Consider the following 120,670-nt stretch of genomic DNA (forward strand, 5'->3'; position numbering starts at 1 on the left):
CTAGAAAGAGGGCATGTCTAGCTCCCAGGAAAGAAAAGTGAGAGGCCCACATATACTCAGCTTCTCTTAGGAGACCCTAAGCGAGACAGAGACCGTTGAGAAGCCAGGTTAGGATGAACAGAAAGGGATTTCTGACATTGTAGAAGGAAGACAAGAGCCAGCAGGTAAAAGGAGTTAAGCTGAGGCCAGGTGATCCAGCAGCCACAGGATCCAACACAGCCGGGAGGCTGCTGGCCATTGGCAGGCCTGGTGCCACCTGCCACTTAACTCTACCAGAAAATGGGTGCCATGTCCCCTAAGAATCTAAGTGGACATCATTCTTAGTCAGGGCATAGAACCTTAGAGGACAGATCTCTATGCATGTCTGGGGGAGGGGGTATAGGTGACAACACACAGACAAGATCCAGGGTTCATGATCGGGCCACGTGAGAATTCGTGCTGGCTGACCACTTCCAGCCTCTTCTACAAGAAGACCCAATGTGTCACCATCAAGTCCCGAAGCTGCCATGCTTCCCTTGTGCTGTGCAGAACTACTGGCGCACTCCTAGCCTCCTCTTCGGGGGTGACGGCTGGTGCATAGCCCTCCATTAACTTTGAGGAAGCATTTTAGCCAAAGCTACCCTGCCTGCCTCTGCAGTGCCCACTCATAGTGAAAGAACAGGCAGCAGATGTGCTGATAGCTTGTTCAGATTTCACAGAAACCCTGCAGAGATTTCCCAGGCGGCTCTGTGGTTTCGCCGATATTCTTATTCTCCAAAGTGCCAACATTTTGAAGTTTCTTCTGTGTGAGTGGGGACAGGAATGGGAATGAAAATAACTGTAAACAAACCCCAGCTGAACAGTGTGGTCAGCGCCCAGTGGAGACTCCAGGCAGGGTGGCCTTGGCTATTTCCAAATGCCGGCCTTGGTGTCCAACAGAGGTCAAGGCCAGGACCCTCTGATTGGGCAGGTTCATCAGGCAAGATTTCAAAACAAGAAAAGCTCCAAGGTAGAAATAATCATTCCTGGAGGAGAGTTTTAAAGCATTGTGACCTCACAGCCACGGCAAAGGTGAGCACCAAGAGAAAGGAAATGGAGTCACTCTCAAAAACAAAATAAGCATGCACTTAACAAAGTCTGCCAACACACACACACACACACACACACACACACACACACACACACACACACACACACACACATTTTCTCTCTCTCTCTCTCCCTCTACCCCCTGCCCCCTCCCCTCCCTAGCCCCAGTTTCACACAAACTAACAACAGCCTTAAACATCTGAGGAAACAAGATGAAATTAACTCAGCAAAAGGGAGAGGTAGGCCAGAGAAGCAAAAGGCCAATCTTATACCCCATAGAGCTTTAAAAACGTTACTCCCCTACAAGGGGAGGAGAGAACCAAAGTCCTGCACAGCCATACTGTGGCTTGTGTTGTGTGGCAGGAGGAGGAGGAGGAGGAGGAGGAGGAGGAGGAGGAGGAGGAGGAGGACGACGACGACGACGACGACGACGACGACGACGACGACGACGACTTCTTACGACCCTCACAGCAGTGGTTTAGTTCTTCCTTCTTACCACAGCGGCCTTCACCTTCTGGAGAACAATTTCACTTTGTCCTTGGGAATGGAAGGGGTGCTTGGTGGAGATGCCAAGGTCCAGCCTACGTGCCTTGTGTTCTTCCCCCCACCTGTAAACACGTTCTGGGGCATGGGACGAGGGCCACCAAACCATTCCCATACAGGACAGAAATTAGACAATGAAGCAAGCGATTGGTTAGGGGCTCAGCATAAATGTTGACTTGGCCAGCAGCCCCTGCCCCTTCTTTGTCCTCTAACTACCTAGTCCAGAGCAGGCTTAGGCATCAGCAGGAGCTTCCAAATGGATCAGAAATTCAGGGGTCATCCTGGGCTCCCCTCTTCGTGTGGTCTTCTCAGGACAGGCAGCATGGTGAGGCAAGGCCAGGACAGAGTCCAAGAAAAAGCCTGCTGCCTGCTCTAGGTGTCACGGCAGGACATTTTTCCAGGAGGTGCCCTTTACTGGGCCGAGTGCTGCAGAGTACCACACCATACCACACCATACCACACCATACCGCACCATACCACACCATACCGCCTGCAGCCTCTCAGAGGCAGCAGAGAAGGATGAGGGTCAAGTGCCCCCTTCCCCTAACCCTTCTGTCTCCACCATCTGTAACACACATCGGGACACTTGAACCTTCAGACACGTGCCACCCTCCAAACTCCACTGGTTCAAATCTGAGCACAGCACCTTACCAGCTAGCCTGGAGATAGTTTCAAGGGCTGACTCCTTGACATCTTGCCTAAGAGCAGTTTGTTTCTTCCTCTTCATACAAGATGAAACAGACTTTAGTAAGATGATATCTTTGGTCTGAGAACTGTCCTGGTTTGGAGCTCCAGCTAAACTTCAGATAAAAGACCAGGATGACAGCAGCAACATGGAGTGTGACCTTGGAGGGCTGAGACCAAGGGAGACCATCCCAGGAGTGTATCTGCCTCTTCCACAACTGCAGAGTAGAAGTGGGTGGAGAACAGGCCCAGAAGGGCCCCATCTGGGAGGCCTAAGAGGCTCTAGGCCGAGGCCCTGGCAATGTTGAAACGTCATGGCGACCGACAGCAATGTGGATAAGACTAAGACATAGAGAAGACAATGCCTGGGGAGTTTCTGAGCCAGCACAGCAGCTTTGAATGGCTGCTGCCTTCATCCTGTCCAGATGGCCTCCACACCCACCATTTTCCATGTGGCTCAGGGGTTGTGGAGATTTCCCCGTCAGTGGAATCCACTAAGGAGGGTACATTCCTTTCTGCAGAGGTTGGAACAGTAGCCCAGAGGATTAGGTGCCAGTGGGGTTGCAAGAAATGAAGAGACTCCACTGCTGCTACAGAGGCCAAACACTGCAGGGCTTGCCAGTGGAGCACAAGTAGACAAGGACGTGACACGGGCCAAGTCTGGAAGTCGCAGGAAAGGAATTCTGAAGGACCTGGATGACCCCACCTGCGGCAACAGGCTTGTCTCCTTGTCTTGCACTTGTGGGCCCTGGACACCACATGACACCAGGAGGACAGGACTGGAACAGCCGATGTTTCCCTTTGTCTGGGCCACCCCAAATGCAGGGGAGACTGATGATTGAGGTCACAGAGTAGGAGGTCACAGCAAGGGTTCCCAGGATGGGATACTGCTGTTGGCAGGCCTCAAACCTGCTTCAGACCTGAGCACGGCATCCTGACAGTGCAATGGGCAGCCCTGAGGCGGTGTCAGGAAGGGTAGGAGGGGCATCTCCAGGCATTTCATGCAGTCACATGCCAACTAAGCTTAGGACTCCCCCGATCTCTTGCCAATCCTGGTAACGGCCTCTGATGCTTGCTCTGGAAGCTGGGATGGGTCTGTCAGGATGGAGGTGGTGGTACTCAGCTGCCGGAGGGTACTCAGGACCACTGTGAGACAGAGAAGGCCGCAGTCAGCCGGGCACACAAGCCCCAGAATGAGAGGATGCAAACTCACGCATGTAACCCTATACAGTAATTCCCAAGCACCAAGGATGATGGCCAGAGTTCAACGGCAGGGAAGAGTGGAGGAAGCCTATTCCGGGAGCCAATCTCACACCCTGCCTGTGCAGATCCAGCAGGAGCTGCAGGTAGCCTAAGAATTCTAGGCTATTCCTGCTGCCAGAGTGTGCACCCGTTGTCATACCAAACTTCTGTCATATTTATATATGGTAGCCTTAGAACTAGATAAGAACTTAAATAATCAAATACTAAATTCACCTAAAACAGTCTGGCAAATGGTAAATATTCAGTAAGTCAGCTGGATCTGACCAGACTGGCAGGTCTACTGACAGGCAGGCAGCTCAGAGACCCACGCTGGCCCCCATAGCTTTCAGGTTCGAGGATCCCTTCAGTGTTATCCTCATGCCTCTTGCATGGCTGGCCTGGCTTTGTGCAATAGAGTCTAACCATTCCTAAACACCGTCCAGGTAAGGGCTGTTCTCCCTCCAGGGCCATCATGAGGTCCCAAAGTGCGGACTGCACACTCACTTGGCCTGAGGACAGGCAAAGAGCAGTGCTGGTCCAGCCAGGAAAGAGCCGTCCGGTGGAACTCCTCCAAGCTGCTGGTGGACACCATCCCCTTGAAGGACTCAAACAGCGGCTTGATGATCATGCTGAACTGCAGGACTCAGGTTAAGGACCATGTGAACACGGAGGGGGGCAGAGGGCACACAGATAAAGGAAGGCTCAGGCAAGCCGGGCTTACTGCTGACTTCCCTTCGTATCTGCCTACAGGAAGCTCATCAGAGAGGAAGGGACAGACCAGTTACTGCCAGGCAAGATGTGCCTGCCGGGAGGCTAAACTACTTGCTCTTCCTATGAATGACCTTTGAGCGGACAGAAGACAGAGAAAACAAGTTTCTTCAGCCTCACAGGGGTAAGGACAGTGAGGCGGATGTGGATCACAGGTTAGTCAGATACAGGAGACAGTTATATGGAAGAGAGGAGATGTGGGCTGGCAGGAGCAGGGGAAGCACACAGCACTCAAGGCGAAGTGTGTGCCTGAAGTTGGAGCCCGTAAGCTCAGTACTCCCTGCAGAGCTCCCTAGGCTCTGGGGGCCCAGTGGAGACACAAACGTTTCTCCTGAACTCTGATGCCTACAGTACCTACCCCGCCTAGTAATGAGGCATACAGCACCTGTTGAAGCTGGCTCTGTGTTAACTTGACACAGCTGGAGTTAACACAGAGAAAGGAGCCTCAGTTGAGGAAAGGCCTCCACGAGACCCAGCTGTAAGGCATTTTCTCAAGTGGTGATCAAGGGGGAAGGACTCAGCTCATTGTGGGTGGTGCCGTCCCTGGGCTGGTGGTCCTGGGTTGTATAAGAGAGCAAGCTGGGCAAGGCGGGGGAAGCAAGCCAGTAAGAAACATCCCTCCATGGCCTCTGCATCAGCTCCTGCTTCCTGCCCTGCTTGAGTTCCAGTCCTGACTTCCTTTGGTGATGAACAGCAATGTGGAAGTGTGAGCTGAATAAACCCTTTCCTCCCCAACTTGTTTCCTGGTCCTGATGTTTGTGCAGGAATAGAAACCCTGACTAAGGCAGCCACTATGCCACCAGGCTCCACTAAAGACAAAGAAAGATAGCAAAGCAAACCAGGGAATGAGGCGTATCAACTGCCATCTTGAGTCAAGCTACAGGCTCACTGACAGAGTTCTTACCTAGACAGTAGTGTGAAGTCTTGAGCTTCATCCTCAATATTAATAAAAATAGAAATTCACAGACAGGAATGGCATACGTTTAAAGACAGAGGCCATGCAGCATTGCACTACAAAGTAAGTTCCAGACCAGCCTACACTACAAATTGAGACTCTCAAATGTCAAACAAAATATAACAAACTTGGTCTCTGAAATACAAACACACGCACAGGCACACTTGAGCAGTCTCCCCCCACCCCCACACCATGCGTGTGTGCTCTCTTTCTATACTACTGTCTTTCCCACTGACTGACCTATGGTCCTGTGCTGCCCATCCTCTCAGACAGAGCAGGCTGCCGTCTCAAAGGCTGAGATCAGAGCAGCCATGGCCAGATGACAGGTCTTGGCACCTGGGTGGACATACTTTAGGACCAGGGGACACTAAGGCAGAGAAAACTCTGAGGTGGTAGGTTCCAAATCCTGTCTATAGTTACTTCGAAGGCTGAGGCAAAAGCTCATTTGAGCTCAGAAGTTCAGGATCATCCTAGGCAACAAAGATCTTCCTCTCAAGAAACAAACCAAGGGACTGCATGGCTTGGCAGCTAAGAACGTGTGCACTGCTCTTGTAGAGCAGAACGTGTGAACCGCTCTCAAGTTCAATTCATACCACTTGTGTCAAGAGGCTCACGACGAACCATGACTCCATCTCCAAGGGATCCAATGTCCTCTTTAGGCACTTACACTCAATTTGCACATTTATATATAATTAAACATTAATAATTAAAAAACCCACAAATTTTGATGAAGGAGGAGGAGGAAGAAAAAGAATTAGAATTGAAGAGGAAAAGGAAGAGAAGGAGGAGCAAGAGAAGGAAGAGGAACAAGAGAAGGAGGAAGAGGAAGATGAAGGGGGATGTAGGAGAAGGAAGAGGAACAGGAGAAGGAGGAAGAGGAAGAGGAAGGGGGATGGAGGAGAAGGAAGAGGAACAGGAGAAGGAGGAAGAGGAAGAGGAAGGGGGATGGAGAAGGAGTAGAAGAAGAAGTGTATCACCACCATCACACCTTGGGGGGTTTGGCTACTCAGAAATTCAGTGAGCCCTGGCTTCCAGGAGGGCTCCCCCTCTCTGCCTGGGAGGGGCTGAGCTGGCTGCCAGGCTGTCAGGCCCTCCTCCTCCTCACCCTGCTGCCTCTGCTTGCCAGAGATCTGGAGAGTGAAGCAGGTCACCTGCCTGCCTACCCCTTCCCGCCAAGCTCTTGGATGTGGTCTCCCAGCCCCTAGGGCCAGTCCAGAGCCTTCTCTTCTCTGAGACAGAAAACAGCATTGGCAGCCCTGGTCACTGACGAGAACCTTCCTTCCAGGGGTGTCCAAGAGCACTGTCTATTGCTTTAGCATAGAGGGAAAGAGCAAGGAAAACCCAAAGATACAATCCAGAATTTCCAATTCTGCAGGATCCTGCTCTTCACATACTCATCAAACATGTCTTTCATGTGGTCAAACTGGCGGCAGTTGACAGGGACTCCTGTGGCAGGCAGCAGCTGTTGGCAGGAGCTGAAACAACAGTGGTCAGGGGATGCTGTGGGGTAGGTGCTGATAGAGGGGCTGGGGGCCATACAGAGAGGAGACAGTCAGAGGCCTATGGGAGGAGGACCAGAAACCAAACTGCTGATACAGGTAGCAAAGGCCACAAAGGTCTCCTCTGCTTTGAGACACAGAGAGGACTCAAATGGGACCTCACATGATGGTGGTGTTAAGTTCCTCAATCTCCTCCCGCAGCCTCCGTGCCTCCTCCTGCATCTGCATCCGCTCCTGCTGGAGCTTGGTGATGTACTCCATGGTCTTCTGCAGTGTGATGGCATGGCTGGTCTGTGGAGAACAGGTGGCTGAGACGTGGCAGTACTTAGCTGGCCACTGACACACGGGAACAGTGAGTGCACTATCGCCGCCATGTCTTGACACTCTCAAGCGACTTACCTGCTTGGAATTATTGGAGATCAAACTATTCAGAGTGTTAAAGCCCATCCTGATATTGAAACGCCTTTTCTGTTCAGCTGAGATGTGCTTCTGCCGGTTCTATTGGGGAATCGATTGGTTACTGAGACACAAGCCAGGCTTAACACAATCAACTTGTTCTTCCTTACTGCCTAGAACAATGCTGAGTAGCTCAAGAAAGACTGGTATCTTGGGGCACATGACACACCAGGGTCAGAAAACTGCAGGAGAGGCAATGGCTAAAGAGCTGTAAGAGAAGCCAGCAAGGCGTAGGCAGGACTCAGGGGCTTGGAAGCACTACGTGCTCTGCCCCCTGGCTTCCAGACTCCCCACTTCTCTACACCCCAGTGCTTGCAGTCCTGTCTCCTCCAGACAACTGGTGTGGCCAAGGTTGCATGCAGCCAACTACGGTATGAGGACTATGTGATGGTCCCTTGGCCCGGGAGGCCCACCCAGAGCTCTGAGCAGGCCTCAACCTTCATGGGCTTGTTGGTAGGATTGGAAACGGTTGCAGTCAATTTAATCAGTGTTTCTGGGGTTGCAGCATGAGCTGGATCTGTGGCTCTCCCTTCCTGATGGTCTCTTTCCTCTCCAAGGAAACCAAGATCCAAGAGAAGTAAACCATACCTTTAATGCAGCCACATTTTTGGGGTCTGTAGATTTCCCTGAGCAGTTGTTCTGGGGAGACTGAGGACTGGGACTTTGTTCTGATGGGCATGGAGAGGCTTGGCCTGAGTTGGGGCAGTCACGACCTGAGAAGAAAACACTCTTAACAGGCAGGCACTTGAGAAGGGGACTGGAAAAACAAGAAGTGAGCCCGCCCTGTTCTGGCCCACAGCAGGCCTCACCAACCAGAGGGACTCCAAGCAAGCCCTCAGGCTTGGAAGTCCATTTAAAACCTTCTATAGCTGCTCCAGAGGAGTAGTAGAGAAACCCTTGGCCACATCCCAAAGGGGAGCTGCTGTTTCTAAGGCAACACCTGAGACAGGAAGTTAGATGTAGAATATGGCTAGATTCTGCCCCATCCCAGGTGTCAAACTGCTCAGAGGAAAAGGTGAACTGCCAACCCAGGCCCTAAATTGCCACCCCAAGGCAGCCAGGGCATTAGAGGCTTTAAGGCAATGGTTCCTAGCTCGTGTGCTCAGCACACACATCTGCTTTCTTTTTGTTCTTTAAATTCTACATATTTACTTCCTCCCCCTCGTTCTGAAATGTTAATAAAAAGGACTGCCTGCCTCCTTTTGGCCCACACAGTAGACTGGAGCATTACAAAGCACGCAGGCTTCTGCCCCACTCACTGCTGACTCTTGGGAGCCATTGCCAAGGTCCTCTCAGAATTTCCCTAGCCCAGCTCACTTCATTCTAATAATGCTTCAGTTCCTTCATTTTATGCTGCATTGCCAGGCTTCAGTGCACATCTCTGTGTTGTGCTTCAAATCCCACAGGAAAGGGCAGCTAGCTTCCTTTCCCTGGATAACTTTAGAAAACCGACTCATGTCTTGAGTCTGTATCTTTCCAGACTGAAGAGTGCCATTCTTCAGAACCTTCTGTTGGACAAGTCCAGTAACCACTCTCAGCTGGAAATCCTTTCTTAGTCCCATCTTCCCAAGTAAGACCTACAGGAGCAGCCATGGTTTTAGCTAAGAGGAGGAGGACAGTGACAGACTGCGTGCTGCTCTGTGCATGTGTCCAGTTCTCCTCCCAGTATGGCACTGGAAGGACTTGAGTTTACTTGCAGCCCAATACTGATGTCATAGGACCTCTAACCCCTGACCTTCTGACCCCACAAGTCAACAGGCAAAACCAGTCCTGACTGTCCTCAGTTGTAAGATATGAACCTGGCCACAGACTTGCAGTGGTTTAGAAACTGCTGGCTTCATGGCTACAGCAACCCTAGGCTCAAGTTTTCCAGACTGTGGACAAGACTCTTCAGCTCCCTTTCTGAATGGAAATGGCTGCTCCAAGCCAGGTCTTCTGAGTGTGGTTTCCTGAGCGCACCACCTACCCCTGCTGTGACATGCCTGCCACCCTTTCTTCCTTTAAAGCCCCCCAGGAAGCATTTCCCCAGATTGTGCTATGAGCAGACTGAGGTTCTGTGGGCCCAGGCTTGACTGTGGGAGCCTGTCAGTGGCTCCCTGACCCGGAATAATCTGCTCAGGTGAGTACTCACTGGAGCCTGCGGCAGGGGCCTGGGGACCCCCATGCAGTGCAGCCTGCTCGCCCTTCACCAGGGCGTCTTGCACTGCACTTGGAGAGAAGAGCCGAGAGGCAGGGCTAGGCTGGCTGCTCGTGCTGTGGCTGAGGAACTCCGTGACTCCAGAAGCCTGCGGACAAACAGCAGAGGGGTCTTGTACCACTGCTCTAGACCAGAGCCGAGCAAACGCAGGCCCCTCCAGGAGACTAGAGGACTGCCTAGGCCAGTGCTCTCACCCTGGTGATGGCAGCAGAGGCAATGACCACACTGGATGGGGACACAGTAGATGCTAGAATCCCTTCTCTCTTCAGAGGAGCTGATGTCATGATCACCTTTTGTGGTTGGCCTGAGAAGGCAGCTGTATGATGAAGAGAGGTGAAGGTAAGGGCCTGACCTTAGAGGCCGGGCTGTTACTAATCTGCAGGCAGCCAGGTACACCAGGGCACACGCCCTGCTGGTGAGCATGTGGCTCCTCACCAAGGGGGCAGGGAGACGAAGCCCACGGCATGTGAAATATTTTTGTACTTTTTACTTGAAAGACTGACACTATAACCCCTAGAAAGAGACACTCATGACCACGTGTGCTCGAGTTATGTTGTCAAGACTCCTATTGTTATTTATTTTAGCTTCTAAGTTATATTTTACTTATTCTGTATGTATGAGCGTGTGCATGTGTGTGTGCGTGTGCAGGCATGCATGTGCCATGGTACATGTGTGGAAGTCAAAGGACAACTTGTGGAAACTGATTCTCTTCCCACCATGTGGCCCCTGAGGTTGTTAGACTTAGCAGCAAGAGCCTTCCGTTACTGGGCCATCTCACCACACAATCTTAGTCTCTTTAACCCGGTCCCGTTATACAACCTTGACCGGCCGGGACTTACTCTGTCACTCAGACTGGCATCAAATTCAAGTTCTTCTGCTGCAACCCTTCCAGTGTTGGGATTACAGGTATGGGTCACCACAGCCAGATCAGGACTATACTACTTTTTAAACATACAGAATAGAAGGAAGAATGGCACGTCTGAACTATCCATACTGCTCTGTCCTATTTAGGTGGGAAGGGAGGTGTTACTAACTCAAAGCCTTAGAGAAAGGGGAGCATTGCTCCCTAGGCGATTCTGGCTGGCCACACCCCCAACAGCTCACCTGGAGCAATGCAGGCATTCTTCAACACCAAGGACACAGGCTCAGGTTTGGGAGCAGGCACTATTTTGGGGGGCTGCTTGTGTCTCACTCCAGTCAAGGACACAGGTTTGGGGTGTATAAAAGTTAAATGAGGTTGGGGAGGTCCCACAGCTGGTGGCTGGGGTACAGGTGACAGTGCCAGACCACAGGGGGATGGGGATGGGGTTGGATGGTGCGCTGTGATAACAAGGCCCTGGCTCTGGCTGAAGGTGGTAGCAGAAGCATCATGGGTAAGGGTTGCAGAGGCTGTGTGGGTAATGACAGGGCTCGATGTGCTGACTCCAGCGAACGTCTGTGTCTGCAGGAAAGCTGATGGAGTCGGGGGGTTGAGGGTAGGGGCAGGCGGAGAAACTAAGGGCAATGCAGTGGGAACAGGTGCTGGGGCAGGGCCAGGGGAAAGTAAGGTCATGGTAAAGACAGGGAGGAAGGGCTGTGGGACACTCAATGGAGGTTCAGAGGGACCGAAGTCTGCAGGCTGAATAAACGGGTCCACAGATTGGGATGTGCGTTCACAACCCTGCCCCTCTGTGGGATCCAGGGAGGGGGCTGCAGAAGAGGCAATGAGGCTATTGGGCAGGCTCACAGGAGGGAGAGCTGGATTTGGCAAGATGTTCCCCTAAGGAAGGAAGAGACATGAAGAAACAAAGCTACAACTGAATAGTTAGCTTTAACTGTTTAGCACTACACAGCACAAAACCCAACTGTGGACATGGGGACTGAGGGACCAAGGGACAAAAGTGCTATTTCCCAGGCCGAACACATTGCTATGCTAGGGAAATGGATCTGTGTTCCCCAGTGTCAGCAGGGGTCTTGTTTCCTTTAGGAACTACTGATAACACAGAGCTTAGACAAAGCTGGAGAGTACCCTAGGGATATCTGGTTTCTAGAGTCTAGTGTAGGTCTACCCACAGTCCCTGGTATCTTCTGTTACAGAGCAGAAGCAGCCTAGACTACAGCTGCTCAGGGCTTCCCCCAGGACAGCATCAAGTATCGTCTTCCAGTCAGACCAGCTCTTCCTGAGTGGAAAACTATGAGGAATCACCTGTACAGATCTCAGTCTACACAAGAAATGATTATCTATCTGCACTAGGTGGGGAAGGTGTCAGGTTACTGGGTGACTGAATACAGCACGAACTTGAGAGCTCCCCCAGGGCATAGAACTATGCATCACTCAGTTGTGAGTGCTAACACGTGCAAGTACCTTTTATTAATTGCTAGGTAAAAAGTAAAAACAATATACAACACATTTTTATTGGTGACCCATAATTTTCTTCTGCAATGAAACTTGTCTTAGAAAAGGGCTGGCTGAACAAAGTTCATGGAGCCCTTATGCAGGGAAAACAGCTTTGTTGGCATAGTTCGGCCTAGTGGGGAGTTAAGAACGCTTTCACAGAGGGTCCCACAACATCTTTGCACACTCGTGTGTGTTCAGCACTGATCCAGCGATGGGCCCAGCATATGGTTAATTCATGGTTACACATTCCTAGCTCTGGTTGTAAAGTCTGATGATAGCCCTGTACCTGCCATGTCTGTTCCCCAGCTTCCTCTACCTGAGAAGGTGGGCTGCTTGGATCGGGAGCAGGTACTGACGTAGGAGGAGGCAACATGGAGCCAAAAATGGATCGGCTGGAGGAGAAGAGCTCTGAGAAAAAAAAAAGGGGGGGGGATCTTTTGAACGCCATGAACTCACCGTTCTCTGGAATTATGACACACAAACAGGGTCTGGACCCAAACTCCACCTCCCCAAGATAACTTGTTCTATAGAAAGAGGACTCTGATTGGACCACTTGAAATACCAAAGGCTTCCAGGCAGAGCTCAAGGAGCTTGACGTAAATGCAGAAGCTTTGCTGGGTGGTGGCTGTGTCACAGTGCCCTCTGCTGTCTACTGGAGGAAGTGCTCACAATAAGGCCAATTGGAAGCTCCCAGCAGGAAGCAAGCACTCATTCTGAGATGCCTACTTCTTTCCAATGTCCCAGGCTTTGCAGTTACTACCAAAGCAATCTTCAGTTTTAGAAAATGGTAAGTCCTCCCTTTACACCGATGTCCAACCGTTCTCTCACTAACAGGGGCACAAGTCTGACGCGGGTCAGGCAAGGGAGATCCAAGTATCACGGTACCCTCTGCCCTCACCCTGGAAAGGCTCAAAGGTGTCCATGAAATCCAGGTTGGGCTGCAAAGGGATCAGGCCGGGCTGGATCATGTCTGCATTTCCCAGATGTGCTGCGATAATTACGAGGGAGAGAGGGGAACATTTTACCTCAAATAAGGTCAAAGGAACACATGCCTTCAGTTCTGATCCGACCCTCCCGGCCCTCCTAAAATCTGTAGTAGAGCTGGATGGGATTTCTACATCCTTGGGGGTCTGTGGCCATTCTTAGATTTGTTCTCTCTCCCCTCAGAAGAGAGGCAGGAAGGACAGACAGCGCTGGGTTCATCATGAGCTATGAGTAGCTCCAACCTTCCTTCCACCCCTCTCTACGTCCCACAACCGTCTGTCCTTGTTCTCACTTTCATTTGCAGCTCTTCCCGAGGACTCAGAAGACTGAAGGCCTCCAGGGGGAATGTCGGGCACAGTAGTTCTCACCGTACAGTCGAGGCTTTGGCACCGACATAACCCACACTAAGGCAGTATCAGAAATGTAATGTACAAATGTTTGGATCAGACTCTGATCCTTTCTCACAGTGGAACTAAAAGAACAATGACCACCATGTGAGGTCCAACTCCAGTCCCCTCCTATGCGGACTACACAGGACCCTCAGATAGAGAGCTTGGGCAATCCTTGTCCTTTCTTGCCTAGCCTAACTAAGTGCCATGCAGCTTCTCAGAGGTGCTTGGAGGCCAGGCCTGGCCTGGAGGAATCCACACAGAGAAAGAGGCCGGCTGTCCAAGGACAGAGACTGGTTACCTATTTCTCGTGGGTTGGGCCAGGCCACTGGTTGGTGTGAGGAAAGTGTGGAGAAGAGGGTGTCGCTGAATTCTGACATGAGCATGTCTGTGTCCAGCAGCGAGTCTTCCTCCATGGGCACTGGGGTTTTCCAGCCATCCCCGTGTTTATGCCAATACAGCATGTCATCGTCCTAGTGCCAACAGGGAAGAAGAACCAAAGGGCAGCTGAGTCTACCTTCTCAGTCCTGGCATGCATTAAAGGGTTGCTTCTTGAAAAAAGGCAAGAGGGTGGAGGCACTGAGAGCTATTCCCTTAGCCCACCCACCAGAGTATGTGAGGAACTGGTCCTGTGTCTGGCCTCCCACTACAGGGTCTCGGGGCACAGAGGCTGCATCTTGTCAAGCTCACTCACCTGGGCCAGGCTAGAAAGGTCCTCATCCTTGTGCTGCTGTAGCTGTGGGCAAAGGGAGCGAGAGGAGAGAGGAGGCAGCCACTCAGAGCTCTGGGATGCCCCAACTTCATCTCCCTACGTGTGAGCGAGCTCTCTGGGAAGTGAGTTGGGGAATGGGATCATACTGGCTTCCATCCCATGGATGTGGGCACAGAGAAGGAAACTGCTCTGTTCGTGACTGAGGGTATCAAAGTCACCACTTGGGGCTTAAGATGTTAGGTCCAATGTTGTCCATGTTCTGTGACTGATGGGGCAGCTGTGGAGCCTGGGGTCTCAGGCCACGTTCTGAATGCAGTCCCATCCCCCATCTCCCCAACTCCCAACCCCCACCCCAGAGCTTCCAGAACATGCTCCTCTGAGAGCCCTTCCCAGTGTATACCCTTTTCTTGAAGTAGGTTCTCCACTTGTGATACTCGCGGATCACAATCTCGATGCGACTCTTCCAGTATTTGCCCTCTGTGGTGATGGCCTATAACCAAGAGGCCAAAATGAAGAGCAGGTCTTGGATGACGGTCAAATCTCAGCCCATGAACACCCAGTATCCATCACTGGAGTGGTCTCAGATGGTTCTCTTGGTCAGAAAATCCCCATGCTGTTTGAGAAACTACAGCTTCACTCACTGAGCCTACCTCTCCTCACACTCTAGCTAAAAACGTATCTTCGACAGCCATGACACCAAGGGTGACTCTGCACTGGGTACAGGGTAAGCACACAGCACTCAGACAGAGAGGTAGGTGGCAGAGATGATCTTCCTCCTTGTCCGAGGCTGCTAAGGAAATTCACAGGAGGCCCAAAAATCCCCTTTCCAGTAGCAGCTGCCATGTTCTCAAAGAGTGAAAATGAGGGCTGGTAGGATAGCTCCGTGGGTAAGGTGCCTCCCATCAACCCTGATGACCTCAGTTTGATCCTTGGGACCCATGTGGTGAAAGGCAAGGACTGTCAAAAGTTGTCCTCTGACCTCCACATACATGCTGTGACACATGAACACGAACACACACGAACACACACACACACACACACACACACACACACACAAATAAATAAATCTAATATAATTTTGTTAAATTTACTCTCTGGGGGTAGAGGTATAGCTCAATGGTATGTAAGAGGCCCTGGACTCTACCCTTTAGTAGTACCAAAATGATAAGACAAAATAAAAATGAGCTGCCCTTTCTTCAACCTCCTTATCTCCTACCTGAAGCTTTTGTTTAGCTGGTTTGGTTTTTTGTTTGTTTGTTTGTTTTAAGATAGGGTTTCATGAAGTTCAGCCTGGCCTCTATGTTTAAGAATGGCCTTAAACTTTGACTTTCCTGCCTCTCTATCCCGAGTTCGGGGACTGCAGGTTTTTGACACCACGCTCAGTCTGTATGGTGCTAGAAATGGAAGCCAGGGCTTGGTGCACGCAAGGAAAGCACTCTATCGACTACTCTGTATCTCCAGCTGCTGTGGAGAACCTTGAGTTCTCCCCACCTTCTAGAGTGGTTGTTTTGCTCGTGGTACTGGGGATGGAACCTAAAGCCTATGTGTGTGCTCTTGATCTGAGTTATGGCTGGGCCTTTGTTGACTGGCCGGCGCCAGTCTTTCCTCAGTAACTCTCAGAAGAAATACCAATTTTAAGTGAACGCAGAGAATGAGGTCCCATAAGGTGAGTTTGTCTAAGGACAGTGTGGGACGATGTCACAGGTGAGGCAGGTACAAGATAGAATGAGGCCTGTCATTGGACGAGAAGGAAGGATGGGCAGGAGAAAAGTTTGAAGGAAGAGGAGGAGGAGAGAAGCCGTGGCAGGACAATATGGCAGGTGACGTTAAGATTCCATGCTGTACCTTACAGATTGTTACAAATGTTTTTAAGGGATGGATGTATATTGGGCTTTGTATGTTTACGTGGGCAATTATATCTTATCAATTGGGCCGAAAGTTATTGTGCTGTGTGTTTTTATGTGATGGTTTGAGTGTAGGAAAGTGTGCGGCGGCTGGAGACACTGTGCACGGCCGCGTGGAGATGGGATGTGTTTCCGCCAAGATGTCTAGCAGATATCTCGGGGCAGCACAGTGCCTGACCTAGAGCGGGCAAAAGACTGTTTTTTTTTTTTTTTTTGGTTCTTTTTTTTGGAGCTGGGGACCGAACCCAGGGCCTTGCGCTTCCTAGGCAAGGCGCTCTACCACTGAGCTAAATCCCCAACCCCTGTTTTATTTTTTATATTTTTACAACAACAGGACAGACTCTCTGGAGGCTGGAAACTGCTGAAGGCTACCCCTCTTCCCTGAGGCCATGCTGACTAATAGGACAGCACAGGCTTCCCTGTTCTCGACAGTTTCCACCACAGAGCAAGGCCCTTTGGTAGGGTGTTTCTTGCTAGCCTCTTTTCAATCACTTGCTAGTCAAATACCTCTGGCCGCCGGTGTTCATCTACATCAACAGAGCCATCTAGTGGGGTGACAAAGTGGCACACGGGATTCTTGCGCTTCTCCAAATCTGGGTTGGGAGAAGAGAGACATCGTAACTGTACCAAGATCCCTGGTGGAGCTCTACCCAAACTGCTACCCCCGGGATGTTGTTTCCTTCTTCCACTGGAGAAATGTAGAGTTCTGAGGAAGAAAAGCACGCAGGCCAAGGCAACGAATACCAGTAATGGATTACCCAGTAAGAAACAAAGCTGCTCATCAACACTAAGGCAGTCAGTGAGCAGGAAGAGCCTGCCCCGCCCTGCAGCCTGCTCCTCCCGTCCTCAAGCTACCCAAGGGACACCAGCTGTGCGGTGGTGTCCATGTCTTCTTAAACTGCTGGAAATAGAAACTGTTCTTTGGCTCTTCAAATGTCACCTCTTGGCTACATTCTCCCATCTCTCCTAAAAAGAGCCCATTACTCCTTAGAGCCAAGTACCCAGCATGCACTATATACTGTGGTCAGGCTCACATATGTGAGTCCTTCAAGACTCTATGCTCTGTTGGGTGACTGTGCCTGATGGTTGATGAATGCCCTGCTTCCTGGGAGGTATTCTGGCTTGATTTCCCATCACACAGACTACTTAAGAAAGCTTCTACTGAAAATGTATTTTAGGAGCAGGCTATAGACCCAAGATGCTCAGGCCTCCAAGACGTAGAGCTCTGATGCCACAGAACCGAGAGCCCGTGGAGCACAGCACACCCACTGCCTGGCTGGCGACTTACACTGCATATACCACGCCCTCCAGATGGCGTTGTTGAGCCGGATCTTGTCCCTCCACTGGAGCTTCAGGCCCTTGAAATTTTTCCACTTTGGAGATACTAATTTCCCACTGGAAAACAGAACAAAGAGGGAAAGTCAGTCGCTCTTCAGAAAAAGCGTTACACCTAACCATTCTAGACTGGAGAACCCTGGGTTGATCCAGGCTTCACAGAACAGTCATTCTGGGATTTCTTTAGAGCATCTGGTGATGGTAGGGTGTGACAACATTCAGACTTAGGGGACATGCTGCAGAGGGTGATCAGATATGGGGGTTTCTTGTATTCTTTGGGATCCCATATATTCAGGTGCACCAAAAGAGGGCATCAGATCTCATCAGATGGTTGTGAGCCACCATGTGGTTGCTGGGATTTGAATTCAGGACCTCAGTGCTCTTAACTACTGAGCCATCTCTCCAGTCCCTTAAATTAGGTTTCTTATAATTAAACATTGAAAAGATACATTGCCAGGCATATTGGCACACATCTTTAATCCCCACATTCAGGAGGTAGAGGCAGAGGACTGTGAGTTCAAGGCCAGCCTAGACTAACACAGATTAAGAATGGAAACTAGGCACTTTCTTCCCCAACAGGTCTTAGCCCACTTCTTTTGTTCTCAGTCACCACTGGCCCACCTCAAGCCATCAGAAAGTGATTCCTCTTAGCTGCTCAGAGGCAGCTGCTGGCACAGCACCTGGGACATGAGCTGCCAAGATGGCTGTGCCACCAGGGAGCTCAGGTTGCCTGTTACTAGCCTAGTCAGTGAGTGCTCTCAACTTACTGTACAAGAACTTCTTTAGATTTATTTATAAATATGTGGGGGGGGGCATAGAGAGGTGGGGGAGATGTGTGGGTACCACGGAGGCCAGAAGAGGGCTTTAGGTCTTCTGGAACTGGCGTTACAGGAGGTTGTAAGTCAGCTGATATGTGTACAGGGAGCTGAACTTGGGTCCTCTAGCAGAGCATCAAGTGCTCCAGTATCCAATTCTTGGAAACTTTTGAGATGGACTCTACTGTAAAGATGGCACTAATGGGGGCTCTGACGCCAGCCCTGAGATGCCGGAACCCCTCTGCTCGGCGTCTAACACACACAGCCATTACTCTCTCTACTCGGTCTCTTACGCTATCAGCTCTGGGCCAGGGCCGGCCTCTCCTAGGCTGCTCCTTTTTCTCATGGGTTGAGACAGTAAGACTCTGTCTTCAGTTCATAGAGGCACCAAAGAGCAACCATTTGATAGCATAGCCCTACCCCTTCTCCAAACCTACTCCGAAGGCCATGTGAGTGGCAGAGATGGGCCAGTCAAGGAAGCATTTAAAGACGCAAGACATAAGGTGAACCTGAAAGGAAGTGCAAGCAGGTAAAGAGGTGAGGTGTAAAGTGAACTGGAAGCTTGGTATGTAAGCTATGTATGGGCGCTTGGTGTCCCGGCTGAATCCCTGGCAGAACTCTTCATCTCTCCACCCACACTATCAGGGCCCAGGCTGAGGGCTGTGATGAGAATGAGGTGGCCCCAGCCATTCAAAGATAGTTCAGCCATTGAAGAGTAATTGCTACTCATCTCACAGAGGTCTGGTGTTCAGTTTACAGGACCCACACATGGCGGCTTACAAGAGCCTGTAACTCCAGTTTCAGAGCATCAGATGCCTTCTTCTGGTTTCCACAGACATCGGACGTGCAATGCATTTATAAACATGCACGCAAACCACTCATACACATAAAATAAAACTAAGTATTTTCTGAAAAAAGATAAAGGAAAGAGAGCTGTGTCCCACCGCTAGAAAGTGTCCCAACACGCCCTGTTAGCATCTGGGAACACAACGATAGCCACAGTCTCTGCCCCAAGGTCAGAACCTCGCAAGAGTCTCCCTGCTTCCTCCTCTTCCAATTGCCACTCCAAAGGCATGACTGACCCACCCATAGAACTCGTCAGCTCCCTCTGTGATCTTAAGGCCAAGCTAAGGGGGTGGAGCCTGTCCTGCCTCGAGTCCACAGCTGTGCAACTATGTTGTAAGGGGCTGTCCTAGTGCTTCTGTTTCTGGGTACAATCACAGCATGCCATCCCCTCCATAGTGGTTTCAATAAGGGTTAGTTGGAGGTATGTCTGTGTATGTATATGTACACACACACACACACACACACACACACACACACACACACACACACACACAAACACATGCACACATGGAAAAGAGGATGCCTTGTACCTACTTCAAATCCAGGAACAATGCCTGAGACTACGGAAGCAGCTGCAGGCCATGGCTTTCCATTTACTCACCGAGAAGCACTAAGCACCTACTGTGTGAGTAAAGAGCTAAGCACTGAGGAAGGATACAAATGAGACAGACGCAGGCCTGTGCCATCCCAGGTGCTGACTGAGAGAACAGCAAGGCAGGAGCTAAAACCAAAGCTGAGGCCAAGAAGAGGGAAGGCGCTGCCCCTGCTTGGCCTGTGACTATGATGAGGTAACAGAAATGGAGCTCATTAGGGCGGTGGGCTAGTCCAGACAAGGCTACAGACAGAGCCTGTCTTCAACAAAGTCAATCCTCCTCCCCACCCTGAGCAAGGCCCTCAGCAACTTCAGGTCTGGCCGGTGTGCAGTTCTACTACACAAACGATGAAGGAACAAAGCTAAACTAAAAACACCTTCCTTGTGACGCGCGGGATCCCTTGGTTGTGCCACGTGCTCATCAGTACAGGGTCTGACTGAGTGCTAACTATCTCAGAGGTGGCTTCAAAAGACCTACAGAGAGCTATGTTAGACCCATGGTTCCAGGAAGAAACAGATGCTAGTGTCCCGTCAGGATCTCTGAGAGTTAACCACTAGGCTAACCTAGGCCAATCATACCTCCACCGTGTACCTATGAAAAGGGGACCAGTGTGCCGTCAGCCTCTTCCTTATCAGACAACATGGCACCTGCAGGTAGGTATCATGCGCTCAGTAGCAGGTACGGAAAAGGATATTGAGCTATAAGCAGTGTAAGCGTTCCTTGGCTCTCCCCAACTGCTTGCTCAGATATTTCTCTTACTCAGGATACTTACGGCAAACACGGTCAAACTGCAGCAGAAACATGTGGATTTCTAAGCTTCTGCCATCATCCATGTTTCTGCAATATCTCTACAGCCAACAAGTGGCGCTATACACACATAAAGGGACGAGTCCAAAACTGTCGAGGACACAGAGTGGATGGCTGCCAAATCCCACACCATTGCTCATCGTTAGACCAGGGCAAAGGTCACAAAGTGATGAAGGCTGGGGAGTATAGCTCAGTGGGAGAAGTATAAATTTCTGTTAGCTTCTCTCCTAATGGGCTCTTTGGCACCTCACAGAGGGAAGAGGAGCCCTTCTTATACCACAATTCTAGTTTCCTACAAAACTAGGGAAAGCTACTTTAAAAGACTCCATAAGGAAGCTGCAGAGGCAGAAACTGTGAGAAAACACAAAAACAAGGTACCCAAAAGTCTCTCTGATCAGGCTTCTGCTTCCCATCTGATCTACAGGAACTCACCTTCCTGATAGTCCTGCTATAAGCCTTCTTTAAAAACAACCAGAAATACTAAGGAGAACATGTAAGACCACTTGTGCTGTACGTGGAAGCTTCTTCCACCTCATACTTCTGAACTCTGTGCTTCTTGTGCCATAGCCATGACCACAAGGAACACTTGACAGGCACTTAGCCCTGCCCCCAGCCAATGAGAAGGCCGTGGCCTCGCTCTTACTCATTTTAGGGCTGCTGGCCCAGGGCTTTTAAACCCAGTTATTAAACAAATGCTTAATGTTTCTGTGAAGAAGTCTTCATACAGTCTGCCCCTACCCCCCTTCCTAGAAGGAGGGTTCCTGACACAAAACAGGAAGTTCACAAGACGACAAAGGCCCCTCTTAAAATTGTGCTGGATGGAGCTAGCGAACCATGGGTTCTTCAGCGGTCTGGCAGGAGACTGCTTTGGAATGAAAATTAAAGTGCGAGCCTCAGAAAGAAAGAACACGGAGGACAGGACTGACCATGGCTTCTGCTCCCTGGGGTAAATTAGACACTGATTCTTTCTCTCATTCTCTCCAAAAGGAAGCCAACGGAGAGAGCACGGGCTGCTGATTACAGCTCCGGATTCACTCACTGTTCAATTCAACCACCATCTTGTCACTGTTCGTGAGGCTCCCGGGAGGAGTATCCACTGGTGAAGCCCCCCAGCCTGCCTCACAGGCGGGTGGAAAGGACATCGCCAATACAAAGGGAACCAGGCACACACGGTCAGGGCCTGCTCTCCTCTCCTTTGTGGAGCAAGCTGCCCATGCTCACCCTGCTTGCCTACTGGAGAGTGGACATGGGATAACAAACAAAGGAACCCCAGCCAGTGACTCCCTCACAACTCTATCCTCAGTGTGACCAGCAATACAGTATTTTGACCATCATTTGATAGTTCCATTTATTTATTTATTTATTTATTTATTTTTTATTTATTTTACTAGGTTGGTTTTTTTTTTTTGTTTGTTTGTTTGTTTTTTTGTTTTTTTAAAGTCTGGGGGATTCAGTACAAGTTGAATACTTTTGATAGGAGATTTCCAGTTCCTATCTCTTCCTGTTTTCCCAAATATCAATGGGCAGGGTTTGCCAACACACATCCTGCTCTGGAGAAGTTGGGTGGTCCCAGAGGAGAAGCCCTACACAATTCGTTGCCTGACTGAACCCCAGGAATGAGAGTTACTTGCCTGTTCTGCCTGTTACCTAAGGAGAAGCTCTACCTACTGACAAGTCCCGGGCTGGGTATATTAGAGTAACCATCCGATTGAACATGTGCCTGAGACTCAAATCAGAAGAGCCTCCAATGCCAAAGGAGCCAAAGGACGCAGATATGGTGTCCAAACAGATGAGAAATCTGCGCAGTGTTCTTAATGATACGATGTCCAACTACAAGAGATAAAGACGGGGTCCTCAAACTTTACAGAAAGAGCCAGTGTGTAGCAAGGGTCAGAATAAGAGTAACAGCCACAAGTCTCCAGAGCAGCACATGGGCGTTTGTGAAAGATAAGTTAAAAAATTAACTAACCTTAACTTCTTTTCCTTTTATATGTATGCTAAAACATGTTATAACATTTATAATTTTAGCTGTTTTAAAATATGTCCAGTGCCACCACTAACATTCACAACACTGTGCAACAATCATTACGAGAACGTTCCAGAACCTTCCTTGCCATCCTCAAACTCCTGCACCTGTTCAGCAGTCAGTTCCTGTCTTAGAGAGGGTTTCTATTGCTATGAGGAGACACCATGACATGGTAACTCTTATAAAGAAAAGCATTTAATTGGGGCAGGCTTACAGGTCAGAGGTTCACTCCGTTACTGTCACGGTGGCAAGCCATGGCAGCCTGCCCCAGCTCTGACCACTGCTGCACTGGGTAGTAGCTAATTTATTTGTTTATTGTTTATTTATTTATCATTGTTTTTTTTCATTTAACTGACTGGATCCTGAGGACTCTGTCTGCATCACTAGATTAATCCACTGATAAATAGAATCTGGTGGCATTACTGAGTGGTTATGAAAATTAAGAGGAAATATCTAGGAATCAGAGAGATGGCTCAGAGGTTAGAAGCACTGGCTGCCCTTCCAGACGACCTGAGCATGGTTCCTAGCAAACACATGGTGGCTCACAACCATCTCAGAACCTCTGGCCTAGCCTGGAGAAACACCCCAGAAAGACCTTGTCCCCAGCTTCATGTCTGTCTGCTGCTCCTTGGCCACGATAAGGTGAACTTTGCTCCATCGTGTCCCTCCACACTTCTGAAAAACTTGGACCAAAATAAATCCTTTCTCCCTTCAGGTGTCCTCTCAGGTACAACAAGACAGCAGCTAACGGCTAACAGCATTTACAAGCCAGCTGGAGACAGAGAAGAAAGGTCTCATCGCTGAATTGGCATTAAGGACAACAAAAGGCAAAACCAACTGAGCCTTCTTGACGCACAAGCTGACAACTCTCTATTCAGACTTCACACGTTCCTTTAAGCCAAGACCTCTTCCGCAGGAATTAATTCCACAAATCCGTTCACACATGGGCACAAAGCCAAAGGGGATATTACATTGTAGGAAGAGGTTAGAAATAAAGGACATGTTCAATAAGAGAGATTTATTAAATTACAAGTATATCTACATAGTGAACATTCTGAGATAATTGAAAAATACATGTGTGCTGATATATAATGCTGATAATGCGAAAATTTATACAAGGCATTTTTTTTCTTTTAAAGATTTATTTATTTTATATAATTACACTGCAGCTGTCCTCAGACACACCAGAAGAGGGCATCAGATCCCATTACAGATGGTTGTGAACCACCATGTGGTTGCTGAGAATTGAACTCAGGACCTCTGGAAGAGCAGTCAGTGCTCTTAACCACTGAGCCATCTTTCCACCAAGGCATTATTAAATAAATAAATAAATAAATAAATAAATAAATAAATAAATAAATAAATAAAGTAACAAGCAATGAATTATAAAACATGACTTCCTGTTTTTAAACTACACTGGGAATTGGCCCCAGGACTTTAATCTGGTGCAATTCCATTAAACTAAACCCTGGCTCCATTTGTTTTTGGTTTCTAGGAATTATTTATGTGTATATTTGTATGTCTGTGTGTGTGCCTGTAGCAGTCAGATTATATCTGTATGTCTATACACACACACACACACACACACACACACACACACACACACACACACAGTGTCTGTGACAGTCAGATCCCTTGGAGCTGCCTGGAGTGGATGCTGAGAACTGTACTCAAGCCTGCTGGAAGAGCTCTTAACCACTGAGCCATCTCTCTAGGTCTCCGTATACAAACAAAAGGGAGAGGGGATAAAATTAACTAATTAAACATAGGAATGCATAAGGAAAGAAGAAGTTCAGGCGCGGCCTTATAAGGCCTTTGGTGAATCACAGAAGGTCATTAGCCACACACGGAGATATAAACTTGCAAATGAGTCAATTCTGTACCCAAACGTGAACAGGCAGATCGTAGTGATTAAATGCTGCCTTTAAAGAGTGAGCAGAGGATAATGTCCATCTTGTCTCTCCTCCAGTACTCCAACTCTTTTGCTTCAAAGAGTCATTTCTGTTGGTTTGTTTTGGGATCTGGCCTTGATCCAAAGGCTATCAGAGCCAAAACTAACAGGCCACAGAGGGACAAAGACGCATTGAGGAGCCCGGACACGGGGACTTGCTACCACAGTACAATGCAAGAACCACCCTGGCACCTTGTAGCCACCTCTCCAGCAGCTGACCTCCTGTGGAAGCCAGAGACACTTTCAGAACCTACTCCCGTGTCTGAGACTCATCTTCCTTGGAGCTACTTGGCATCTCCACTTCTGAAACTGAAGCGAAGGTGCTGTGGAGAAAGAAGCTGGCTTCGAGGACTGAGGCAGCAGGGCTCAGGAACGCAGGCCTAGGGTCCCATCCCAGGAGACACCAGCAGCTGTGTGGGCGCACACGGGAGCTAACATAGTTGTGCAGATTTATGTTTGTCCCTGCGCAAAGGGAGCAGGAAATTAACATTTTCACAAACTCGACAAAGTTTGCCTAGGTAGGGTATGGCCTCACTTACACCCCTTCATCCTGCCATCTTCACTGACCTGTGGTCTTGTCCCACATGAAGACAGACTGTCTCAGACTCATACCACTTCTACGCAGACGCAGAAAGCAGCGTGGCTGGAGGAGCAGGTAGTGAGGCCAGTGGGACAGTATGTGCCTAGACAGCAGAACGGCCCATTTCTGAACAGATCACATGAGCTGCCTGCCTTCTACAAAGTGGCAATGCACGGCTAGCGGTGGTGGCTCAGTGCTGAGAAGGCAGAGGCAACCTGGTGAGGGAGCTCCAGGATACCCAGGGCTAGCTACACAGAGAAACCCTGTCTTGAAAAATCAAACAACCACCACGACAAAATGGCAAGGGTATGCACTGAGTGGGAGCACTGGGTGGAGCACAAGCAGGCGTGGGGATCTGGGTTTGGCATGGAGTAAGGGCTGCTCCTGTTTCTGGGACTTAAAGCATTATATTGCGGATCTAATGGGACTCACGGCTCAGTATCACTTAAGGCCACAGGCAAACGTTTCTGCTGGAGGAGCTGCTTAGTGACAGAGCATGTTTTCCGCATGCACAGACTCTAGGTTCTGTTACTAGTTTGGGGGTGGTGGAGAGGCCTATGTGCCAGGAGAATAAACTTGAACCCTCCGTGCTCCTAATTACTCTGGAATAGGTACACAACCAGATTTTGGAGGTGAGGTGGGGGTGGGGAGCAGTGGTGGACTCATTTAATTTGCGTCATTTGTTAATGAATTTCATAATTATTACGATCTCTGTAAGCCTGGGTGTAACATGAGCTCCTGTAAACCAAGCACGAACAGGAGGAGCAGCATGAGTTTGGGCCAGAGTAGGCCACGCAGAACGAGTAGCGAGCCAGCAGGTACGCAGTAAGACCGTCTCAAAACACAAAACTAAGAATTTTTAAACACCCTCACTTTTATGCTTTCTTAAAAGCTGGCTCAGCAGGTAAAGGCACTTGCTACCCCACCCCTAAGAACCCAAATAGCATTTATTTATTTGTTTTATGCGTGCGTGCGTGCGTGTGCAACATCCTACTAGCCCTTCACAGTTTTCCACCATCCACTGAGATGTTAGTCATTTTCCTATTTGTAAAATTATAGTAATAAAACAAATGTTCCTTCTAGCTTTTTCCTTCCTCTTTTATTCTGAGCTGTGATTTAACCCGTCTTCGTGCACAGTAGGAAACTCTATCCCACTGAACTAGGCACACAGACACACCCAGCCCGGGTTTCTGGCTGTCTCTAAAGGACTTCCCACTGTATCATTAGACCCACTGCTCCTCTCCATTTCTTTACTGTGTCCCTCCCTGCCCACCTGCCCCATTCGGAAACTTAGTTGTTTGTTTGTTAAATGTCCCTCTATTGATTTGTTTATTATTTATTTTTCTCAAGACAGTTTCCTGTGTAGCCCTGGCTGTCCTGGAACTAGCTCTGGAGACCAGGCTGGCCTTGAACTCAGAGACCTGTCTGCCTTTGTGTCCTGAGAGCTGGGATTAAAGGTCTATGCCAATACTGCCCAGCCCTTTTTTAAAATAACATTTTATTATTGTGTGTTCACATGGTGTTGTGGGTGGGTGGGTGTATGCTTGCCATGGTATTCTGGAAGTCAAGAACCTCAGTTTTCTCCTTCCACAGTTTAATGGGTTCCGGGCAGCAATCTGAGATCACTAGGCTTGTGCAACAAGCACCTCATCTACCAGCCATCTTGCTGCCCAGAGATTAGTTTTCACTTTTATCTCTCTTTTACTATTTATTTATTTTTGGGTTTTTTTGAGACATGGTTTCTCTGTGTAGCTCTGGCCATCCTGGAATTCACTCTGTAGACAAGGCTGGCCTTGAACTCAGAGATTGTCTGCTTCTACCTCCCAAATGCCACAATTAAAGATGTGTGTCATCACTGTCCAGCTTATCTTTTGAAATCTTTTCACTGTTGTTAATTTTTAAGGAATACTCTATACCCACATGGAATAAGATATCACACAACAGTAAATATTATAAAGAATACAGTGAAGCTGGGTAATTTTACCATCTAGAAATAACACTGTTCAAACTTAGAGAGAAGGAAGGCCTGGACAAAGAGCCATAGTGTAGGAGACTGAGGGTCAACTAAGTTCAAAGACAGCGTGGGCTACACTGTGAGTTCTCAAACAGCCTAAGCTACAGCAAGATCCACCCTGGAGGAGGTGGGGGGGAGAAAAAAGAAAAAGAAAAAAAAAAGGAAGGAAGGAACTTGGGCTTCTGGGCAGTGACTTTTTTTTTTTTTTGTAAAGATTTATTTATTTATTTATTATATATGAGTACACTGTAGCTGTCTTCAGACACACCAGAAAAGGGCATCAGATCCCATTACAGATGGTTGTGAGCCACCATGTGGTTGTGGGATTTGAACTCAGGACCTCTGGAAGAGCAGTCAGTGCTCTTAACCACTGAGCCATCTCTCCAGCCCCTGTGGGTAGTGACTTCTTAATACTCTGCTTTATGTGAGTGGTTTATGGAGTGTTGTGTTTGCCTGAGCCTTTAGCCATGGGACAAACTAAATGACTTTCCACAGAGGCTTTGGAGAAGAGCAGCATGGAACTGAAGGCATTAGACACCACTGGAAGGACTGGAGGTGAAAGGTCAGTTGTAGTAGTGATGCAGTCCCAGGAAAAACTGTTCTTGGATGACACTGGGTTTTGCTACACTTTGGACAGGGTCATTACTACTGATTATGACTGGCCTGGAATTCCTGCCACAGTTCCCCAACTGTCTGATAATAACCCCAATCTTTCCCCCAGTAACACTCAGTGTAACAGTTCTCAGTGCATTTTCTGGGCCTTCCAGAGAACCAAACATAAGGATAGGCTTGCCAATCCCACAATGCAGATTAGGCATTAGTCAGCCTTATGAACTGTTCCCTCTAATTCTGCAGTTATTTACAGGGTGACATATATTCAGATAAAGATATATGAGTAAACATGTTTAAACACAGAAGTAATGCTTTGTCTTGCTGCTGAGTGGGTGTGGTATGGTGGCTTGGGCTTACTTTGCTTTGCTTTTGAGACAGAGTCCCTGTGTAACCCCAGCTGCTGAGGAACACCATGTAGTCCACGCTGGCCTCAACCTTGGCAGTCCTGAGTAGGACCGTAATGCTCAGTTCATACATTTGGTCTGTAGCCCAATTTCCACTTGAATGTCATATCTTACTAAGTCAATCAACAATCTTTGATCAGTTATAGAACATTCCTATCTGCAAGCTTGTCATAGTCTGTTAACAACTTCCCTGTAGTCAGAGGCTTATATGAACAAGGTTCTGATGAATACTCCAGTATTTATACCTGTGGGAGGACTTGGCTCTTAGTGTTAATAATTCCTAGAAATGTGCCAAAGGGGCAGCTAAAAAACAAAAAAATTCAAAAAAAATTTATTTTTCCATTTTTTAAAACTTGCCTACTTTTTAGTACTTCCTTTTTTTGAACTATCTTTCTGTTTTGAGAGAGGTCTCCTGTAGCTCAGGCTGGCCTCAAACTCACTATGTAATTAAAGATGACCCTAAACTCTGGATCTTCCTCCCGAGTGCTGGGATTGTATGCATTAGCCCTGCGTGGCTGCCTTTCAGTGCTTTCATGGCTAATTGTTTTGTACTAACTCTTGGATGCATGTGGGTTTGAACTGGCAGGAGGACCAAGAGGAACCATGCTTGCATCAGTGATTCTAGCTACTCAGTAAGTCATTCAAGACTCCCTCCTAACCCAACACTCCATCCCATGCACGCCAACTCTCACAGACTAACTGGGCCCGGAAGTGCCCACTGCTTATGACAACTGAACATACAAGCTGGTTTTGTCCTGTTTGAGTCAGGGTCTCAGTAAGCAGCCTTTATTGGAACTTACTATGTAGACCAAGCTGTTCTGAAACTCACAAAGATCCTCCTGCCTCAAAGTGCTGGGACTACAGCTGTGAGCCACCATATTCTAGAGAACATATTATTAATGATTTCAATTTTTACATTTAATTCTGATTAATGGAAAGAAGGGAAATCAATGTGTTTTGTTTTGTTTTGTTTTGTTTCTGTTCTTGTTGGTTTATGACAGTATTTCCCTCAGTAGTCAAGGTTCAACTCGGTTCTTTATAGAGTTCACACACTAACTTCTGAGTGGCTATCTGACTGTCTCAGTTACCCCTACTAATTCAGAGCACTTCTACAAACACATAAGAAACGCCTGTGGTGTTCTGAATAAGAATGGCTCCATGCTTAGTCATCAGGGAGCATCACTACTTAGAAGGATTAAGAGATATGGCCCTGTTAAAGTAGTGTGGCCTTGTTTCAGAAGCCCAAGCTATACCCAGTAGCTGGCTCAAATCCTCCCTCCCTCCCCTCCTCCTGCCTGTAGATCCAGACATAGAACTCTCAGCTACCTGTCCAGCACTATGTCTGCCTGCACACCGCCATGCTTTCTACCATGCTGATAATGGACTAACGTTCTGAAACTGAAAGCAAGCCCCGATTAAATGTCTTCTTTTATAAGAGTTGCCTTGGGAGAGCGGAGACAGCTTAGTGGTTAAGAGCCTGCACTGCTGTTTCAGAGGACCAGAGCTCAGTTTCCAGCACCACGTCAGGCGGCTGACAAGCATCTCTCTTTTTTTAACTCCAGTTCCTGGGAATCTGATGTCATCTTCTGGCCTCTGTAGGCACCTGCACATATGTGGTGCACATAAACTAATACAGACAAATAAAAATAATAATAATATAATAATGATCTTGCCATGCGAGGTGATATCCTCCTTTAAGCCTAGCACTCGGGAGTCAGAAGCTGGTGGATCTCTGAGTTCCAGGCCAGCCTGGTCTACAGAGTGAGTTCCAGAACAGAGAGTTTCACAGAAAAACCCTACCTTGAAAAACAACAAACAAACGAACAAGCCCCCCAAAAAAGAGTTGCCTTATTCATGGTATCTCTTCACAGCAACAGAACACTGAGTTAAGATACCACCTCAGGCTTTTAAAACTGATTTGTGTCCAGTCACCTACTGTTAACATTATGACACAGATAACATTAGAATTATATTTAGAACTCTTGACTATTATTTTTTATTTGAGCATGTGGTTCATACTGTCAAGTCTCAAGAGAAAACTCATCCTGCAGTGGGGAGGGGACTATTCAGCCAGCAAAGTGTCGCCTACTGTATAAACGTGAGGACCTGTGTTCAGATCGCAGCACTCACATGAAAAGCAGAATGTGGTAGCACATATCTATCCAAAGCTCTGGGTGTGTGATCCACTGGCCAACCACTGCAGGAGGAACCTGATAGCAATCTCTGGGCTCCGAATGCACACACACATACACTCACACATACACTGTCTGTTTACATAGTAATTTTAAAAACAAACAAACCAAGCCAGCCCTTGCTAGGCACTGTGGTGTCTCAGCAAGTGAATGTAGGAGTTCAAAGCCAGTTTGAGTATCCAAGATTAATGACGAGGGAGAGAGAAGCCACAGACACGGTTTAGTGGCATACAGCCCGCTTAGCATGATGTGGGGAGGAAGGAGGAAGGGAAAGAGGGGGGTCTGAAGCTCTTTGGCTCTGACTGGGTTATACTTACTGTCCACAGTACTGAGGATCCTAAGATGTTTTCCTGTCATATTACATATGATTTAGTTTAATAAGCATGCTCCTCCCACAACCCTCCCCTCCCCTCTCTCATCCTCTCCATTCTTGTTAGTCCCCTTTGTCTGTTAGACGGTTTTGCTTCTATTTCCATGACATAGATAAACGTATATTTGGTTTTTAAACGTTTTTAGTATGCCTTTCACATTTCCAATCACAATTACTTTCATAATACTTTAAAATATAAAAACAAAATGTTAAGAGTGAAACCAGCAAAACAAAAGTCAAATCATCTGTTGGTCAATTAGAGTACTGTCCCCATTTTATTATGTTCCATGCAGCCCCACAGAGATAAGGCACCGCCATCCTCTTGGGAACAGAAAGGCTGAACCACAGGTTCTATGTATTCCGTACTGCGATGAATTCTCCACTGGGGTTACAGTTAGATTTTAGGTAAGAATGAAAATGCCCACCCAGTGCCAGTTACCTGGCTCATTAGCAGTGAGTCCAGGAACAAAGCACACTGCAGAGAGAAAGTAGCTATAAAAATAACAGACAGAGGTCATGCTTGGAATTTGTGATGGCCATTCTTTGTTGTCAATTTGACTACAACTGGACTTAACTAGCCCAAGTAGCTGGGTACACCTATGAGGGCTTTTCTTTTCTTTCTTTTTTTGTTTTGTTTGTTTAAAGATTTATAAAGATTTATTCATTTTATGTATCTGAGAATACTGTAGCTGTCTTCAAAGACACCAGAAGAGGGCATTGGATCCCGTTACAGATGGTTGTGAGCCACCATGTGGTTGTTGGGATTTGAACTCAGGGCTTCTGGAAGAGCAGACAGTGCTCTTAACTGCTGAGCCATCTCTCCAGTCCAAGTGCTTTTCTTTTTTCCCCCTTAAGTAAACCCACTTTTAATCTGGATCTTTGGAGGCAGGCACCTTTCTTTATCTTGGCCACACCTCCTGCTGGCAGCCTATATAAAGAACATAGAAGAAGGAAGCTAGCTCTCTGCTTGCTGTCGCTGGCAAGTCCACTTCTTCACTGGCATTAGAGACGACGACTTCTTCAGGCTTCTGGCATGTACTGAGGACAAGCTGAGACACCCAAGCCTTGTAGACTGAACCACTACTGGATTCTTGGACCTTCCACTGGAGGACAGCCAGTGTTGGACTAGCTGAACCACAGGCTCTAAGCCATTTAGAAGATAAGTTCTGTTTCTCTAGGAGACTCGACTAATATACACTATTTCTGAGCTCCTATGAAGCTAACATGTCCTTGCTATCATTAGTCATTTCAGGGGCTCTGTCTGCCAGCTCCATAACCTACTTAGCAGTAGGGAAATCTGAAACTGACTGGTCAGTCTCAGGATAAAGTAACCCTCCCCAGGTAGCCAAGTCCTATAAATAGGCTTCTAATGGCTTTTCTCTTTTTAGACAAGAAAGAATTCAATTTGCTTTCCAACCTTAAGAATCTGAACATGTACACTCCCGAGAGACACTGGATATAAGGAACACGAATGAGCCAAGCACAGCGGTACACCCTGTGATCTAGGTACTCAGAAAGCAGAGGCTCAGATTGCCATGAGTTCAAAGCCAGTCTGGTTTACTTAGAAGTTCCAGGCCAGCCAGAGCTAAGCAGTAAGAATGCTTCAAAGACAAAGAAAACGGAGGAGAAGAAGGAGAAGGAAGAGAAGAAGGAGAAGAAGGAGGAAGAGAAGGAGGATGAAAAAAAGGAGAATAACAATAAACTTTACAAACAAGTCGGTAGGTCACACCAACTAATATTAAACAAAACTGTATGAGATGGGTATATGACACCCTAACCACAGCCTTTTGACTATCTCTCAGGAGAGCAATTCAGCAGAGCAAACAAACATACAGCCTTGTACTGCCTTCCTTGTACTTCAAAATTCCAATAAAACCTGTCTTTACTAGCCAGCCACAGTGGCACAAATCTGTTATCCCAGCTCTTGGGAAGCAGAAGCAAGAAGATAAGGCTATATTCAAGTGTCTTAAAACATTACCTACTCTCGGGGTTGGGGATTTAGCTCAGTGGTAAAGCGCTTGCCTAGGAAGTGCAAGGCCCTGGGTTCGGCCCCCAGCTCCGAAAAAAAGAACCAAAAAAAAAAAAAAACATTACCTACTCTCTCCATTTCCCCAAAATCAGTGCTCTATAGCATGCTAGAGATGACTTCCGTTCCATATGCTTCAGAGAATTGGCTGCTATCCTAAACTGCTTCCTTTTCAACAAATTCCAAACAGCAGTAGGAAGTAAGCTGAGGTCCAGTTTATCATCATCTATTAATTATAGCTCGAGCCTTTGGATATTATTAACTATAATAGGTGATTTCCCATCTTAATAGCGAATATAAATAGCTATTACGTAAGCTATTAGCTATTACAAATAGCTATCTCACAAGAAGAAAAGTTTATCTTTTGAGATGGCGTCTTACTGAACCTAGCAACTTACCGAACAATTTAGCTACCCTGGCTGGCCACAGAATCCCAGGGACCCTCCTGTCTCTGCCTTCCCAGTGCTGGGACTACAGCTGCGCACACTGCACCCAGATTTTTATGTGAGTGCTGTGGGTCTGAACTCACATCCTCAGGCTTGCCTAAAACACACTTAACCAACAAAACCACCTCCCTACCTGTTTGCTTTGAGACAGGGTCTCACTATATAGATATGGTTACACTGAAATTTGCTGTATCGAGACCAGGCTGCATCAAACTTGCAGTGACCCTCCTGTCTCTGCCTCTGCCTCTCGAATGCTGGGAATACAGGCGTGTGTCGTTACGTTTTACTTTAAGTGGTGTTTTTTATTGCAGTTTCTGCAGCTCTGTGTGGCTTATGGGCCAGTAGCACTTCCTCAGCCTACAGTAGAGTTTACCTGACAACTCTGAAGTCACCCCAGACATGGCAGGAACCTGATCTAGTCACTGAGCCTGCCTTCATGTCCTGAAAAGTCACCTCACCTATCAGCAGAGCTCAGCCAGGACAGCCCTCACTCAGGGAAAGTTTCTTCCAACCAGGAGCAAGGGGCAGGCAGCGTTTCTAATGAGAAAAGACTTCGGAATCAATCACACTGTCATCTGTGGCTAGAGGACAGAGAGGAAGAGAGCCACCAGTGTCCCCACTGTAGTTCTAGCCCTAAGGTCTGGGCAGATGCCTAACCTTTCTGAATTTCACTTGAGTTTATGAGCGCCAGATCTCACAGATGTCAATAGTTAGAGCAAACTAGCTGTTCCACCTGGAGCACACCAGGCTCTCAGAGCAAGGATTCGTGCTCCCAGGTGACACATACCATGCCCTCCAGAACTGTTAGGACAGAATTAAAAAGCATCTGCACAACTGTAGCCAAGGCAGAAAAGGAATGACCACAGGATGTCTTTCTTGTTTATTAGAAATCTACACCACCAGAGAAGAAAAGTAGCAGGGTGACAAAGCCTCACAGCTCTTTGACAGAACCTGAAAGTGAGGGGTTCCTAGCACTGTGCCCTCAGCACCAGCACTCCCCTTGCTTTTGTGGCAAGAAAATGTCAAACAGGCAGATCTCTGTGAGGTACCTCACCTAGCACCACTTAGTCCAGCCTGAGAGCTAGAAGACTAGGTGGGAAGGAAGAGAGAACAGAGAGGACCTGCTGCTGGTCCTCTAAGAGGCCATGGTCAGCCCGTGCACAGGTTTCAGATACTTCTCTTTCAGACCAATGTGTCTTCAGAAATAGAAATCATGAAATAACAAATGATTCCAGAAGTTGGGCATGGTAGTTGGTGTGTTCCAGATATAACAGCCTTTTGCTCTAACTACTGACATCTGCAATCCCACTGACGAAGGAGTATTGGGAGTTCAAGATCATTCTCAGTTATATACTGAGTTCTAAGCCAGTCTGGTCTACATGAAATCTTGTCTCACAACCCATCCCCCTATAAAAAGAAAAGAATGCAAGGCGTAGTGGTACATGCCTTTAATTCCAGTACTGAGGACAGGCAGGTAGATGGATCTCTTTAAGTTCCAGGTTAGTGGGGGCTGGAGAGATGGCTCAGTGGTTAAGAGCACCGACTGCTCTTCCAGAGGTCCTGAGTTATATCCCAGCAACCACATGGTGGCTCACAACCATCTGTAATGGAATCCGATGCCCTCTTCTGGTGTGTCAGAAGACAGCTACAGTGTACTCATATACAAAATAAATAAATAAATCTTTAAAAAAAAAGTTCCAGGTTAGTCTAATCTATATGGTGAGACCCAGACTCAAAAACAAACAAAAAAAAACAAGTAAATAAATAAATAGAATAAAAATGAGAAAAGAGAAGAAGAAGAAATTTAAAAAGTATGTGCAGAGAAAGTATAAACAAAGATGCTCAAACACTATTTAATCCGAACCTGACCTCTTGCCTCATACAGTTAACTCACAATGGGCCATGGTCCTTAACAGTAAGTGCTTAAAAATATAAAACTGTTTGAATGTGGAAATGTAGCTCAGTGAGCATCACTTCCCTGGCTTGCACAGAACTCTAGGTCAAGTTTGTAGCACCAAAACAGCCTTGAAAATAACAGAGAAGAAAAATTTTAGAGATCTTAGGTTTGGCAAACATTTCTTACAGAGACCCCAAAAACATGAACTACAATAAATAAATAAATATCTGAGACTTTCTCAAAATTTAAAAACATGCTCTTCAAAGAAAACTGAAAATTTGGTGTAAGAATGACCCACAAAATGAAAGAAGCATTTCAGAGAAATTCACCTTCTTCTTTTTATATCTTTGGAGAATTCTGAGCGCATGTCTCTGGGTAGGCGTTGTGTGGTGGTTTGTTGAATAGGTATGGCTCCCATACACTCAGGTGTTTGAATGCTTGCCCATAGTGAGTGGCACTATTGGGAGGTGTGGCCTTACTGGAGGAAGTGTGTCACCATGGGGGTGGGCTCTGAGGTCTCCTATTTCCAGTGTGGAACAGTGCCCTCCTGACTGGCTGTGGATCAAGATGTAGAACTCTGAGCTACTCTCCAGCACCATGTCTGCCGGTATGCTGCCATGCTGCCTGCCATGATAATAATGGACAAAACCTCTGAATTGGTAAGCCAGCCCCAGCTGAATGGGTTTTGGGGTTTTTTTGTTTGTTTTGTTTTGTTTTTAAATAAGAGTTGTTATCATCATGGTGTCTCTTCACAGCAATAAAATCCAAACTAAGGCATGGTGGCCAGTGGAAGAAAGCCTACTCAAAAGATTTCCTCCCGGAAATTCTCATTTCAGGAGAACACACTGGAAGTTTTGTTTCTTCAGTGTTGTTGCCCTTTCTTGAGAGAGAGAAGGGAGAGGTGGGTGTACTGTGTGTGTGTGTAGTGTGTGAGTGTGTGTGTGTAGTGTGTGTGTTTGAGTGTGTGTGTGTGTTTTTGTGTGTGTGTGTGTGTGTGTGTGTGTGTGTGTGTGTGTGTGTGTGTTGTGTGTGTGTGTGGTGTGTGTGTGTGTGTGTGTGTGTGTATGTGTGTGGTGTGTGTGTGTGTGTGTGTGTGTGTGTGTGTATGTGTGTGTGTGGTGTGTGTGTGTGTGTGTGTGTGTGTGGGTGTGTGTGGGTGTGTGTGTGTGTGTGTGGTGTGTGTGTGTGTGTGCGTGTGTGTGTGTGTGTGTGTGTGTGTGGTGTGTGTGGTGTGTGTGGGTGTGTGTGTGTGTGTGTGTGTGTGTGGGTGTGTGTGTGTGTGTGTGTGTGTGTGTGTGATGTGTGGTGTGTGTGTGTGGGGTGTGTGTGTGGTGTGTGTGTGTGTGTGTGTGTGTGTGTGTGTGTGTGTGTGTGTGTGTGTGTGTGTGTGTGTGTGTGTGTGTGTGTGTGATCATCTCTATCACACAGACTGTGTCAGGTTAGTACCTGAATTATGTATGTGACGGGTTGTTGACTTATCCCAGAAGAGGCATCACCTCACAGCTCTGCACAAGTAAACAAAAGTAATTCAAGACAGATGATCAAAGCCTGGCACGTGACTCTAAGGCCTCACTGCTTACCCCTACTTTACATCCACTTTAACAAGCACAAATCAGTAACGTGGATGACTCTGACACAAGGAGAGCAGGCTGTGAACTCACTGCCGTGGAGCCGACGGCAGCCTGGGAGAGACGGGCTTCTGAAAGCCAGGAACTGAGGTGACTCAGAGCGTGGAGTGGATGCTTATGCTCTCAGCAGGTGCAAAACTCCACCTCCTCAAGAGTCTGGGATCACTGCACACAGAAGCACACACACCTTAAGGGTGGGGAATCAACAGAAATTACTCAACAGGGGACTGGGGAGATGGCTCCATTACAAAGTACTTGCCATACATACATGAAGGCTTGAGTTTGGACGCCCAGTATCCACATGAACAAGTCATCATGACGGACGGAACAGGCCTGAAATCCCAGCTCTGAGGAAGCAGAGACAGGTGACCGCTGCAGCCTACTGGCTAGCCAGCATTCCTCAACCAGTGAACTCTAGGTTCAAAAAGAGATCATGTCTCAAAAGATACAGCGGGTCTGAGAGATAGCTCAGAGAAAACTCCACACAAGATGACAACCTGGGTTTGATTCTTGAAACCGCTGGTAGAAAGCAAGAACTCCCACAAGTTGCCTTCTCACTTACACATCTGTACTATAACCTGTGCTCTGTATACAAATCACATGCACCCATATAAGAATAATTAATTTAATAAAAAGTATGGAGTAGAGAGCAATTGAGTAACACCCAGGCTTCCACACATGGGTGTGCACACCCAAACACGGACATAAAATAGAATTCCCACTCTCAGATAAGATAAATAATACAGTAATCAACATTCAGAAATAGGCTTCTGAAATAGTCAATTTTACTAGAAAAATACCTACAATCCCAGTAACTGAGAGAGGAAGAAAAGTCAGTCAAGATACTCCTCAGCAGATGGGTGATGGTGGCACATGCCTTTAATCCCAGTACTTGGGGGACAGAGGCAGGAGGATCTCTGCTCTACAGAGCAAGTGCCAGGATAGTCAGGGCTACACAGAGAAACTCTGTCTTGAAAAAAAAAAAAAACAGAACCAAAAATCAAACCCAAACCAAAAAATAACAGTACTCAGCCACATTAGACCCTGTCTCAAAAAACAAAATACAGAGGCTGAGGGTGTAGCCAGCGGTAAGAGCTAAGAGTGCCTGCCAGCAAGGTTGAGATCCTGGGCGCTATTCTCAGCACCACAACAATTTAAATTATTATTTTAAAAAATAATAACTTATGAGACTGCTGAAATGGTGCAGCAGATGAAGGTTCTTGCCTACACAGACACACACACACACACACACACACACACACACACACACTGTGGCAGGCAATGGTACATACATGAATAAAACTGGTTTTCAAAAATAAGTTCTACTGAACTTGGTGTGTTGAGGAAAGCAGTGAGGAGTATTATGCAGAGAGATCTGTGGCTGGTTGTGTGTTGGGGTGTAGCTCTACTGGTAGAGCGCTTGCCTACATGCAAAGTTCTAGGTCTGTCCCCCAGACATGGTGGCAGACACCTATAATCCCATCACTGGGGAGGTAGAGATAGGAAGATCATAAATTCAAGGTCATCCTCATAGTAAGTACAAGATCTGCCTGGAGCACATGAGATTCTGTCTCAAAAAATAAAGTTAGCCAAGCATCGGGGCAGAGGCAAGAGGAGGATCTCTGGGAGTGTGAGGCCAGACTGGTGTAAACAGTGAGTTCCAGGACAGCCAAGGCTGTAACTTGAGTCCCTGTCTCTAAAATGAATACATACATACATACATACATACATACATACATACATACATACATACAAACAAACAAAGTGAAATGTGAGCAAGGCATGCCTGTAATCCCAAATTTTGAGAATTAGAAGCAGAAGGATTAAGAATTTGAGGTTGGCCTGGGTTGCACAGTGGGGTCCTATCTCAAACAAATTTTAATTCCAGAAAGAAACAGTACAAGAGTAATCTGAAACTGGCTGTGGTGTTTTAAATGAGAATGGCTTCTACAAGCTCATATGTTTGAACCCCTAGATGGTGGACTGTTTAGGAAGGTTAGGAAATGTGGTCTCGTTGGAGGAAGTGTGTATCACTGAGAGTGGGCTTTGCCACTCCCAGTGTCTGTCTGTCTGTCTGTCTGTCTGTCTGTATCTGTCTCTCTCCCTCCCTTTAGGCCTCCAACTATGGATAAGATGTAAGCTCCCAGCTACTGCCAGGGTCATGAGTGCCTGCTGCCAGGTCCCCTACCATGATGATCATGGACTCGCCCTCTGAAACTGTAAGCAAGCCTCCACTTAAGTGCTTTCTTCTACATGCTGCCTTCAACATGGTGTCTCTTCAATAGAAGAGTAACTAAGTCACTGGTAATAAATACACACACACACACACACACACACACACACCACTGCTCCTTAACAAGGGAACATGAGGTATTTTTCAAGCTTACTTTTAAATTTTGTTAATGTATTTATTACTATATGTGTACATCTGCCAGGGCATAGTTTACATGGAGAGGGTGGAATGCCACAGTGCACACATGGAGGTCAGAAGACAGCTCTGTGGGTTTGTCTCTCTCCTCTTGCCTTTATCTATAATAGAGTCTAAAGCAGTGGTTCTCATCCTTCCTAATGCTACGACCCTCTAACACAATTCCTCATGCTGTGGTGACTCCCAACCATAAATTGTCTCATTGCTACTTCATAACTGTGACTTTACTAATGTTATGAATTGTAATGTAAATATCCGATGGGCAGGATATCTGATATGTGACCTGTGAAAGGATCCTTCAATCCCCAAAGCAACGGAGACCCACAGGTTGAGAACCACCTTCTAGGGATTGCACCCGGGTCACTAGGTTTGTGCAATGTGGTGGCTTGAATAAGACTGTCCCCTATATTTGAATGCTCGGTCACTAGGGAATAACACTATTTGAGAAGTATTAGGAGGTGTGCATGGCCTTGTTGGAAGAGGCGTGGCCTTGTTGGAGGAAGAATGTCACTAGGGTTGGGTTTTGAGGTTTCAAAAGCCCAAGCCAGGACTCCAGTGTCCCCCACCCTATACTTGCAGTTCAGAATGTAGCTCTCAATTACTTCTCCACCACCATGCCTGCCACCATGCTCTATGCCATGGTGATAATGAACTAAGCCTCTGAAACTGTTAGCAAGGCCTTAATTAAATGCTTTCCTTTATAAAGGTTGCTGTGGTCATAGTTTTGCTTCACAGCAGCAGAACACTGACTAAGACATGCAGCAAACACCCACTGAGCCACCTTGCTAGCCCTTGCAAACATATTTTAGTAGCAAAACAGCTTTAATTCCACAAAAGTCAAAGCAACGACCTAGGAAAAGCTACTTTTTCGTTAGTAGTGGGTGTCTTGAGATAGGATTCATGTAACACAGGCTGGCCTCATTGCTATGTAAAGGGAAGATGACTGAATTCTTGATCCTCCTGCTTGTATCTCTCAAGCCCTGGATGATGGCTACCAGTCGCCCTACTCAGTATTATTTGACTTCTTCACTTTTTGTTTGCTCGCTTTTTGAGACAGGGTTTTCTGTCTTGCCCTAGCTGTCCTGGAACTCACTGTGTAGACTAGACAGGCCTCAGACTTGGAGATCCACCTGCCTCTGGCTCCCAAGTGCTGCACCACCACGCCCAGCAACTTCTTCATTTTATGGGATGGAAATAAGGTCCTGAAGTTAGTAGACGCTTCTGCCTCAACCTCCCCGCATGCCTGGGCCTACAGGCACGTACCAACACACTAGGTTAAGCATCTGTAATTCATTTTTAAGACTTCTCTATGTCCCTTCTATCAAACTATGACGATGATTCCAGAGCCTGTCTCTGAGTAACCGCTAGGCCGGTGGAGAAGGCTGCTTTACATCCCTCTGCCACTTAGCTTTGCTGCTATGCGCTCCACTCCCATCTTTGGGGAACTTTGAAAAAGAGAAGCACTTTTAACTTGGCTGTCTGAGACAAAAGTCTCAAACACAAATTTTCCCACAATGTACTTCCTCCTTAGCTGTTCAGAACCCAGTGTGTAATATACCACACTTGAAGAGCGAGTAATTCTAATGCACCAAGAACATCTTAACCTGGTACCTACCAACGCTGTCCTAGATGGCCACCTCCACCCAACACAGTTCTTGATGTTCTCCCCCACTGGGGCTGGGAGTTCCCAAATGTCTGGAGTTAGATCTGAGATATGGTGAGAAAATGCACTCTCAAGTTAGCTCAGAAACCAAGTAAGGGAAGCTCTGAGGCTCACTCTTTGCCTTTCGAGAGCTCAGCCAGAGGAATTCCTGGCTTTTGCTGATTACCTCTGTAGCTTGAAACATGTACACAAGACGGGGGCAGGCATTAGGCCAAAAAACTGGCTGGGAGGTCAGCTGTGGCCGTGGCAACAGCAATCAGACAGCCGTGCCAGAGCAGGTGGTCCTTGCATGAAGCAGGCCAGTGCCAAGTAAGGCCAAGGCCACCATCAGGCAGCATGATTCCTGGTAATTCGATGCTTCGGGGACACTACTAAGTGGCAACACTGGCTATAGCCCAGCCATGGTGCAAGACGGTACTGGGATGCCTATGAGGACCAGCCACAGCAGTCTGCTCTAGGAAGGCAAAGGAAATGGTGCCCTCCCAGTGGAACTGGTGGTCCTCCCTCTTCCAGGCATGCATGCCCCAGGAAGAGTGGAGCAGAAGTAGAAAAAAAGAAGCCAGAGCAATTCAAACCAAACCAACTGGCAATTGATCCAAACAATAGTGGCTTTGTCGGGAGATTGCAACAGCCAACAAGAGCTGGTTGAAAACCTGCCCTCCCCTCCTGATTTCTATCCTCCAGTCCCCGTGACTTTGAGACATCATGCTAAAAAAAAGAGGAAAACAAATTATGCACATAAACCAATATTAGTCAACCCTCCTGAGAAGGCCTCCAACTGCCCTCTGGAGATGACACATCATCACAACTGGCTGTTGTGCACTGTCTCCTAACTCAGAAGCCCTCCTCAGGCTCCCAGGACACATTTAAATCTGACTTGCAGATAAATTCTTCATCAACCAAGCCAAGAGGAAGCAAAGATCCAAAGCATCATGGTTTCCCCAGTGCTGCCATCCACGTTACAGGCACTTGGGAGGGAAGCACACTCAAGACCTTGATGTGTGCTCCCAACTTGTGATGGCTACTCCCCATCTCTACAAGGCCCTGAAGTTCTCCCTTGGGTTTGTTAAGACACAAAACAGAAGGGCATTCCCGCTGGACATTGGGGAAGAAAAGCAGACTACAGTTTCTCACACCACACCCTGTTCTGCTCACCGTGTACCCACTTTACCAATGGGACTGTCACCTCCTGCACTTCACATACACCCAGAGCACCGAGGAGCCAGCAATACAGATAAGCAAACAGACTTATCTGGGAAGACGCAGGTGGCCACACATGCTGGTCACACCTGCTCCACTGCAATCTACAGGTAGCTGGGGGAGGCTGTGCATGGCACAGGTAAGCTTCACCTGCACGCCTGCTCTCAGGTGCTGTGCAAGGACATCATCAAGGACGATACCCAGCTGACGTATAAGTGTGATCTTTGCTGTTCTGAAGGCAGATTTTCCTGTAGCACAGCTGTCCTGTCCCACCCCCCCCTTTTTTTTCTTTATTTCCTTTTTCGTGAGACAGGGTCTCACTATGCACTCCTGGCTGGCCTGGAGCTTGCTGTGTAGACGAGGCCGCCTTGAACTTGCAGAGACTCACTTGCCTCTGCCTCCAGAGTGTTTGGATTAAAGGTGTGCACTATGGTCTCTATTAGAGCTTTTCACTGGGAAAAACCATGGACTTCAACAGTGGGCACAGGGATAGAGCTCAGTGGCAGCGTGTGCCCTAGCATGTATGAAGCCCTTTGACCCCTAGCATCACCAACAAAAGAGCACTCACACCCAGAACTGAAGGGTAGCAGTGTTTAGTGGACGGGGGCCATACTAAGAGAGCATTTGCTGAGCCCTCACCAAGAAGTCAAGAACAAGGACAGCAGGACACAGACACCTGAATTCTGACCCTTTCCCTGGTTCCCCACCTCAATATGTGGCAAGTCAGACAACTAATTAAAATCTGCTCAAGAGGCCTTCTGCCCAGCATTCTACGTGGACTACTGTTGGTAGAACTGTCCATACCAGAGAAACTCCTTAAGCAGCTATAAGGATGGCTGCCAAGGCTAGAGACCAGTCAGCATCTCAAGCCTCTACCTGACAGTGTTTAAATAGTGTTTCAGAGTTCAGTCAGCTCGTCCTTCTCTGGATCAGCCAGTGGGCGGTCTGGAACTCTCCGGAACAAGTATCTACAGCAAGCCAACAGCACAGGTGAGCTAACTGCTGGGTAGCCACTGAGCACTGCACTCTTCATCAAGCCCTTGTCCCTCATCCCTGCCTCTGGAACAAAGGAAGACCAGTGGACAGCACTCATGGGCAAAGACACTCCTGCCAGTGCCTCTGAGGTCTGTCAGCCTTCAGAGCACAACAGGGGCATGTAGGCTGCAACTTGACAACTGTCCCCAGACCCTCTGCCAGGTACATACGTGAAAAATAAAAGACACTTTCTTTTTTTCTTTTTTAAGATTTATTTATTTTATGTATGTGAACACACTGTCGCTGTCTTCAGACACACCAGAAGAGGGCATCGGAACCCATTACAGATGGTTGTGAGCCACCATGTGGTTGCTGGAAATTCAACTCAGGACCTCTGGAAGAGCAGTCAGTGAGTGCCCTTAACCACTGAGCCATCTCTCCAGCCCAGGAAGCTTTCAAATAAGCAACTTAGGGCACAGAAGAGGCCCTGTTCAGCCGTGCAACAAAAATCACCATTCCCACACACACAGCTGCCCAAATGAGGGTGGGGTGAGTGACAGGTGAGCGTGCCTAATGTGGTGATATAGGGTAGTGCCAAAAATGTTCTCAGGGTAAAGGATCCTACCAGGAAGGAGGGGATGCAGAGGGACATTTCAGAGCAGGGAGCCAACCCAGACAGGGATTAGTATAAGTTGGCCCAGCAGAAAGTGGTGGCAAATGTCTGTAATTGGGGTACTAAGGAGACAGAGGCAGAAGGATCAAGGTCATCCTTGGCTACATAGTTCAAGGCCAGGCTGGGCTATATGATATCTTTTCTCCAAAAAAAACCAAGACCAAACAAAACACCAGGGGCCCTGGGGCACTATAAAAATTTACCATGGAAATATTCTCAAGGATCAACAGAGAGATTAAATAAATAATAACACATCTCACAATGAGATCCTGTTGAGCCACTGAAAATATTGCTGATGAGCGACTGGGGACTTGGAGAGGTATTCACAATCTGCTAAGAAGAAAGAGTGTGTACACCCAGATGCCAAAAACAATTTAAGAACGAGGTGTAGACAGATAAACGCTGGGAAGCTGAGAGATTATCCCTGAGTGTCCCGTCTTTAGTTTTCAAAATCTATGTCCACAGTTTCTAAATTTTCTATAGTAAAATAAAAATTCAGTTTAAAAGAAAAAGAAGGTGGGCTTTTAATTTTGTATCTATTCATTTTGTATGTCAATATATTCATTCTCACTCACATGCCCCCGTATGCATACAGAGGTCAGAGGACAACCCTGGGAAGACAGTTTTCCTACCATAAGGGTCCCGGGAATCAAACTGAGGTGTCGGCTTGCCAGCAAGGCTACTTGCCCTCTGAGCTGTCTCTTAAGGTTATAATGTCATCCTAACGTCCAACAACTACAATGGCTGGCTTGGCAGCTCACACCTATAATCTCAACGGTGAACAGACTGAGGCAGAAGGATTGCCATGTTTAAGACAGCCCTGGGCTACACAGTGAGTTTCAGACCAATATGAACTACAATGTCAAGGCCCTGTGTCACTAAAAAATAAAAATAAAATACTACGATACAGAGAATAATGATGTGTTAAGTCTGGAAAGAGGCCTGGAAATGCAGCCAGACTCCAAAGTAAGCGTCTAAGCTGAGAAAAGCTCCCCAGCTTTCAGCGAACATGTCTCGGCAGGGAAAGTGCTACATTTCTGATAAAAACAAATTCTATTTTAATCTTCTCAGAAGCAGAAGTAATGGCACTTACAGATCATAAAGCTATTTGCCAACCCTGTTATAAATCAGATCAAAGAGAGAGAGAGAGAAGGAAACAGTTGGAAAGGCTAAGGAACATATCCAAGGTGGACTGCACAAGTGAATGGAGGATAGTCAGGGATACATTGAGGGGCCTGAGAGGACATATCCACTGCTATGGAAAGCACCCCAAACACAACTGCACAGACAGACAGACTCACGTACAGCAATAAAATATGTAGGGCTGGAGAGATGGCTCAGTGGTTAAGAGCCCCGACTGCTCTTCCAGAGGTCTTGAGTTCAATTCCCAGCAACCACATGGTGGCTCACAACCATCTGTAAAGAGATCCGATGCCCTCTTCTGGTGTGTCTGAAGACAGCTATAGTGTACTTATATAGAATAAATAAAAAAAAAATATGTAGGCTGGGAACAAAGCAGGAGACTATCACAGTCTAATTTAAGGTTATAGCTTTGTTTCAACTGTGACCAACCAAGGTCCACTTTTGGACGGCCTGAGTCTAGTCAAAGATGGCCATGAGGGTGAGATGATGTAAAGCTGACGTCACCCAGAGGCCAAGACCTGCCAAAGGGGTCAACACCATGGCTTCAGCACCTCCTAACTCAGCGCAATGACCTCTGAGGAGCCTGAAATCCTGGGGTTCCACTAGACAGCTTCAGACTTACTATCAGATTACAGTCCTGTGACTTCACACACAGCATGAAGGCACATAAAACAGAAGGATCCTACAGAATGGTCCTTGTGCCAAAGCCAAATGGGCAAACAACACTACATTTATCGTAAAACTTAAATCTAGCCTAGATTCAACTCAGCGCCTCAAGGGCCTGATAACTAAACTTAAGCCTTCAATGACAAACGGAATCAGAGGTTAAAAGTAGAGTCCTCGCCAAACCCTATTTCTGGACATGGGAGCCCTGTAGTGCAGTGACAGAGTCTATCTTGAAAGGGGAAAAACAATCTAACTGCATTCTTCTGACTTTTCAAATATGCCAATGTGACACTGAGCTGGCATCCCAGAGAGCAAGAATCGCCTGGAACTGAGTGACAACTGCCTTCAGGCGCAGAGTCTAGTTCACAACAGGTCCCACGCTCCTGCTGCCTTCTCATCATTGGGCTAGTCTACTGCAGCTTAGATATTTCCCTAATACATATTTCCCTGAAACTATGATTTCCAAAGGAGGACAAGAAAACACATCAGAGATGGCCTGCTTTGTATCCTGGTTCTTGTAGACATTTAAGGTTGTGACTTCTGACCCAGATAAACAATATTAAGAGGAGAAAGGTCATAAAGGGATAGCTTGTAAGGCAGTAATTTGGCAAGCTCCTGTGTAAGACCTAGAAACTATTTCCCACGCCTCTGTTCTCAGGGAAGCCTCAGACAAGGTCAGTCCCCAACTATTCCTGCACTCACCCTGTACACTGAAAACAATCATAGGATTTCTAGTCACTGACATACTGAAGACATCTACCTAGTCCCACATGTTCCAAATAAGATCCTTTATAGATACTATTAAAATATGAAGAAATACTTGTGGGTTTTTAAAAATGTATTTATTATGTATATGAGTACACTGTCATTCTCTTCAGACGCACCAGAAGAGAGCATTGGATCTCCTTATAGATGGTTGTGAGCCACCATGCGGTTGCTGGGAATTGAACTCAGGACCTCTGGCAATCAGTGCTCTTAACCACTGAGCCATCTCTCCAGCCCCTACTTTTTCCTTCTTTTTTTTTTTTTTTTTTTTTTAAGATTTATTCATTTATTATATATAAGTACACTGTAGCTGTCTTCAGATACACCAGAAGAGGGCATCGGATCCCATGACAGATGGTTGTGAGCCACCATGTGGTCGCTGGGAATTGAACTCAGGACCTCTGGAAGAGTAGTCGGGTGCTCTTAACCGCTGAGCCATCTCTCCAGCCCTACTTTTTCCTTCTGAATGGCCAGGGATATCCCAGCACTTGTGAAGTGGAAGGAGGCTCACGAGTTCAAGAGCAGCCTAGGCTATAATGTGAGCTCCTACACGAACAAACACACACACACACACACACACACACACACACACACACACACACACACACACCATAAAATAAAAGTGGTGAACAGTGAAAACAATAACAAATAAGCTAGAAATCAGTACCATCTAGAAACGTCTCTGGCGTTTCTTCCTAGACAGCCTCTGTCTCTAGTCCTTTTGAAACAAGTGCTAGTATTCCCTTCTCTTTTTCTTTCTTTGACAGGGCATACCCAGGCTGCCCTTGAGCATCCTATGAGGCTTAGGCTGGCTAGAACTCTGAATACTCCAGAGTAAGGCATTATCAGCCTGGGCTACCACACCTGACTCACAGTACTGATCTTCCTTGCTTTTACCATAGATTAGTTTAGCCTACTTTAGAATTGCATATAAATGTTATCAGATATTCTTCTGGGTTACTGTATTATGTTGAGTCAAATACTTAAAGCTTTTTTTTTTTTTAAAGGCAGCTTCTCATGACCATGGGCTGACCCAAAACTTACTATGTAGCCAAGGATGACCTTATCCCTCTGCTTCCATTCCCTGGGTGCTAGATTGAAATCATCTGCCCCATGTCCAGTGTACACAGGGTAGAGATTAACCCAAGGGCCTAATGAATCCTATGTGAGCCCTTTACCAACGGAGCTAGACCTCCAGTCCATTAAACTTGTTTCATTTGGCAGGTGTCTTACATTCAACCATGCTGTTCCGCATAGTACTTCTGATTTTTTATAGATTTCTTTATTATATTTAATTTGTATTTTATGTATGGAGGTATCTTGTCTGCATATAAGTAACTTCACTCTGCGTGTGTGTCTCATGCCTGTAGAGACCAGAAAGGGTGTCAGATCTCCCAGAACAGAAGACTGTGAACCATCACGTCAGTCCTGGGAGATGAATCCCGGTCCTTCGGCAGAGCAGCCAGTGTTCTTAATCACTGAGCTATCTCTCCAGCCCATACATACATATTTTATTATTGTGAGCATATGAGTGTTTCGTCTGTATTTGTGTCTGTACACGATGTGTGTGAAAGGATCTGTGGAGACAAAAAGAGGGCATCAGACCCCCTGGCACTGCAGTTATTATGTTGTAAGCTGTCCTATGATGGTGCTGGGAGCTAAACCCGGGCCTCTGGAAGCACAGCCAGTGTTTAACCACTCAGCCTCTCTCCAGCCCCACTTCTTATTACTGAATGCAATCTGTTCCTAGCATAATATCAAAAACTATGGTCTATAGAAGAAAAATAACTATGGTGGGTGACCCACAAGTCTGGTCTATCTTGCTCATTTCTCTCCCTGAATATCATGAGCTATGTAAAGTGTCCCCATCCAGGGCCACATTGTCCTAAGTCTTCTAGTCCCATATCGTTCCTCATGTTTCCTATACATTTTATCTTCACCCTGTAAGGAAATTCCTAATGGAAAGTCAATATCCAATAATGAAATACTTCCAAATCCCTCAAAAACATGGTGGTTGAGCACTGGTCCATTGGTAAGGTACCTGCCAAACCAAAGATAAGGAATTGAGTGTCATTCCCAGCACCGTAAAAAGGCTGTGCAAGGGCACCACATAGGTAGCACTGGGGAAGTGGCAACAAGAACTCTGGAGCTAAGAATATTCTGAGAAATATCCTTCCGAAAAAATACGGTAAGGCACGTCAATAAAGGCACACACTTGACATCAACCTCTGACCTCCACCTTGCAAGTGCAAACATGTACACAGCACAGAGTAAAATGTGTCTGTAGCTGGGTGAGGTGGTGCATACCTTCAATCTCAGCAAAGGAATCAGAGGATCTCTCTGAGTATGAGGCCAGCCTGATGTACATAATGAATTCTGGGCTAACCTGAGCTACATACTGAGCCCCTGTCTAACAATTCCCAGTACCCGCATGGTGGCTAACAACCCCCCGTAACTCCTGTTCCAAGGGATCTAATGTTCTCTTCTGGCCTCCACAGACACCAAGTGCATGGACATACATGCAAACAAACAAAATACCCATACATATAAAACGAATTTAAAAGTGGTGTATCTGTGAATGGATACTATTTAGCAATGTGAAAGGATAAACTATATGACACATCTACCACACAGATGACCTTTAAAACAGGGTAAGCCAGGTTTGGGTACACACCCTGTAATTTCAGCACTTGGTGGTGGCTACAGGAGGCTCAGGAGTTCAAGGTTGTACAGACACCGTGCTACATGGCTGAGACCAAGCTGGGTCACACAAGAGTATGTCAAAACTGAAATAAATAAATGGATGGATGGATGGATAGATGGATGGGAAAAAATTATTACACTAAGTCAAAGAAGAAGCCAGACTCAGAAAGCCACATATCATATGATCACAAATATTGGAAATTTCTAGAAAAGACAAATCCAGAGAAAGATGAGCAGTGACCTGGAGCTGTGCTGGAGACTGGGGTTCACTAGAAAGGGCAATCATACCTAAGTGATGGGATCCCTAAAACAGGACTGCACACTGCGATACTGGTAAGAAAAACAATTCCTCAACTGTTATGGGCACATGTTATAGTCTGTAAATTATACCCCATCATGTAAAACACAAACTTGTCTGACTAGAGATGAAAGAGGTCTGCAAGGCAGAGATCTGCTGGATAAAGAACAAAAGAAACAATTTTAAATGCCCTGCTATGCCACTGGAAAACAGCAAACTAATATAGCAAATGTCCTTTCTAACAACCGGTGTGAGAGGCCGGGGTCCCTAAGGTTACAGTGCTTGTCTAGCATGCACAAGGGTGCAGTCTCCAGTTCCACAGTGGAGCTGGGTGTGGTGCTGCTTGCCTGTGTGCCAGCTGAGGAGAATGTCGGAAAAGAAAACTGACCTCTTACTTTCAACAGAGAGGCTGTGCCACCACCACTCCTCATGGTTTGCTCTGGCCAATTCCGAGTCCCCCAGTCCTTTGTTTACACTGTTACCCAAGCAGGATCTCCATGCTCACGTCTAAGGCTCAAAGGCTAAAGACAAGGAACCCTGTTTCTAGATTTATCTTTCATATGTGAGGTTCCCCTCTGCCCCTGGCCTCCCTAGAGGCTGTTCTGATGGCACAGTATATCAAGCTAAGCTAAAGCTTCTTTAGAGAATCTGAGATCAGATGCTACCTCTCTGAACTAAACCACACGAATAAAAGCATCACTTAGGATGCGTGGCAGTAGGGAGATCAGATGCTATCTCTCTGAATAAATCACATGAATAAAAGTGTCATTTAGGATGGATGCATGGCAGCAGGAAAAGCCTACCACTCAGAAAGCAGCCTACAAACTCAAAGTCTCTCTTCCCAAAGGCCTTCTCCAAGAGGCACAGCAGAGAGGATTATCATGAGTGTGAGAACAGCCTGGGCTGTGAGGTGAGACCCTGTTTCAAACAAAATGAGGTGGGGAGAGAATACAATTATAAACCCATAGAGTTCGGGGAGACAAGAGAGAGCAACACAGCTTAAAGAACAGACACAGATTCCTCGACTGGGCAGGATTCAGTGATGAGTGTGAGGCCCACTACTCTGATAACCCCTGGCAAGCCCTTCTCTAGGAAGCTGCCCCCCCACACCCTAGAAGCCAAGGTCTACAACACCAGCTACACAGGGGACTGCTAGTCTTAGCTGCTCAGCCACTATCTGGAAAGGCAGTTCTTTCTCGCCCTCCCATCATCCTATCCTTCTCCCATCTGGTTCTAGCTCCAGTCTCCATAGCCCCCAGCACCCTTCCTCAAGCCGGCATCAGAGTGCTTAAAGCTTGTGACTCAAACAGCTTGGCCTGAAACACAAGCCTTTGTGGCCTGGAATTCTAACCGCACAAAGGAGTTTCAACAGAAGACAGAAGATCATCACTGGTTGCCGGAACTGTACATTTTATACCCACTATGTAACTGGATTCTGGAAAAAGAATAATCTGAATCTTTCATGGGCCATCATAGAAGTCCTTCAAAACAAGTCGAATTCATTGGAGTGTGGTGGTTCATGCTAGTAATCCCAGTACTTGGGACATAAAAACAGGATTAGGAGTTCAAAGTCAGCCAGGGATAGTAGCCAATACCTTTAGTCCCAGCACTCAGGAGGCTGAAGCAGGTAGATGTCTGTGGGTTTGAGGCCAGCCTGGTCTACATAGTGAGTTTCAGGACATCAAGAGCTACATAGTAAGACCCTGTCTCAAAAAACAAACAAACAAACAAACAAACAAAAAAACCAAAAAAGCAAACAAACAATAAAAAAGAGGTCAAAGTTAGAGGGCTGGTGAGATCCTCTTTGCTTAAGGGTACTTGTTCTTCGGGAGAACCAAGGTTCCATTCCCAGCACCTACATGGCAACTCATCACTATTCATGACTGCAGTTTCCAGGGATCTGACACACTCTTTACAGACATACATGCACATAAATAAATCTAAAGGAAGGAAAAATTTTAAAGTCAAGGTATAAATTTTTTTAAAAGTTCAAGGTCAGGCTGGGGGTGCTTCAGTGGGTAAGGTGCTTACATTGCAAGTGTGAGGATCCCCAGGCAGCTGGGCACAGCTGTCAGCATCTGTGATCCCAGCACTGCTCCAGCAAGGTGAGAGGCAGTGATGGAGACGCTTGAGAAGCAGGCAGCCTCGCATGTGCAATGGAAGGCAGGAACCGACACCCAGGAAGGTTACTCTTGCTGTCCACATGGCCTAAGGTATACATATGCACACACATGCATTCTCTCCCCACCCTCGCTCACTCACTCACTCTCTCAGAATGTTTTCAACCTCTAAGACTTACTGCTGAATAAACTCACCCTTTCTAGGTCTTTCTGAGCAATGGCCGGCTGACTCAACTCATCAACTGTTCTGGCTCCAACTCCTCTCCAAGCTGACTGACTCAATCGGGCTTCTCTCGGCCTCTGACTATTTGCTTTGCTTGGCCTCCTCATTCTCTGTCTCATTCTGTCTTCATCAGTGTAAAGCTTGTTCTCTCTCTGCAACCTCTCTCTCTCTAGCTGTCTTGATAAGACTGCCTCCTCTCTCTTCACACTCTCTTAAGTAGCTTCCCTTTCCTCTCTCTTCTCGACATAGCTGGGCACATCCTATTCTGTCAAATCTTTCTCTGATTCATCCCTTTGTCTGCCTCTCATTAGACATCGCTTTCCAACATGGGTGACTCCTTCTGCAAACTAACTTTACCTTCGCTGTTTGATATTGAAGTGTGTATGTGTACTAAGGGCTGAGTCAGGCCCAACAGTAAATAACACAATGTCAAGGTTCACAGTGTCACCAAATATCCTCCCACATTCAAAGTCATCCTCAAAAGCTAGCTTGGACTACATGAGACCTGTCTCAAAACCAAACCAAACCAAAAATCAAACTGAAGCTAGGCATGGTGGCTTGCACTTCTAATCCTAGTTATCTGGGAAGCTGAAACAGGAGAATCACAAGTTCAGGCCAGCTCAGCAATTTAGTGAGGCCCTGTCTCAAAATAAAAGGTAAAAAAGCTGGAAATGTTGCTCAGGGGTACAGAACTTACCCAGAGTGCATGAAGTCCTAGGTTCAGTGCCCAGTACCAAAACAAAAACATCAAACTGACTTTGTACAATACCCTATTACAGAAGCTATATCAGACAGAGAACAAAAACACGATACATTTTATGGACATTTCCTTTGACAAGGGCTCTCCTGTCACTAGAGCCCCCTGGACCAGGGCCCAATATATTCAGCATAACTCAGTACCATTCTAGAGTGAGCTGCACGCTCTTCTGCGGAGGAAGAAGGCTTAAAGACATTCACACCAAGCTCGGTGAAATGTTAAGTGCTTAGAAACATTTTCTCAAGAAACTTAGGTCATGCTCAGTACTGCACAACTGTAGTGTCTACCAACCCTTGAGAGACTAGGAGAAGAGGATTGTGAGTTTGGTGAAAGGTTGTTTGGGAATAGAAGGGGGAAGGTGTTAAAAGGATATGTAGTGGGTAAGAGCACAAGAGCACTTGCACAGCAGCGTAAGGACCTGGGAGTTCAGCTCCAGCATCCACACAAAAGCTGGTGTAGCTGAGCACAGTCAGTGAAGCAAAGCAGGCATAGCATTAGGGTTTTCTGGCCTGCAGCTTAGCTCCAAGTTCATCGAGAAACTTTGTCTCAAGGGAGCAAGAATGACGATGGAGCAGGACGCCTGCCATCCTGCCCTGGCTTCCTCACATCCACACATGCACACGTACACAGACTTACACACTTGAAAAAAGAAAAAATGCTAAGCACGGTGGTGCACACCTCGGATCCCTGCACTGAGGAACAGAGGCAGAACTTTTGAAACCAACCTGTATTACTTTCCTATCGGTGCGCTAACTTAGTGACATAGAAATAAATTTATTATTTCATAATTTTCAAGGTCAGATATCAAATTTAGGTTTTTCAGAGCGAAAACCAAGATAGATTCACAGGCCTGCATTCCTTCTAGAATGTGAGCTACGATGTTGACGCCTTTTCTCTGCTCTCTTAAAGCTCCCCACATTCCTTAGCTCACGGTCTCTTCCCTACTCTTCTTCAAAGTTAGCTGTATCAGGATTAGTCTTTTTCCTACAGAGTTCACTCAGCACTCTCTACTACTTGTTAAGGACCCTTGTAATTACACTGGGTCCACTCGGATAATCCTGGATAATCTTAGCTGATCAGCAAACTTAATTCCATCTGCAGCCTTAAATCCACTTTGTTGTGTAACATATTCACAGGATCCGGGGACTGGGACATAACCATCTTTTTCTTGTTGTTACATTTGGGGTGGAGAGGTGGGGGGTGGGAGGTGAGAATTTTGGTTTCTTTAAGATCCCAGTTAAACTGTGGGAATTTTTTTTGTTTTGTTTTAATCCCAGGGCTGGGATGTGGGGCTGCGTCAGGCTGCTTCAGGCTGTCCACAGAAACTGTGATTTGTCTCGTGCCCTGGCAGGAGCATGACTCTGCCTGCTGGAGATAGTTTTTGTTCAGAATTCTGGGGACTCTTGAGAAGAAATAAAAATGCCAGAGCCCTGAGAGGCTACGGTGGTTGCTGCTCCCCCTGCTGCCACTGCTGTTCCCTGGATCACTTGCTGGAGACATCCTGACAACAAAGACTGGACTGGATGCTCTAATCAAGGAAGCAGCCTAATGAGGTTGACACCCCCTTTCCCTTCTAACCTTCTTTCCTTCCTACCTAGTGTTAGGGGTTGGAAGGGATTGGGATGGAGGGAGACTGTAGGTATAAGAACCCAATAAAGTAGCCAAGAAGAGCAAGTACTCAAGCATGCGTGTGTGTGCATACATGGGAGGCACAGGCGGGATCGTGTGTGGGGTGGCGGGAGTTCCCCATGTGGAAGTCAGAGAATAACTTACAGGAGTTGGCTCTTTCTCCTTCTGGGAATCTGATCTCCCTTTACACCGTGTGGGTTATCAGGCTCAGTGGTAAACGCCTTTACCCACCAAGCTGTGTCACCAGCCCCAACACAGACATCTTTAAGGGTGCTGTTACCTGCCCACCATATAGTCCAATTGGGCAACAATACAAATGTCCCCCAACAAAGGATCATCCTACTGTCTCACTCCAACCAACATTCCCCAAACACCAATCCACTGAAAGAAAGATAAGCAAGATTCAGCAAAGGCAGGTGTATAAAGTTGGTTCCAGGGGCTGGAGAGATGGCTCAGTGGTTAGGAGCACTGACTGCTCTTCCAGAGGTCCTGAGTTCAAATCCCAGCAACCACATGGTGGCTCACAGCCATCTGTAGTTGGATCTGATGCCCTCTTCTGGTGTGTCTGAAGACAGCTACAGTGTACTCACATACATAAAATAAATAAATCTTTTAAAAAAAAACTTAAAAAAAATGAAACTCTCAAAATAGAAGGTGGGTATGGAGAGCAATTTAAAAAATGAGGTGGAGAACAAGAGAGGATGAGAATGGATACTAACTTCTGACCTCTGCATGCATGCCTACATACACATGTACATGTGTACCTGCATGCACACACACAAATGCTATATACACATCTACACAACCACACAAATTCAATCCCTAACTTCTAGGCTCAAATTTATTTGTTTTCGTTTTTATTTGGGGGGGGGAGGGATCTCCTGGAGACCAAGCTGGTCTTGAAGTCCATATACGGCTGTAGCTGAGCTTGAACTTCGGGGCCTCCTGCCTCCATTCCCCAAGCGTGTGGTTGGGTCTATAGGTGTCTACTATCACACCTGATTATGCCAAAGAGCTGCACCCTCACCTTTCTTTTCCAATTCTATTAACACTTTCTTACCCTTCTACAGGGCTAGCAACTAACCAGTAGACACTACTTAAAATGGAAATTTGGTCCTGGACTAGTAAAGAGCAAAAGATAAGAGGAACATAGGCTTCCCTTTAAGGAAGAGAATTCATGATTTCTGATAACAATACAGGGGAGAAGGAAAATCTGATGTCAGCAAAACCATCCACACACACACACAGCCACCTGGTGTGGACATGCCTCCCAATACTACCCAATACTTCAATTCAGACTCAGGGGGGTTGGGGATTTAGCTCAGTGGTAGAGCGCTTGCCTAGGAAGCGCAAGGCCCAGGGTTCGGTCCCCAGCTCGAAAAAGAACCAAAAAAAAAAAAAAAAAAGACTGGGGTTGGAGAGATGGCTCAGAAGATAAAGTGCTTGGTGTGCCAAGTGTGAGGACCCAAGTTTGCTCCCAGGACCCATGTAAAACAAAGTATTCTATAATAAAACCAGTATTCCTACAGTAGAGTCTAGAAACTCCCCAGTAGCTCAAAGGCCAGCTAGCCTGATGCTTCAGTGGCAAACCCTGTCCTCTAAGACAGAAGGTGAAGGATAGATATCAGAAGCCGACTTCTACATACGCACCATGGCACCAGTACACTGGCAGCCACACACATCAACATGTCACACACATACACACACACACACACACACACACACACACACACAAATGTAATGTATGTATGTATGTATGTATGTATGTATGTATGTATGTTTAAAAGAGAAATGTTGGGGTTGGAGAGTTGGCTCGGTGGTCAAGAGCACTTGTTCTTGAGAAGGACCTGGGTTCAGTTCCTAGCACCCACACGGAAGCTTACCGCTTCCTCAGGCACCAGGCACGCATGTGGTACAGACATATATACAGGCAAAGCACTCATGTAACTAAAATAAAATTGAAACAGAAGAAAACAGAAAAAAAGGAAGAAAACAAGAAATGTCTCTCCAAATACCCACTTAAATAGTCCCTTGACAAAAAATGACTTCTCGTGCCTAAATACAAAAGAGTTTTCTAGGTCTAGAAAATTGGCTTTGCAGATAAAAGGTATTTGCTCCCAAGCCTGACAATCTGAAGATGATTTCTGGGATCTACACGATAAAATAAGAAAACTTACAAGTTGCTCTCAGATCTCAAAATAAACACAATAATTTTTTTTTCTCAAAAAACCACTTGCTATCCTCTGATATATACCAAAAGAAGTCAGCAAAAGGAGAAGTGAAACTAAAACCAACCACAAAAGCTACACACTAGATGAGTCCAGAATCTATATGGGGGGCGTACATGCATGACATTCCTTAAAATGTTAAAAGGGCAAGAACCATGAACTATGTCCTAACGTGCACAGCTCCACTACAGAGGCCTTGAAAAGACCCAGGCAAATCAAGACTGCTTCTATGGAGTGCTTGTCAGGCAGGCATTTGAAAGCATCACTGAAAGATTCCCATCAGACACACTGTTTTCTTCAGTTACAGACGAGAAACTACAGTCTTGACAGACGCTTGGTTGTGTTGTTTCTTTGTTTGTAGATAGTGTTAGCCAGGACAGCCCAGGCTAGCCTTGAACTCATGAAGTTGCTACCTTAGACTTCCATGTGTGGGAACTGCAAGTATGCACCACCAGCCTAGCTTACCCATCAGTTGACTGGGGATAGAGTTAAAATGTAAACCTCCTCTTGCCTGTAATTTGCCAAATCTAAGCCAATCACAGACATTATCACAGTTAATCTGAATTTCCACCCTGCAGGAAGTTTTATCCACTTCATTCTAGAGTAGTGACAGGATGGCTTAGGAAACGGACACCAGGCTGCTCTCCCTGTCACCTGCCACACAAGTTTGCCTTGAAAAGAATTCCTTTTCCTCCAGGGTGTGCCAGAAATTGAGCACATGTTTTAAATCCAAATCAAGATGCTTCCCTCAAGGATACTTACCCGAGTGGGAAGAACATGGTTTTTTTTTTAAAAAGTCAGCCATGGGGAAACTGGAATCCCAACAGACATATTCACAGTCTCCTGTGCCCCCAAAACCTACTACGTTGCCAGAATCCGATTTGATGATCCAGCCACCCCTAAAATCCCAGTACGACAGAGGCCGAGGCAAGATTTTCAATGAGTTTCAGGCCAGTCTGACCTACAAAACAAACTCCATCTCCAAAAAGGAAGTGTTTGCTTGGCATGTTCGCTACTCCTAGGCCACCTCTCAGGATCGAGTGATAAATAGCCACAACTTCCCCTATCTCTGGTTCCTCCCCCAGAAGCTCTTGAGCCCCATCTGGAAACAGCTGGGAGGCAGCAGTTAACAGGAAACCAAAGCAAAGCAAAGCAAAACAAAGAGCACAGAGTGTACCAGGGAGCAGAACCAAGAGCCCATGCCACAGACTGGAAGCTGGAGCTCTAAAGAACCTAGGCCAAAATCAGTCACACAGAAGACCTGCTGGCCTGCTCCCAGCCTAAGCAGGAGAAAGCTGAAAAAGTGAAGGTTCTGAGCCCAGGCCAGGCCAGGCCACAGCAGCTCTGAGCGGGGTCTGCTTTGCTCCCCACAGGGAGCTCACTTCTCTGAAAGCAGCTGGTGGCCATGGCAGGTAAGCTGGATTCAGAAACCCACCTTTCTCTAGCTTCTCAGTTAATCTGTACCAAACGGCCACACTGCCAGCTAAGCTCGGGGAAGGCCACAAAGAGTGTCTTCGTTGGAAGTTAATACCAGATGTCCATCCAGGGACCTTTGGTGGTAAACCGAGGGCAGTACTAGACTACACCCGAGGAATGAGAATAAAAGCAAGTGACCCCACGGAGCTGGAAAGTGACCCCAAAGAGCTTACAAGCTTCTTGTGCCAAACCAGTGGTGCTTTTTGCAATCAAGAAAATTAACTCAGAAAAGGTCAGGTGCCAGAATGGTGGGATTATTTGGTTGGTGTTATTCAATAATCCTTTAGGTTATCCAAACAGAGCACAAAGGAAGACTGGCTTATTTTTCCTTTAGCAGAGCTTACTAAGTGAGACCTTTCTAGCCCAAGCCTCCAATGGCTCAAACAGCTGTCTCTCCCTATACACGCAGAAGTTTATATTAAAAAAAATTTTTTTTTTAAGAAAGAGGATTAAGTTCTCTTAATAAAAACACATTCCTGTCTTTTGGCTCTGATTTCGTTTGAAGAGCATTTCTCAGAGAATCGTTTAGGCTGTAATCTAAATGAGTCCGATCCCGACGTAAGTGCTCGCTTCACGTCACCTGTCTGTTTAAAACCAGAGTATCTTCACAGACTCAGGGCCAGCTCAACCTGGCAAGATCTAAGAATCAGAGCGGAGCCTGACCAAAAGGCCACGCAAAGGTGACAGAAGGAAGGGCTATGCTGCAGGAATGAGCCATCAGGGAGACCTCCACCAGAGGAAATGGGGGTGAGGGAGCATTCCAGAAACATAACAAAGGAACAAGTTGACTAATCTCTTATTCCAGAGAGGGAAAATGCCATCCAGAGCCAACCACCTAGTATTTTAACTTCAGGCAACTGAGTAATGCTTTTAATTTGGATGGTTGGGGCTTTTTATCTACCTCCCTGAGAGAGAGGCGGAGGTGAGGGGGCAGGAGGGTCACTTGAAACCATGAATTTAAGACCAACCTCCTGGATAACAGCATGACCAGTCTCAAAATAATAATAATATTAATCATAATAATAATAATAACCATAAAGTGTGGCACTTAGGAATGAAAACAGCGCACTTAAACCTACTATTCTGCAGGCTAAGTTTAAAAATTAATTAAAAGCAAAACCAAAACAGGGCTGGCCATGGGAGTACCAGTAATCCCAACCCTTGAGAAGCTAAAGCAGGAGGATTACTGCAAGGTTGAGGCCAGTCTAGGTTATCCAGTGAGCTCCCAGAGACATAGGTATCAAGGGAACACAAAAAGACCTAGGGATATTCCTTCTCTTCTTGCCATGGTCTCTGGAGTCACCTGGGAAACTTCTTCTTTGTGCCAGCTGTGCAGGACTCACAAAGCCAAAGCTAACACAGTTACTAAAGCAAGAAGCCTAACCAGCAAGGATCCTACTTAAAGCTACTACCCAGCTGCCCTGTTCTAGCCACTAGCAGTTCAGAGGAGGTCTGTGGCTGAGGCAGAAAAACTGCCTAAAATGCACAAGTAGTAGACACACCGGAGAAGAATGAGAGGGTAGAAAGAAAGGTTAGCCCTCCAGGGAGAGGCATTTCTGGGACTTTCACAAAAAGGTCTCTGTCCAAAGCTGAATCCCCTTTTTCAGAACAGTGCCTGGGATGTCAGCCCTACAAACGGACACCTCACACATACACTTTAGGGCCAGCCAGAAAACCTTCTAGTCAGACTTGGGCGTGAGAGGCATATGTTTGTGATCACAGAACTTGAGAAGAGGTGGCAGGACAGTCAGGGGGAGTTCAAAGCCAGCCAGCACCTGCTACAAAAGCAAGTTTGAGAGGAGCCTTGTCCACATAAGACCCTGGCTCAAAAAGAAAACAAACAAGCAAAACAAAGACAAAAACAAATTCCAATTTCCCAGGAAAATAGACTCCACAAGTCGTCCTACGTGCAACAAGGGTCCTGCCTCAGAACTTCTCTGTAAATGAAATGTGAGAGAACCCCAGACTCCAGATGCATGGACAATGAGGAAAAGTAACATTTAAGGAGCGCCCAATAAACACTCTACCTTTATCTTAATCCTTCCCTGGAGCAGCCCCCTGGAGGTCAACACTACTGTCACCCCCCCTTTATAGACAAGGAAACAGGCTCCAAGGCGTTACACAATCTTTAAGATAGTGCAGCCAGCGCCCTAGCCACCCTGGACAGGTGATCTTAACCGTTGGGTGTTGCAGGAAACACACAAAAGCAGTAGAAAGGAAGGGGTCCACAGAGCCAAAAGAAAAAAAAGAAAAGAAAAGAAAAAACCAACAACAAACATGCAGCCTGTAGCTACACCTAACTCTTGTCCAAAACCGGTGACCACGGGCACTGGAGAAGGGGAGGGCCTGGATGGGGGAACACGAAGCCGGAAGAACCCAGGAACGGCTGACAGGGCTACAGGCCGGAACCCTGGCGCCTCTCTCAACGGTGGAGACCCCAGACTCACAAATCCTCCTAGAAGCAGCCCCCAGAGAAACGGCGTGAAGCCAAAGAGACAAGCTGGGATTTTTTTGTTAAGGAGAGACCGGAGTGAAGATGGGGCTCGGCCAGGTCTGGGAGGGAGTGGGGTGGGGGCGTCACCGCGTCCCTACCTGTAGGCCAGGGTCATGCACTCAAAGAGCTTGGTGAGCGAAGCATCGATGGACAAGTGGCAGGAGCTGGTCTTGCCGAAGCTATAGGTCTGGCACGTCTGCTTGTTGACCGTGTCGAAATCATAGCCCTTCTTGGGCGGGTGCTCGCGGTGCGGAGAGGACACCATGAAGTGGCCGCTGTGAATGATCTGCTGTCGGCGCGGAGGTTCCTCGCGGCCCGGCCCGGCTCGAGGCGGCAGCGGCGCGGCGCTCGCGTGGGCCCGGGCTGAAGTGGCCACGCCGGAGGGGGGCGGCGGAGACGGCTCGTCTGTGTCCGAGTCGTCGTCGTCCTCGGGCACCTGAGGCTTGAGCAGCACCGAGCGACCCCGACTGCGGGGCCGACGCGGCGAACACATGAAAACGTCGGCAGCCATGAGGAGAACCTGGTCCGGGGCATCCCCCGGGAGCCGGGACGACGTAGAGAGCAGAGAAGCACAGAAGACTGAAGGGCCGGCGGCCCGGCCCGGCCCTCGCGCAGACTGCCCGGGAACGCGCGGCCTGAGGGGGAGGGCGCCGGCCTCCTCGTGATGTCACAGCTCGTCTTAGCCAATCGGATGCTCGCCTCTACCTCTTAAAGGCGCAGGGCAAACTTTCCTTCTCTGGGAGGAAAAAAAAAAAAAAAAAAAAAAAAAAAAAAAAAAAACAGCCGGAGGCCACGCCTCCATGCCGGGCCCCTGGGTGTCCTCTTTCCCCTCCGGCTGGCCCGGGAGCTGAGGGACAAAAAAGCCAGGCCGCGCCTCTCAAAGAGCCAGGGCTCGGGCGGCATTGGCTGTCGGTTCCACCAGTCTGGCCCCAGCCCCTGCCCCGCCTCCGCCACGCCTGGGAAAAGCCCTGCGGCCTCACTTCGGGCGAGGAGGGCACTCCACGTGGTGGGTAGGGGTGGGGCTCCTTCCCCCCTCTGGCCAGCTTTCTCCCTCCATACCCGGAACTGAGTCCTCAAAAGCCTTCCTGATTTTGTAGGGCGCTAAGACTACCGTCCCCATTTTGTTGATGCGAAGATCGAGTTACCTAAACTCTAAGGGATGTTCCTAAGGTTCCAACAAGACCCAAGAGTACGGCTTATGGAGTCCTCACATCCTTAGGAGCAGAAACTGGCTCTCCCGTGTTAAGGCATGTCCCCTGGGCATCACCGCTCTGAAAGGGTAGTAGAGCTCTGCAGGAGCCTAGCTGTCTGCCTCCAGACCCAGCAACTTCAGCTACAAATCAAAATACTGTCGCTATTGTTTTGAAGTTTGGCCCAGAAGCCAAATTCCAAAAGGGGAAGTTTGGAGCCTAGTTTTCTTTACTGCAATTCCTATGCCCCAGAAAGTTGTATCAACCTAAAAATAGCAATGAGCCAGTCATGGTAACGCATGCGCATGCCTGCAATCCTAACGGGAGGGAAACAGAGGCGGGAGGATCATAAGTTCCCCCAAATTCTAGGTTAGCTTTGGACTGCATGAGACCCTGTCTCAAAAAAAATTTATTTATTTATTTATTTATTTATTTATTTATTTATTTATTTATTTATTTTAAGAACTCTAGTGAGATAATTCAGCAGGTAAATAAAAGCACTTGCTGCCAAGCCTGACTTTGTTCCAACCCTGGAGACCCACATGATAGAAGAGGACTCCCAACAACTTGTCCCACCCTCTACTGTGGCATCTGTGCTCCCCACAATAAATAAATGTTAAAAAAATAAATAAATAAAAGATTTTGTTTGGAGACAGAACCTCGATAGGTAGTCCTTACGTGGACAAGGCTGGCCTTGAACTATCACAAGAGAGATTATAAGAGAGGAAAAAAGACCAGGACGTCTTCTATATGTGACAGGGAAGCTAACCCGTGAAATCTCCATGACCTAAACAAGAACTATAGTGCCAGTTGACATCCCAAGACAGATGGGGGAAATCTCACAAGGCCCCCTCCTAAATAAAGAGTTCAGGCAACTAATGATGCTTAGAGAGGAAGAATCGTTCCCCAGGGAGAAGATAGGTTTTCCAAGCCCAAATAGTCACCCCTAAACACATACAAGCAGCGCTAAATGGACTGAGCAGGCTATACTTACATATGCATGTGTGTGTGTGCCTGCATGTTTAAAACAATAATTAAAGAAGAGGTCACATTTCAAAGGGAGTGAGAAGACCAGGGAGGGTGGAGTGGGGTGGAAATGATGTAATTACAGTATGTAATTATATTTAAAAGTGGGGGGAGAAAACACCTGAAAATATAGCAGGGGTTATGGCTGGCCTAGTAGTTTCCTAACTAAGGAGAACAGTCAGGAAACAGTGCAAGACTGGCCTAGGTGCCAGGTATATAGCAGCACTTGCCTTTAATTCCAGCAGTTGGGAGGCAGAGGCAAGAGGATCTCTATGAATTCAAGGCCAGCCTGGTCTACACAGTGAATTCTACGACAGCCAGAGTTATGTAATGAGACCATGTCTCAAAAGATACATGCATAAATGATGTTTTCTGTTTTGCCCGGGTCTTTCAGGCTTTCTATAGCCATGATAAACCAAAAGCGACTTGGGGAGGAAAGGGTTTATTTCAACTTATAGTTTCATAGTACTGTCCATTACTGAAGAAAGTCAGGGTAAGGCAGGAACCTGGATGGATGCAGAGGCCATGGAGGAGTTCTGATTACTGGATTGCTGTCTCGTGGCTCGGTCAGCTTGCTTTCTTGTTGCATCCAGAAACACCAGCCCAGAGGTAACACTGCCCACAGTGAGCTGGGCCGTCTAACATCAATTATCAATCAAGAAAATGCACCACGGGGTCTTGAGATGGCTCAGAGGTTAAAAGCACTGACTGCTCTTCCAGAGGTGCTCGAGTTCAGTTCCCAGCAACCACATGGTGGCTCACAACCACCTGTAATGGGATTCGATGCCCTCTTCTGGTGTGTCTGAAGACAGCGACAGTGTACTCACATACATGAAATAAATAAATAAATCTTTAAAAAAAAGAAGAAAGAAAGAAAGAAAATTCACCACGGACCGATCTAATGGGAACATTTTTACAGATGAGGTCCCTGCTCCCAAAATGACTCTAGCGTGTGTCAAGTTGACGTAGCCTGTATAACCAGGCTAATCTTGGCCACAGATGACGCCCCTGCCTCTGCCTTCCTAGCAGGAAGGGAACTACCTACGTCAGCCATGTGTGTTGACTTGCTTGTTTTACATTTCTAAAAATAATTTCATCTATAAATCCATACGCACCCGTCCTCACTCACATAAAGACACACGTGTAGGAAAGAAATAGTGATAAGGCTTCAAAGAAAAGGCTCTCCTAAGGATGTGTGTACATCTGATGTCACATCATTATGGGTACTTACAAACTGCTTTTGAAAAAAAAAGTATTTGTAGAGGGTGGTTCTGATGCTTTGATTTAATCAGAAATCCGTGTTTACTGACGCTGAAGGTCCTGGCCCGCAATTGGTTTTTGATATGTCAATAACACAGCCAGTAGCCAATGGCTGAGCATGGGGCGGGACACTGAGCTTTGCGCAGGTTGGACATAGTGAAAATCAGGGTCTGGGAGAGAGGAGAAGGGGTGGGAGAAAAAGCCAACCAGACACGTGAGATTGTGGGTAAGGGCCACTTCCCTGACTGGGCTTCGGGTCGCAAGGGAAGTTTTAGGAGTGTCCAGTCATCGAGTTAGCCAAGGCATTTTAAAAAATAACTGGTGTGTGTGTGTGTGTGTGTGTGTGTGTGTGTGTGTGTGTGTGTGTGTGTGTTTATTCACAGATCTGAGTGGGTGTGCACATGGGACTGGCCAAGAACACAAAGTGGACAGGCAAAACTACCCCGCTACAAGTATTGACTTCTCACTTTGGCCCACGAGAGAACTAAAAGCAAAACAAATGCGTAGCATATCTGCCTCCGTTTGATATCTGTTTGAATCTGCAGGGGCCTGTCAATAACATAAGGAGTGTCTGCCTACATACCTTAACTGTCTCGCCTCTCTTCGAAGCTACAGAGACCAAATAAGTCATTTTCCTAATTGCTTTTGATCCAATCAACTTGGGCTCATGACAAAGCTTCCAATGACAGTATCTTTTTTTTTTTTTTTTTTTTTTTTTTGCCGGGAGCTGAGGACTGAACCCAGGGTCTTGCTAGGCAAGCGCTCTACCACTGAGCTAAATCCCATCCCCCCAATGACAGTATCTTTCCCTGTGCCCACCCAACCCCTCTGAAAGAATGCAGTAGCCTATGATGGTGAGGCTACACCCGTGATCAGCTCTTTGAATTGGTCCACACTGGTGATGGCAGTTGTAACATCCTTTTCATATTGAGACAGGAGGCAGAGCACAGTGTTGGGACTGCCAGAGCCCTGCTTTTACGTTAGAGCTCCAGTGGAAACATTGTTTATACCTCAGAGCACTGGAAACAACCCAATGTCTAGCGGGAGGGAACTTTTGGAGAATGTCTTCATTACTTATGTAATGGAGCACCACACAGCAAATGTTACAAAAGTCTATTTGTGGGTAAGGAATGCTCGTCTTAGCCACCTTTATAAGCCCCGCGCTCCGGAAGTGGAGGTGAGAGGATCGTGGGCAGCTACACATTGAGTTCTAAACCTGCCTGAGTTACATGAGACCCTGTCAAAAGAATGAAGAGTCAGGGGCCAGGGGAAGAAAGAGCAAGAGAAAGAAATTAGAAGGTAAAGGCACTTGCCCAATAAATCTGACGAACTGTTTGACCTCCAGATCTCACATAAAGGTGGAAAGAAAAAAGTGACTCCATAGAGTTCTGCTCTGTGACACGCATGCCTGACCTTATATATGCGAGCACTAATAATAAATAAAAAAGTATTGTTTTTGTTTAGTTTGTTAGTTTGTAACATAATCGCATTATGTAGCTCCAACTGGCCTAGAACTCACTATTTTTTAAAGAATTATTTATTTATTTTATGTATATGAGTACACTGTTAACACATCAGAAGAGGGCATCAGATCCCATTACAGATGGTTGTGAGCCACCATGAGGTTGCTGGGAATTGAACTCAGGACCTCTAGAAGAGCAGTCAGTGCTCTTAACTGCTGAGCCATCTCTCCAGCCCCTAGGTTAGCTTTTGACTCTCAGAGATTCATCTGCCTCTGCCTACCAAGTACTAAGATTATGACAAGCAAAATATATAATTTAATATAGTATAAAATTTTTTAAAGAAAATATCCTACAGACAATCCGAAGGAAGCATTTCTTCAGTTGAGTTTCCCTCTTCCCAGGTGACAACGAAGACCAGCTATTACAAGTCCGTCGCTTGTCAGTTTGATATATGACACGTCATTTTAAACCATAACCTTCCTGCCAGGCAGTAGTGACACATGCCTTTAATCCCAGCACTTGGGAGGCAGAGGCAAATGGATCTCTGAGTTGGAGGCCAGCCTGATCTATAGATCAAGTTCCAGGACAGCCAGGGCTCCATAGAGAAACCCCATCTCAAAACAAAACAAAACAAACCAAACAAACAAACAAGTTAAATGTTTTCTTATTCCAAAAAGCATGAACAAGGGCACAGTTACAATCATATCAAAGCAAAGCCTAAAATGCAACTGTATAAAGATTTCAATGCCCGACACTTGGAACTCATGCTCTTCAAGGTTCCAAAAAGGCCTGGGTGGTCCCACTTCTCCAGCTCTGCCTTTCTCCACACCCACGGTTCATCTCACAGGCTTAGGCTGTCCCACTGTGTCAGGTCCAAAGGAGATTCCGTCCGTTTCCCCAAATTCTGGGGATTAGACAAAAGCCAGCATTCCTCGGGAACTTGTGGAGCTGGTTCCCGTCCCTGATCACTGGCTGAAGGGACAAATGACTACCTGTGGCGTGTATTAGCACAGCGGCGGCCCACGCCGGCCTCCAGACTCCTGCACTAGCACAAGTACCTGTGACATATTTCACAGTCCCCACGGTGTGCACAGCAATTCCCACCCCCAGCTCACAGGCTTCCCTGCTCCTAGCGGCTCATGTTCTGTATTACCCTACCATTTTGGCTTTTTCTCTCTCTCTCTCTCTCTCTCTCTCTCTCTCTCTCTCTCTCTCTCTCTCTCTCTCTCTCTCTCCCTTACTCCCCCCACACACATTTATCGTCTTCCATCTTTCCATCTCCCTCTCTGTCTCCCCTGGCTCTCTGTTCTGCCCCTCCTTCTCAAATGACCCGGTCCAGTCCGCTAGGCATGCTCAATCTACTACTTTCTCCGCTCTGGCCTCTTCCAGATGCCTCTGTTTTCTCCCTAATGTCTACAATAAAAACCTTCCCCTCAGCCACACCGTGGAGCGGTCAGGTTGTCAGCTTATAAATGTGCCACATCCGCCACAGTCTTCGGTAGTGATCCCACAGCGCTGACGTCTCCACTATCTCCACGTCTCCACTAAAACAGGGGCTTCACCTTCACCAACGGCCTCTTCTGGCCTCTTCCGGTTCCAACCGTGCCACAGGGTGCCAAGTCTCAGAGGCCCTCCATGACCCCTTCGAATTTGCAGCTTTCATGTTGCCCAAGCCTTTGTCATTTGGGAGACTCTTACCCACTACCGAGTTCAGCTGCCGGCTTGAGATGCAGCCTTGGTCTCATCTGGACCGCAGCTTCTGTGTTCTGTATTCTGAGCCTGAAGAAATAACTTTCCAGATTTCGCCGCCAGGAGGCTGGTCTCTAATTACAGCCTTAGCACACCAGTATCCATTGTTCCAGTAAAACCACAATTTCATTTTCATAGGTTCTTTTTTATTCCCTTTACATCCTCATTGCTGCCCCCTTCCCCACTTCATAGATTCTAAATAAATAAATAAATAAATAAATAAATAAATAAATAAATAAATATAGGGCTGGAGAGATGGCTCAGTGGTTAAGAGCACTGACTGCTCTTCCAGAGGTCCTGAGTTCAATTCCCAGCAACCACATGGTGGTTCACCACCATCTGTCATGAGATCTGATGCCCTCTTCTGTTGTGTCTGAAGACAGCTACAGTGTATTTTATAAATAAATAAATCTTTAAGATTAAAAAAAAAATCGCATGAACAGTACTGGAGTATCCTGCTTCCCTCTGAAACTTCATGAACCAGGCCTCCATTGTCCCCATTTCCTTCCGCGCTATTTTCCAACTTCCCACAAAACCTCACTAAGCTCTGAGCACCCAATGGCTTTTCCACCCCAAAGCTCCAAAATTCCCTTACCTTCCTCTCACAAAATACTTCAAGGCATAAAAAAGTCACACGGTCAGGTCCATTACAACAATACTCCGTGTTCTCAGCACCAACTTCTGTTTGAGTTAGGTTTCTGTTCCCGTGATAAAGCACTGATGAAAAGCAGTTTGGGGAGGAAAGGGTTAATTTGGCTTTCAGGTCCATAGGCAAGGGAAACTAAGGCATGAAGCAGAAAGGCAGGAGCTGAAGCAGAGGTAACACAAGAAAAGCTGCTTACTTCCCCTGGCTTACTCAGCTAACTACCTTTCTTAGTAAGCTCAGGTCCACCTGCCTAGGGATGGTACCGCCCACAGTGGGCTGGACCATCCTATTATCAATTAACAACCAAGAAAATGCCCCCACGGACATGCCCAGATTCCTCCGCTGAGACTCTCTTTCTAAGTGCTTAGAGATGACAACCAGGATTAGGTATCACAAGCTGCATGCTCTCTTAACTGCTGAGCCATTTCTCCAGGCCCTTGTTTTGTTTTCTCAAGACAGGGTTTTGGGGCTGAAGAGATGGTTCCGTGGTTAAGAGCATTGGCTCCTCTTCTAGAGGATCTGGTTCAATTCCCAGATTGTGGTTTGCAACTGTCTGAAACAGTTCCAGGGATCTAATCCCCTCTCCTGAACTCCACAGGTACCAGACACAGATCTGGTGCACAGACATGTGTACAAATAAAACATTCAAACATATAAAATAAAATAAATCTTTTCTAAAAGGGAGGGGGCAAGTCTCAAGTTAATAGAGGCTGTTGCAGGATATTTGTTCAGACTGTGAACCCCAAGATTGTGTTGTTTACTGGAAAAATCTATTTCTAGTGTGATGTGTCCTTAGTACACACCTTCAATCCCCCAAAACGAAGGTAAAGTTAGTTTGTAGAAGGAAGCAACCATGTTTGAAAGTGATGTCTAATTGAATGACAGATGAAGTGATAAATCAGAGAAAGATTTGAGAGGATAGGATTTGCCCAGCTCTGATGAGAAGAGAGGGGAAAGGGAAGCTACTTAAGAGAGTTGTGTAGGAAAAAAAAAAAAAAAAAGAGGAGAAGGCAGTTTTACTGGGAGAGTTTTTTACAGAAACAGGTTGAAGAGAGAAAAAGCTAAACACAGGTGAAGACAGAACGAACCAGAGAATGAGGAGGAACCAGAAGATTAAAACAGATTGCCAGAGTTTGAGGCCAAACAAAGCAAAAAGTAAGAGGCCAGTGGAGAAGCCAGATTGAGTCAGTCAGCTTGGAGAGGAGCTGGCGCCAGAACAACTCAGTTGAGTCAGCCAGCCATTGCTCAGAAAGAGCTAGAAAGGGTGAGTTCATTCAGCAGTAAGTCTCAGAGGTTGAAAACATTCTAGGCCTAGATAAAACTGTACGGAGGCTATAAGGTTCCAGGACTAGGCCTAGGTTAGCAGGGGGAGGCTGTAAGCCTCAGAGAGGATGATTACATCAGGTGAATAAAAGTTACTTTTACAAGAGGCTGTTCTTAGACTTCTGATCCTCCCGCTGCCAACTCCTGAGTGCTGGGATTTATAGGTATTGCCTTGTATCCTTTTGCACGAGCTTTCTAGATTTAATATTGTCAAGTCCAAAGGGAATGACATTTCCCCACATACCAAAAGGAGGAAAGGACAAGTGGCTATCTATAGTTCTTGCTAGCACACCAAAGCACACACGGACTTCTGGGCTCCCCAGTATTACAAGAACCTGTTACACACATCCAAGTCCAAGCTAGCCTCTTAGCCCTTCCCTCCTTCTCCTCCAAACTTCCCCAGCCAGGGGCTCATAGGCCTCCTTCCCCACAGTTACTCGTTCTCCTTATACACCTGTTATACTGTCTGTCTCCCTCCTCCTCCTCCTCTTCCTCTTCCTCCTCCTCCTCCTCCTTCTCTCTCTCTCTCTCCATATGTATGTGTGTGTGTATGTGTGTACAAATATATATGTCTACTTTCTCTCTCATATCTACAATAAAAAAATCTTCCCCTTAACCATAACACAGGATGGTCATGTCCTCAGTTTATACAAGAGTGATGTGGTACAACTTCATTTTATCTTTCTTTCTTTGTTTTCAGACAGGGTCTAACTATTATCCCTGGCTGGCCCAGAATTCACTCTGTAAACCCAGATGCTATTAACCCCACAGAAACCCACTTGCTTCTGCCTTCTGAGCATTGGGATTAAAGTCATGTGCCACACACTTGGTCTCTTCTATGCAGCCCAAGCTTGCCTGGAACTCACTCTTGACCCAGTGTGTCTTCAAACTTGCCTCAAACTCACAGAGATCCTCCAGGCCCCTGTGCACCATGTACAGCTAATTCACTTCACTTGACAATGAAAGAGGGTGTGGGGATGTGGTTCCTTGGTAGAGAGCACTTCCCTGACAAACTCCTAGGTTCAATGCCTAGAATACATACATACGTACAGACGCACATGCCAACGTTTGCATAGCCTTGTACTCAGGAGGTTAAGAATCACCAGGTGTTTGTGGTCAGCACGGGCAACACGACATACTTCCAAGTCAACTTGGTCTACAGAGACCCTAAGCCTGGCATTGTGACAGGAGGATTAGAAACTCAAAGCCATTCTTGGCAACATTGGGTGTTCCAAATTACATGAGGTTATGTCTCAACAACTGCAAAAGGAAGGGAAAGTTCATTTGGGCTCAGGGTTTGAAGGGATACAGTCCATCAGACAGGAAGGAGTGTCGGTGGGAGCATGAAGGAGGCTGGGACATTGGCTCTGAAGTCAGGAAACAGCAAGGAATACGTGGTTTGTCTCCTTTTTCTCTTATCCAGTCTGGGTTGTCAGCCTATGAGATGGTGCCATCCACATTCGTCTCTCCTGCTCAGTTAAACTTCTCTCAACTTTTCTCTCACAGACATCCAGAGGTGTGTGCTCCTAGAAGATTCCAAACGTAGCCAGGTTGACAATGAAGACTGTCACACCCCCTTCCTACTCTCTTCCTCTCTTCTCTCCCTGGTGTCTCCAATCCCAAAGACTACTTGGCAGCATGGGAGAAGGTTGACCGCCTTCTCCTGGGAATTTGGACACTGGGTCTGGCATTGGAAAATTCACCTCTTCTCTCTCTCCGTCTCTGTCTCTGTCTCTGTCTCTCTCTCTCTCAACATTATTCATGTATTTGTGGGTATGTGAGTGCCCAGACATGTGCGTGAGATCAAATACAATTTATAGGAGTCAGATCTCTCCTTCCAATAATTTGGGTCTGGGGACTGAACTCGGCCTCTCAAGCTTGGCTACACATGTCTTTACTCACAGAGTCATCTTGAGCAACCTTCCTTCCATCCTTCCTTTCTTCCTTTTTAAACAAGATTTACTTATTTGTGTTGTCTGTGTGTGGGGATGTGCCCACGAGTACAGATGTCAGTAAAGGCCAGAAGGAAGCGTTGGATCTGTAACTGGAGTTACAAGAAGTTTGTGAGTTACCATGTGGGTGCTGGAAGGTCCAGGTCCTCTGTAAGAGCATCCTGTTTTATAAAAAGATCTAAGGAGAGAAGGAATAAGTTGGTGGATGTGCAGTCAGGTGGGGGGAAGGGGGTGCCTTTGCAAGTCCATACTGAGGCAACCAGTCACATGACATATAATATAGAATAGAGTTTACTTAGGGCATGAGGAGGGGAGTGGGGGGAGTAGAGACAGAGAAAGGCAGAGAGAGAGAGACACACACACAGAGACAGAGACAGAGACAGACGGAGAGAGACAGAAGAGTAGAGGCCGGCCTGAGCACGTGGAGAGAGGGGAGAGGGAAATGGGAAGAGAGGGGGAGCAGGAGCAAGAGGACAGAGCGAGAGCAAAACAGCAAGAGAGGAGGTGGGAAGGGCAAGCAGCCCTTTTTAAAGTGAGTCAGGCACACCTGACTGTTGCCAGGTAACTGTGGGGCGGAGCCTAGACTAAATGCCAACACCTCTCGTGCCCTTAATCATCTCTGAGCTGTCGCTCCAGCCCCTCCCCCTTTTTTCTATTTTTATTTTTTGTTTGTTTGTTTTCCAGATAGGGTTTCTTTGTCCGTTCTGGAACTCACTCTGTAGACCAGGTTGGCCTCAAATTCAGAGAGAGCCACCTGCCTCTGCCTCCTGATATCTGGGATTACAGTGAGAGCTACCAAGACCTGGATGTTGTTTTAAAATATGGTCTCACTACTATTTAGCCCTGACTTCTCTGGAAATTTCTATGAGTGGTCGTAAACTCCCAGAGTTCCACCTGTTTTTGCCTTCCAAGGGCTGGGATTAAAAGTATGAGCCACTATGCCCAGCCAGTATATGCTCTTTTTTTTTTAAATTTATTTATTATAAGTACACTATCACTGTCCTCAGACACACCAGAAGAGGGCATCAGATCCCATTACAGATGGTTATGAGCCACCATGTGGTTGCTGGGACTTGAACTCAGGACCTCTGGAAGAGCAGTCAGTGCTCTTAACCACTGAGCCATCTCTCCAGCCCCAGTCTATGCTCTTAACCACCGAGCCATCTTCTGTGGGTTACTTCTGGCTTACTTTGCGATAGGTACCAAGTACAGGGTCATTATTTTTGCACACGGACGTCCGATTATTTCAGCGCCGCTTAGTGGATGTTCGTAATCACCATCAGCACTAACAGCATTCTCCAGGTTCCGGGTTTTCAGGGCATTTTTCTGGTCCCTCTTTGCAGTTGAGCCGCCGGCCGGATGCGCCCCTGCAACCTAACAGCTGGGGCTTCTTGCCGTCCTTTGCTGGCAGGAGGACTGGCTTCTAGGTCTTGACTTCTTCTCCCTCTTCCTGAAATCTCCGTAGCACACCATGAAAGGGCAGGGGTGGCCTTGTGGTCTGGCAACGTCCCTTCGAAAATAAACAAGTGGAGAAACTGAAAGGCAGCCGTCGCCTCTGGGGACTACTCGGAGAAAAGAGTTCAGGGCCGGTGCATCCGCTGCGCGTGGCTGCGCAGCCCAGGCCAGCGGCAGGTCGGATACGCTAAGCCAAACAGGATCCCCCTCCGCTTCGGTTGTCACCTCTGGCCAGAGAGACACTGATACCTTTGCAAACACGCACCTCATCCTAGGAGGGCACAGAGGAAGCTGTGGCAGGACACCCTCAGCCATTTACATAGCTTACCATGTCCGCCTTTTGTGTGTCCCCACACAAAACTTTGAGGGGTGGGGGGTGGGGGGGTGGGGGCGAGAACAAACGTCACTCCAGTCTCACAGACAGGGAAATGGAAGTATAGGTGGGTGAAGAAATAAATAACTATGGGTTTGGACTAGTTTATTTCTTTCTAGTTTTATCAAAAAAGGTATATTCAGGGATGTTTAAGAGGACTTGTCTCTCTTCTAGAGAACCTGGGATCGTTCTGTTTGCAGAACCCACAATGCAGCTAACAACAGCTTGTAATTCCAGCCCCAGGGCATCTAAGCCCTCTTCTGGCTTTTGCATCCACCGAGCATATACATAATGCACGGATGTAGGGCCAAGCAAAACACTCATAGGCATATTGTTTTCCCTTTTGACAAAAGACAGGGTTTTATGTATCTAAGGCTGACCACCAGCTTGCTATGTGGCTGAAGATGACTTTGAACTCCTGATTGTTCTGCCTTCATCTCCGATGGGCTGGATTGAGGGTTTCTCTCCCACACCTTCTCTCTCTCATTTCTGAGATTAGGACCTTTTGGTTTGTTTTTTCGTTTCCCGAGACAGTTTCTCTGTGTAGCCTCGGTTGTCCTAGAACCCACTCTGTAGACCTGGTTGCCGTCTAACTCAAGAGATCTGCCTGTCTCTGCCTCCCACGTGCTGGGACCAAAGGTGTCCACCACCATCGGCCGGCCTTGAGAGAGGGTCTGGCTTTGTAATCTAGGCTGGGCTTGAACGTTTTCTTTCTTTTTTTTTTTTTTTTGGTTCTTTTTTTCGGAGCTGGGAACGTTTTCTTTTTAACCATAGATGTGAGGATTACATCTGCATGTATGTGTTTGCGTCCTGTTTGCCTGACTTCTGAAGAGAGCGTTAAATCCCCCAGAACTGAAGGAATAATTGCTTGTGAGATACCATGAGGGTGCCGGGAATTGAACTCTGCAAGAGTATCAAACGCTCTAAACCGAGTCCTTTCTCCAGCCCTCGGACTGTTTGAAAAATAATTTGATTAAAACAAAAATTTTTTTTTTTTTTTTTTCCGGAGCTGGGGACCGAACCCAGGGCCTTGCGCTTGTTAGGCAAGCGCTCTACCACTGAGCCAAATCCCCAACCCCAAGACCAAAATTTTAACGATCATAAAATGACCAACATTGGGGCTGGAAAGATGGCTCAGTGGTTAAGAGCACTGACTGTTCTTCCAGAGGTCCTGAGTTCAAATCCCAGCAACCATGTGGTGGCTCACAACCATCTGTAATGAGATCTGATGCCCTCTTCTGTTATCTGCAGACAGCTACAGTGCACTTATATATAATAAATAATTCTTAAAAAAAAACAAACAAATAAAACGACCAACATTTATTGAGCAACTACAATTATACTGTATTATACAAAAGTTTTCTCTCTGTCTCTCTTCTCCTCTGTCTTCTTGTTTGTTTTTCAAAACAGGCTTTCTCTGTGTAGCCCTGGCTGCTCTAGATTTTTATTTATTTAACTTTACGTGCATTGATATAAGGGTGTCTGATCCCCTGGAATTGGGATGAGTTGCCACGTGGGTGTTGGGAATTGAATTTGGATCTTCCAGAACAGCCACTGCTCATATATATATATATATATATATATATATATATATATATATATATATATATATATATATTTTATTATTAAATTTACTTATTCATTTTATAGCCCAGTATCAGCCCTTCCTCTCCTCCCAGTACCCTCTCTTTTTTCTTTACATTGGATAGTTTATGTATTTATATTTCAAATGTTGTCCCCTTTCCCAGTTCCCCCCTCTCCCATCCCTTCTCCCCCTGCTTCTATGAGGATGCTCCCTCTCCCACCCACCCACTCCCACCTCAACACCCTGGCATTCTCCTACACTGGGACATCGAGCCTTCACAGGGCCTCTCCTCCTATTGATATCAGACAATGCGATCCTCTGCTACATATCTAGCAGGAGCCATGGGTCCCTCCAGGTATACTCTTTGGTTGGTGGTTTAGTCCCTGGGAGCTCTGGTTGGTTGATATTGTTGTTCTTCCTGTGGGGTTGCAAACCCCTTCAGCTACTTCAGTCCTTTCTCTAACTCCTCCAGCAACCAGTGCTCTTAACCATTGAGTTATCTCTGCAGTCCCAGGCTTGAATGATTAAGAAGCCTTCTACCTCAGTTACCTCAGTGCTGATAACAGCAGTATGCCTCCACACTCGGCCGTGTACCAATCTCAAGCATACAATCTAATGAGAGTATTGTTCTGTTTACTTCTTATACAAACTGTAAAACTTTATCTAAAAGTGTCTTTGTGGCCTGGAAAGATGGCTCAGTGGTTAAGAGCACTGACTGCTTATCCAGAGGTCCTGAGTTCAAATCCTAGCAACCACATGGTGACTCACAACCATCTGTAATGAAGTCTGATGTCCTCTTCTGGTGTGTCTGAAGACAGCTACAATGTACTCATATATAATAAATAAATAAATCTTTTAAAAAAGTGTCTTCATTACAAATACAAAATCTTGAGAAGTCCTGATCCCATTCAACTGTTCATAAATACATGACCATTTAAACTTAAATTTAAACTTAACTCTTATAGTTAAAGAGTAAGGCTGTCCCACACAGTCAAGTTCAGTGACACTGAGCACTTCTGTCCTATTGGCCTTTCAGATTCACGTCGCCTATTTACCTCTGTTCTTTGAGAGTAGCAGGTACTGAGGTGGGGCCTGCACCAGGTCATACGAGATTGAATTTCTAATGCAGGTCGTTGACTGGGGTTCATGAACCCTGACCACACAGTAAGTTAGAGCAGAAGGGAACTCAAATCCTGGTCACTGGTTTGGGGCAGGCTTATCAGGGAAGAATTCACTTGGCTGAGGTTGTAGGCTGTCCACTGTGGGTACTCATCTCACGTTGACCCCCAGCCCCGAGCCAGGCTGCAAACCAGGTGACAGATAGATCAGCAGGGTAAGAGAATGACATAAAAATGAAACCCTCTGTACAACCAGAGACTGACAACGGCTGCAAAGCTCAGCCTAAGGGTTCACAGGAAGCAGGAAGTTCTTGTTTTTCTTGAGACAAGATCTCCTATAGGCCAGGCTGCTCTCCAGCGTTCAGTGTAGCCAAGATGACTACAAATTCCTGATCCCCCTGCCTCAGCTTTCTCCCACTGCTGGGCTTACAGACACATCCTGCTACTCTCAGCCTGAATGTTACCGTTCTTCCAATAAGAAAAACGTGGTTCTGTCCAAGGCTTAGAGCAAACCTTGTAAAGTGCCAGAGGTTATTTTCAGCATTGGAAGTCAGGAGTCTTCGTCTGCAATGACTAAGCTCTAAGACTATATGGCGAGAGCAGGCAGGGACCGTACGTAAGTGAACGCCTATGGTTATGGCATAATAAAAACTTCGTTTACAAAAGCAGGAGGGCGGGCTGGGTTTGCTAGCTCATATCTAGTAGATGAAAGGTTAGGTTGCCTCCCTGAGCCCCTATAGAGCCTCGCCAGTTACGTCCCTGGCCTCAGTTTCCCTTGTTGTAGAGCGGAGCAGCTGACTCTGTCCTCAACTATCATTCAAGGTTACAAAGAGGTCAGATGAGTTCACCGCCGAGAGAGTCCTGAGGGAGAACTGAGGGAAAACCTCTAGAGGCTCCCTGCTACAGAGCAGATTGTTATTTCCTTCCAGGTCTAGAGAGAGAAAGGCCGTGACCTCGAGCCAAATTTGCATCCATGGGTACCAGTATCCCAGGGGTATCCCAGAGAGACACAGCACCCAAGGGCTGGCATCGGTGTCTCACCTTGCCTCCTGAAGGCCCTTGTAGTGAGCGGACGAGGAAAGCCTGAGGGCCTGGAAGAATGGGTCTCCAGTCGGCTGATCCACAGAGCCCTTTCAGAGTTTGCATTCCCGAGCCCCCTGCTTAGGGCTGGGATGTGCTATCTGACCTGAAGTCCTGTCTTTGTGCTTTTTTTCCTCAGCCTTAGAATCGCTTCTTTTCTGACTGGGTCCTGGAAGCTCCACTTATTCCACAAGGACCATTCAGGCTGTGCATTGGGTGGAGCACACTGGTTGGGCAAGTCCGATGTCAACCATCCTGCAAACTGCCCTCCATGCCTGCCGTGGCATGCGCACCCTCTCAACCCCGTGACACCCCCTCTATAAATAAAATGTAATTTCTTACAATTAGCAGCAGGCTCTATTAATCTCCCTGTTTTACTAATGAGAAAATGCAAGAGACTCGCCTGAGGGTGATCACGTGGCAGGAAAGAGCTGAAGACTCAGGAAAAGGCCGTAGGAACCGTTCAAATTAGGTCCATGTCGTTCTGGGTATCTTCTTGTTCTCGGCTTTGAAATTTCAAAATCCGTTGCTACACGGCTCCAAACGGGGATGATTTGGAACTGGGGCATGTTTCCTACACTGTCTTGGGCTGTATAATTAGCAAAGAGAACTCAAGAGTTGGAGGGCTCTGTCAAGACCGGAGTCATCAAACAGATACTCTGAGCCCTGGGACATAGGCTGAGGTCTTACCTGGGGAAAGATTCCTACAAACTGGCCTAGCCCTTCCAGGGCATATATTGGTTCACAGGACCAACAGGTTGGAGAGAGATAACTGGGGGCTGCTTCCCTAACACGAAATATATCCTCCCCGGCTCTCAACACTTTGTCGACTTCAGTCATGTTCAACAACCTGGACATAGGTACCAAACGCCATCTTTAAACCAGCGTGGGGCTGGAGAGATGGCTCAGCGGTTAAGAGCACTGACCGCTCTTCCAGAGGTCCTGAGTTCCATTCCCAGCAACCACATGGTGGCTCACAACCACTATCTGTGATGGGATCCAATGCCCTCTTCTGGTGTGTCTAAAGACAGCTACAGTGTACTTGCTCGTGTGCGCTCAGGCATGCAAACACACACACCACTGCCACCGCCGCCACCACCACCAACAAAACCAGTGCCCATGAAATTCCCAGAGCTGATTCTCATTACACCTCTTTAGGTCATGCATTCCATCCCTGAACCAACGGTTGTAGTCTAGCGATCACCTCCGCTGGACAGCCCAGACTAACAATCAGAAACAGTGAAGAGCACCGCCTGGTGGAGGCATAGGGAAATGCAACTGGCTTAAACAGCCTACTGTGAGTCTTGAAGTTAAAACTATGATCTACCATCTATCCTCAACCCTAGCACTGACCTCGGTGATAATGCCGCTTTCCCAAGGACTTGAGCTTTTATTTTTTGTCTGCCTTCGGCAGCCCGCTGACTCCGCCCTGCTATTGGTTGGCTGCAGTATTTATTGTCTCAGTTCACCTGGGAGTACTTAACAATGCTTGGCCCAATGTCCTGGTTTCCTTCTGCCCTGCCTTCCCCTCCGGTGCAGCCTTTTTCTGTTCACTGGCAACATTGTCTCTAGTCAAGCCGACCCAGTCTTGGCTCAGAAACTACCAGCTACTCCTTCCAGTCAACCTGGGAAAGTGGGTGTCTCAGCTCCCTGCCTGGGGTTCCTCCACGGCTTGGAGCTACACTGACCCCAGCCTTCAGAACACACACATCCCCTTGACCCAGACTGGGCATCTTGCTTAGGGCTTTGGCTCACTTTTCTGCCTAGTGAATCACAGGTACCCAGGGCCTTTCTTAGAGGTAGCGCTCAACAAATGCCTGCTCTGTGCGTGGGTTACCCGTCATGAAGGGAGACATCAAAGAAAGCAGCTCCACATAGTCAAGAGACAACTGGGGGGCTGGAGAGATGGCTCAGTGGTTAAGAGCACTGGCTGCTCTTCCAGAGGTCCTGAGTTCAAATCCCAGCAACCACATGGTGGCTCACAACCATCTGTAATGGGATCTGGTGCCCTCTTCTGGTGTGTCTGAAGACAGCTACAGTGTAGCAACATAAAAATAAATCTGAGAGAGAGAGAGAGAGAGAGAGAGAGAGAGAGAGAGAGAGAGAGAGAGAGAGAGAGAGAGGAGAGAATGAACTGGGGACTAGAGAGGTGAGCAGGAGAATGGACAAGATTCTCACGCGAGCCTGGGAGCCACTAGTGTGGATCCAGGGAAAGCAATCCAGCCTTGTACACTGGCTGAGACAGTGGATTCTTTTTCCTTTCTTTTTTTTAAAACCCTGCTAAGTAAACAAGGTCCCCGTGACTTGTGTTTTCCACAGCTGAACTTTTCCTAGCAGGAGTTGATTTAACTGAGCAACCAATTCTGGTAAAAAACCACCCCGGGGTACACAATGAAGGGGGGTGGGAAGGAGAAGCAAATACGAGAAGATGTTCGTCTTCCCAGACCTCTTGGACAAACTTCCGTAAGCTCACCCCCTGGGACCACAGCCAAGTTCCAGCTGCAAAAAGTGAGATTGCACAGGCAGGGAACAAGGCAGATGGTGCTGGTTTGGGCCTGACCGCTGGTGAGTAGCTGCCCTACTAAAAGGAAAAGGCTGTAACACAAACAAGTCCACCAGAGTCCCTCCACCAGAGCCTCCTGCAGTGGAGAATACCGAAGTGACACCCACGAGGGGACAGATCTGAAGGGAGGGGGCGACTTCGTTTTTCTTTTTGAGCCAAGCATGGTGGTACATATCTATGTATCCCCTACAACCCCGACACTTCAGAGGCTGCGACAGGAGGATCAGGAAGTCTTTTTTTTTTTTTTTTTTTTGGTTCTTTTTTGGGAGCTGGGGATCGACCCAGGGTCGCTTCCCTAGGCAAGCTCTACCACTGAGCTAAATCCCCAACCCCAGGATCGCAAGTCTTAAGCCAGTAAGTTACACAGCAAGACCCTGATTAAAAATAAAAACGAGGGGTTGGGGGTTTAGCTTGGTGGTAGAGCACTTGCCTAGCAAGCACAAGGCCCTGGGTTCGGTCCTCAGCCCCCCCCCCCAAAAAAAAGTATGCAGCAAAAATAAAAACGAAATAATTCAGGCTTGGGGCACCTTGGTGTAGTACAGGCGATTTAAGATTATCCCCATTTGCTTCCAAATAAATGAGACTCAGACTATGTTTATTTTATTTGGCTTTGATCATGAGTGGGGTTACCTGATCCACTCTTTTAACTGCCGGCCTGGCTACCTCCGGCTTGGCTACCTGCCCAGCGGTGTACCCCAGATATACTTGCAGTTTCTCCTGGCCACGTGCTCAAGGTCCATCTCCCCTCCTGGGCAGCTTCCTCCTCTCAATCGCCCCCCTCCCTTTTGGTCTCTCGTTTTTTTCTCTCTTCTCCACTCCCAACCAGGTAACTCAAAATCCACCCACCTCTAATGCCCCAGTAGTTGGCTAGAGCCAATTGTATTTAATCCATCACTTTAAATCAAGGTTCCTGCAACAAAAGCTTGTAAACAAGAGGATTCCCTTCCAGAACAGAATTGAGCATTCCAATATACAACAAACCAAAGTTCAACCGGCAGAACCAGGATTTACCCTCAACACCCTTGTGGTAGTGACAGGGAGAATGGAAAGTGAACCCTTGTATAAAAAAAACTAAGGGGGTTGGCTGAGGATGAACCTTGAACTCTGACCCTCCTGCCTCTAGCAGTTCTACCACAGGGCAGTCGATGTGATTCTGCAAATCAGCCCCAGGGCTTCAGACCCTCTACCCACCAAGCTCCATTTACAGCCGTTTAATTTTATTTTGTGTGCACATGTGCAGACATACATGTGCAGACATGCATGTGCAGACATGCATGTGCCACGGTGGGTGGGTGGGTGGGTGGGGTGACTGTCAGAGGACAGCTTGGGTCAGTCAGGTCTCTCCTTCCACGAGGCAGAGAATCAACTCAGCTTACCAGAGCAGGATGGTAATGAAGGCCTTTACCCTCTAAGCCAATGGTTCTCAACTTGTGGGTCATGACCCCTGGGATGACAAATGACCTTTTCGCAGGGGTCACCTAAGACCTTGGGAAAACACAAGTTATTTACATTACAATTCGTAACAGTAGCAAAAATTACAGTTATGAAGTAGCAATGAGAACAATTTTATGGTGGGGGGGGTCACAACTTTAGGAACTGTATTAAAAGATCTCAGCATGGGGTTGGGGATTTAGCTCAGCGGTAGAGCGCTTGCCTAGGAAGCACAAGGCCCTGGGTTCAGTCCCCAGCTCCGAAAAAGAGAACCAAAAAAAAAAAAAAAAAAAGATCTCAGCATAAGGAAGGTTGAGAACCACTCAGCCCCACCATTTCTTTCTTTCTTTTTTTTTTTTTTTTTTTTTTTTTTCGAGCTGGAGACCGAACCCAGGGCCTTGAGCTTGTTAGGCAAGCGCTCTACCGCTGAGCTAAATCCTCAACCCCTCACCACCATTTCTTTTAAAAAAAGATTTATTTACTTATTATGTATACAGCGTTCTGCCTGTATGTACGCCTGCAGGCCAGAAGACAGCATCAGATCCCATTCCAGATGGCTGTGAGCCACCATGTGGTTGCTGGGATTTGAACTCAGGACCTCTGGAAGAGCAGCCAGTGCTCTAACCACTGAGCCATCTCTCCAGCCAATAACAGCAGCTGGCATAGCTCTCTGGTCATTGGTAGAGCCTCCCACAAGGAACTCACAGGACTCACAAAAGAAGCCTGAACAGCCAGAGAGAACTTCATTATCCACCTGATTTTTATTCCTTATTACAATGGGCTAAGCCGCCAAACTTATGATCAGAACTTTTTTTTTTATTTTCTGAAATGAAAACCATTGTACATTGTACAAACAATATCTACCGATGGAATAAATAAGTGAAAAATTATACTGCTGTACAACACACCAAAAAAAAAATATTGTAAGAGGGGGGAGAAAAAAAAGATTAGGTAACAGTGAAAAAAAAGGTCTTTATACCTCTAACCAGGTCCTCGGCAATAATAACATTCCAAGCCACGACACCGTCTGACGATGGGCAGTCACCACCCTCTAAGGATCGCTTCATAGCCTTCCGGGTTGTGGGTGCAAGTGTAGCACTTTGTGGAATGTGTAGCCGCCATTCCCCCACCTTCAGGTTTTGGGGGGGGAAGTTTGCCCTGGGAGCCCTTTAGGCCATGGGGCCTGATGTCCACGGAAGGCATTTGCTTAGGATCCCCTGCCCCTGGCGCAGCCAGATGAAAGATCTTAGATTCTGTGGTGGGGTTGAGGGCTAGGGGTTCAGGGATGGGGACCATCGGCTCCGGAGGACCGTGGCGGGGAAGGAAGCACATTGGATTTTGCAGTCTGACCGCTCCTCGTGGAAGGCTTTCTCGGCCAGCGCGGAGTGCAAGGGCTGCTGGCTCTTTGCCTGGCGTGGCCGTCGGGGTGGGGGGCATCCGAATGGTCCCCGTCAACGGCCCATTCCTACCTTCAGGCACTTCAGAGAAAAACTAATGACAGCCTCGGTACCGTGGATCTCACTGTCGTCTTCCCTCTCAACTGCGTCGACTCCTCCTGACTGTCCAGAGGCTGCAGAGGGTCGAAGAGGTACGGGCGGCCCTGGCCGCCTTGCTAGCTCCGTGGATGCCCCAGTTGGGTTCTCCCTCAGCTGTTTACATTGTAACCTCTTGTTTCCCAGGAAAAAAAAAAAAAAAAGAAATAAATATCCGAATTCATCTTTCACCAAAATGGAGTTCTGCTGCGAAAGAAAAATGTCGCCCTACATCTGGAGGTAAAGCTGCCTTGACCTTGAGATACGTCGGAGGTCGTGCATCTGGTTTCTTTCCGGCCACGACGAAGAGCATACACAGTTCTCGACAGAACGGACTGCCTGAGGGGCAAAATCGCTAAGTACAAGAAATTTTTTTTTTTAAGACAGAAACGTTTTAGCATTGCTAACTTCAACATTACGATTCTCAAAGTCTTTTTTTTTTCCTTCTTCCCTTATTTCAGGAGATAATTTTTTTTGCATGAGGTATTTAAAATTCAGGAACATTTTGATTCTTCTTGAAGTATAGGAAATAGACAGCTCCCTTAAAACCAGACAAAGAAAATGGGAGCTGTCCCCTCAGAAACTCTTAGAAAAGGGAGCCTGGCAGACACTTCCCACGGTGGTTTGGAGAAAGATCCACACGTCAAAAGGTGGTAACCTGAATATGCACCAGTTAGCGAACAAAACAAAAAACAAAACAAACAAAACAAGAAAAAACAAACCCCACCCCGGCCCCCCCAACGTACAACTCCTAGGGAGTTCGAACTCCAGTGCAGAAAGCATAGGGGGGAAGCATTTAAGGTCTGAGGGGTCCAGTCAAGGAGTTAAGAGCAAACCAGGCCTCGGGAATCAACAGCTGGGTGGTCCGTCCAAGTGGTGTCTCACTCCACCGAGTGAGAGAGAGAGAGAGCTGTCTCCGTGCAAAGGAGATCGGGGAAGGGAGCTCCTCCGTGGCTCCTTTCTGGGGGGGAGGGGGAGGGGTGTGCAAATCTTCCCGGTTCCTGTGCGCGCCTCGCCTCGCCTCGCCTGGTTTCTGGCCTTTGAGGCCCAATCGTTAAGGTCCGACCCCCAGTGGAGACCGACAGCGCGTACTGGGAATGAGACTCCATCTCCCTGTGGCCTCTGAGAGTCAGAACATACCAGGAGCATCCAGCCTGGGATTCTGGGAGGCGGAGGGCGGGGGAGGGGAGGGGGGGATAGGAGACAGGGGACGAAGGGCAGCAGGTTTCCATGGATTTGAAATCCAAGCATTGTCCTGTGGGAGAGGTTCAGCACCAGCTATTCCGGCTGCCTGCTCCCAACCTCCCCAGCCCTGTTACTATCCTAAGGAGACAAGCTCACGGTCAGTCTTCAGAGGACCTGGAGAGAGCAGTGCCAGTGGTGGCTAAAGTGTGGGGGGGGGGATAGGGTGGAAGTGCCGGAAAATTCTAAAGGCTTTGCATGTTAATCTGGGCTACTGTGGCTTGCAGACCCCTAGCCTCCGTGGCTCCAGCAGGTGGGCGTGTCCTGAACCAAGGAGGCCAGCCCTTGGGAAATGGGGCCGAACTTGTAGCCCCAGGGGCCCTGGAAGTTGGGGCTCAGGGTGTGCCCAAACAAAGCTCATCTGAAGCAGGAGCCACTGAGAGGTGCCCGGTCTCCTGCTGCTCTACCCTGCTTGCTTTGAAGCAGTCTCGGGGCAGGGAGGAGAGAGGCAGTTAAGGGGGCAGCCAATCAAACCGAGTGGGCCCTTGGCCAGGATAGATGCAAAAACCAGGAAGCATGCCAGAGGTCACCTCTAGGGTACAAGGCACAAAAAAAGAAAGCAGAAGGAACTGGTTGGAGAGCCAGAAGCCCCTATGGAGAACAAATTCCTGATTGGTACCACCCTCGGATAGCTTATGTCGTTAAATAGAGACGTGGGGGCGGGGAACACAGCAGCAACACAAATGTAATCTTGGCTTCCGAGACGGTGCGCAGACACTCCTGAGCTGTCGGCCGAGACCCACCTCCCCCGAGGACAGTCACTTGAAGGTTCGAAGTGTTTTCGTTTTCACAGCAGCGTCCGTCAGTGTCTGCGAAGTTCCGCCCGCCGCTCTAGATTTTTTCTTGGATTTGCACTTAAGTAAACTTGAAACGTTAGTTCTGCTCGCACCCAAGAGGAGGCTCGCTTGGGCCGCGTTCTAGAATTAAGCCTGCCGATGTACCTGCCACGAACCATGGAGCAGAGGGTTCCATCAGGCGCCTATATCTCTTCAGAGTTCTGTTGAGAGGCTTCCAGCTTCATCTTTTTAGACGGTGGCACTCCTTCCAAGTCCTTTGGGGGAAAGAAGAGAAGCCACTGGGGTCGGTACAAGCAGGGGGCGTGGTCAGGGGCACGGGTTGGCTCAGAGGGAAGAGGGGGTGGGGGCGGGGGGTGGAGAGAGATGGGAGGGGAGGGAAGGGGAAGAGGAGGAGGGGAGGGGAGGGAAAGAGGAGGGGTGAGGAGGGGGGGAGGGAAAGGGGAGGGGGGGAGGGAGAGAACAAGAGAGAGGGAGAGAGAGGGGGGGGAGAGGAAGGGAAAAAGGAGGGGAGGGAGAGGGAAGGAAAGGGGAGGGGAGGGAGAGAGAACAAGAGAGAGAGGGAGAGAGAGGGGAGGGGGAGAGGAAGGGGGAAGAGGAGGGGGGAGGGAGAGGGGGGAGGGGAGGGAAAAGGAGGAGGGGTGAGGGGGGAAGGGGAGGGAAAAGGGGAGGGGGAGGGGGAGGGAGAACAAGAGAGGGGGGAGAGGAACAAAGAGGAGGGGAGGGAGAGGGGGGGGAGGGAGGAGGGAGAGAGGAGGGAGAGGAGAGGAGAGAGAGAGAGAGAGAGAGAGAGAGAGGCTTGGGCACATAAGCCATGCAGTTCTGACTGAACCCATGAACATTATATGTGTATGGGTATGTGGGGTGTGTGGTAGGGGGTTCCAGACACACGGAGAACCTTCAATCGCGCTGCTTCAGAAAGCACACAAAACCCCACCTGCCCAAACCCCATTGTTTCTCTGAACTGTCCCCCATGCTGTTCCCTACGGTGTTTGAGTCCCATTGCCTTCAGTCTGGACCAAGTTCCTCTGGGACTGACTAGTCTTCCTGTCTGTACCTGTGGACTTACCAAGCATAAGGCTTAGTTAGTCCTGCGACCCACCTCCACGGTGGCTTCCCCCACACCCAGCACTACTCTCCTGTGTGACCTGTTAGCCCCCAGGCTCCAGGCACCTGGCTGGGGGCAGAAACTCAGCATTTGTTGAATGGACACACGGACAGTGCTCCGAAGACAGTGGTCATTGGCATAAAATAAAGCCCGTGCCTGGACGGCACCCTACAGTTCCCTTTCTAGCCACACCCCCTCCCCTCCATAAGCAAGATCTACCTGCTGTACCTGTTAAGAGTCTGTCCTCTACAAGTGTCATCTAACATCCAACCTGAACCTTCTCCTTAAACTGTAAAGCACTGATTGAAACAAGGCTTCTAATATTTGCCCCTCTTACCAATGCTGGGGAGGCCAGGTGACCCGCTCCCTCCAACACATCCTGTTCTATCTGAGCCTTCTCTCCAAGCCTAGTGCCCTTCTCACACCTCTAAGTTAGCACCTCTTCATTATGGTTAGGGTAGAGACGGCTAAAGACCTGTCCAGCAGGGACACAGGGCCAGCCAGCCAGATAAGGATGCTCTCTCATTAAGTGTCCCAGGCTGGCTTTGAACTTGCGATCCTACAACCTCGACTCTCTAAGTAGATGAGATTATAGGTGTGCCGGAGCTGGATTTGAACCTGGGCTAGATTCCATTGTGTCTGCCTCCTGCCCCTGGGCCTTGGGTTTGCACCGAACAATACAAGAACGATGTTGATACTTGGTTACAACACAGAAGGGGCTCCATCGCATGCAAAATTCCAAAGAGTAATCCGGCCTTTAGGTTTCTGAGGTCATGTCTTTCTTAACCTTAGGATGCGGGCTCACTGGGATGAGGAGATGTTCTGATGGGCCCAAACGCCACACCATCACCAAGCTGAGATTAGAAAGACAGACTCCACATCCTCTACGCCAGAGGACTCATGACGCAGGACCACACGTCCCTCCCATCACCGTGGTCCCAGGTGGTGTAGGCTTAAACTCTGAGCTGCTGCTCAGTGGACCAACAGCGTTCTAACTGTCCAACAGGAAGCAACATGACTCTCAACGCACCGTGGAGAACCCCAGCCCCACCCACTGAGGCGGGGCGGCAGGTACCTGAGAGATCGCCGATGTTTCTGCCGCCAGCCCTGACTCTGCAGATGGCTGCCGTTCCGCTTTCTCTGAGCTGTTCGTCGAGTTTTCCATCGAAGACTGGGAGTTTTGCTCGTCAGAAGCATCTGAGCAAGAAGCAAGACAACAGAAGCTGTTTTCAGACACATGAGAAGCTGCAGCAGATGGGCCAGGTACTAAAAATACCCAGATCTGGGGAGTTTTGTGGCCGGGGGCTTCCAGAGCTCGATTGGACTAAAGCTTGGGAAGTTTCGATGTATCAACTAGCCAGACAGTTATAAGGAGCCAGGCCACAAGTGGGTTCTGTGGGTCTCCGACCCTCCTCCCACGCGTACCTACTCTGCCTGGAGGAGGAAGAGGGAGGGCTACTATGCGCATAATGCTGCCAGTGTCTGGCGCCCTCTGCTGGGCACCAAGCACTACAGCAATCATGGCTGCCACCTGGCTCCAGCGGGGGAAGTCATGGCCGCAGAGACTTCACTGGGCTTTTGAAGAGAACCAGCATTCTCCTAACAGCAGAGGGAGCGGAAAACAAGCGTTCCCAAGAGTTTCTTATTTTTATTTTATGTGGACGGGTGTAGCGCTTGCATGTATGTCTGGGCACCACATGTGTGCCTGTTGCCTGCGTCTGATCTCCTGGAAACGGAGTTACAGATGGTTCTGAGTCACCGAGCGCTTGCTGGGAACGAAACGTGGGTCCTCTGCAAGGGCAGCCAACGCTCTTAACGGTTGAGAAACCTCTCCAGTCTTACAACCAAAAACCAACACTCCCATTTGTTTATTTAGTATATGTGCTTGCAACAGTTCGTATATGGAGGTGAGAGGACCACACGATGGACTCAGTTCTCTCCTACCATGTGAGTTCTGGTGACTGAACTCAAGTTGGCAGGCACCTTTACCTGGTGAGCCATCTCCCCCTGCCCCCTGCCTTTTTCTTTTAAGACGGGTCTCAAATATCCAAGGCCAGCCTCAGACTCTTTTAGAAGCTGAGGATAACCTTGAACTTTGAGGCCTATGGACTCTGCCTCCTGAGTGCTGGGATCCGCAGGTGCACACTGCCAAAGCCAGTTTATTTGATGGTGAGGTTCAAACCCATGGCTTCGGGCATGCCAGCCCTGGGTGAGTTCTCTATCAAATGAACTATATCCTGGGCCCAACTTTTCTCTTAACAATAAGGATGAGTCTAAGTGACTCGAGCAATGGCTAACCACAGAGGAAAACAAAAAGCATAGCTATACTCAGGTTAACTGATACCTCACACCTCTAAGATGTCAGCATTTTAAAGGACTCTGTTCTACCTTTCTAGATTGCTCCCTCATGTTCCTACGGACTTCTTATCTCTCTAAACGGTGATGTCACAGACATCTGCACATCTTTACAAATCCTCTACACGCGAGAGCTTACAACCCGGATTATGCGAAGCAATCGTTTATCTGACGATACTAATCGCTTGGGTTACTTGTATGGCCTCAGTTTTCCCTCTTGCCCTTCCTCAAGAACTTACATATGACTGTTTTTTCTTTTTTTTTTTTTCTCCCCTCTGTGTAGCCCTAACTAGCCTGGAACTTGCTCTATAGATCAGGCTGTCTTTGAACTCAGAGATCCACCTGTCTCTGCCTCCAGAGTGTTGGGATTAAAGGTACTTGCCATGGGGTTGGGGATTTGGCTCAGTGGTAGAGCGCTTGCCTAGGAAGCGCAAGGTCCTGAGTTCGATCCCCCAGCCCCGAAAAAAAAAAAAAAAGGTACTTGCCACCCCCACCTGTCAAGACCCAGCAATTTTACTTTCTGGTCCAGAGACCAGAATCTTGAATACAAATGCCACACTGTTCACAATGGTGAATTCAGCGGTGGGAACAGCCAGATAGTATTATAATAGATATTACCCAGTCATAAAAGGAACAAAGGAGGGTCAGGGAGATGGCTCAGGGGTGACAGTACAGCCATGAAAGCCTAAAAACCAGATTTGTTCCCTAGAAAAAGAAACCCATGTGAGTCACAAAAGCCAAAAAACCCAAATTTGTTCCCTAGAACCCATGTGAAAATCAGGATGGGGTAGCACACGACTGTAATCCCAGCACTCGTGAGATGGGAGGTGAAGACAGGAGACTGGCTAGAAACTTAAGGGCCAGCCACCCTGGAGGATACAGAACAGCAGCGGAAACAGGGCAGAACCTGTCTTGACAAGGTTCTTGAAGCCAAGACACATGATGTTCTTTATGTGAAATGTCCATAACAGGTCAGCGCTCGAGCACGCACGCACGCACGCAGCAGACTGGTCATTATAAGGAAATGGTGAAGGAAGGCAGAGAGGGACTGTACAGTGTGGGCAGTTTTTTTTATGGACTGAGGAAAATGTTCTGGAACTACACAGAGATGACAGAATATCCTAGCTACCAGTCAAGAGCACTGGCTGCTCTTGCAGAGGACCTGGGTTTGGTTCCCAGGGGCCACAGGGTGGCTCAAAATCATCCAGGGGATCTAACACCTTCTCCTGGCCTTTGAGGGTACCAGGCATACACATGGCGCACATACGTGGCTAAGGCAAACACTAATACACATAGCATTTTTTTAAGAAGAGAAATGTTAGAGGGCCAGGTACGGCGGCACGCTTTCAATTCTAGCACTCAGGAGGCAGAAGCAGGAGGATCTCAGAGAGTTTCAGGCCAGTAGGTTTACATAGTAATATAGTAATTCCCTTCCTTAAAGAAAATGGGGGGCGGGGGTAGGGGCAGAGGTGGGGGTGGGGTGGGACAAAAAAAAAAAAGTTGGACATGGAAGCACTTGGGACATAGACATCAGAAGTTCAAGACCAGCCTTTGCTGCTGCTACATGATACTCTGCTTGCAAATCAGAAAAGAAGGAAGGGGGCGGGGGTGGGGGCCCATGTAACTTTGTATTCTATTTCATAGTGCATTTGTTTGCCTTAACTAACAGTTCAACTAAAAAATCTGCTGCATTGGTGCCTCTGCAGGCAGTTTCAGTTTGTTTCCCACACGCACTGGGCACGCACGGCAGATGGAAGGGAGGGAGGGTTTGCCGCTCTCGGGCAGTCAGTCACCAGAGATTTGGAGAATCACGATGCCTGTTTGCTGGCAGAGGCATGCCCAGGCTCGAGGCTTCCTTGAGAGCCAGGCCTGAGGGCTCAGGGCAGCAGCAGCCTGTTCTCTGAGCGTCCTGGTGCTTCTGGAACCCACCCAGGGGAAATTATTTTCCCGGGGCCTAAATTTAGTTCAGGGAGCTTGGACATTATGTCATTCCCTTAGCTCACTCAGCAGTAAACAAGTTCAGAGCAAGGTCAACAGCTGGTGGCCGACCCACCCTGTGTCAGGTTCCCACCTGTGGGGAGGGCACGTGGGTCCTGTGATCGTGCCCTCCCTATAGGGGGCTGAGACAGGTGGGTACGAGCCCAATGGCCTGGGGTGACTGAAAGAGGACCCCGGTATGAGTCCCATTTGGGTCTATAAAGCTTTTGATGCAGTTGCAGGGTGGGGGTATGAACGACAGCCGTTATAGAAGCAGCACCGACCGCATACGTAACTTACAGCTGAGCCGCAACCAGCCTGTTAGGAGAAAGGGGACCCAGATTCAAATACATGGGAAATGAGGCCATAGCCAGACAGCAGGATAGGAATGAAGACAAGGTGATTCCAGACATGACCATACTCGCCCCAGTAACCTCAGAACCACTCACCCACAGAGGGGGAACGAGGGGGTTCTCCGTAGCTCTCCAGCTCCTTCCTTCCACCCCCGAATTCTACTAAGCACTTGGCCACTTCCTTCACTCCTTGCTACAATCTGACAAGGGAAGCCACTTTTTATCTGTCCCATTTTAGAAACAAGCAAACCAGTAGGTTCACAGGAATCGATGTTGTCTGTCCAAGGCCACTCAGTAGTGAACAGCAGGTTAGCCGTGGCTAGGGCTACCCAGCCCTTCTACCTTCTGCCTAAAGCATTATCTAACCAGCAAGATGCTGGGGAGACTAGTGAGTGTGCCTGACTGTAAGGGCCCTCGAGCTGAGACAAGAGGTCATGGCCACAGATGTAAATGGCAGGGGGCTTTAGCAAAGCCACTAGGGAAATTACAGAGAAACTGTGTGTGTGTGTGTGTGTGTGTGTGTGTGTGAGAGAGAGAGAGTATGTGTGAGTGTGTATGTGTGTGAGAGTGTAATGTGTTTGTGTGTGTGTGTATGTGTGTGTGTGAGTGTATGTGAATGTGTGTGTGTGTGTGTTTGTGTGTGAGAAAGTGTTTGTGTGTGAGTATGTATGAGTGTGTATGTGTGTGAGTGTATGTAAATGTGTGTTTGAGTGTGAGAGTATGTGTGAGTGTGTGAATATGTGTGTATGTGTGTGAGAAAGTGTTTGTGTGTGAGTATGTGTGTATGAGTGTGTATGTGTGTGTGAGTGTATGTAAATGTGTGTTTGAGTGTGAGTATGTGTGAGTGTGTGAATATGTGTGTATGTGTGTGAGAAAGTGTTTGTGTGTGAGTATGTGTGTATGAGTGTGTATATGTGTGTGTGAGTGTATGTGAATGTGTGTGTATGAGTGTGTGCATGTTTGTGTGAGAGAGAATATGTGTGAGTGTGTGTGAGAAAGTGATTGTGTATGAGTATGTGTGTATGAGTGTGTATATGTGTGTGTATGTGTGTGTGAGTGTATGTGAATGTATGTGAGAGTATGTGTGAGTGTGTGAATATGTGTGTATGTGTGTGAGAAAGTGTTTGTGTGTGAGTATGTGTGTATGAGTGTGTATATGTGTGTGTGAGTGTATGTGAATGTGTGTGTATGAGTGTGTGCGTGTTTGTGTGTGAGAGTATTGTGAGTGTGTGTGTGTTTGTAAGTGTGTGAGAAAGTGTGTGTATGTGTGTATGAGTGTGTATATGTGTATGTGTGTGTGAATTTGTGTGTGTATGTGTTTGTATGTGAAAGAGTATATGTGTGTGTGAATGTGTGTGACTATGTGTGTGAGAAAGTGTTTGAGTGTATTGTGTATGTGTGTGCGTGAGAGTGTGCGTATGTGTGTGTGTTTGTGTGTATGTGTGTGAATTTGTGTGAGTGTGCATGTGTGTTCATGAGTGTGTGTATGTGTGTGTGTGTGTATGTGTGTGTAGGGATGGGACCCAGGGCCTCGCTTGTGCTAAGCAAGCACTCTGCTGCTGCCTCGCCTCTTGGGGTGGAGGAACACAACCACAGGAGACCTGAGATAGAAGAGACACACTTCCATCCACATCCTAACATCTAAATGGCTCCCTGTGTGCTGGTGAATGTTATGTCAACTTGACACAAGTTAGGGTCACTTGGGAAGAAGGAAACTTGGTTGAGAAAGTGCCCCATCAGAAAAGCCTCCCTCACTGTGGGTGGTACCACCTCTGGACAGGTGATCCTGGATGCTATAAGAAAGCAGGCTGAGCAAGCCATGGGAGCAAGCCAGTAAGCAGCACCCCTCCATGGCCTCTGCATCAGCTCCTGCTCCAGGTTCCTGCCCTGACTTCCTTTGTATGAGTCTGTGATACGGAACTATAAGCCGAAATAAACCTTTTTCAGCCCAAGCTGTCATGGTGTTTTATCACAGTAATGAAAACCTAAGATAATCAGTGTAAGGCTGGAGAGATGGTTCAGTGCTTAAGAGCACTGACTGCTCTTCCAGAGGTCCTGAGTTCAAATCCCAGCAACCACATGGCAGCTCATAGCCACCTGTAATGGGGTCTGACGCCCTCTTCTGTGTGTGTCTGAAGACAGCTACAGTGTGCTCATATACATAAAATAAATAAATAAATAAATAAATCTTTAAAAAAGATCCTCAGTATCCTGACCTACATACCCACTTCTGCCTTACCCAAGGGCCAACCTCGCACATTGGGCACTCTCTCACATGCTCAAAAAAATGGTGGCCACCGAAATCTGAGACGGTCGAGCCCAGCTGAACCTCTACCTGCTCTCAGGCAGCCTGCTGGACACTTTTGCTCTTCAGGACGAAGGACCACTTTAGCTGAAGTCTGGGCCGCACACTCTCCAGCTCACTCTACTGGTCAGTCAGGTGGGCCCTCCACCTTCCAGTTCCCGGCTTCCACTCAGCACTCCCTGTACAGCTCTGTGGCTGTCAGTCAGTCAGTCAGTCAGACCGGCTTCCCACAGTTCCCTGCGTTGCACAATTCTGGGGCTTAGTTTCTTTGACTGGAATAGCTGCCTTTCTACATCACTTTATCCTTTAAGCTTGGGTCACATGGCATCACTGCCAAGAAACCGTCCTGAGGCCTCCAGGCTCCCTTTTCTACTATGACCATGACCTCAAAAGTCCCCTAGCCCAGGGGCCAGACAGCTCCGTGGATGAGCCAAACAGAGAGCAATGTGAAAATAAAAATAAAAATAAATCTCTTCTTTCAAGGCATTTCTCCAGGTTAACCTTGAACTCTGGATGTAGCCAAGGGTGACTCTGAACTTCTTTCTGGTCCTTAGGCCTCTGTCTTCCAGGTGTTAGGTATTACCACTCTCAGTTTACTTAGTGTCAGGGTTAGAATCCAGGGCATCCTGGATGCTAGGCAACAGCTCTACCAACTGAACTACATCTCCTCTGTCACCACTCCGTGTGTGTGTGTGTGTGTGTGTGTGTGTGTGTGTGTGAGAGAGAGAGAGAGAGAGAGAGAGAGAAGAGCGGGGATTAAACCGAGGGTCCCTGCTATGCCTGACAAGAGTTCTACAATTAAAATATATCTTCAGCCTATTGCATATTTATTTGTTTATTTTATGTATAGAAGTGTTTTCATTAAATGTAAGTGCACCCTTGGAGACCAAGAGGGCATTGGATTGTATCCCCTAGAACTAGAGTTAGCTATGTGCAACCATGTGGGTCCTGGGAATTGAACCTGGGTTCTCTGTAAGAGCAACCAATGCTCTTAACTGTTGAATCATTTTTCCGAATGTCTTTGCTTTGTTCTATGCTGGCCCCAGCAGTTGCTCTGTAGCTCCAGCTGGCCTTAAAGTAGTCACCTCGCATCATCCTCCATTGGACTAGGATCACGGTTCTCTAGTATCACAATCAGTTGTCAGACCTGTGTCACCTCCTCTGCTCCTTCGACGGCCTAACTACCTACCTCTCTTTCCCACAGAGACAATGGTGCAGTTGCATAATGGTGTTGCCACCTTCTACCCTAAGCATCACATCATCTTTTCTTCAGTTCTTTAGGTGATGTCAACCTATGCCTCTTGTCTGTCTATACAGTGGCCTTATGAGCTCACCACAGTCGAAGCAGAGCCCCCTCTCTGACTCATCTTACTTTTCTAGTCCCTCACATCTTCTCTGGCCACACTGACCTTGCCTCTACCTCAGGACCTTTGTACTACCTGCTCTCTGCCAACAATGTTCTTTTCCCAGACAGCCCTCTGGCTTGTTTACTTGCCTAACTCCACCTTCACCTGCTTTTGTCACAAGGAATACTTTTCTAACCACCTTCATAATTCAGCAAGACTTCTACTTCCTTTCCTAATCCTAGTGATTCTGTTTGTTTTTAAAGATTTATTTATTTATTTATTATATGTAAGTACACAAGTACACTGTAGCTGTCTTCAGTCCACCAGAAGAGGACATCGGATCCCAGTACAGATGGTTGTAAGCCACCATGTGGTTGCTGGGATTTGAACTCGGGATCTCTAGAAGATCTCTTAACCACTGAGCCATCTCTCTAGGCCTTGTTTTGTTTTTTGTTTTTTGTTTTTTGTTTTTTTTAATTTATTTACTTTATTTATAGATGGTTGTGAGCCACCATGTGGTTGCTGGGAATTGAACACAGGACCTCTCATTTTTGTCCCCCCTGGCGTCCCCCTGCTCCTTTCCCTCTCGCCCGGTGTTTTTTTTTGTTTTTTTTGCTTTTTTTTTTTTTTTTTTTCTTTTTTTTTTTCGGAGCTGGGGACCCAACAGGCTGTTTTTGCTTTTTGAGACAGGGTTTCTCTGCCTAGCCCTGGAATTCAATATGTAGACCAGGCTGGCTCGAACTCCTGATCCTCCTGCCTCTACCTCCCAAGTGCAAGGATCCCAAGCATATAAAACATGCTGTTTGTGTGGTGTTGGGGTTCGAACCCAGCCCAATTGTCTGATATCTCTTTTTTTAATAGCTCTAAACCAAGTCTTACTTTTCTTCTACAGTCGTGGTCTGGGCTTGGCACCTGGCAACGCCTTCTTAAAACACCTGTGGCTGCTCTGGCTGCCGGCTGGCAGAGCAGCAACCCCCCGGGCCCCGTCTCTGGATAGCAAGTACCTTCAGCTCCAGGGTGCTCTTTTCCCTCGGCCTGCGCCTCATCAGCCTTGGCTTCGGTGCCATCACTGGGCACAGGTGCGTTGGGCTCTGGGGCAGGGCTGGAGTTGCTGCTGTTCTCCTGTTTGATGGGGGAGGCGTCGGCTATGGAGCTCTGGTTGCTGTTATCATCTGCACAGGAACAGAGCACAGGTTGACATCCTGTAACTGCCGAGGAGGGGTGTGTGTGTGTGTGTGTGTGTGTGTGTGTGTGTGTGTGTGTGTGTGTATGTGTGTGTGTCTGTGTGTGTGTGTGTGTGTGTGTGTGTGTGTGTGTCTCTGTGTGTGTGAGTGTGTGTGTGTGTGTGTGTGTGTGTGTGTGTGTGTATGTGTGTGTGTGTGTGTGTGTGTGTGTGTGTGTGTGTGTGTGTGTGTGTGTGTGTGTGTGTGTGTGGGTGTGTGTGGTGTGTGTCTGTGTGTGTGTGTGTGTGACCAGGTATCGGCTCTCCTAGGCCTCAATGCTTCTGGCCTCAGAGCCTGAGACAAGGGATTCTCAGTTAGCCTGATCGCTTCTTAAAACCTCTCCCACAGCCCCTGGCTAACTAAGGAGGCCCCTGTGTCTGGGGCTTTTGAGACAGAAATGGTGGCAAAAAGAATGATAGGAGTGGGGTTGGGGATTTAGCTCAGTGGTAGAGCACTTGCCTAGTAAGCACAAGGCCCTGGGTTGGTCCCCAGCTCCGAAAAAAAAAAAAAAAAAAAAAAAAAAAAAAAGAATGATAGGAGTTAGAAGCTGGGAAGGACCAGAGTGCAAACAATGGACGCTCCTGGACTGGACAGGACCGCAGCTGCTCGCCAAGTACAGCAGCTTCGGCTGCTTGAAGATCAAGCCAGTTAACATTTCGGCATGCAAGGATGGGTGGGCTATTGACTCTTTTGGAGAGAGTCCGTTTTCTTTAAGGCGGGGCCCTTGGTAGGCTGACCACGCCTCAGTGGAATGGAGCCACACCCACGAATATATGAGCACAAGTTATTAAAAAAAAAAAAAGGACAGGTAACTCATTGGTGGGCAGGGGCTAGGGAGATGGCTCAGTGGTTAGAGCACTGGCTGATCTTCCAGAGGTCCTGAGTTCAAATCCCAGCAACCACATGGTGGCTCACAACCATCTGTTATGGGATCTGATGCCCTCTTCTGGTGTGTCTGAAGACAGCTACAGTGTATTAAATAAATAAATAAATAAATAAATAAATAAATAAATAAATAAATAAATAAATAAGTAAAAAATAAATAAATCTTTAAAAACAAGAAAGAAAGAAAAGAAAAAGGGACAAAGGGCTAGAGAGATGGCCCAGCAGCAAGAACACTTGTTGTTCTTGCAGACACAATTTTGTCTCCCGGCACCTATATGCCGGCTCACAAACACCCACAACTCCAGTTCCAGGGGAACCTGACCTGCTACTGGCCTCCATGTGTGTGGCAAATAAACATGAAATAAAAATAAAGTCTTTTTGGGCTGGAGAGATGGCTCAGCGGTTAAGAGTGCCGACTGCTCTTCCAGAGGTCCTGAGTTCAATTCCCAGTAACCACATGGTGGCTCACAACCATCTGTAAAGAGATCCGATGCCCTCTTCTGGTGTGTCTGAAGACAGCTGCAGTGTACATATAATAAATGAATAAATCTTAAAAAAAAAAAAAATAAAGCCTTTTTTAGACATGGTTACACTGTGTAGCCCTAACTCCCCTGGAACTTGCTATAAAGACCAGACTGACCTCAAACTCAGAGATCACTGGTCTCTGCCCCCTAAATGCTGGGATTAAAATGTGTGCCACCACACTCAGATAAAATAACAATTTTTGTTTTTTTTTTTAAACAGTGGGAGCTGGAGAGATGGCTCAGTGGTTAAGGGTCTTCCAAAGTGGTCTGCTCTTCCAAAGGACCCAGGTTCGATTCCCAACACCCATATGGCGGCTCACAACCATCTATAACTCCAGTTCCAGGGGATCTGACACCTTCACACTAATGCACAATGCGCGTAAAATCATTAAATAAATTTTTAAAAACTGGAAGCAGGGAAGACAAAGATGGGAGGGGATGGTGGTGGACCTGAGAGTTCTTATGGGGTGAATATGATCAAAATACACTATATATACATTTATGAATTTCTCAAGGAATTAGTAAAAGTATTGGGGGAGAAAAAAAACAACTTTGGGGGTCATAGGAAAGTGAATCCTAATTTTGTGCTTCTGGCCATGAAATTTTATCGCTGTCACATCCCACCTCATTTCCTTATGCCCCAGACTGACTTCCTGTTGATCCAAAACAGTAGGGATAGCCAGTGTGGTGGGGCACGCCTTTAATCCCAGTACTGGGTAGGCAGAGACAGGTGGGTCCCTGAGAGTTCCGTGCCAGACAGGACTAGGAGAGAGAACCTGTCTCAAAATAAAATAAAAAATAAAATAAAATAAAATACGGCAGCAAGAGTGCCAGAGATCATTTTTTAAAGTAGTTCATTTATTACTTGTGTGTATGCCTGTGTTACTCGCAAGTAACATGTGCACCGTGCACACGTGTACACTGGATAGTGGTGCTGGGAACACAAACCAGCCCCTCTACGAGAGGAATAAGGACTTTTAGCCACCGATCCAGCTCTCCAACCCTGGGAGTCATTTTTGTAAGACTTGTTTTAATTATTTCTAACTGTGTATGTGCCCATGGTGTTGGATGCCCTGGTGCTGGAGTGACAGCTATAAGTTACCTGACACGTGTGCTGGGAACCGAACTCAGGTCCCGTGGAAGAACCTCAAGTACTCTTAACGACTGAGCGCTCTCTCTGCCTTCGCCTGCAAATGTTTTCTCTGAAGTACGTTATGTGTATGGATGTTTTGCTTACACTCGAGTTTGTGCCACACGCGCATGGCCTGGGCACCCACGGGCGACGCGAGAGGGCATCGTATCTCTCGGGCCTGGAGTTACAAGATGGTTCATGAACCACCACATCGGTGCTGGGATTTGAACCTGGGGTATCTAGGAGAGCAGTCAGTGAGTGCTCTTAACCACTGAGCCGTCTCCCTAGCCCCTGTCCTCCAATGAGACGGATGAAGAGGTGAGAGGAAATGAATGGGGAGCAGGAACTAATGGCTAAAATGGAGACTGCTCTGGGGCCCAGAGTACACCGCCCCTCCCTGAGTCCCTTTCATGGGTACAGTCATTTTATTTTAGGGAAGAGCATGAACACAGTCACCAATTACCACGAACTTCGCAGCTGAATTTCCTGCATTTGGGAGAATCCCGGGGATAATGTGGGAATCGGCACACCCCAAGTGCCACGGAGGAGCCTCCGCCCTTAGAAACCGCCTTCTGGGTCATCTCGGCTCAGCCGGGCAAGCATGATACAGCCAGTTTAGACCAAAGACACCCAAGTGGTGATCTTACAGAAGCACTCGGTAACTCGGCGGCTCACGCTCATAATCCTAGCATTTAGGAGCAGGGCCTGGAGGATTACTGCAAATTCGAGATCACCTTGTGAGTTCAGGCCAGCCAGGACTGAGGCTGTCTCAAACAGTAAATAATACTACAACTTGAGGCTGTCTTCACTGGCAACACCACCCACGGAACCTTGTAAAACCGAGGAGGCCAAAGGCCCTCCAAGAGCTCTGTGTACCTACTATGTGCTGTGCACTGAGGAAGAGCATTCGCACGTACGCGTTTATGTTCTGAAAACAAGGTTCTTGCTTGCCACGTGGTCCAGGCTAGCCCCAAACTCACGGTCTCAAGCAATCCTCTGGCTCTGCCTTCCTAGTAGCTGGAGACTACAAGAGGACCACAGGCATCCTACCATGCCCAGACACTGCATTTAATCAACAGCTTACTGGTGGGCACCTACCTGCTTGGCATTACTACCAAAATTTGCACGGATGGGGGAACTGAACCCTCGGATCTATTTGCTGTTCCTTTCTTTTCTTTCCCTTCCTTCCTCCATTCCTTTGCACTCTCCCCATTTACCTTCAAGAAAGTCTGAATTTTCCTAGGCCGGGACCCGGATGCACGTGAGGCAAAAATTCTGTTAATAAATGACACAATACACGGTCACGAGCATTAACGTCTGACGAGGCAGATGCTGGGGCCCCGCCTGGGAACCGTGATCCAAAGCTGACAAGGCTGAATCTGTGGACCACACACAGCAGCTCAGGTGACCTCTACATGCCATGCCCCTTCCCCAGCCTTCTGGAACAGGGTCCCCAAGCCTTCAGGCTTGGTCACCCCTGCCTTGGTCTTGGTCGCTCAGGAGCTAAAATGAAAACGAAGGGAGGTAGACACGCTGCTTTTGCCCAGGAGCTGACTCTTTCCACATCTCTCCAGGCAGCGAGTCTAGACTCTGCCCACAAAGCCTCTCACAGGGCAGTTCTAGCACAGGATGTTATCGGCTGCCAATGGGGGCGAGACCACTTCCCTTCTCCGAGCCTTAGCTCTTCATCTGTAAAATGGGCCCGGCCATCGGATACTTGGCACGTTGGGGTGGCTTCATAACACAGCTGTAAGCACGCCAAGGCTCTTCAGAGGTTATCTAATTCCCACAAAGAAATCATAAGGGCAGGCACGGCCACTGTGTTCTATAGGTTAAAACCAACCAGAAGGCGAGAGGTTACATGCCTAACACAACGTGTCGCAGTGAGGGGAGGTCCTGGGAAAGGCAGGGAGGGGCTGCTTCAGAACGCCAGAGAACCAGGCCACATCCCCATCTTGCCCTGAAAAGAAATGAATTCTGACTCACGGATTCTAGGCTTGAACCTGGGACATATCGGATGACCTTGAACTTCTCTCAGCTGCTGGGATTGGAGGCCTGGAGCCCCACACCCAGCTTTCGCAATATTAGGGATGGGACCCAGAGCTCTGTGCGTGGCAGGTGAGCATTCATTCTGTCAACGGAATTACATCCTCACCCTTGCTGCTTTTGGCTTTTGCATTTTGAGACAGGGTCTCATGTAGCCCAGGCTGTCCTCGAACTCCTGATCCCTCTGTCTCCATCTCTGGAGAGCTAGAATTACAGTCCTGTGCCTCCACACTCAGTGGGACTGAGGACCTATCTTTGCTCGTTAAGCAGCAGCAAAACTCCATTGTGTTTTTGTGAAGCCAAGTCAGTAAGAAACAAGGCTCCCTGATTAGGTGCCAGGTACTGGAGGTCTAGCATGGTCAGTCTGGGTCAACGAGATGTGCTGGGTAATTTTTATGTCAGTTTGACACAGGCTAGAGTCATCGGAGAGGAGGGAACCCTAATTGAGAAAGGGTCCCCATAAGATTTGACCGTAAGAAAGTCTGTGGGGCATTTTCTTAATTAGTGATTGCTGGGGGAGGGCAAGTCCACTGTGGGCAGTGTCATCCCTAGGCTGGTGGTCTTGGGTTCTATAAGAAAGCAGGCTGAGAGAGGTATGGGGAGCAAGCCAGTAAGCAGCACCCCTCCATGGCCTCTGCATCAGCTCCTGCCTCCAGGTTCCTGCCTTATTTGAGTTCCCATCCTAACTTTGATGATGAACTATTATGTGGAAACGTAAGCCACATAAATCCTTTCCTCCCCAACTTGCTTTAGGTCAGGGTGTTTATCATAGCAATACCTATGATAAACATAGTAACTGTGATAGCATAGTAAGTACCTGAAACATGAGGGTACTTACTGCCTCTGTCTTCCCAGGATGAGGCAGGGCTGTGTCTGAGGGCATTGGCAACTTGAACCGGCCACTACTCCTTTTTTGACTTCGGCTGACCTGCTACATACCACCTTGTTGTACAAGAGGTTTAGAGTGGTCAAAAGGACAAGGACACACATGGGCCATCGAGGTGGCTCAGTGGTGAAGGTGCTTGTCGCCAAGCCTGTCACTAAGTTTGATGTTCAGAGTTTGATCCCTGGAAACTACTTGGTGGAAAGAAGGGAACCGTCTCCCATAAACTGTGGTACACATCCGTCTCCCCGCCTCACACACAAAGTAAATAAACACAACAACAACAACAACAAACTTCAAAAGTAAAGCATTAAAATTAAGACCTGGGAGGCAGAGATGGGAAGATCATTATAAGTTTGAAGACAGCCTGGGCTACAGAACAAAGCATTGTCACAAAGAAGACAACTGGGCTGGAGAGGTGGCTCAGTGGTTAGATCACTGACTGTTCTTCCAGAGGTCCTGAGTTCAATTCCCAGCAACCACATGGTGGTTCACAACCATCTGTAATGGGATCTGATGCTCCCTTCTGGTGAGTCTGAAGACAGCTACAGTGTACTTATACATACTAAATAAATCTTAAAGAAAAAAAAAACAAACAAAAAAACAAAAACAGACAACAATAACAAAAAAAATCCCCAAGGCAGGCCTGGCAAAATGGCTCCGTAGATAAGCGTGCTTGCCACCAAGTCTGGTGTCCTGAGTTCAATCCTCAGGACCCACCTGGTACACGGAGGTGTGACTCTCATAAGTGGTCTTCTAACTTCCACATGTATGTACTTCCACATGTATGTTATGGCATGTGAACATATAGTAAACAAATGGATCCAGGTGTGATGGTGCATAGCTTTAATCCAAATACAATAACCCTGAGAACCCCAGGAGGAGGACGGTTGGGTTACAAGCCAGCCGAGTCTATACCATGAGTTCCAGGCCGGCCACCGCTAACTAAATATTGAGACACTGTTCTCAAAAAAGAAAAACAAAACAACAAAGCAATAAATAAACCAAGGAGAAGGTGAGACAAAAGAAGGGGAAGAAGGGGATGAAGAGATGGCTCAGGAGCACTGGCCGATCTTCCAAAGAACCCAGGTTCAATACCCAGCACCCACGTGGCAGCTCACAACCGTTTGTACCAATTCCAGAGGCTCTGACACCCCCTCCCAGACAGGATACAAGTAGTGGAACACCTATATGGATTAAATAAAAAATGCTTTAAAAAAAGGGGGGTTGGGGAATAAGCGTGGCAAACTGATAGGATAGGGCCAGCAGGACAGAGTGACCAGGTGGCTTAGAGCGGCCATGTCACCCCTGAGGGATGAATGCTGCTCCTCCCTGAGCCAGCTGCTTCTGGCCCAGTCACACCTGACACCGGACAACAGCAGTTAAGCAGGTTTTCAGACTTATAAATACCAAAAGCTGCTAATGGTCTGAATCTTCAGTGTCCCCAGAGGCCCGTGTGTAAAAGGCTAAATCCTCATCTCAATGCAGTTGGGAGGCTGGTGGGACCCAACGGGAGGTCTTCTGACCACTGAAGGGATCCCCTTTAAGGTGTACCTGTCTCACTGATCCCAGCTTGGCTTTGAGACGCTGTTTCACTCTCATAGCCCAGGCTAGCCTGGAATTCACCATGTAGCAGATGCTGTCCCTAGACTTATGTCTTCCTATCTCAGCCTCCAAGTACTGGGACTACAGGCACAAGTTCCCCAAGGAAGCCCATTCCTCTTCCTCTTTGGCCTGAAGCTTCCTATGCCTTGATGCTCCCACCAGAGGCCCCAACAGCGGCATCAACCGACTGGACTGAGCCTTTGCTACCCTAAGCCCAAATAAACCTTTCCTCTTTCAAACTGCACCAGCAACAGAAAGCATTCTGTCAGTGACAGAATGCTAATCATTCTCACAAAAGCAACCAGGAGGGGACAGGAGAGACAGGTTGTGCACATCCTGTGCTTTGGCTTGGCCTGGCCATGAGATGTGTGCATTTTTTTGACCATTTCATGGAGCCAAATGTGTGATTTGAGCCTTTCCTCCCAATAATAAGGTGAGAGACTCAGAGAAACAGGCAGACAAGGCGAGAACAGGAGACTGGCTACATCACGGCCCCCGCCTCACCCTGAGGGTTGGGACGCACATTACTTCTAAAATCAGACGGCCGAGGACGTGAGACTGCCAGTGCCCATGTTCCTATGGTGACAGTGAACTAATCAGAAATCCCCCAAATCTTCCTAGGTGCGTAGGGCAGCTGGGATCATCTCCTGAGACGGCCATCCCCTCATCTCTGGGTGAGGACGGGGTGTCATTTTTTATGCTTCTGTTTTGTTCCTTGGCTACGTGTGCCAAGCATCTCCTCTGAAGAGCTCCTCTGTGGCACAGAGGCCTGGCCGTCCTGCCCAGCCCTCCTACCCTCCGTCTGGAATGTGAGCAAACCAGCTAGAGAAACAAAAACACAACGTAGGCCCAGGCAGGGAGAGCGGCTGGGGCGGGGCTCACCGTGCATGTCCATCATCCCTGGTGACGAGCTGTTCTCCGGAGTGGTCACCTCTGAGCCACACTTCTCGTCCTTGCCTTTCTTCTTATTCTTGTTTTTCTAGGGGGAAAAAATGGAACGGAAACCCAGTCAGTCAATCATGCAAACGTGTGTGTGCGCGCGTGAGTGCACGCGTGTGTGTGTGTGTAGGTGAGCGGCCCTGGGGAGTGGCATGAATATTTAATTCCGTCAAACAGTCAGAGCCCCCAAGCCTTGGCAGGTTGTCTCTGCCTGCGTTTGAACGTGGCCCACAGAGTGCTCCTTGCCACCTTGGGATCAAAGAGTCCTACCGAGGGCGGGATTCCGGGACATAATCTCACCTGTCTGTGGGGCTCTTACCTGCAGACAGGCAAACCCCCTGGCTGCCAGGAACTCCCTCTTCCTCTAGAGAGAGAAACGAGGGGAAAGGCCACAGTCACTGCCGACCAGAAGCAGGTACAACCATGGCAAAGACACGGGTCGTTCGCTTCCAGAAGCTTAAGCTCCTTGGGTGGGGGTGGGGCGTTCTCAAAGTGTTAGGAAGGATAGAAAACTCAAGAGTGGCAGTGGAGAGTAGAGGGGCTTTCAGGGTGCTGGGGAACAAACCCAGGGCCTCACACGTGCTAGCCCAGTGCTCTGAGGGTCAGCCCCGCCCCGGCCCCAGAGAGAACAGAACCGCGTAGGTTCTATGAATGATGGTGAAGACTCCAAAAAGTAAACCATGGACGGCCTGATTGTTCCACATAACAATTACAGACTAAAGTGGATCTCTCTGGATTTTAATCAGAAAGATCCGCAAGGCACGAGCATGTCAAAATTCCTCAAAATCTCCAAGACAAAGAGGAGCAGGGCATGCGGCCTCTACCTTTGGGGTGTGTTGTGGGGGTCTCCATTTACGGTGTACTTGTGAGCATAGGCACTCTGGAAGGATAAACACAAACTGGGTGCGCTGGTAGCTTCAAGGAGGTACCCAACTTGGGGTGCGTGCATACAGAGATCAAAGGCAGATTTAGGAAACGATCTCCTGCAATTTTAATATTTAAACGTGGCTGCAGACGGCCCAGCGACTAAGAACGCTGGCCGCTCCTGCAATGGGCCCAAGTTCAGTTCCCGGCATCCACAGAGTGGCTCACGACCATCTGCAACTCTAGTTCTAAGAGATCCAATGCCCTCTTCCGGATTCCGAGAGAACTGCGTGCACGGGGCAAACATGTACAGGCAGAGAAAACACGCATGCACATAGGAAATAAGTCATTTTCGTTTATAGTAACAGGTCACACAGGTGCAAACAAACAGAGGCAGAACACGTTCATGGCTTCCCGTGGCACCGGGCGTGAGTGCTAACAGGGCACCCGCCATGCAGGGTGGGGGTGGGGGAGCGCAGTACATTACGTGAGGGTCAGAGGGAAGCAGTTGTCTTCTACCATATGAGTTCTAGGGACCAAACTCAGGTCATCGGGCTCCGTGACCTTTACCACTGAGCAATTGTAGACACCCCAAACCCAGCATCCTGTGGTTTAAAGAACACAGCAGCCTCAAACGTGCGAGGTAGATATTCCGTCACTGAGCTACACCCTCAAGGCAAAATCCACTGGAAAGAATGAACCCGATCCTGTAATCCTAGCGTGAGAGGCAGGAGGAGGAGGGTGAATACAAGGCCAGGCTGGGCTGCATCGTAAAACCCTGTCTCAAACCACATGGTGGCTCACAGCCATTTGTAATGGGACCCGATGCCCTCTTCTGGTGTGTCTGAGGACAGCCACAGTGTACTTCTATGTAATAAATAAATAACTCCTTAAAAAGGAATACGAAATAAGGGCCAGGTATGGTGGCTCATGCCTTTAATCCCAGCACTCTAGAGGCAGAGGCAGGTGGACCTCTCTGTGAGTTTGAAGCCAGCCTGGTCTACAAAGCAAGTTCAGGACAGCCAGGGCTCTGTTTCACAGAGAACCCTTGACTCAAAAAAGCCTATGCCTATATATATTCATATCTTTAATTTCGTAGTCAATTTCATATATTTTTGTGTGTGTATATCTATATATCTATATCTATATACACATCTATCTATTGAAATGGAAGCCAAGCATGCACTTCTGTGTTAGCAGGTCCGTTCTTCCCCATCTATAATTCTATAAAGAGAAGCTGGCGAGATGGCTGCAAACCTGAAGATCTAAGTTACAGCCCTAGAACCACATAGTGTGGAGAGCCGACTCCCACAAGTTGTCTCCTGACGTCCACTCATGTGCCGCAGTACATGCATGCATACATGTGTACACACACACACACACGGAAGTAACATTTGAATTTTGACACACGTTTTGCCTGTTGTGGGGGGAGGAGGATGAAGCCTTCAAGAACACTGATGTCTACTGATGTCAATTTTTCAAAAGATGGTATAAAACTGTGTCCCAATGGAGTATTTTCTAAAACCATAAAAAGTTAACCCCTCCCGAACGCCATGCAGATTCCTGGCCTGACCGTCAGCGATTCTACCGTAGCTGTCTGGGGTAGGCCCCTGGAATCTGCATCTTACCCGGATGTTCAGCCCTAGGGGGAAGAGGGATTAAACAGCAGTCTCCTGCCTCGGCTCAGAGGTGAAAGGAGCTTTCTGGAAGGCCATGCTATGTTACGTATTCTCCAGGCGACATAGTGCACATTCAGAAGCCACACAAGCTAGACATGGCTCCTCCACAGGGGGGAGAGGGCAGGGGGCTCCCACAGTGAGCTGATACACCCAGCCTCACGGGTTAGCCAGGGCTTGTCTCTTTGCCCAGCCAGGAGCTGCCCCATCCTTCCCACAGCCCATAGATTACACGTTCCCCTTGATCAGATTCCACTTGGCACTTCCCCGAGGTCTGTTTCGTGCTATTCTATAATTATCTTCTCCCAACGAGATTAGAAATTCCTTGACAGCAGGGGCCATGTCTCCTCAGACGCAGCCAGCATCTCTACACCACCTAATGATGTGTAAGGCCAAGGCCAGGGCCGGAGCCAGGAACTGCCTCCGAGGACTTGAGCTTCCTTGCCCAGTTACACGTGGATAGGCCAAGCCTTAGTCCCTTTATGGTAAGAGGGGCCTTGGTGGCTTCAGAAACCCAAGTCAAAATGGGAAGGGATGTCAATCACGTAAGTTCTGGGCCCTCCCAAGGTGAGCCTGGGATCTCAGCCCTACCTAGAGTCCCTACTCTCAGTGGGCAGGTTGTTGAAGATGGGTCAGAGAGAGGCTAGCCCTTTGGAAGGGAAGCTTAGCCTCCGTCTTTACTAAGAAACCTGCTGCCCCACACCGGAACATTAATCATGGCCATCTTGTGCCCAGAAGCAGCTGGGGCCAAGCTCGTCTGAAGAGCGCCAAGTGTTGGTAACCTGGACGGCGTCAGGGAGGGAGGTAGTGCAAAGGCCTCTAGGTGGGAAGTGGATTGGCTACTTCTCAACTTCTCAAGTATCCTTCAGAACACGGCATGGTCACCACAGCCCACTCTGGCCATTAGAGCCAGCTTGGTCCCACTTGTATCCCTTAACCTTCCTATAGTTCCCCCCACCCCCTCGGGGGTGGTGCAGGCTTCCCTCTACCAGGCTCTCTCATTCCTGCTCTTCCAAGAGCCTCGACCATTAGAAGGCTCTCCAGGGGCAGAGAACACATGCCTTTCAAAATCAGAAAGACTCGAGCCCAGTCGCAACTCTGACGTAGACACTGCACGACTTGGCGGGGGGGGGGGGCTGCAGGGGGGGGGGAGAGGACAGGGGACAGACGACGTCTCTGCGCCTCTCAGAGATCATGTCTTCCCTTGTACAGAAATTCTAAAAGCATGGGCACAGGGCCTGGCAGATGGATGGCGGTTCAGGAATTGAAAGAGGAGGCTTGGTATGACTGGGTACAACACTGCCGGTCCCCACACCATAGCGCACAGGGTTCTAGGGAGAGTAAGCCCCGTATAAAAGTGTCTCCACTGGCTGACTGCGAGGCTCTTAAGACAGAGGACAGCTTTCAAGGGACATTCCTCTTATCACGGAGGGCCAGGTTCTGGGGAAGAACTACAGGACGATGAGGACACAGGTTCAGTGGCCTTTCTAGGCCACAGCTGGGCTCTGTGCTTTCTGAGCAGTTTAGGCCCCCAGGCCAGTGGTTGGCAACAGAGCTCTTCTCCCTGCAGTGGGAAGGCTACCCCAGGTATGGAAGGATGACACAACCGCCCCACATACTCACGTCATCGACTTTCGGCTCCGTCACAGGAACCCACTTGTAGATTCGTAGGGATGTATCGCCAACGGTCACCCATTTCTTCTCCCTGCAAGGAATGAGGAAGAGCCCATAACCAGGGGGCTTTGTACAGGACTCTGCTTAAGGGGAGAGGGTGGCAGAGGTCACAGCTACAAAGAGATAACTACGTAGCCCTGGGGCTGAGACAACAACAAGCTTTGATCACGCAGATTCGGCTGGAATCCCGGCTCCTTGGCGGCCGAGGCCCTGGGAAAGTCATTTGGCCAACGGAACCTTTGTGCTCCCTACCTTTCTGGGATCCAAAAGGCAAGCAAACACCCTACCCTCCTAGCAGCCTCCATTCAGAACAGTGCAGGGGTGTGTGTGTGTGTGTGTGTGTGTGTGTGTGTGTGTGTATGTGTTCGTGCGCCTGGCCTGGTGAGGGCTATTCCTTGTACCTGTCCTTCAGTCAAGTCTGATCCCTGATCCCCATAGAAACCCTGAGTTCTAAACTCCCATAGGACAGAAGTCAAGTGCCCAGTTGAGAGAGACAGGTTTGCAGCAGAATGGTTCATCAAGAATATCAATTGTGGGGGCTGGAGAGATGGCTCAGTGGTTAAGAGCACTGACTGCTCTTCCAGAGGTCCTGAGTTCAATTCCCAGCAACCACATGGTGGCTCACAACCATCTGTAAAGAGATTCGATGCCCTCTTCTGGTGTGTCTGAAGACAGCTACAGGGTGTACTTATATACTTTATAAGTAAATAAATCTTTAAAAAAAATATTTAGAGGCCAAGTACCTGGGCAGGAGCGAACATAACTTGGGGGAGAATAACCAGGGGCAGTGCTGGGGTTTGAACCCCAACAGTCTGGGCTCCGGCTTAGCCATCTTAAGGAGGCAGCCTGAAGTCTTCCTGAGTTTATCAAGTAACTCAGCTGATTTGGGGGACTGGAGGGAGAGGCAGGGCTGCAATCTCAGTTCAGCACAACAGTCCCGCTGCTGCCTAGAACTGCAGTCATGGGGACCCTTGGCTTCTCCACCCAAACTTACCCTATGGTCTACCCCTCATTTATACCGTGACAGATTACAGTCTCTACCATGTCGTCACTGAGCCTTTGGGGGAGGGAGGACAGCAGTGGCAAGCACGCTCAGAGACAACCATAACCAAACCATGCACATAACCAAACCATACACTTCTATCCGCAAGCTGCCCAGGTCTCCTCCACGTTCCCGTTATCGACGGCCTGGCTCGCTTGTTAAGGGAGACAGACCGTGTGTAGCTGCTTCATGTGCCAAGCACCATGCCCACATACTCCGACGCTCACATGACCACCTGTGGCAGCAAGGGTCCCCTTCTCCACTTGACCGATCGAGGAAGGGAGAGCTGAGGAGGTGAACTCATAACCTCACAGTGAGAATCCAAACCCTCAGAGTGGACCACTTTCCAGAGCCCCCGGCAGGAGAATCGTGAAGTGAAGATAGAGACTTCCATCCCTCTCCTGCCTCCTGGGGGCAGACAGAGAGCACAAGCCACAGGCCCAATCTTTTACTCTCCACTCTGAATACACAGGAGGGACCTGAGGGGACACGGCTACTGCCGGGAACAACCTCAGTGACAGGTAGAGACGGAATCCTGATGGCTCCTGTGTACTGGAGACCAAGCTATACGGCCCCTCTCCTCTCTCTCCTTTCTCTGAGGTTAGTAAAGAGGACAAGAGAGGAGCACACGGTTCAGATGAGGAAAGGGGCAGTCCAGAAACTTTCGCCCCATTCAGGGCCACACAGGCAATACAATGCGGTAAATACCTGTGGTAAGTTCATGTGGAAAAACATAGAGTGAACATGGGTTTTGCCGTCAGAGTCTGCCATCTACTATTCTGCTGCCCACAGAGAAGAAAAGTCTATTCTAGAGAGTACCTGGGTGGTTGGAAAGTATGCCGGAGCCCTGGGCCTCCCAACATGACAGGAACAGGGACGAATGTCTGAAGTGATCAGGCATTGTGGGCTACCAACTGCACACCGGCTCCTCCTTCCCCAGCCCGTGACCTCTTCACTCAGCACTCTTACCAGTGTGGACACTGACGCGGGGGCTTTGGGACAGAGGCAAGAGTTATGAACTTGACCTTGAGAGCTGGGGGTGGTGGGACATCATTCTAGTACCTTGAGATCCTGAGATTCCTGTACCCCCAGGGACTTAGGCGGGATTGCTAATTCTGAATCCCAGGTGGCTCTAAACTACACAATGAGATTAATAATGATGATGGTGGTGAAGGTGATGATGATGATGATGGTGGTGGTGATGATGATGATGATGTCTGGTGGGATGGCTCAGTAGGTGGTGGGTAAAGACACCGGATAACCTGAGCTAGACCCTCAGAACTGACATGGCAGAAGGAGAGGACCTACCCCCACAGGCTAGGCTCAGACTTCCACACGTGTATCCTAGCACACATGAGTACGCTCCCACCCCACACACAAAATAAGTCAAAAAAAGAAAAAAGTAATAGAACTTTCAAAAACTGAAGTACGACCTGACCTGAAGTACGGATTGACCTCTGACCTGGGATTTGTCTCTTCTAAGGGCCCTGGCTCAGGGCAGCAACTCACATCTCCTACGTGTGCTGCCACCCATCATGGGGGAACACACACACACAGCTGGCTGCCCCCATGCTGAGGGAACGAGACAGTTCCCATCATCTAACAGCAAGAGTGGCAAGCCAGTGGCCGGCAGGCAGGCACGTCTGGTTTACCCTCATGGTTTACCCTTTAAAAGGTTGACTGGGTTACCAAAGTAGAAGAGAGAGAAAGAAAGGAGAGAGAGGAAAAAAACATAAAAATCCAGTTTTTTTGGCTACTCTGGAAACATGATCTGCAGTCCACATTCCCCCTGGGAGCCACAGCTTGCTCCCGATGGCTAACACTGGCTCCCCCAACCCACAGCCCCCGCACCTCTCACCACCTGGAGGCGTTCACTTTGACCACCAAGTTGCACCTCGACCTAGCCAAAAAAAAAAAAAAAAAAAAAAAAAAAAGGCTTGTTCCCATGGCAACTGGCTTGGCTTCTGTACCTCCTGCCTTGTGTTCCTGAGATAAAAGGATGAAATGAAGTCCCAGATGTAAGACCACAGCTCCAAAGTTCTTCTCCAGCTCGGGCTCCTCTATAAACTACAGAGTCCATCTCGGATTCCCAAGGCCAAGGTAAACTCCCAGTGCTCTACTGGGTCTAGGTCCGGTGAGTCTCAGGGGGCCTTGCTGGCTCCAGAGAGCTCTAAATCCCTTTGTAAATTCACTACACGGTTAGTCTTTGTCATCCCGGGAGACCTGACCTCATCCCAATCAGGTCTGGGTCCCCTCAGAGGGCACTTCTTAGGGATGGGTGGAAAGCCCCAAACTAGTCAGTCTGTCCTTATGTGAGTTGCTAAAGGACTTCGTGGACTGAGAGCTGAAAGGTCCTGGACCAATGCCTACCACGAAGCTCTGATTTCCCTTTGTCTTTCTCACTCACACTGGGCCTCCCAGCCTGACCCAATAGGGACCTACCATGTTGTTCTTCAGTCATCTTCTGGCTACCTCACACCCCACCAACCCGCCCTGCCCGGACACCAGACAGAAAGAAGAGGAGTAGCCCCCAGCTATGGGTGGGGAGGCCGTAGTTCACGCAGGCTCCTTCTGCAGGGCAGAGGAAGGGTAGGGCTAGCCAATCAGAGTATTAAAAAAAATACCATCCTAGGCTTTCAGACTGAATGGTATGCCAGACACCTCGCCTCTCCTCTAAATAAAATACAGGGGGTTGGGGATTTAGCTCAGTGGTAGAGCGCTTGCCTAGCAAGCGCAAGGCCCTGGGTTCGGTCCCCAGCTCCGAAAAAAAAAAAATAAATAAATAAAATAAAATACAGAATTCCTCACTGATTTTGAGTTTTTCAGATAAATGGATAACTGTTTGGTATGTGTCTCAAATATTTCATGAGCTATACTTACATAAAGGGTTGTGTGTGTACAGGCTGAAGGACAAAACCCAGAGCTTTGTACATATTAAGCTCAAATTCTACCATTAAAGCAATATTCTCAGCAGACATTTTCATTTTTGCCCTTTTTTTTTTTTTTTGAGACAAGCTTGAATGTAGACCAGGCTAGCCCAGAACTCAGTATGTAGCTGAGGCTATCCTTGAACTCCTGATTCTCCTGCCTCTACAAGTGCTAAGGTTATAGGCATACATCACTATACGGTGGGGGGGGGGGACGACATATTTTTTTTAAAATCACTTTGTTATTTTTCTGAAATTCAAATTTACCTGGGTGTTCTGTATTTTCCTTTGCTAATTATGGCAGCCCCATGCCTTAGCCAGTGGTGAAATGCATGGTTGGTGCCCACAGTTAATAAACAACCCCAAAGCCTTCAGGGTTGATTGCAACACTGTTGTACAGACAGGCCAAGACCAGATCCCGTGACTCAAGGAAGCCCCCTGCATTTCTGTGTAAGATGGGGACGGGAAGCAGATCCAAATTTCTACAAAAGTCCACCTTACATAAGGGCGTTTACAAGGGCCCCTGTGTACTCCAGTGACTCCACCTGACTAGCCAGTCCTCGGCAGTTCTGGAAGGGGTAGGGGCACCGAGTCCCCTAGTTGACAGCAGCAAGGAACTTGAGTTTCATGCTTTGCCCAAGGTCACAGCTAGGAAGAGAAGTAGAAACTCAAGCAGGAGATCCCAAAAAGCCTGAAGTCTTTAGAGGTCATGATGCACTACGGGGAAGAAGGCGGCCACATCCCCCGCTGCACTCCCAGGCTCGGCAGGCTGTGAACCCGCTGGGTTGGAAGAAGCCTCCAGGCCTGCTGCTCTGGGGCCCGCAGGGTGGAAAGCCCCATCCCTCCATCTGCCCGCCCTGCAGAGCAGCTGGCAGACCCAGCCGCAGCTGTCACAGCTCCAGGACCAGAAAGGCAGCTTACACCGGCCAGCCAGCCTGCCGCTTTCTACCGTCCAGGCCGGTGACAGACAGAAGGGACTCTTGCTCTGATATCAGTTCTCTACCACCCCAGCCTTCCCTTGAGAGTCCCACAGGAGAGGGTCCGTTACTGTGCTGTTTTCCTGTGTTTTGGCCTGCAGCTGTTTCTGCCATTTTTAAATGGCTCCAGTTGGGCACTAGTCGCCCTGCTCAGCAGGGGAGCTCCCCGGCACCCAGGACTTGGATCTCAACTTTGGAAAGCCTCCCCTTCTCACGGTTGTGAAAATTCTTTGTCCCATTGGAGCCAAACCCAGCCCACGGCGGGCATCCGGCCATCCGCAGACAGCCCTTTCCATAGGAGGCCCGGGAGCACGTGGACTTTATTGATTTTTCTCCTTGCCTTTTTTGTTGGGTTTCACTCTGAAAGGACAGCTAACTTGTGACACCATCAAGCCGGAGACAGGCACCCCAGAAGTGTTAAAAAAAAAAAAAAAAAGACAACAACAACAGAGGCATTACTCAAGAAATGAAACCCCCCCAAAATAACAGCCTGCAGTGGGGCCTGGCCAGTTCCTATAAAGGACAGGTCCAGCCAGCAGCCGCTGACACTTGGGGACACCCTCGCAGCTGCTCCTCTCCCGCTCGGACCCAGATGAAGCCGTGGGAAAAAAAAAAAAACCGTAATAAAGTTAAAATCAGGGAGCAGGGAGTTTTCAACAAGTCTGACCCAACCTGGTGGTGGACTACTGGCGCCTCAGGCCTGGTCTCTGGGGCCGCCTCGGAGTCAGATCCCGACGAGGGCCGTGAAAATGTTCCATCCTACTAATTATAACGAGGCCACGCCGGGCACGATCTAATTTGAGCTCGAAAAACACGCACGGCCCACACCGAATCTCCCGGTCCCCTCCTCCTCCCCCAGTGCAGAGAACAAAAACAACGGTCGCTCGCTCTCTCCGCAAAACAAACACCAGCTCCAGCTAGAAGAAGGCAAGACACGGCCCAGGACTTGGCTTCTGGCTGCAAACATCGCGTTCCCCCAGCTCCGGGTGCCGCGCGGAGCGCGTGGGAGCCGTGGGTGCTCCGCGCCCGGGCCGCGCCACCGCCTTCCTAGCGCTCGCCCCCATCTTCCTTCCTCGCCCGGAGCCCTCGCTCCAGGCTGCCCAAAGCGCTAAATTTAAACGGCTCGCGCTCTGCAAACTCCGCAGACTCGAGGGCGCCGAGGCCTGGGAGGCGGGGAGCTGCGGGCGGGTCGGGGCGTAGGGTGAGAGTGTGTGTGCGTATGTGTGTGTGTGTGTGTTGGGGGGACACCGGCGCCGCGCCGCCCCGGGAGGAGACGGCGGCCCGCTCCGCGCTGCACAATGGAGCTCGCGCTCTGCCCGCCGCCGCCGGCATCACGGCCCCGGCGCGCGGGAAGCCGCTTTCATGTGACTTGCACAAAAAAACGAAATGGCTTCTGGGGCCGGCTGCGAACCCCCCTCTCCCGAGAGCCGAGCTCGGAGCTCCGGGCTCCGGGCTGCAGCCGCCACCGCCACCGCCACTGCCTCCGCCGCCACCGCCACCGCCGCCGCGCCAGGTGGGCGACCGGCGCCAAGCACACCTGGGCAGCGGACGCAGCCCCCGCGGGGCGCAGGTGACCCCGGCCGCGCGCCCTCGCCAACTCCGGGCCCGGGGCCGCTGCGCCCCGCCGCTCTGCGCGCTGGGTCCCGGCTTGCTGGCGGCCGCGATGCGGTGCAGCGAGCCGGGGAGAGCGAGAGAGCGAGCAGGCGCCTCGGCTTACCATTTGCGCACTTTCTCGATAGCCGCCATGACCCTCTTGATATCATCTTTGGCCCGGCTCCTGGTCTCGGCTCGAACCGACCTGCCCGACATGGTTCTAGCGGGGAGGGAGAGAGAGGAGAGAGAGGCTGGGGGAGCGCGCCCGCCGGGTCCTGCTCGCCACACTCGCCCGCTCTCTCACTCGCGCACAGACACACACTCACACACATACGCGCACACACAAAGCCTGGTGCCGCCGCGCGCCCGGGGCCCAGTGCGCAAGCGCCGGGCGGCAGCTGCACAGAGCGAGGGGGAGCGGCGCGGCCGCCAGCAGTGCGGCCTCCGGGCGCCGCCGCCCTCCCCGGGGAGCCTCGGGGACCTCGCCCTGGGAAGCTATCTCGGGTGACCCCGACCTCCCAGCACGCGGGACGGCCCCGCGACCGGACTCACCCAGAGGCCGCAGGTGCGATTGGGGGCCTCTCCGTCCAAGACCCACACCCTGGGGATGGCAGACTGCAGGCCGTGGGTGCTCTGGTTCGGGTTGGTGGCCGCGGGCGCGATCGTGCAAGTTTCTTGTCCGGCGCTTGAGTTCTCGGAGTTGGAGGCTGCGGTTTGGGACGCGAGGTGATCTTAGAAAGAGTTGAGGCGCCGGTCTCTGGCCAGCTGCCTTGTTAAAATGTGCGAGCTAGAATGTCGCTTCCCCACGCTTAAACTACAGTCCTAGGAAAGGTGCTGGAGCCCGGTGGCAATTGACATTGTCGCAGGACTTTCTTTCCCGTAGAGATAAGTTGTCCCAGTCACGGATCAACCTCCTTGGGGTTTTCTGAAAATGACAATTTAATCTTAAACGGCTCCTAATAGAAGTGCTGTGTATTGGCCCGGAGCAGCAAGTAAACCGGACTGGTCCAACACAGAAGGACTTTCTTTTGAGGAACTGTCTTCCTACCCTGGGACCGAGCTGCGTGGCAGAATGTACCGAGCTCAACCAGGATAGGGACAGGTGGGTGTGCAGTTGCGGCTAGACAGACTGGACCAGAGCGAATGCTCGTCCAGGTGGATGCTGGGACAAGAGATGACCTAAAATGAGCATTGATGCCAACATCAGCCCTTTCATAAATGGGGAAACTGAGTCAAGGGGTGATTCAAGGTTGCAACCGTGAACTTCATCTGCGACTGCTGTGATTCTAGTACCCAGCACCCACCCACCCCCGAAGTTTGGGGTGCTGCAGGGGTTTGGTAGAGGGAACTAGTGGGGAGATGGGTGTGAGAATCTGTGGGATCTTCCCCAGGCTTATCTTTTAACCACTTTAAACACAGGATCCTAAAGCGGAAAAAATTAAAATATGAAAAACGGTCAGGCCTGGTAGCCCAGTCCTTTAATTCCAGCACTCCTGAGGCAGAAGCAGGCAGATCTCTGTGAGTTCAAGGCCAGCCTGGTTTATGGACGTAGTTCTAGGACTAACTAACCAGGACTACATAGTGAGCCGCTGTCTCAAATCCAAAATCGAAAAACAAAAAAGGGGTTGGGGATTTGGCTCAGTGGTAGTGCACTTGCCTAGCAAGCGCAAGGTCCTGGGTTCGGTCCCCAGCTCCGGGGGAAAAAAAAAAAAGAAAAAGAAAAAAAGAAAAGAAAAACAAACAAACAAAAAAAAAAACAGTCGAGCCAGGCAGTGCTGGTACACTCCTTTAATACCAGCGCTTGGGAGGCAGAAGCAGGCGGATGTCGATGTGTTCAAGGTCAGCCTGGTCTACATAGCAGTGAGTCCCAGGACAGCCAGGGCTACAAAGACAAACTCTATCAAAACAAAACAAAACAAATAAATAACAACAACATACACACACACACCACAAATATGTCAAAGAACCATTTTATGATGGATTGAAAACTGTGCCGTAAATCAGAAGTCTCATACTTTTGGCCCTCTGTATCTGACCATCAGATATGTGCTTGGACCCCAGGGAATGAATTTTTGTTTAGTGCAGGAATTGTGCCTTCTAGGCAAGTGCTATACCACAGTTTCGACACAGAATATATGTGGTATATATATACATATATATATATATAATTTTAAAATAAGATATATTGAAAATTCACATATGTGGTCTGCAAGATGGCTTAGTACATGTGTTTGCTGCCAAGCCTGAAGACCAGAGTTCAACTCTCAGACCCCACACTGTGGAAAAAAGAACTCATGAAAGTTGTTCTCCTATCGCCACATGTTTACATACCACACGCGCGCACGCACACACACACACACACACACACACACACACACGCATGCACGCGCAGTAGATGAAATGTAAAAATATTAAAAACCCAAATACCAATTGATGAATGGATGTCTTTTCAAACAGTGGGATATTCATCCGTGATAATAATACAAGGAATGCCAATATCGTTAAACATGCGTGAAGGCATGATAGGTAGAAAGATAAAGGCATGCAAGGACGAAGATTGTATGACCCCACTTACAGGAGTTATCTAGAGTAGACAGGAGCTGGGACAGGGGAGAGGGGATGGTGGCCAATGGTTTTTCGTTTGTTTGTTTGGTTGGTTGGTTGGTTTTTTTTGTAATGAAGAAAGTTTTCTGGACCTATATGTTAGAAGTGAATGTCCCATGTCACTGAACTGTACTTGTAAATGGTTACAATGAGCCAGGCACATGACTCAGTGGTTAGACACTTGCTACGAAAGCACAGAGACTATCGCTCAGATCCCCAGAACTCATGGAAAGTTTTGGTTGGTGGATGTGGCCACTGGCCTGTAATTCCGAAGTCTTGAAAGACCGAGACAGGAGATTCCTCAGAACAGGCTGGCCACTGAGACTAGCCATACTTACAAGCTCTGGGTTTGATTGAGCCAGTCTGCCTCAGTAAATAAGCCAGACAGAGGACGTTCCAGACATGGACTGGCCTCTGTGCATGCACCTCCATGTACATGTGCGCCACACCATGCGTGCAAATGTGTGCACACATGGAGACCGTACACATGCATGCCCATGAAAATGGGAAAGGGAGGAAAATGTTCATAATGGCTGATGTGAGGTTACGTGAATTTGACTATTATAAAAAGAAATCCAAATTGGTTCGAAGCAGCTGGAGTTCTGCAAAGCGGCCCTCGCCTTTCAAGCTGCTCAGGTGACCGGGTTTGCTCCATGAAACCACCTGACTTCAGTTTGCTGTCTATCCCCTGAAGGTGTTTATATTTTTGATTCCCGATTAAACCGTAAAGCTCTCTACAAATGTTCTTTATAAATCTAGTGTGTCATTTTTAGGTCCCCTCCCAGCAGATATTTTTGAGCTTCTTTCTTTCAACAAAACTGGGCTGTTTCATAGTTTGTGTCTGATGACTAACGCTCTTCGCTGGATCTTCATGCATTTCCTTGTTATATGCCGGGCTCCCTTTGACTAGGTCACACACTGTATTATTTCTTCTCCTTTTTCCCCCTTCCTTAATCCTCATCTTCCTCCTCCTTCCCTCCTACAGGGTCTTATATAGCTCAGGCTAGCCTCAAACTTACACAAGTAGCTGAGGGTAGCCTTGAACTCCTAACCCTTGCACCTTCGCTAGAATTGCAAGCAGGAGTCACCACACTCAGCAGGGCTTAGATTTACTTCAGTCACAGTCAAGTTCACATAGGCGGAAGCCACCATAGCAGTAACAGGACTGAACTGGTAGCCGGAGTCTTGCTCTTTGCTTTTTGTTTTTAATGGAGTGTGCTCAATGACTCTATCTTGTACAAATGATTCAAATCCCGAAAAAACTGTTGCTACTATTAATATACTCTCATATATAAAAAATATATCATGTATAACATATATCACATAGATATCATAGAATATGTATTATATCGCATATATATCATATGATATATATATACATATATGTAATATATGTATAATATAAATATATGTGTATATATGTATAATATAAATATATATGTAGGGGGTTGGGGATTTAGCTCAGTGGTAGAGCGCTTGCCTAGGAAGCGCAAGGCCCTGGGTTCGGTCCCCAGCTCCGGGGGGGAAATATATATATATATATATATATATATGTATATAAATTATATATATACATATATATAATTTGAATTCTTGGACACTTTTAGCTGTGCTACCAACTTCAGGAAAAAGTAATCCTGTTTACTGTTGGTTTGGCATTACAGAAATGAACAGTTATATTGGTGCAGATACATTAAAGTTAATTTTCCCCCCATTTATACAGGGGTAGCACTGGATTAAATATATAAGGTCTTATCTAGGTGGGCTTGATCATAGAAACTATTAGTTTCTAAACAAAAAGGAAACGTGTCACGGCGAGGAGGTACCACAGTATAAGAAGCCCGCGACTCTGCTGGAGCGCCAGGCACCTGGCTTCCAGTCCTCCTAACTCAGTGGTTCGCAGCCTTCCTAAGGCCGCTTGGGACCTTCAATGCAGTTACTCCTGTTGTGGTGACCCCCAACCATAAAGTTATTTTTGTTGCTACTTTGTAGCTGTGATTTTGCTACTGTTATAAATTGTAATAGGAACATCTGCTTTCCGATGGTCTTAGGTGACCCCCTGTGAAAGGGTCATAAGAGTCCATTCTACCCCCCAAAAGGGCGGAGATCCACAGGATGAGAGCCACCGACCCGACTGCTGTCTTGTCTTACCTTTAAGATGTTTCCAAATACTTTCTTCTAAATTTTAAATTATTTATTTAGCGGGGGATACCCACATACCATGTTGGTTCTCTCCAACGGCTAAATGGGTGCTGGGCACCAAACTCAGGTTGTCAGGCTTGTCAGTCTGGGCGACAGGCAGCGTCACTAGCTGAGCCATCTTGCTGGCCCTCAAAGTCTTGCTTCGTTTTTTGTTTCTCTTTTTAGAAACAGGGACTCCCTATATAGCTCAGGCTGGGCTCAAACTTGAGACTCAAACTGAGTCCTGGGATGACATTTTACTGTAGGGGATTGGTTCTAAGACTTTGTCCTATTTCAGCTCCCAAAAGCCTCCTCTTCCAGACCTGAGGGTCCCTGCCCCCAGCTGGCTTCTGTTGATAATAAAGAATTGCCATAGAGCCAATGGTTGGGCAGGGAGACAGGGCGGGACTTTTAGATTGCTCAGGGAAGGAAACAGAAAGATGAACCTTAAAGGCCCCATGTAAGAATCGGGGAAAGTGGCCCTAGGGGCACTTCCTCTGTCGGGTCTGGGGTAGCAGAGATAAATATAGATTTTTAAAAGATAATAACTCAGGAATACCGGAGGGGAGTGTTTGCTAGCTGAGGGGAGGTTTAGAAGTGTCCAGCTATTGAGCTAGTCAAGGCACATCAAAATTAGCTGGCGTGTGTGTGTGTGTGTGTGTGTGTGTGTGTGTGTGTGTGTGTGTGTGTGTTTCATTCAGGAATCCAGAGAGCTGTTGGTCAGGTGCATGCTCCCAGGGGAGACAGGAGGCTTGGAGCTAAAGGGGCTAACTAATTCACAGTACAATGTATCACCATGCCTAGATCCTCTTCTTGGCTCTTTTCAAGTTTTCGGCTTAAGAGTTGTTAGTTTAAAGATTTATTTACTTTATATATATGAATACACTGTCGCTGTCTTCAGACACACAGAAGAAGGCATTAGATCCATTACAGATGGTTGTGAGCCACTATGTGGTTGCTGGGAATTGAACTCAGGACCTCTGGAAGAGCAGCCAGTGCTCTTTTTTCCCGGAGCTGGGAACCGAACCCAGGGCCTTGCGCTTGCTAGGCAAGCGCTCTACCACTGAGCTAAATCCCCAACCCCGCAGCCAGTGCTTTTAACCACTGAGCCATCTCTCCAGCCCTGAGGGTTGTTAGTCTAACTATGGACCAGAAACACTCATGACAAGTCAAGTATTCCACAAACATTAGTATCCTAGACAGGTTAAGAGCACAAGATGACCTCGAGATAATGGAAGTTTGTCACGGCCAATGTCAAACATCTTTAGAACTCTGAGCCTCATCTTTAAAAGGAAGATACAACTTACAGATTTAGGGGGTTCTTACGAAACCCAGTTTTGCTTTGTATAAGTGTTTGTATACACCAGCAAGCACTTGCTAAATACAGGTCCCCTATGACGGCTGGCATCATAAAGCCCCCCACCCAGGGGACTGAAGTTAAATGCTCCTCTTTCCTGAGTTGCTAAATTCAACTCTTGAGTCCGTGCCTGGTGTTAGGCATACCTCCAGGGTGGAGGCTGGCTCACCGCTGCGGGCTGGAGGAGGTTTCCATCTCTGGAACAGGGATGTGTAATTGGGAGGGAACTGCGGGCCTAGCTTCAGTGCTCTCTGCAGCCTAGCAACTCACCACAACGGTGTGGCTTTCATAGACAGAGGTGCTCTGTGGTTTGGGGAGCAGGGCATTCGCCAGGGCCTAACAAAGTGTGTGTGTGTTGGGGGCAGGGTAGAGCGAGGGGGTTGAGAAAGTTCCAGCCATAGAATGACAATGTTGTCTCTTACTCTGAAACAGGAACATAGATACACTGCTAATAAAGCTGACCCAGTTGAGGCCATCGTCTCCTGCCGAAAGCAAATGCCAAGCCGGACCTGCTGATGGAGGCCCGTCATACTAGCACTTGGGGTTTAAATAGAAGGATCAGAAGTTCAAGGTTATCCTTGGTTGTATAATGACCTAGAGGCTAGCCTGGGGTACGTGACATCCTGTCAAAGAAGTTGGGGGTGGTAGGGAGAAAGGAAGATTAACGTGTTCAAGGTGAAGTAATATCCAAATTCTCCTCTAACATGGAAGGGTTAAACTCAGACGGTCATGACCTAGTGACTTGGAGTAAAGTTGGAATCTTTTACACAGACTGTTGCCAGGCATGGTGGGGCCCGCCTTGAATCCCTGTACTCTATGAGTCTGAGACCAGCCAGGTCTAGGTGGTGAGACCCTGTCTCAAAACAAAGGTTTCAGTGTTTTGTGTCACAGGGTTATGGATGTACCCAAGGCCTCCCACAGGCTAGGTGAGTGACCTCAGCTCTGCTAGGATCAGTCAATTCTAAAGTCAGAAACCTAGAACGTCACCAGATTCCTTCTAGGGTCTCTCGTGCGTGGCTTTCCCACAGTTGAGCATCCTCCCCAGTTCTGGATAAGCCCTTGGTTTGGGGAGTCAGGGCCCACCCAAGGGACCCGTCTCACGGAAGCGAGGAATTTCAGTCTTGGGGATGGTGCTCAGTCTTGTTTGTGAGTTGATCTTTTTTTCTTTTTCTCAGACACAGGGTCTCACACCATAGCCCAGGCTGGCCTAGTCCTTCTGTGACTCCATGCTGGAATTACAGGAGCAACCCGCTGCGTATAGCTTGTGTAGTGATGAACACCATGGACACAGGGGTGCAGGCCTTTGATCCCAGCACCCAGGAGGTAGAGGCAGGCAGATCTCTGTGAGTTCCAGGCTAGCCTGGGCTACAGAGTGAGACCCTGTCTACTATTCTCACAAAACATTTTTTTTCCTTTTCTTTTTTTCCGGAGCTGGGGACCGAACCCAGGGCCTTGAGCTTGCTAGGCAAGCGCTCTACCACTGAGCTAAATCCCCAACCCCTATTTTTTGTTTTTGTTTTTGTTTTTCTTTTTTTTCTTTTTTTCGGAGCT

The 120,670-nt window shown here is 48.1% G+C and overlaps 2 protein-coding genes across 2 annotated transcripts; both read right to left on the reverse strand.

The window, feature by feature from the left end:
- Positions 1–2,081: 2,081 nt before the first annotated feature.
- Mlxip (MLX interacting protein) lies at positions 2,082–60,433 on the reverse strand. Its single transcript, XM_032886415.1, has 17 exons — positions 59,860–60,433; positions 17,067–17,173; positions 16,286–16,371; positions 14,275–14,364; positions 13,857–13,898; positions 13,464–13,635; positions 12,688–12,777; positions 12,106–12,197; positions 10,517–11,171; positions 9,607–9,728; positions 9,347–9,500; positions 7,804–7,928; positions 7,159–7,257; positions 6,923–7,050; positions 6,612–6,735; positions 4,042–4,171; positions 2,082–3,441 (listed from the first exon to the last, which is right to left on the reverse strand). The coding sequence occupies exons 1-17, from the start codon at positions 60,270–60,272 to the stop codon at positions 3,320–3,322; spliced, it is 2,751 nt and encodes a 916-aa protein (XP_032742306.1). The 5' UTR covers positions 60,273–60,433; the 3' UTR covers positions 2,082–3,319.
- A 20,280-nt stretch (positions 60,434–80,713) lies between these two features.
- Bcl7a (BAF chromatin remodeling complex subunit BCL7A) lies at positions 80,714–113,339 on the reverse strand. The gene is made up of 6 exons (XM_032886739.1): positions 113,102–113,339; positions 106,388–106,469; positions 102,168–102,264; positions 93,992–94,159; positions 85,727–85,848; positions 80,714–83,800 (listed from the first exon to the last, which is right to left on the reverse strand). The coding sequence occupies exons 1-6, from the start codon at positions 113,191–113,193 to the stop codon at positions 83,729–83,731; spliced, it is 633 nt and encodes a 210-aa protein (XP_032742630.1). The 5' UTR covers positions 113,194–113,339; the 3' UTR covers positions 80,714–83,728.
- Positions 113,340–120,670: the final 7,331 nt, after the last annotated feature.

Source organism: Rattus rattus, chromosome 16 (genome assembly GCF_011064425.1).
Source record: "Rattus rattus isolate New Zealand chromosome 16, Rrattus_CSIRO_v1, whole genome shotgun sequence".
NCBI lineage: Eukaryota > Metazoa > Chordata > Mammalia > Rodentia > Muridae > Rattus > Rattus rattus.

Bases quoted from the DNA above. Each gene is read 5' to 3' on its own strand.
- Mlxip (XM_032886415.1), bottom strand. From the start codon at position 60,272: ATGGCTGCCGACGTTTTCATGTGTTCGCCGCGTCGGCCCCGCAGTCGG. The intron at 13,636-13,856 runs GTGAGTGAGCTT...TGTTGGCACTAG, and splicing joins ACCTTTCTAGCCTGGCCCAG to GACGATGACATGCTGTATTG. The intron at 9,729-10,516 runs GTGAGCTGTTGG...TTCATCATACAG, and splicing joins GAATGCCTGCATTGCTCCAG to CTGCCTTCTCAGGCCAACCA.
- Bcl7a (XM_032886739.1), bottom strand. From the start codon at position 113,193: ATGTCGGGCAGGTCGGTTCGAGCCGAGACCAGGAGCCGGGCCAAAGAT. The intron at 106,470-113,101 runs GTAAGCCGAGGC...CATTCCTTGCAG, and splicing joins ATCGAGAAAGTGCGCAAATG to GGAGAAGAAATGGGTGACCG. The intron at 94,160-102,167 runs GTGAGCCCCGCC...GTTCCTGTGCAG, and splicing joins AGGGATGATGGACATGCACG to ATGATAACAGCAACCAGAGC.